This window comes from Pelobates fuscus, chromosome 7 (assembly GCF_036172605.1).
Source record: "Pelobates fuscus isolate aPelFus1 chromosome 7, aPelFus1.pri, whole genome shotgun sequence".
In the NCBI taxonomy this organism is placed as follows: domain Eukaryota; kingdom Metazoa; phylum Chordata; class Amphibia; order Anura; family Pelobatidae; genus Pelobates; species Pelobates fuscus.
The window spans coordinates 6,622,325-6,740,530 of NC_086323.1; the positions used below are offsets into that span (position 1 = coordinate 6,622,325).

Genomic DNA, 118,206 nt, shown 5'->3' on the forward strand with positions numbered 1-118,206 from the left:
AGTAACAAAACGATTGTTATGGGTAGCGAGTACGAATGAAGAGTTGTCGAGTGGAGCCGAGGCCTGACGAGGCAAGGCAGGAATCAAGCCCCCGTACCTCAAAACCCAATCGTGTAACAACGTGGCCTAGTAGAGGCAGTTGTTTGGAAACCCAATTAAATTAAACCTGATAGAAACAGGTGACAATCGTTTGACTAAAGGCCAATTGTGTAACAATTGTAGGAAATGTGAACGAAAAACACATTTATACCTGTTAGAAACAGGCGACAATAGCAAACCAGTAATTGTCTACTGATAGCAGATGACAATATGAAACAACAATATTAATTGTGAAACTAATGTAACATTTGATTGTTTTCCTTCAAATTACACACACGAAAAACATTTACCTTAAAGTCTTGCCTGCACAGTATAACTTACAGAGTCCCCCAACAAGCGTATTACATAAATTACCACCCTAGCCGAAGCTGGGAGTGATAGGACAGGCAGTCCAACAACAGTGAACGAATGGTTATCCACAAGGTGAAGCGGCTGAATAATAGATAACCTCAGTTATTATAATATTGCGAAACTTACGTAATCGCAATCGAGACAGGCAATTGTACCGTCAACATCAGTCTGAGTCAACCGCGATTTAAACACCAACGGAATTACCCCCAATGTAGGACCACAATAAATAAAAAGAACATTTGAGGACCTGTTTAAACCATGTTATTAAAGTATCACACCAGTGTTTGGTTGCAGCCTAAAACAGTGAAACTGACAGTTACAGGAAAATTGCAAAATCGCTAGGGAAAACGCTGAAATCCCAATCACACTGACTGTATAAAGGTTGCAATGTATTAGTTGCAAATGTGAAAGAAACCATGGAAGTGGTACCTGCAACGATCATATTCCGCATAAAGATACAGACATAATTGATAATAATTACCCAAAACAATCAGTCTGCCGAAACGCAACCTGATTGCCGGTCTCATACGAATCGTGTGGTTCGTGAGTTTCGAGCGTTAATGAGCTAGGACGTACGTGAGTTTGAGCGTTTGAAATATAGGTCATAACTTGCACAGGCGTGGTATGGCGGGAATCGCCCGAACGAGGCTATTCCCACCGATCACCTGAATGTAAGTTTGTTTGTCGGTTTGATACCCCATCGTGTAACAACGTGGCCTTGTCGAGGCAGTTGTTTGAAATGTGGACGAAACTTAATTGTACCTGATAGAAATAGGCGATAATAGCGAACTGGTGATTGTCTAATGATAACAACGACAGTATGCAATTTTCTTATAATAATCCAACAAACATAGCGTTCAACTGTTAGATTAACTTGACCCAATAAAACAGTACATGCATAGTGTCAGGCATTGAGTAGAAGTATAAGGGATGCACCAATTGTAGATACACCATTAATAAACCTGAAAACAGGACGGCAGGGAAGCTACATGTTATACAGAATAAAACAGCAAATACCATAAAACCACTAGGTGGAGATACCAGCCGAATAACCTAGGTCTTTGCACTGACACATGAAAAACATGATGGAAAGTAGGAGTGAAAATTTACGTAGCCAATATGTCGTGCATGATATAATAAAATTACTGGCATCCCTTCCTTTACCCTCTCAGTAGAAAAGCATAGCCTCTATAACAACATGAATCTTAACCCAAGTGGATTTATATATATATATCCCTAGCAAAATCAACGTTTGGACCGGGAATTTAATGAGACCGTGAAGGGGTGAGGGGGGGGGTGTAGGACCCCCCAGACGGGTGATCGAAAGTGACCACCTAGGTGCTGGCGTGAGGGGAGCGTGGGTGGTCCCCGGTAAGATTTATGTCACTACCAAGTAGCAACGAAATTCATAAAATACAACCTAACCTTTTAGCATAGATTAAGTTGATTGACAAGACTGTTGTCTCAACCAGATGCTGCAATAGGTTAACAGCTTGCTCACTATAAACCGCCATTAATGGTAGATAGAGAAACAAGTGAGATACAGCAGTTAACTGTATTATTTAAGTTAAATACGTAGCACAGTAAATGCATGAATTTACTTGATCGACACGCATGTAATTTAACCAAATAGGGAAATCGTTTAAGCTGGTTGGTGACGGAAAATTAATGAAACTTACAGCTCTTTGAGGGGTTAACACTTACAGCAGACTACTATCCAAGAGCCAACTTTACATTAACCCTGTAATAACCATACAGATAGCAAATGCCATCAATGATTTGTAAATCATGTTTGAAAACGATGCTCACATTATTTACCATCTGTGGATACATTACCTTGCGCTATCCTATTCACTATTAATACATTGTGTTTGCAGTGTAGTAACCCCAGTAGTAACATTAATAGATTTTAATACACTATGAATAAAGGTCCTTCAGTGTCTGAAGGTGTTATCTGTACAGAAGTGTAACAGGAGTAAAAGTGGTAGCGGCATTTGTTAGCCACCGGTGTAAACGAATTGAACCGAAAGGGTATGAGTTATGCGAGCTGTTAGCCCGTGCAGGAGAAATGTGAAATAAAATGTGTGGAACGGCGGGAAACAGCCCGAATGCGGCTATTCCCGCCGATTACCTGGTGTTCGCTAGTTAGCATCCTGTGCGAACGAAAGGAGCCGACTGGCGAGAAAGATATGAGCGGACCGGAAGAGCAGCAGGGAAGAGACCCGGAAGTTCGGCCGTCATGAGGCGAGGACCGCAAGCACTGTCGAGGACCCGGAAGTTGCTCTGACGAAAAGGAGGCGAGCAGGTCAGGTGAACAGCGTGCGTACGGCAGGTAGGAAGGGGGGGAGTAGCGTTTCTATTGGACGCTTAACTCCTCCCACAAATACAGGCCTTACGGCCTTAAACATAATAATTCTACGTATATATTTATGTAATAATTTTACAAATTTGGTCATTTTATTAATTACAATTTGCAGGACCTGCCTGACAACCCAGGCCGAAAGTTCAGGGAATTTATTTTGCTAGCACTATATTTGACCCTGTAACTTTCCAAGACACCATAAAACCTGTACATGGGGGGTACTATTTTACTTGGAAGACTTTGCTGAACACAAATATTAGTGTTTCGAAACAGTAAAATGTATTACAACAACGACATCGTCAGTGACAGTGAAATTTTTTGCATTTTTCACACACAAATGGCACTTACACTGACGATATAATTGTTGTGATACGTTTTACTGTTTTGAAACACTAATATTTGTGTTCCGAGAAGTCTCCCGAGTATAACAGTACCCCTCATGTACAGGTTTTATGGTGTTTTCAAAAGTTACAGAGTCAAATATAAGGCTTGCGTTTCAGTTTTTTCACATTAAAATTCGCCAGATTGGGTATGTTGCCTTTGAGACCCCATGGTAGCCCAAGAATGAAAATTATCCCCATGATGGCATAACATTTGCAATAGTAGACAACCCAAGGTACTGCAAATGGGGTATGTTCAGTCTTTTTTAGTAGCCACTTAGTCACAAACACTGGCCAAAATTGGTGTTCAAATTAGTTTTTTGCATTTTCAAAATATTAACACTAACTTTGGCCAGTGCCACCATATGGTCTCAAAGGCAACGTAACCAATCTGGCGAATTTCAATGTGAAAAAAATGAAAAATGTAAAAAAATGTAACGTGCTATATTTGATCCTGTAACTTCCTAAAACACCATAAAACCTGTACATAGGGGTTACTGTGTTACACGTGAGACATCGCTGAATACAAATATGTGTATTTTATTGCAGTAAAAGCAAACAGTATTTTGACATTGACAGTTAAAATGTCACATAGAACTAAGAAAATTAAAAAATAATTTATTTTCTCCCATTTTTTTCATATTAAATTATGTTCCATACCTAAATATTTGATATTAAATGAAAGCCCTGTTTCCCCTGAATAAAATTATATATAATACCGTATATACTCGAGTATGAGCATTTTTTGTGCTGAAAAACCCCAACTCGGCTTATACTCGCGTCAATTGCCATAATACAGACTGGGGGCTGTGGGGGCTGAAGAGCGTTTACTTACCTCTCCTGCAGCTCCTGTCAGCTCCCTCCTCCTCCACGGCGGTCCGTTCAGCACCTCTGTCAGCTCCCAGTGTAAGTCTCGCGAGAGCCGCACTATGACCCTGCGGCTCTCGCGAGACTTACAGTGTGAGCTGACAGAGGTGCTGAACGGACCTGGCACGGAGGAGGAGGGAGCTGACAGGAGCTGCAGGAGAGGTAAGTAAATGCTCTGCCAGCCCCCTCCACTGAACTGCCAATGCCACTGGACCACCAGGGAGTGAGAGCCCCCCTCCCTGCCATGTATCAAGCAGGGAGGGGGGACGGAAAAAAAAATAATAATAAAATAATAATAAAATAATATTTAAAATAATAATAATAAAATAAAAAAATAATATAACAAAAAAAAAATAATAATAATTAAAACCTCTCTTGATCAAGCAACCACTGACTGGAACAATTTAAACATGTTTAATATTAAATACCTGTGCAGTTTTCCTCATGTGCCACAATGCTTTACAATTTGAATTGCTTCTGTTTTACTATGTTTTAAAATGTGTTAAACTGTGGCAACACACACATGTATGCCAATCATATGCACAACAAAAATAAAGAATTATAAATAATAATTAAAAAAATAAATAATAAAAATGCCCACCCCCCCACCAAGGCTCTGCAACACATACACAAACACACACTGCATCACACACACTTACACTGCACTCATACACACACACTGCACTCATATACACACACGCTGCATTCATACACACACACTGCATTCATACACACACACACTGCATTCATACACACTGCACTCATACACACACACACGCTGCATTCATACACACACGCTGCATTCATACACACACACTGCATTCATACACACACACTGCATTCATACACACACAGACGCTGCATTCATACACACACGCTGCATTCATACACCCACGCTGCACTCATACACACACACTGCACTCATACACACACACACTGCATTCATACACACACACTGCATTCATTATATACACACACTGTAAATAAATATTCAATTAATATAATTTTTTTAGGATCTAATTTTATTTAGAAATTTACCAGTAGCTGCTGCATTTCCCACCCTAGTCTTATACTCGAGTCAATAAGTTTTCCCAGTTTTTTGGGGTAAAATTAGGGGCCTCGGCTTATATTCGGGTCGGCTTATACTCGAGTATATACGGTAAGTGTGGATGCATTTAATATGAAAGAGGTGAATTATGGTTGGACAGACATAGAGCGCAAATGCCAGGTTTTGTTTACGTTTTGTTTTGATCACAACGTGTAACATAGAAACATAGAATGTGACGGCAGATAAGAACCATTCGGCCCATCTAGTCTGCCCAGTTTTCTAAATACTTTCATTAGTCCCTGGCCTTATCTTATAGTTAGGATAGCCTTATGCCTATCCCACGCATGCTTAAACTCCTTTGCTGTGTTAACCTCTACCACTTCAGCTGGAGGCCTATTCCATGCATCCACTACCCTCTCAGTAAAGTAATACTTCCTGATATTATTTTTAAACCTTTGCCCCTCTAATTTAAGACTATGTCCTCTTGTTGTGGTAGTTTTCTTCTTTTAAATATAGTCTCCTCCTTTACTGTGTTGATTCCCTTTATGTATTTAAATGTTTCTATCATATCCCCCCTGTCTCGTCTTTCCTCCAAGCTATACATGTTAAGATCCTTTAACCTTTCCTGGTAAGTTTTATCCTGCAATCCATGAACCAGTTTAGTAGCCCTTCTTTGAACTCTCTCTAAGGTATCAATATCCTTCTGAAGATACGGTCTCCAGTACTGTGTACAATACTCCAAGTGAGGTCTCACCAGTGTTCTGTACAATGGCATGAGCACTTCCCTCTTTCTACTGCTAATACCTCTCCCTATACAACCAAGCATTCTGCTAGCATTTCCTGCTGCTCTATTACATTGTCTGCCTACCTTTAAGTCATCAGAAATAATCACCCCTAAATCCCTTTCCTCAGATGTTGAGGTTAGGACTCTATCAAATATTCTGTACTCTGCCCTTGGGTTTTTACGAACAAGATGCATTATCTTGCATTTATCCACATTAAATGTCAGTTGCCACAACTCTGACCATTTTTCTAGTTTACCTAAATCATTAGCCATTTGGCTTATCCCTCCTGGAACATCAACCCTGTTACATATCTTAGTATCATCCGCAAAAAGACACACCTTACCATCAAGACCTTCTGCAATATCACTAATAAAAATATTAAAGAGAATGGGTACATTTGGCTCAGTCCTTAAGGGGTTAAACGCAGCTCTTTCATCTGTATATTGCAGGGGCCTTCGAAGGGACGTGGATGTCCCGAGCGCGCAGCCCGTTTTTACTGCTGACCAGCCTGTTCTTGCTGCCGACCAGATGACTTACCACAGGATCGTTTGCTGCTGATCAATTTAATTTATCTTACCCCATAGGAGGACTTTACTACAATACGTACCTTTCACTCAGGAGGACTCCTTTTTGACTACTCCATCACCAAGCAAAACCCTCTATACTACTACAAGTCGATCTCTGCAAAGACATCTCCACCCATATAAAGCAGTATGGTTTACTGCACTACTCTTCAATAGCCTAAGCCTAAATTCCTGTAAGAGATCCCTCTCTACATAGCTCAAAACAGAATGCACCTGTCATGGTTGATTATATATTTCTTACCTGTTCCATTTTAAATGTTGTATATATTGTGTATTAATATTGGTTTTGTATTTTATTGTACCCTATTGTATCAATGCAATGTTTGTGGACCCAGGACATACTTGAAAACAAGAGAAATCTCAATGTATCCTTCCTGGTAAAATATTTTATAAATACCGGTAAATAAATATTGGACTACCATACATTTTTTCCTAATTTGTGCTCTTATTTTCTCGTTTTTTCATTTTTTTCTTTTAACTATTGTGGTGATAATACTATTTTTCCTTTTTTATATTTTTTTATATTTTTTCCGTTTTTTCATAAAGGCCTTGCATTTGGTGGATCCACTTAGGATATTTTATCCTTACCTGCATGGGACATTAGGACTGTAAATTAGTTGAACATAGCATTGTATATATCATGAATTTATACCCTGTGTATGATATATGAAATGGGATTGCCATTGGTTGTAAATATTATTTGTATATATTATGAGTTTGTTTCATATGCATGATATATGTATTTAGGATAAGGTAACCAATTTTTTCCAAGTAGCCTCTTTAAATTACACGGGGTCAGTATTTAATAAATTAATTGTTTTGCATACTTATTTATGAATTTCTTCTTTACCATAATTAATGCAGAGTGCGGTATTCATGTTTATATTGTAAAGCACTGTAATAATCCAATTACTTTCCCCCCAGCTACTAGACGACACATAGTTCTGGGAGTCAACTGAGTTTATTTTGGCCACACACAGCTTTTATGCACGAACCCCTAGCAGGGGGTTTATATGGCAACATTGCACGGGTTTATTCCCAAGAGTCTCTGTTTCTGAGAGATAATTGAGCTCAAAATAAGATAACTCAATTATCTCTCAATTACAGGAGCTAACATAAATATCACAAATCACCCCAAAAATACACCATAATAATGCAGGAACCCCACAAAAGTAATATCACTGAATCGCTTGAGTCTGAGTGCACACTTTGTCGAAATAGTGTTCAGATCCCTTCTATAGTTTGGAATCACCATTCAAATGAAGTTTTGACAGGTCGGCCACGAGGTGATGTCCCAAAATAGTTCCACAGAAAACAAGGCAACGACCAGTCATCTTTCGGGGGTTCCCATACGAATACTGATGAATGCGTCCCCTAGTTTTTAGGGAGCGAATGATCTACCTGTTTGGTAGTTCATGTCTCCCGAACGCTGTCCTCGTAACAGTTCGGGAAGTTGGACAGGCAGCGGTACCAGTTTCCCGAGTGTTTTCAGGTTTGCGTATCCGATATACAGTTTCATGCACTCAACAACCATGTACCGCTACCTGCGTTCGGGAGACAAAATGGTCACCATTCTTGGAGCACATGTTTTCGGTTATACAAACGGCGGCCACATGGGGAAAACACTTCAACTAATTTCTCATTTGTGGTTAACAGCCAGTGGTGGTCGGTGATTAAGGAGTGTGAACAAGGGGACCACACGGAGTTGGTTCAGTAAATGAACGGAGGGTGTATGGACAGCCGAACAAAAGGGAATAAAAGTTTATTTCACGCATCTATTCTGTATGTATGGTATAAGTGGGCATTATATATATATTCAAGCTTTGCTTACACTGACTGACGTGCAATAAGCTGGATGGATCCTCCGATGGACGTTCAATAATGCTGTGTGATATTTATTACCACCTCAGTGTTGCCATCACTCCATGCGCCGAACTGCTTATTAAAAAAATATATCAAACTTTACATGAATTTCCTACCAAGAACAGAAAGCTGTACACATGATCACCTACAGCTGTTAAATCCCAACGTGGGATTTACCGTCCAGACAACATCTCAATCTGGCCAACGTGGCGTTCGTTATAAAACATGGCGTTTATTATTACCTGATTGGAGAGATTGCTGCTACGTCGCTCACCCTGAGATATGTTGACAGTTAGTATCTATCACCTTTATCTATGTTGACCCACCCTACGGCCTTTGCACAGTGTGATATCTCTCTGCCAAGTTTACACGAAGTGACAGGCCATAAAACCTTTAACAATTCGATATAAAAAAATCAAACACTGTAAATATAACACAGACAGTTCCTGGTATCAGGATAGAGCTCATTACTGTGAGTGAGCTGTGTCCCGGGCATGCTGTAAATCAGGTAGAACTGAGTGATCACCTTGCTAGGAATGTCCCCGCCTTCACACAGCAGCCAATCACTGTCACTGACTGCAAGGCGGAAGGGATAGAATTTCCACCTGTGCAGCAGGTAGAATAAACAAGGAATCTGAAAAGAGAAAGGAGGGGGATCCTTATCACCTCTTCTCATCCCCTCCACAGGTTTCCTTAATTTCACTTCCTGTGTCCCCTGTGTGAAGAACCACTCCGACAGGTGAGACAGGTGAGTCAGACAGGTGATATTCTCTATGAGCCGTTTCCCCTTTCTGTGTCAGCCGTTACAGCAGAATGTTTGCATTTATCTTATTATCCTGGCAGCCGTCAGGGAGAACAAGGGGTTGAAATTGCCAACACTCCCTCCAACTGCCACCAATTCCTTCAACTGCCACCAATCCCTCCATCTGCCTGGCAGCAGAACACTGGAGGATGGGGAGAAGGTGGCAATGCGTCTCTATTTCTACCCACAGGAAAGATTGCAAGCTCTGTAGGACAGACTCCAGAGTCCGCACAGCTTGCAATTCTCATGGATCCCATTGTCTAGTCCCAAGAGCTTGCAATCTGTTCTATTAAAAAGCTTTCTTTACCATTAACAGTGGCTGCCTCATGCTGTCCCCAGCACAATTTATTAATAGTGTGTTTAAATAGCAGCAATAGAATAAATACAATAATCTCAGACTTTCTATAAAGGCTATCTGTTTTACATTCTCCAAAATTCCTCATTGTCCTCGCATAGTCTTTATAAATTAATGTGCGCAGACCGGTAGGTGCGTTTATTCACTAAACAGTGAGTTGTGAATCAGAATTTATTTGAAAATAGTCGTATTAAAATAAATCAAGTGTAAATGAAGGTAAATTCGGCTTCCTCTAAACCACAATTCATTGTTTAGAATAATCTGCTACAAGGATCACTTACATGCGAAACACCTACGTCAGAACAACAACCAGAGGTCAAAGTGCAGGAAGGAATGAGTGTTTAAAGACAATTAATAGGCCCATTTAGGCTCCTTATTTACGATACGCTCACAAAATGCACATTACTGTGAGCTTTATTCCTGTGAACCTCTGTGATACATTGTACTTACTGTGAGTTTTATTTCTATGGAGCTCTGTGATACATTGTACTTACTGTGAGTTTTATTTCTATGGAGCTCTGTAATACATTGTACTTACTGAGTTTTATTTCTATGCAGCTCTGTGATGCATTGTACTTGCTGTGAGTTGTATTTCTATGGAGCTCTGTGATACATTGTACTTGCTGTGAGTTGTATTTCTATGGAGCTCTGTGATACACTGTACATCACTGTAAGTTGTATTTCTATTTAGTTCTTTAATACACTTCATTACTGTGTGTTTTTTACTGCTGTGGAGCTCTGTGATATATTGTAATTACTGTTGAGATCTGTAATACACTGTACATTACTGTGAGTTTATTGCAGTGGAGATCTGTGATACTCTGGTCATTACTGTGAGCTTTATTTCTGTGGAGCTCTGTGATACACTCATACCATGCATGTTACTGGTTTTAATATTCAGCTTCATACAGTAAGTCGCTCTCTGTGCTCGGAGAGGCTAGTGTTTGTTTTGGGAAGTTGAATGTGTTTAGAATTCACACTAAGGAGGCACAGTGCCCTTAGTGAGTGCTTCTAAGGTGCTTGGCTGAGGGTGATAGGTATTATTGATTTGAAGGGTATTATTACAATGTCTGCAGAGTTACACATGATTAGATGCTAGTTTAGAAGATATATGTATTTATTGATGCCAACAATCTTGAAGACAGAGTATCGTACGAAACAGTAAGAAAACTGCAGAGTCCGCTTCCTCACTTTCTGACCGCCTACTGACTCTCTATCCGCTTACTGACTCTCTATCCGCCTACTGACTCTCTATCCGCCTACTGACTCTCTATCCGCTTACTGACTCTCTATCCGCTTACTGACTCTCTATCCGCTTACTGACTCTCTATCTACTTACTGACTCTCTATCCGCTTACTGACTCTCTATCCGCTTACTGACTCACTATCCGCTTACTGACTCACTATCCACTTACTGACTCTCTATCCGCTTACTGACTCTCTATCCGCTTACTGACTCTCTATCCACTTACTGACTCTCTATCCGCTTACTGACTCACTATCCGCTTACTGACTCTCTATCCGCTTACTGACTCTCTATCCGCTTACTGACTCACTATCCGCTTACTGACTCTCTATCCGCTTACTGACTCTCTATCCGCTTACTGACTCACTATCCGCTTACTGACTCACTATACGCTTACTGACTCACTATCCGCTTACTGACTCTCTATCCGCCTACTGACTCTCTATCCGCTTACTGACTCCCTATCCGCTTACTGACTCTCTATCCGCTTACTGACGCTCTAACCGCCTGCTGACTCTCTATCCGCTTATTGACTCTCTATCCGCTTACTGACTCTCTATCCGCTTACTGACTCTCTATCCGCTTACTGACTCACTATCCGCTTACTGACTCTCTATCCGCTTACTGACTCTCTATCCGCTTACTGACTCTCTATCCGCTTACTGACTCACTATCCGCTTACTGACTCTCTATCCGCTTACTGACTCTCTATCCGCTTACTGACTCACTATCCGCTTACTGACTCTCTATCCGCTTACTGACTCTCTATCCGCCTACTGACTCTCTATCTGCCTACTGACTCTCTATCCGCTTACTGACTCTCTATCCGCTTACTGACTCTCTATCCGCTTACTGGCTCTCTATCCGCTTACTGACTCACTATCTGCTTACTGACTCTCTATCCGCTTACTGACTCTCTATCCACTTACTGACTCACTATCCGCTTACTGACTCACTATCCGCTTACTGACTCTCTATCTGCTTACTGACTCACTATCCGCTTACTGACTCTCTATCCGCTTACTGACTCACTATCCGCTTACTGACTCTCTATCCGCTTACTGACTCTCTATCCGCTTACTGACTCACTATCCGCTTACTGACTCACTATCCGCTTACTGACTCTCTATCCGCTTACTGACTCACTATCTGCTTACTGACTCTCTATCCGTTTACTGACTCACTATCCGCTTACTGACTCTCTATCCGCTTACTGACTCTCTATCCGCTTACTGACTCTCTATCCGCTTACTGACTCTCTATCCGCTTACTGACTCACTATCCGCTTACTGACTCTCTATCCGCTTACTGACTCTCTATCCGCTTACTGACTCTCTATCCGCTTACTGACTCACTATCCGCTTACTGACTCTCTATCCGCTTACTGACTCTCTATCCGCTTACTGACTCACTATCCGCTTACTGACTCTCTATCCGCTTACTGACTCTCTATCCGCCTACTGACTCTCTATCTGCCTACTGACTCTCTATCCGCTTACTGACTCTCTATCCGCTTACTGACTCTCTATCCGCTTACTGGCTCTCTATCCGCTTACTGACTCACTATCTGCTTACTGACTCTCTATCCGCTTACTGACTCTCTATCCACTTACTGACTCACTATCCGCTTACTGACTCACTATCCGCTTACTGACTCTCTATCTGCTTACTGACTCACTATCCGCTTACTGACTCTCTATCCGCTTACTGACTCACTATCCGCTTACTGACTCTCTATCCGCTTACTGACTCTCTATCCGCTTACTGACTCACTATCCGCTTACTGACTCACTATCCGCTTACTGACTCTCTATCCGCTTACTGACTCACTATCTGCTTACTGACTCTCTATCCGTTTACTGACTCACTATCCGCTTACTGACTCTCTATCCGCTTACTGACTCACTATCCGCTTACTGACTCTCTATCCGCTTACTGACTCTCTATCCGCTTACTGACTCACTATCCGCTTACTGACTCTCTATCCGCTTACTGACTATCTATCCGCTTACTGACTCACTATCCGCTTACTGACTCACTATCCGCTTACTGACTCTCTATCCGCTTACTGACTCACTATCTGCTTACTGACTCACTATCCGCTTACTGACTCTCTATCCGCTTACTGACTCTCTATCCGCTTACTGACTCACTATCTGCTTACTGACTCTCTATCCGCTTACTGACTCACTATCCGCTTACTGACTCTCTATCCGCTTACTGACTCACTATCCACTTACTGACTCTCTATCCGCTTACTGACTCACTATCCGCTTACTGACTCTCTATCCGCTTACTGACTCTCTATCCGCTTACTGACTCTCTATCCGCTTACTGACTCACTATCCGCTTACTGACTCACTATCCGCTTACTGACTCTCTATCCGCTTACTGACTCACTATCTGCTTACTGACTCACTATCCGCTTACTGACTCTCTATCCGCTTACTGACTCTCTATCCGCTTACTGACTCACTATCTGCTTACTGACTCTCTATCCGCTTACTGACTCACTATCCGCTTACTGACTCTCTATCCGCTTACTGACTCACTATCCGCTTACTGACTCACTATCTGCTTACTGACTCACTACCCGCTTACTGACTCCCTATCCGCTTACTGACTCTCTATCCGCTTACTGACTCACTATCCGCTTACTGACTCCCTATCCGCTTACTGACTCACTATCCGCTTACTGACTCACTATCCGCTTACTGACTCTCTATCCGCTTACTGACTCTCTATCCGCTTACTGACTCTCTATCCGCTTACTGACTCTCTATCCGCTTACTGACTCACTATCCGCTTACTGACTCACTATCCGCTTACTGACTCTCTATCCGCTTACTGACTTTCTATCCGCTTACTGACTCTCTATCCGCTTACTGACTCACTATCCGCTTACTGACTCACTATCCGCTTACTGACTCTCTATCCGCTTACTGACTCTCTATCCGCTTACTGACTCACTATCCGCTTACTGACTCTCTATCCGCTTACTGACTCTCTATCCGCTTACTGACCCTCTATCCGCTTACTGACCCTCTATCCGCTTACTGACTCACTATCCGCTTACTGACTCACTATCCGCTTACTGACTCTCTATCCGCTTACTGACTCTCTATCCGCTTACTGACTCACTATCCGCTTACTGACTCTCTATCCGCTTACTGACTCTCTATCCGCTTACTGACTCACTATCCGCTTACTGACTCACTATCCGCTTACTGACTCTCTATCCGCTTACTGACTCACTATCTGCTTACTGACTCTCTATCCGTTTACTGACTCACTATCCGCTTACTGACTCTCTATCCGCTTACTGACTCACTATCCGCTTACTGACTCTCTATCCGCTTACTGACTCTCTATCCGCTTACTGACTCACTATCCGCTTACTGACTCTCTATCCGCTTACTGACTATCTATCCGCTTACTGACTCACTATCCGCTTACTGACTCACTATCCGCTTACTGACTCTCTATCCGCTTACTGACTCACTATCTGCTTACTGACTCACTATCCGCTTACTGACTCTCTATCCGCTTACTGACTCTCTATCCGCTTACTGACTCACTATCTGCTTACTGACTCTCTATCCGCTTACTGACTCACTATCCGCTTACTGACTCTCTATCCGCTTACTGACTCACTATCCACTTACTGACTCTCTATCCGCTTACTGACTCACTATCCGCTTACTGACTCTCTATCCGCTTACTGACTCTCTATCCGCTTACTGACTCTCTATCCGCTTACTGACTCACTATCCGCTTACTGACTCACTATCCGCTTACTGACTCTCTATCCGCTTACTGACTCACTATCTGCTTACTGACTCACTATCCGCTTACTGACTCTCTATCCGCTTACTGACTCTCTATCCGCTTACTGACTCACTATCTGCTTACTGACTCTCTATCCGCTTACTGACTCACTATCCGCTTACTGACTCTCTATCCGCTTACTGACTCACTATCCGCTTACTGACTCACTATCTGCTTACTGACTCACTACCCGCTTACTGACTCCCTATCCGCTTACTGACTCTCTATCCGCTTACTGACTCACTATCCGCTTACTGACTCCCTATCCGCTTACTGACTCACTATCCGCTTACTGACTCACTATCCGCTTACTGACTCTCTATCCGCTTACTGACTCTCTATCCGCTTACTGACTCTCTATCCGCTTACTGACTCTCTATCCGCTTACTGACTCACTATCCGCTTACTGACTCACTATCCGCTTACTGACTCTCTATCCGCTTACTGACTTTCTATCCGCTTACTGACTCTCTATCCGCTTACTGACTCACTATCCGCTTACTGACTCACTATCCGCTTACTGACTCTCTATCCGCTTACTGACTCTCTATCCGCTTACTGACTCACTATCCGCTTACTGACTCTCTATCCGCTTACTGACTCTCTATCCGCTTACTGACCCTCTATCCGCTTACTGACCCTCTATCCGCTTACTGACTCACTATCCGCTTACTGACTCACTATCCGCTTACTGACTCTCTATCCGCTTACTGACTCTCTATCCGCTTACTGACTCACTATCCGCTTACTGACTCTCTATCCGCTTACTGACTCCCTATCCGCTTACTGACTCACTATCCGCTTACTGACTCTCTATCCGCTTACTGACTCTCTATCCGCTTACTGACTCACTATCCGCTTACTGACTCTCTATCCGCTTACTGACTCTCTATCCGCTTACTGACTCTCTAGCCACTTACTGATTCTCTATCCGCTTACTGACTCACTATCTGCTTACTGACTCTCTATCCGCTTACTGACTCTCTATCCGCTTACTGACTCTCTAGCCACTTACTGACTCTCTATCCGCTTACTGACTCTCTATCCGCTTACTGACTCACTATCTGCTTACTGACTCTCTATCTGCTTACTGACTCCGCTTTGGACCTCTTGTTCATTCTGTAAATCTGTCACAGCTCCCCTTTGTTTTTCAAACAATACAGTGTCTTGGGAAAAAATCCATGTCATTATAGTAATAATAGAATTATTATATACTTTGTATAGCACCAATATATTCCACAGCGATGTACAATGGGGACATAAAGAAATAACGAATCAACGACTAGCAGGAGGTAGGGATAGACATTGTTCAAAGAGCTTACAATCTAGAATGTTTTCTAATCTGCTTCTGTAACTGTCAGCCTATCTATAAATTTACAAGTAAAGAAATGCACAGAGTTTGTTAGAACCAGATGTACATTCCAGCACTGAGTGGGTTAACACATGGGTTCTGTGTGTGACCAGGAAATGTACGATGGCATTCAGATCTGTTTGTTTAAGAACCAGCATTCAGTGTGTAGGTGGAATAAGTCTAATTAAAGAAACTAAAATAGATAAATGACATCATGGCATTGTGTACTAAGGAATATAGATATAGAATCAGGTATATAGATATAGTATCAAGTATATAGATATAGTATATGGCATATAGATATAGTATCAGGTATATAGATATAGTATATGGTATATAGATATAGTATCAAGTATATAGATATAGTATATGGTATATAGACATAGATTTAGTATCAGGTATATAGATATATTATCAGGTATATAGATATAGATATAGAATCAGGTATATAGATATAGTATCAGGTATATAGATATAGATATAGAATCAGGTATATAGATATAGTATCAAGTATATAGATATAGTATATGGTATATAGACATAGATTTAGTATCAGGTATATAGATATATTATCAGGTATATAGATATAGTATATGGCATATAGATATAGTATCAGGTATATAGATATAGAATCAGGTATATAGATATAGTATCAGGTATATAGATATAGAATCAGGTATATAGATATAGAATCAGGTATATAGATATAGTATATGGCATATAGATATAGTATCAGGTATATAGATATAGAATCAGGTATATAGATATAGTATCAGGTATATAGATATAGAATCAGGTATATAGATATAGTATCAGGTATATAGATATAGATATAGAATCAGGTATATAGATATAGTATATGGCATATAGATATAGTATCAGGTATATAGATATAGAATCAGGTATATAGATATAGTATCAAGTATATAGATATAGTATATGGCATATAGATATAGTATCAGGTATATAGATATAGTATATGGTATATAGACATAGATTTAGTATCAGGTATATAGATATATTATCAGGTATATAGATATAGAATCAGGTATATAGATATAGAATCAGGTATATAGATATAGTATATGGTATATAGATATAGATATCGATATAGTATCAGGTATATAGATATAGTATATGGTATATAGATATCGATATAGTATCAGGTATATAGATATAGTATCAGGTATATAGATATAGATATAGTATCAGGTATATAGATATAGTATCAGGTATATAGATATAGTACATGGTATATAGATATATATATATAGAATCAGGTATATAGATATAGTATCAGGTATATAGATATAGATATCGATCTAGTATCAGGTATATAGATATAGTATATGGTATATAGATATCGATATAGTATCAGGTATATAGATATAGTATCAGGTATATAGATATAGATATAGTATCAGGTATATAGATATAGTATCAGGTATATATATAGTATCAGGTATATAGATATAGTATCAGGTATATAGATACATATATAGTATCAGGTATATAGATATAGATACAGTATCAGGGATATAGATATAGAATCAGGTATATAGATATAGATACAGTATCAGGTATATAGATATAGTATATGGTTTATATATATAGATATAGTATATGGTATATAGATGTAGGTATAGTATATGGTTTATAGATATAGATATAGTATCAGGTATATAGATATAGCTATAGTATATGGTATATAGATATAGTATCAGGTATATAGATATAGTATTGGGTATATAGATATAGTATTGGGTATATAGATATAGATATAGTATATGGTATATAGATATAGTATCAGGTATACAGATATAGTATATGGTTTATAAATATAGATATAGTATCAGGTATATAGGTATAGATAGTATCAGGTATATAGATATAGATATAGTATCAGGTATATAGATATAGTATATGGTATAATGATATAGTATATGGTGTGCATGCATACATAGTATCAGGTATATAGATATAGTATCAGGTATATAGATATAGTATATGGTATATAGATATTGATATAGTATATGGTATAGTTATATAGTATATGGTGTGCATGCATACATAGTATCAGGTATATAGATATAGTATTGGGTATATAGATATAGATATAGTATATGGTATATAGATATAGTATCAGGTATACAGATATAGTATATGGTTTATAAATATGGATTATAGTATCAGGTATATAGGTATAGATAGTATCAGGTATATAGATATAGTATCAGGTATATAGATATAGTATATGGTATATAGATATTGATATAGTATATGGTATAGTGATATAGTATATGGTGTGCATGCATACATAGTATCAGGTATATAGATATAGTATATGGTATATAGATATCGATATAGTATATGGTATAGTGATATAGTATATGGTGTGCATGCATACATAGTATCAGGTATATAGATATAGTGGGAAAACAGCAAATAACAAACAACACGGACACCCGTGAAAAAGTGATAAAACACAAAAAACTTAAGAAAAAACTTTAACTTAACTGATAGGTACACGGCCTCCCGAGGTTATCTCCCAGCTGATAACCAGGTTACAGGACTATATAGTTGATGGGATATTTTGGGATATTGCTAGTGTACCTATAATAGAGGACAAAACATAGTGCAAATATTGCTAAAAAACTGTAATGAAAATTGCCAGTGATCAGAATGCACTCACATATTCCAGAATAATAAAGCGTATTATAGGTGCCTCCCCTGGATGGAAATGGGGGGTATGTTCCTTTAAAATTCCCTCCTCAAGTGATAGCCGATAGGGTATCCAGGTCAGCACGAAATCTCACAGACAGCAACCAAAGGAATACTTTAAAGGCGATTTATTCACTTGAAAAAGGTTAAATTAAATAAAATATAATAAAAACAGATAAGAAAGAGATGCTGGTCCTACGCGTTTCGTCCTTATACAGCAAGGACTTCCTCAGGGACCTCTTTCAGCAAATCATATTTAACAGGTACATCAAATCCAAAACAGCATCCTAAAAACGCTAACAATCAAAAGCTATTATATAGGGCTAAGCCCTCCAAGTCATTGGTGGAATAGTGGGTGTCTTCCAATTGCCTGGTTCCGATTCGTCGGGATCTTCTTCTCAGGTGAAGCTGTTTAGCCGCAATGAAAAAAGCCGGGTCCGTTCGGAGCTCCAGCCACTTCCGCATTCGTCATACGCCACGTCATACGCCATGCGTCACGTGTATAGTTGCCGATCACGTGATCTTTATGCGTTCCACGCTCGGGAAGCAAAATGGCTGTGCGTTCCACAGCAGTTATAACAGCTTAAAGAAGCGTCTAATGTTTAACTGTTTCCTATATGTATAGCTTTCCTATATGTATAAAGAATTAAGCAAAACCAGATATTATGGTAGATTAAAATTCATGGAAAAATGGGAGGCCGAGCTTAATATTAACTTAGATGATCAACAATGGGGGAAAATATTTAAATTAATTCACTGTTCAATAGCATGCTCTAAATATCAAGAGACAGGATATAAACGTATTACTTGTTGGTACCATACTCCGGTAAAACTGCATGCCTGGAATTCTGAAACCTCGCAATTGTGTTGGAGGTGCAGACTGCAGAGTAGCTGTCGGTACACTTTTCCACATTTGGTGGTATTGTCCACAAATACAAAAATTCTGGGAAAGAGTAGTATCATTAAGTCGCTCAGTTACTGAGTGACCTATCTCCTTGAACCCAGAGGAAATATTACTATTTCACACTCCTATATCAATTGATAAACTAAGAAAGACATGCGAACCATATCTTTTAACAGCGGCTAAAATATTGATACCACTGCATTGGAAAACAACTCATATTCCGACTATAACTGAATGGATAAATAGTGTGGAGAATGAAAAATATATAGAAGAATTATCGGCATACGCTTTTAATAGGAGCTATCAATTTGCTATAATATTATGGTTAGAATATAGATCTAAGATAAAGGAAGAGGAGAAACAATTATATAAAGACCCTAGAATTAACCGAGATTAACTGAGTATTCTTGAATAATTACGTAAATAATGAGGCAATAACTGAAATCTTCAACAATTTTCATGAAATTCTCATGTAGCCTAAACTTGATTTAGGAGATCTTAACCCTGATTCTTATTGGTTTGTTATTATTTGTTTGTTATTATTTGGCGTATATATTTTGCTTATAATAAAAAAAAGAAAATGGTAAAATATAATGTGAATAATGGAAGATTTGTGATCATATCAATATGAATGTATTTTGAATATATGGAACTCCGACAGGAAATGTTAGTAATAAAACTGTATGTAAATATTGTATTTACCTTAAGTATACCATAATGTACCATCTATAAAATGTAAAAATAAGTTTCGCATGGGTCTGCCGAGAGGGGAACCGTGTGGAACAATTTTACTGTGACATTCACTGATCATAGAAACGCTGAAACGTCACTGTTTGCTGTAAATGTTTTAGACTACGTGCGCTAATAAAGTCACTCCCGTCACTTGCTATTTCATGGAGATTTCTGGCTAAGATAAGAGAGAAAGAATTACAAAGCACTCAAAGTTTTATTTACTGAATGCAAAGAAATGCATTTAAAACCAAACATATAAAAGACGGACAAAGTGATGCATTGTCAATCAGGAAATATTGTCACAAAAACTGTCCCCGTCAAATACATGCAGCAACATTAACGATAAAGAACAGTCTTATGATCAGTAAAAAGATGAAAAGAACAATCCAATCATCTGAAGAGAACAGAAATTTCTTCTGTCGATTGAGTTCTTTGCAGTAAATTTTATTAATGGATTTTTCTAAACACCATCACAACTTTGCATATTGACAGTAGTAACATTATGAGCCACCTTAAATAGGGGGCACGTTGAACCCCTAAATTTCTTAAGCCCCATTAACATTCACCTAATTGTCGGGTTTGTCTGAGTGTGACTGATGGACAATCGTCTGTTACAATGAACTAATTGTCAGACTGCTTGTGGTATTTACAAACAGATGAACAGATGATAGCGTATCCAAACTTCTCTTTACCAGAGCAAACACGGAGTTAAAATTCCAGCCACACCTACTGTTTATCTTTATTAGTAACATATAACGTCACATTTACTTACACACAAAGTAGACAGGCAGGTACAGAGCTTAATTAACTCACTAGTCTGAAATGCCAAATAAGAATCAGAATTTCAATGCTAAACCTTATTAAAATATATACTTAAGGGGAAACTCTAAGCACCAAAACAACTTCATCTTAATGAAACAGCTGTATTACAGCTCATTGGGGGGCATTTATAACTGCAGCTATAAGGTTATGGTGTATGGAGGTCCCCTGTCTCCCCGGACACAGTGTATTATAACTGCAGCTATAAGGCTATGGTGTAAAGAGGTCCCCTGTCTCCCCGCAAGGTTATGGTGTAAGGAGGTCCCCTGTCTCCCCACACACAGTGTATTATAACTGCAGCTATAAGGTTATGGTGTAAGGAGGTCCCCTGTCTCCCCGCACACAGTGTATTATAACTGCAGCTATAAGGTTAGGGTGTAAGGCGGTGCCCTGTCTCCCTGCACACAGTGTATTATAACTGCAGCTATAAGGTTATGGTGTAAGGATGTCCCCTGTCTCCCCGCACACAGTGTATTATAACTGCAGCTATAAGGTTATGGTGTAAGGAGGTCCCCTGTCTCCCTGCACACAGTGTATTATAACTGCAGCTATAAGGTTATGGTGTAAGGAGGTCCTCTGTCTCCCCGCACACAGTGTATTATAACTGCAGCTATAAGGTTATGGTGTAAGGAGGTCCCCTGTCTCCCCGCACACAGTGTATTATAACTGCAGCTATAAGGTTATGGTGTAAGGAGGTCCCCTGTCTCCCACACACAGTGTATTATAACTGCAGCTATAAGGTTATGGTGTAAGGAGGTCCCCTGTCTCCCCGCACACAGTGTATTATAACTGCAGCTATAAGGTTATGGTGTAAGGAGCTCCCCTGTCTCCCGCACACAGTGTATTATAACTGCAGCTATAAGGTTATGGTGTAAGGATGTCCCCTGTCTCCCCGCACACAGTGTATTATAACTGCAGCTATAAGGTTATGGTGTAAGGAGGTCCCCTGTCTCCCCGCACACAGTGTATTCTAACTGCAGCTATAAGGTTATGGTGTAAGGAGGTCCCCTGTCTCCCCGCACACAGTGTATTATAACTGCAGCTATAAGGTTATGGTGTAAGGAGGTCTCCTGTCTCCCCGCACACAGTGTATTATAACTGCAGCTATAAGGTTATGGTGTAAGGAGGTCCTCTGTCTCCCCTGCACACAGTGTATTATAACTGCAGCTATAAGGTTATGGTGTAAGGAGGTCCTCTGTCTCCCCGCACACAGTGCATTATAACTGCAGCTATAAGGTTATGGTGTAAGGAGGTCCCCTGTCTCCCCGCACACAGTGTATTATAACTGCAGCTATAAGGTTATGGTGTAAGGATGTCCCCTGTCTCCCCGCACACAGTGTATTATAACTGCAGCTATAAGGTTATGGTGTAAGGAGGTCCCCTGTCTCCCCGCACACAGTGTATTATAACTGCAGCTATAAGGTTATGGTGTAAGGATGTCCCCTGTCTCCCCGCACACAGTGTATTATAACTGCAGCTATAAGGTTATGGTGTAAGGAGGTCTCCTGTCTCCCCGCACAGTGTATTATAACTGCAGCTATAAGGTTATGGTGTAAGGAGGTCCTCTGTCTCCCCTGCACACAGTGTATTATAACTGCAGCTATAAGGTTATGGTGTAAGGAGGTCCTCTGTCTCCCCGCACACAGTGCATTATAACTGCAGCTATAAGGTTATGGTGTAAGGAGGTCCCCTGTCTCCCCGCACACAGTGTATTATAACTGCAGCTATAAGGTTATGGTGTAAGGAGGTCCCCTGTCTCCCCGCACACAGTGTATTATAACTGCAGCTATAAGGTTATGGTGTAAGGAGGTCCCCTGTCTCCCCGCACACAGTGTATTATAACTGCAGCTATAAGGTTATGGTGTAAGGAGGTCCCCTGTCTCCCCGCACACAGTGTATTATAACTGCAGCTATAAGGTTTTGGTGTAAGGAGGTCCCCTGTCTCCCTGTACACAGTGTATTATAACTGCAGCTATAAGGTTATGGTGTAAGGAGGTGCCCTGTCTCCCCGCACACAGTGTATTATAACTGCAGCTATAAGGTTATGGTGTAAGGAGGTCCCCTGTCTCCCCGCACACAGTGTATTATAACTGCAGCTATAAGGTTATGGTGTAAGGAGGTCCCCTGTCTCCCTGTACACAGTGTATTATAACTGCAGCTATAAGGTTATGGTGTAAGGAGGTCCCCTGTCTCCCCGCACACAGTGTATTATAACTGCAGCTATAAGGTTATGGTGTAAGGAGGTGCCCTGTCTCCCCGCACACAGTGTATTATAACTGCAGCTATAAGGTTATGGTGTATGTCTCCCCACACATGGTGTAATATATCTAAACTATAGAAAGCTGACAATTTACATCAATGAATTCACCAAAACTTGAACAAAATGTATCAAAACATAAAAAAGCAATAAAAGTAAGTGAATTAAAAAGTAAGTTTAAACAATCAGCGTAACAAAATAAAACGTATCAACGATGAATCTAAAACAATTAACGAACAAAATAAAATGTTTCAAACGTGGACCAGCAGCAACAAAAGTAATAAAATCAAACAAATCGATAAAAAAATCAACAGCAATAAATGTAACTAAATAAAACGTATCAATACATTAATAAAAAACGATAAATATATTGGAGGGCAGCAGGGGGAATTGTTAATAAATGTTATCTGACATTTAAAATGTACTTTAAAACATGCCTAGCGTCCGGCCCACATCCCTTAACACAGCATCACATGCTATCCGTCCAGGAAGTTAAATGACACTCGGTGACACAGTCTGTGACTCGCTGAGCCGGGGACAATGAAGAGTTACACAGAGGGACTTGGTGACAGTGAGGCCAGTTGGTGATAAGAGTCAGGCTGAGTGACAGCATTTAGAGTCTGTGTAACCGCTCTGTCTCCCGGACCCTGAATGCTCTCTCTATATGCTGTTTCTGCTATTAACCACTGACTTTCTGAATTTTTCTCAGTCTCTTAATTCGTCTTTCATCGCCTGGGCTCTTCTTAGTCACCATCCCCAAGGGGAGGCAGGTATGTAAGGTGGGTGTCAGCACTTTACTTCTGAGAGTTACAAGGGTTACTGATAAGGTACTCTTATGGGATGGATTGATGGCTGTCTCAGAAAGAAAGGGATGTCACAATAGGAATTAAAAACACTGTTATCTTCTATCTACTGAAGAGAAACAGCAAAGCATATGGCCACTGACTCCTGTATCATCTATGAAATATCCCCCCAATCAGAGAAGAAATGAGAAATGTACTAAATTGGAGATGAGGGTATAATAACTTCAGGGTTTATTAACAGCAAATTGAAAATCCCATTGCAAACTCCAGGTCTTCGTAGTATATTTAGGGAGTATCTGCGCTGTGTCACAACGATTGTCGGTTTATACGCTAAATTAAACACTGTAGCAAATTGAAATCCCAAAGGCAAAATCGGAATACGCTAATATAAAGGCGTGACTTGTTCGAGCTGATATGTTTTTCCTATTTCAATCTCGATTAACTACAAATCAGAATTTAGTGAGTAAGCCTGGCTGTGCTTAGTAAATAGCACTTCCCACCTGGGGGTATAGCTCCGCAACGTATATAATGTACACACATAACAGACTGATTAGCTCAGGATATTTCCCATTTTTAGCAGTCCCCTCAGTGAGTCACTCACTGTCATAGCTGGGGTCACCATGCCGCTATTCTGCCAACACCGCTGATTGGCTGCGGTCCTCGGCGATCAATGTGCGTGTCTGCTCCTTGCTCAGCCGTAGCGAATTACATGTTTCATCCACTAAGCACTGCTCATTCTGAATTGTACTTTAACGTTTGGTTCTATCGTAGAGTGTCACTTCAACGCCAGAACATGGCTCGCTTTTAGTGAGCGAAGATAAACACAACAGGAGATAAGAACACGTAATACAGGAACTTCTAATGGACAACTAGGCTGACTGTAGAGGACATGATAGGATAATAATAATACATTAACTAAACTGTCGGAAATATAGAGAAAGGGACAGCGTTGAGAATGCTTATTAGTAATAAAATAATATTACTGGGAGGCAGCTAACCCCAAAAGTAGGGATCCCTCTTCCCCACTTATGGAGTCAGAAAACAAAGTAAAAACAACAGAAGGGGTGGCGACCAGAGATTAATTATCCCCTACGGTACAATGAAAAACAACTTAAAAAGGGAAAATATTGATATGTATACCTAAATGTCCAAATTATAAAGTCCAGAGGTTGGATAAGTCCAAAACTAGTATTTCAATGTAGATGCAAATGTACACTTGCCAGGGGTGGTATCTGGAGGTTTTAGCAGGATTCTTCTATAGGGATCTCATAGATGATCAGCAGTGGATCCGTATATGGAAAAAGACAGGAGATGATGGTGCAGTAGGTACTAGCAGGGAGAGTATACAGTCCTACTCACGTTTTATGGAGCTTGAACTAGCTCCAGTATAGATAGCGTGCAGTGGTACAATCCCCACTTTAAGGATACATGAATATAGCTTCTCAGTCGTGTGTGGACCATAAAATATAAAAAGAAATGACAAATAGCGCTCACAGTATAAAATTCCAGGAGTATAAATAGCAAATATTGTACTCACTTGTTCCAGAGCAGGCGAACTGCTCTATGGATAGGGCTATATCTTCAGTGATTCTTTGCTTCCTTCCAGGATGCTGAAAAGGCTTACAATCAATTCTAAAACAACTGACGAAACACATTCTGAAATAAATCCTTACTTATCAATACTTACAGGAATTAAACACATTTATTTTTAACCTTCAGGTCTTCCTTTATTGTTTCAGATTCAGAGTCCACTGTTACAAATTTTAAAAAATGACCATTAAACTTGTCTGTAATCTAGCGTCTCTCCATTCTCCCCTCTACAGCTCCATCCTTCTCTGAGATAGCTCTGTAGGTATAGGTCCAATAGGAATGAGGATTAACAACGCATGCACAGAGTACTGGAAATCTGTCAATCCAGGACCCCCGATTGCATTGCCCGATCATGGTGTCATCATGTGCCACAAGGAAAGACCTTTGTAACCCAAAATGTATTAACGAGGAAGAGCCTCCAGTGGCTGCATTTTCTCAGAAACAGCAATGTTTTCATTGCACAGAAAAGGGCAAAGTCTATGCACCAAACTCACTCCATTATGTTGAAGTGGTTTTGGTGTTTAGAATGTCCCTTTAAATGAATCAACAGCATTTTAAGAGACTGTTACCTAGTTACATTGTCACAATTCACTGTTTAGCAAATAAAAACAATGGGAGTATCCCCACCTATTGAGGAATTAGTCCCTCATTAGTGGTGCTCGGTAACACAGGTGTTTTATCAGATATTAACGTTATTTCTTTTGACTGTTTTGCTCTATAGGTATCACACCTGGACCTGCTTGTTGGACACACACCAGGCGGCACAAAGGAACATAGTGAAGAGTTTGCAGCGTTTGTGAATTTACTGGAATCACGGCCTACTGGCCTTGACCTGAGCTCTGCCTTCTAGACATAGGGAGTGCTATGTCACTGTGAAAGTGCTACTCTTCTCTTCTGGTGGTTTGTCTCCCGAGGTACACAAGCTGTTGCCTCCCCATCGTGGCGTGACATTCTAAGGCAGGAATGGGAACTGTAGTCCAATCTAGCACAGACTCTTCTTTGGCCTCAGGCTCACCATGAGTGGACCGTAAGCTTACACTCTGCTGGCATCTGGCTTTCTTCATTACTATAATTTGCCAATATGGAAGAGCCCTCAACAACAACAAGCAGGACTCCTCCCAATCAAGAACAAATGGAGGATGAGATTCTACAGGAGCACCTGGAGCTCTGGTGGTCCAAAGACCCAGTCAGGTCAATTGTGTGCTACACAACTTCAGTTCTCCTCATTCTTGCATGTGGCATTGGTGGCATTGTACTGCTTTCCACAACAACCAGTAGATCCGGAGAATGGAGGCTAGCCATAGGGTCCATGCTGTGTATACTAGCTCTGCTCATCCTGCTGAAGCAGCTTCTGAGCTCTGCTATCCAGGACATGCACTGCATACAGAGTCGAGAGCGCATAGACATGCTGAAAAGTGGTGGCTTTTCGGACATTTTGATATTTCTGATCAGTGGCCTCATTATCTTCATAAGTGGGGTTGTGCTTTACATAATGTCTTTTACGGGAGATATTGGAGGCTATGGTACAGTATTGATAACAATGCACAGTGTGGGGTTGGCTCTACTTATCATAGGGGCTGTCATACTTCTTGGCCTCTTAGTGTATGTACTTGTAATGCTGTATTGGTCATGCGTCTCCTCTAGAGGCCCTCAAATTCGGAATATAAATATTTTCTCAGTCTCTGGGCAACTCAGTGGTTCCTCTAACACCACATCAAGTATGGCCAACCTCATCTAAAGTGGAATGAACCCAAACAAACACCATCGATAAACTGAACTCCACTCAATCCAGTCAGATTATGAGTCAACAAAGACTCAACATCCAGGATAAAATCCAGAGTGGTGAAATATAAGGCTGATTTTTATTTCTCAATCATAAAATGGAAAAATTATGTTTATTATCATATGAGATATGACCTCAGAGATTTGACAGTAATAGGACCAAACAACCCTGCAATGATGAGGAGAAGGGTCCTGCTTCTCAAATAAATTAAACAGATATTCTGCTAAACATTCATGGAGTGATCGGCAGAATGTTTGTCATCTAATTGATCTGGGATCGACAAACTAGCCATGTATATCTGAGCCGAACCCAATGGTAATGAGTTATTCACAAACATTAGCTGCAGCTGTAAGATGTTAATGAATAGGGATAGTCCATCAGTGTGTCAGTGATCCTTAATTAACGGCAAAGATTGAAAGCAACACTTTGACCTTTCACGGCTGGTCATCAAGTTTAATAAAACCAGCACTAAGTGAAATATTACTCTCCGGTTAATAAGTAAGGGTCACTACTTATACCGGAATGCTGGTGTAACCGCTTCTACTCAGATAGTTACCTGGCACGTGACGCTGGGATCCTTATTGTATTTTATTTTATGTTTCTGGTTTTGAAGTTCTTCCTGATATTTAAAGCTCTGTGATTTTATTTTCAGGACGAGGAGCACTAGTAGTGAGTATTAGTGAGTAGATCCACAGCCAGTCCTTTGAGAGAGTAAGAGGTTCTCAGAGGCATATCTCACCCCCCCCCCCCCAGTCATTCACCTCCACCCCACACACACACATTGGTTCAAATGTACGCTAGGTTTCCATAGCAGAGATTTTTGTTCACCAGGAATAAATAAAAGTTAAAACTGCAAGTTCTTTGAATATTAGACTGCGAGCCAGCTTAATCCTGCACGTCACGGTGGGATTTATTGACTCTTAATGATAACCAGCGTTGCCAACGTTGGCGTGAGACCTGTTAGCACGTCTTATAGCTTCTAATGGCTTCTTATAGCTTCTAATTCGTTAATACCAATAAGAGATACAGGGAGCTTTCAATGTACAGAATGTCTGCAGGATTAATTATCTCTGCATTTTGAAAGCTGAAAGTAAGATATATTAAAGCACGGATAGTGTACATTCGGAGAAGACAATGCTGAGATGAGAATCTTGGATGCTCACGTTAAACGCTCAGCATTCTCTTCTCCGAATGCAGCGACATACTACGGTATTGGCAACTAAATAGGTGTGTGGGGTTGTTGAAGCCAAAGTTATAAATCTCAAAGAAAGTAGTTAACTTCTATAAATGGAAGGTAGCAGTATACACCCCCATGTTATGCTAAGGGGGAGGGGGGGTATTTTTATTTTTACTTATTTATTTTTAATGTCTGTCTATAAAATGGCACAGAGCACATCTGCTCTGAGAGTCCGCACTCACTGCTAGATGCCCAAAATACTTGGATAGTCTTACTGGGGGCACACATCATCGGTTAGGAGGCACGGCCTGGGCACTCACTGCTAGATGCCCAAAATACTTGGATAGTCTTACTGGGGGGAATACATCATCGGTTAGGAGGCACGGCCTGGGCACTCACTGCTAGATGCCCAAAATACTTGGATAGTCTTACTGGGGGCACACATCATCGGTTAGGAGGCACGGCCTGGACACTCACTGCTAGATGCCCAAAATACTTGGATAGTCTTACTGGGGGGCATACATCATCGGTTAGGAGGCACGGCCTGGGCACTCACTGCTAGATGCCCCAAATACTTGGATAGTCTTACTGGGGGCACACATCATCGGTTAGGAGGCACGGCCTGGGCACTCACTGCTAGATGCCCAAAATACTTGGATAGTCTTACTGGGGGCATACATGATCGGTTAGGAGGCACGGCCTGGGCACTCACTGCTAGATGCCCAAAATACTTGGATAGTCTTACTGGGGGGGGCATACATCATCGGTTAGGAGGCACAGCCCTGGACACTCACTGCTAGATGCCCAAAATACTTGGATAGTCTTACTGGGGGGCATACATCATCGGTTAGGAGGCACGGCCTGGGCACTCACTGCTAGATGCCCAAAATACTTGGATAGTCTTACTGGGGGGCATACATCATCGGTTAGGAGGCACGGCCAGGGCACTCACTGCTAGATGCCCTAAATACTTGGATAGTCTGACTGGGGGGGGCATACATCATCGGTTAGGAGGCACAGCCCTGGACACTCACTGCTAGATGCCCAAAATACTTGGATAGTCTTACTGGGGGGCATACATCATCGGTTAGGAGGCACGGCCTGGACACTCACTGCTAGATGCCCAAAATACTTGGATAGTCTTACTGGGGGCGCACATCATCGGTTAGGAGGCACGGCCTGGACACTCACTGCTAGATGCCCGAGATACTGGGATAGCCCTACTGGAGGCATACATCATCGGTTAAGAGGCACGGCCCTGAACACTCTCCCTGGCTTCTTAACACATCACTGTTCCTTCTGTATTGATATGGCTCTATAATGCCCCCACATTTTATACAGACTATACAGCCATTGTGTGGCAATTTTATTTTATTAGTCTTCATCTCCCTGCAATGGTTACTACATGTCACCATAACTATGCCGTCCTGGCAGTTTTATCCTATACCCCAAGCATCTCGTTTTCAGGACATTACAAAACCCCAGAATATAATGTTGGGGTTCGGACCGTAAGGGAAGAGATTATCTGATCCTGGTGGAGTTGAAACTGGAGACAGTTTATGAAGAATTTGCACTTTATTGTTCCCAATGATTGCTCAGATTGAGCAGTCTGATTATTATTTAGGTCTAGTTTTGTTTCTGCTCATTTGTGAAGTGAAAATCCTTTTAAAGTGTATTTTCACTCTGTAGTGGTTGTGGTGTCCTCACATAGCTGCATCGTCCCATGATTAAACGTCAAACTATTCATTATTTGAGTCTCCCAAGTGCACGACATCCTTTCTGGTCGTCTGTGATATCACTACAGCAGAGCTTCCCATTCTGCTCTGTTAATAACAATTTATTGCCCGGAAAGACATTGGCTGGAAAACCAGTTGACCACCAACCAATAAGTCCCTTCCAGAGGCAGACAGATCGATATGTCAAAGGGAATACACTCCAAAAATCTGTCGCTTATCTCGTTTATTAAATCAGCAGTCACGTTTCACGACATTACAAAGGGGTTTCTGTAATAAATAGTGAATTGAAATTAATAAACTGAAATAGCCCAGTGACTATTTCTGAGTTGTTTCCAAATCAGCTCCTTTTGCCTATTTTTCGTTTTGGAGTTCACGACTACTCACAGCTTAGTGAATAAAATGAACATTCTCTGAGTTCCAGCCAGTGTCAGTGACATGTCTGGCGTTCCGTTTATTATAGTACAGTGCTATTTATTAATAATAATAATAATAATATAGGTGAGCTGCGGTCCCAGGCATGCACTCAGAGCTCCAGCAGAGAGCTTTCTGCCACTGAACTCGTCTCCAGCTGATTAGGTTGGAGATGTTTTCAGAGCTGGGTACCTGGGGTGGGCACAGGGGGTTCAGGTACTAACTAGGTACATTTTACGAGATTCAGAGGCTGGTTTATTTACTAACGGGAGAGTACCAAGAATTCAGTGTGAATTTAAACGTTGAGGCCAACATAGTTCTAACAAACCGTTTTTAGTTGGGCTGATTTTATATTTGAATTCCCAGCAATTCTCACTTATTGAATAAAACCTGTTACTGTATTGCCCTGGGTATTGTGTGTTTTCCATGTTTATCTGCTTGTCTGCATTTGTCCACAGGGGGCAGCAGATACATCAAACAGCCCAGTGTCCCGTGTTATGTATAGAAAGCAGGCCGTCTGGTGAGAACGAGATTGGCACCAAATGACTGTCTGACCCAGCTGATAAATTGAGTGCCACTATATTTGGAATAACAGCACCCATTGATCAGCTTCAATCAGTTGTTAGTGATGAAAATGAATTGTAAAAAATAAATCTAGTCACAACTCTCACCATGCTCTGCCAGTCCAGAACAAGCATGATGAGAGTTGGCAGTTTCTGGTTAACGGTCTGAGCAATGATACGGAGCGAGGCAGCTCTATCAGACCGGACCCCAAACATTACCCCCTTTATGTTGCCTATTGGGGTCCAGGCGCTGTGCCCCCCAAAACAGTACTTACAGGGTGAGCAGAGGTACACAATAAAACCATGGGTACGTTCTGTCACTACACCCAAAGCTAGAGTACAGATAAAAAGTATAAAAAAAGTACAAAATCGCCTGTAAAAACTGACAAAAAGTAAAAAAACTGAAATAATTCATCACTAAACAGTGAATTGCAGCAAATTGAAAACGGAATTCAACATATAGGACAAAATAGCTGTTTTGGGACAATCACTTGGATATTTAAACTGAGTTTTTCAGTCAGATATAACTCGAGTTTAAAGTGTTAATTCCTTTAAAAAAGGATCGGACATGATGAAGGGTAGAAATGGTGACATTTGGGATAGAATAGAGGTTTCCTGGTCTTGGAGCCTTTATTTCAGTGTTTAATGAATACTGTGCACAATTATCTCCAAGCAGCTGAGATGCTGACATTTAAATACGTGAAGACGTGGTTCAAAATATATTTGATATTGTGAAGGATGATTTTTAATAAAAAACTAATATATATTAGATATCTCTGAATGACACTTCAATAAAACAGAATGTGTGATCATTTCCTCATTTTTTGACGTTCCTTTATTGCGTGTGTTGTTTTGTTTTTCCTTGGTACCAGTGGGATGGAGATTGTGTCTTCTCCTCCATATCGTCCCATGATGGCGTCCTTATACAGAGCGTTGGGGAAGGATACATGTCTGGAGGCAGGAATGGCGGGTGGTTACACAATATCGTTATAGTAATCTGAGTTAAAGAGCTAAGCAACGGTTGTCCAAATCCTATTATAGGCCCACAAAAAATGTCCTTTGGCACTAAGGCCCTCTTTGGTCACATTTAGAATTCTCCCCTCCTATCAAAATGTTTTTACCAGTCTGAGTCTCTGGTGCTCTGCATCCCATACATAATGTGAACCTAAAATATGCAATACAAACTCTTATCCCAAATATATCATGGTGCCGCTCTACAACAAAAAGTTAATAAATAAAAATGAATATCGCATTTGAAGACGCCAGACTTTGCTACTTCAAAAGGAAAGCTGTGCCGATACCATGAAATGACAACCAATCAAAATACTTTTTAATTTTTTTACTAAAATTTTGAACTTTTCCCATTAATCCATATGAAGCATTTTTATTATGGATACAGCAGGTGTTTCTGGTACTTATAATTTTGTCACATCAACGTGTAACTGTAACCTAACCTACACAGTGCATCTAAAGTGTGGGAGCCTGGAGTGTCCCTTTAATAATATAAACCCACCCAGTATAACTGTAACCTAATGTGTGTGTGAGCCTGGAGTGTCCCTTTAATAATATAAACCCACCCAGTATAACTAACTGTAACCTAACCTACACAGTGCATCTAACGTGTGTGGGAGCCTGGAGTGTCCCTTTAATAATATAAACCCACCCAGTATAACTAACTGTAACCTAACCTACACAGTGCACCTAATGTGTGGGAGCCTGGAGTGTCCCTTTAATAATATAAACCCACCAAGTTTAACTAACTGTAACATAACCTACACAGTGCATCTAACGTGTGTGGGAGCCTGGAGTGTCCCTTTAATAATATAAACCCACCCAGTATAACTAACTGTAACATAACCTACACAGTGCACCTAATGTGTGGGAGCCTGGAGTGTCCCTTTAATAATATAAACCCACCAAGTTTAACTAACTGTAACATAACCTACACAGTGCATCTAACGTGTGTGGGAGCCTGGAGTGTCCCTTTAATAATATAAACCCACCCAGTATAACTAACTGTAACCTAACCTACACAGTGCATCTAACGTGTGTGGGAGCCTGGAGTGTCCCTTTAATAATATAAACCCACCCAGTATAACTAACTGTAACCTAACCTACACAGTGCACCTAATGTGTGGGAGCCTGGAGTGTCCCTTTAATAATATAAACCCACCAAGTTTAACTAACTGTAACATAACCTACACAGTGCATCTAACGTGTGTGGGAGCCTGGAGTGTCCCTTTAATAATATAAACCCACCCAGTATAACTAACTGTAACATAACCTACACAGTGCACCTAATGTGTGGGAGCCTGGAGTGTCCCTTTAATAATATAAACCCACCAAGTTTAACTAACTGTAACATAACCTACACAGTGCATCTAACGTGTGTGGGAGCCTGGAGTGTCCCTTTAATAATATAAACCCACCCAGTATAACTAACTGTAACCTAACCTACACAATGCATCTAACGTGTGTGGGAGCCTGGAGTGTCCCTTTAATAATATAAACCCACCTAGTATAACTAACTGTAACCTAACCTACACAGTGCACCTAACGTGTGTGGGAGCCTGGAGTATCCCTTTAATAATGTAAACCCCCCCAGTATAAATAACTGTAACCTAACCTACACAGCGCATCTAACGTGTGTGGGAGCCTGGAGTATCCCTTTAATAATATAAACCCACCCAGTATAACTGTAACCTAACCTACACACTGCACCTACCGTGTGTGGGAGCCTGGAGTGTCCCTTTAATAATATAAACCCACCCGGTATAACTAACTGTAACCTAACCTACACAGTGCATCTAACGTGTGTGGGAGCCTGGAGTGTCCCTTTAATAATATAAACCCACCCGGTATAACTAAATGTAAAATAACCCACACAGTGCATCTAACGTGTGTGGGATCCTGGAGTGTCCCTTTAATAATATAAACCCACCCAGTATAACTAACTGTAACCTAACCTAACCTACACAGTGCATCAAACTTGTGTGGGAGCCTGGAGTGTTCCTTTAATAATATAAACCCACCCAGTATAACTAACTGTAACCTAACCTACACAGTGCATCTAACGTGTGTGGGAGCCTGGAGTGTCCTTTTAATAATATAAACCCACCCAGTAAAACTAACAGTAACCTAATATACACAGTGCATCGAACGTGTGTGGGAGCCTAGAGTGTCCCTTTAATAATATAAACCCACCCAGTATAACTGTAACCTAACCTACACAGTGCATCTAACGTGTGTGGGAACCTGGAGTGTCCCTTTAATAATATAAACCCACCCGGTATAACTAACTGTAACCTAACCTACACAGCGCATCTTACATGTGTGGGAGCCTGGAGTGTCCCTTTAATAATATAAACCCACCCAGTATAACTAACTGTAACCTAACCTACACAGTGCATCTAACGTGTGTGGGAGCCTGGAGTGTCCCTTTAATAATATAAACCCACCCAGTAAAACTAACAGTAACCTAATATACACAGTGCATCGAACGTGTGTGGGAGCCTAGAGTGTCCCTTTAATAATATAAACCCACCCAGTATAACTGTAACCTAACCTACACAGTGCATCTAACGTGTGTGGGAACCTGGAGTGTCCCTTTAATAATATAAACCCACCCAGTATAACGAACTGTAACCTAACTTACACAGTGCATCTAACGTGTATGGGAGCCTGGAGTGTCCCTTTAATAATATAAACCCACCCAGTATAACTAACTGTAACCTAACCTACACAGTGCACCTAACGTGTGTGGGAACCTGGAGTGTCCCTTTAATAATATAAACCCACCCAGTATAACTAACTGTAACCTAACCTACACAGTGCATCTAACGTGTGTGGGAGCCTGGAATGTCCCTTTAATAATATAAACCCACCCAGTATAACTGTAACCTAACCTACACACTGCACCTACCGTGTGTGGGAGCCTGGAGTGTCCCTTTAATAATATAAACCCACCCGGTATAACTAACTGTAACCTAACCTACACAGTGCACCTAACGTGTGTGGGAGCCTGGAGTGTCCCTTTAATAATATAAACCCACCCGGTATAACTAAATGTAAAATAACCCACACAGTGCATCTAACGTGTGTGGGATCCTGGAGTGTCCCTTTAATAATATAAACCCACCCGGTATAACTAACTGTAACCTAACCTACACAGCGCATCTAACATGTGTGGGAGCCTGGAGTGTCCCTTTAATAATATAAACCCACCCAGTATAACTAACTGTAACCTGGAGTGTCCCTTTAATAATATAAACCTACCCAGCATAACTAACTGTAACCTAACCTACACAGTGCACCTAACGTGTGTGGGAGCCTGGAGTGTCCCTTTAATAATATAAACCCACCCAGTATAACTACCTGTAACCTAACCTACACAGTGCACCTAACGTGTGTGGGAGCCTGGAGTGTCCCTTTAATAATATAAACCCACCCAGTATAACTAACTGTAACCTAACCTACACAGTGCACCTAACGTGTGTGGGAGCCTGGAGTGTCCCTTTAATAATATAAACCCACCCAGTATAACCAACTGTAACCTAACCTACACAGTGCATCTAACGTGTGTGGGAGCCTGGAGTGTCCCTTTAATAATATAAACCCACCCAGCATAACTAACTGTAACCTAACCTACACAGTGCATCTACCGTGTGTGGGAGCCTGGAGTGTCCCTTTAATAATATAAACCCACCCAGTATAACTAACTGTAACCTAACCTACACAGTGCATCTAACGGGTGTGGGAGCCTGGAGTGTCCCTTTAATAATATAAACCCACCCAGTATAACTGTAACCTAACCTACACAGTGCATCTAACGTGTGTGGGAGCCTGGAGTGTGCCTTTAATAATATAAACCCACCCAGTATAACTAACTGTAACCTAACCTACACAGTGCATCTAACGTGTGTGGGAGCCTGGAGTGTCCCTTTAATAATATAAACCCACCCAGTATAACTAACTGTAACCTAACCTACACAGTGCACCTAACGTGTGTGGGAGCCTGGAGTGTCCCTTTAATAATATAAACCCACCCAGTATAACTAACTGTAACCAAACCTACACAGTGCACCTAACGTGTGTGGGAGCCAGTAGTGTCCCTTTAATAATTTAAACCCACCTGATATAATGACACTTAGAACAGATTTATTGAGGAGGTTTTGAACGTATTAACTGCAAACTCGAGACACAGGTCAAACCCTTTAGTAATTTTATTAAAACATTAACAGCACAGGTTAAGCATGTGTTTAACCCCTTCAGGACGGAGTCAATAGTGCACGTTCTGATCAAAACAAAACGTAAACAAAAACTAGAATTTGCCTGTTCACCCGTAGTTCCCCTCTTTCAAATTATATGCACCCACACTTATTATATATAATTTTGTTCAGGAGAAACAGGGCTTTAATTTATCATTAACTATTCATATATGGAACATAATTTATGAATATTATGAATAAAATTTAAAAAAAATGTGAGAAAATAAGATTTTTTTTTAAATTTGCATTTCCGTCTGACATTTTAACTGTGAATGTCATAATACTGTTTTACTGCAATAAAATGCACATATTTGTAATCAGCGATGTCTCACGAGTACAACAGTGCCCCCCATTAACAGGTTTTATGTTGTTTTGGAAAGTTACAGGGTCAAATATAGAACGTTCCATTTTCAAATAGAAATTTGCCAGATTGGTAATGTTACCTTTGAGACGGTGTGGTAGCCCAGGAATGAGAATTACCCCCATAATGGCATACCATTTGAAAAAGTAGACAAGCCAAGGTATTGAAAGTGGGGTATGTTTAGTCTTTTTTAGTAGCCACTTAGTCACAAACACTGGCCAAAGTTAGCGTTCATATTTGTTTTTGTGTGAAAAAAGCAAAAAACGAATATTTGGCCAGCGTTTGTGACTAAGTGGCTACTAAGAAAGACTGGACATACCCCACTTGCAATACCTTGGCTTGTCTACTTTTGCAAATGGTATTCCATCATGGGGGTAATTCTCATTCCTGGGCTACCATACGCTCTCAAAGGCAACATAACCAATCTGGCAAATTTCAATGTGAAAAAAATGAAATGCAAGCCTTATATGTGACTCTCTAACTTTCCAAAACACCATAAAACCTGTACATGGGGGGTACTGTTATTCTCGGGAGTCTTCACTAAACACAAATATTAGTGTTTTAAAACAGTAAAACATATTACAACAATAATATAGACCATAAAAGTAAAAAATTTGTAAAAAATGCGAAAAACGTCACTTTTACTTAAAATATCATCGTGGTAATACAATTTACCAGTTTGAAACACGAATATTTGAGTTCAGCGAAGTCTCCCAAGTAAAACAGTACCCCCTATGTACAGGTTTTAGGGTGTCTTGGAGAGTTACAGGGTCAAATATAGTGCTTGCGATTAAATTCTCTGCACTTTCTCCCTGTGTTGTCAGGCATGTCAATCAAATTTGAATTAATCAAATCACATAATTACGTTAAAAGATTATTTAAATATACACGTAGAATTTTAATATATATGCATTTATAGGTATTTAAATTCTACGTGTATACTAATGTAATCTTTTATGTAATTATATGTATTTATCTCTATATATATATATATTTGCGGTTATTTGCATTTTATATATAGATAGATATATATAGAATGTCATTCTAAGTGTATTTTGTTACCGATATATATATATTAATAACAAAATACAGTTAGAATTAAATTACATATGCATATATAATTTATATTAAATTTTGTTTCAATATTTGATTTTTTTATTTTATTATTTTATTTATTATTTTAATTATACGTATATAATATATATATGTACATCTATTATATATATAATATATATACATATTATATATATATGTAACGTCATTCTAAGTGTATTTTAATATTAATATATATACTTATATTAATAATAAAATACACTTTGTATGATGTTACATATATATAATATGTATATATATATATATATATATATATATATATATATATATATATATATAATATATATATATATATATACACATTATATATATATATATATAAATAAATATATTTAATTTAATTTTACACACGTCTAATATATATTTTTTTACTTTCCCACCAGCAGGGAGACTGTCTGATATTTCAAACAGCCCCCTGCTGGCAGATCCACAGCCAGCTATAGGGGGCCATGTGATCGCTCTTTGAGAGCGATCACATGGCCCCCGGGGGCCTCATTTGCCGGAGGGGGGCTGCCTGGGCTCTCAGGCAGCCCCCTAGAAGAGGATCGCGGTGGAGGTGAGTACACCTCTCCTCCTGGGGGCTTAAGCCGTTACGACGTACCATGCAGCCGCAACGGCTTTAAAGCCCTTTTAATGCGGGACGGCATGGTACGTCGTAACGGCGTTAAGGGGTTAAACATTTATGTTTAGCTCCTCTGTTTACCTTTGTATATCATTAACTCTTTACAGGCCAGCAGTGATTTGTCATGTTTATGAATATTATTGAAAACAAAATGTTTTTGATAGATTATAAAAAGACAAACAAATCACACAGCCGCGCAAGATGCCACAGACAAAAAAGGCATTTTAACCCGGAAAATAACATACAATACCTTACAAACAACAGCTAAGACATAAAGTATCAATTTACAATATTAAATTCAATAATAGCAGAAAATAAGCATAACCACATCTACACAAAAAGACAAAGATGGGCTATAGCTTACAAACAGGACACATACAATTGGTCTTACATAGGATAAAAAAAATAATAATAAAAAAAAGAAGAGTCAAATTACCCATAAATAAAGTTATTTTGATATCTACTAAAGGATCAGAGAGATCATAAGAAGCTATCCTAATCTTGCTTTCATCCCAGCTTGGCAGAAATTGACATGCATATTACCCGAATTCCAGCCCGTTACCAGTCTGTAATATCTACAATAAACTTAGAATAAAACTCACAAATTCCCTCATTAGGGAAGTTATTACTCAAAAGTAAGCCCTTCTCCATCTCAAGTTGATATAATAGTTGTGCTTTAAGTTGGCCTTTATTTGGGATCTCCGTATTTTTCCAAAATCTAGCAATTAGAGTTTTAGTTGCCATTAAGCAATGGACCATCATCAATTCTAAATTACCTTGTATTTCTAAGCCAAAAAGATGGAGTAATGCAAAATCCGCTTTGAACTCAGGACGTATACCTCCAATTCTAAAAATAAGATCAAATATGATATTCCAAAGAGGTTTAATTCTGGGACAAGTCCACCAAATATGGAGTAAAGTCCCTTCAGGATGGAAGCACCGCCAACAATTTGGGGGGTTAGAGATGGATATTTTAGAAACCATATATTTTTATTTTAGGACCAAATACCATCTAAACAAAATTTTTGTGAAAGTCTCAAGGATATTCAGGTTATGTATATGTTTCCTTGTCAACAGAAGTGCTTTACACCAATTATTGTAAGGAATGGAGATACCCAAGTCTTCTTCCCATTTTGTTAAAGCATTAGGTATATCTGGGACCTCCGTGAGTTTTATCAAATCTTTCGCAAGAGAGAATACCTTCTTTACATCTAAGCCAGAAAACAGGTTGCCCTTATCAACAACTAAAGAAATAATATGGTCTTTAAGAAAACTCTTAAGACGTAGATAGTTAAATATTTCTTTAAATGGTAAATCTAACTCCGTCCTAAGAACTTCAAAACTTTTCATATGCTGACCGATAAAGAGATCTTTTATCTTATAGTTACACTTTTTATACCAATGCCGTAAATTTATCTCTAACATAAACTGTTCTAAAGAACGTATAGTAAGATTCTCACAAAGATTTTTCTTAATTTTCAAGATAGTTTTTAAATATGACCATTCTTTGAGTGTTTGAGATAAAGACAGAACAGAGTGGACTGAGATGTCATGCAGATCTTTATTCTGGCTTACTTCCCTCCACAAAAGGAGCTCCAGATTATCCAGACCAATTCTGGCTGATTCAATTTTGTACCAGGTTGATTTCTTGAGTCACTTATTTGTAAATGGGAAGCATGAACCAACATATTGGCCTGATAAATTTGCGTAATCAGGGGATATCCCAATCCACCCTGTTGGGTCTTCCGAGATAAGGTATATGTGTTAATTCTAGGACGTTTCCCTTTCCATATATATGATGTAATACTACTTTGGACCATATTCAGCCAGAAACGGGAGATCGAGAAGGGAAGCATTCTAAAAAAGGTAGGCCCATTTGGGAATTATATAGGCTTTGATAGTATTTATCCTTCCCCACCAAGAGATCTCATGAACTCTCCAATCTTTCAGTAAGGCATTGGTCTCTTTTAGTAATTTCAAAAAATGTATTTCCATAGTCCGCGTTATATCCGCGGGAATAATCAACCCCAAATAATTGATCTCTTTGTTCGTCCATTTGAAATCAAAAACGCTTTTTTAAAGCGCTAGGTTATCTTTTTTAATATTAAGAGCCATAGCTAGTGTTTTATTCAAATTTAAACTATAATTAGATATCCTGCTATAGTTGTCAAATTCTTGCATTAGATATGGGAGAGAGCTGAGGGGATCAGTAATAGAAATTAAAATATCGTCCGCGTATAAACACAGCTTCCAAACACAGCTTCCAAACATCCTCCTGAGCTCCCATACCCTTAATCCGTGAGTTAAGTCTGATATTGTTCGCCAGTGGTTCTATAGACAGGACATAAAGTAAGAGGGAGAGGGGACAGCCCTGCCTTGTCCCATTGGAAATACAGAACCACTCTGAACATAAGTCAAGGGCTACAATTCAGGCAGTAGGATTCGAATATAAAGCACCCACAGCAGTCAAAAACTTTCCTTCAAAGCCAAACTGAAAAAGGGTTCTCTTCATGAACTCCCACCCGACCCTGTCGAAAGCTTTCTCAGCATCCTGTCTGGCCCAATCCAATAGGTCAAGCACCCTGTGAGTATTATTGGAAGAATAGCGTCCCGTTATAAACCCTATCTGATCTTCATGAATCAGAGCTGGTAGAACCTTTTTCAGCCGTTCGGCCAATATTGCAGCATAAAGTTTGGCATCTACATTGACCAAAGAAATAGGGCGATAGTTGCTCACATCGGAGGGCATTTTTCCCTGTTTCAAAATTAGAGTGATATGTGCCCTTAGTAACTCAGTAGATGCCGAGCCTTTGGACGCCATTTCGTTAAAGGTATCAGTTAGATGCGGAATTAATTGTTTTCTAAAAATCTTAAAAAAAAGGTTCGTATAGCCATCCGGGCCCGGAGCTTTATTGTTTACAAGTTTATTAATTGCTGCTTCTACTTCACTCTGAGAAATAATTTTATTCAACATTGCATTCTGATCGTGGGACAATTCCGGTAACTTAGAGTTTTTCAGGTAGATCTCCATCTTAGCTATGTCAGGAGATGTATTCAAATTATATAAACTCCCATAAAAAGATCTGAATTTTTCAGCAATTTCGTCTGGCTTGTAAATACAATTATTTCCATCTACCAATTTAGAAATCTTTTGATCAGCCACTCTTTTTTTTAAACTTATTTGATAGTATAGAATCTACTCTATTGTTCTTATAATAGTATTTAATATTGAGCTTATTAATGTTGCTCTCTATCCTAATCTTAATATGAGCATTCATTTTTTCTTGACAGTGCTTAATAGATAGAGCTATCTGATCGGAATAAGATTGTTTGTTGGCTTTAGAAAGATTGTAGAATTCAATATAGAGGTCGGACAAAATATTATTTAAGTTATTTTTCTGTTGGCTTGCTAGTTTGATCCAATATACTCTGATGACTGCTTTGCAAGAAAACCAAAGACATTCTTTAGAGATCTCGTAAGATGAATTTTCTTTAATAAATAGATCAATTAAGTTATCTATATGATCGATATTAGCTTTATTTTTTAATAGGTAGTCCGCAAGTCTCCATGTCGGAGGAGATCTAGTATTGGTCATCACCAGCTCAGCAGTTATCATATCGTGATCAGACCAAGTATTTTCAACAATAGAGATTGAAGAAATCGCCTTGACTAAATCTAAATTACCTAAAATCAGATCTATCCTAGCAGCCGAACAATGGGGAATAGACCTATGCGTATAGTTCTTTTCATTAGGATGAAAAAGTCTCCAACAATCGTATAACTCCGCTTTCTTTATTGTCCTACTAAGTGATGCTGCCTGCCGTTTCAGGGATTTGTCTATCTGCTGATTCTTTGACAATTGTTTATCCAATAAGGTGTCACATATACAGTTAAAGTCCCCTGCGATCAAAAGTCGCCCTTTTTTAACCTGTTCCAGCAACCTCAAAATTTTACTCAGGGTTTTAATCGGATCTTTATTGGGTAAATACACAATAACTAGTGTGTAGTCCAACCCATTTAATTGTCCCACTAAAATGATAAATCTCCCTTCCGGGTCAGAATGGCTATAGTAGCATTCAAAGGAAACTTCTTTAGAAAAGATTATAGAAACCCCACATTTTTTTTTCTATTTTTATGTCTTTTATTGTCCTTTGTCTGCCATGTGGCTAATGGAGTTTTGCCTCTGTCCTTGAAGATAATTTGATTACTTCCCAATTATCTCCAGGATAGAGACTCTGTGGAACTTGTTTTGGGCAGAAAAGCCATGCTTCATTTGGTCACAAAGGACTTTCCCTTAACTTTTGAACCCCTGGTCTGATTCGTGCCATTTTTTAATATGTTGTTCCCCTGAATGGATTGATTGTGAATATGTAATTATGGAGATTGGATGTATGGTTTTAGAGTTATGAAAGTTGGGTAAAAAGTATGTTTTAACTGTATGTGTAATTGGGTTACCTCACAGGATAAGGGGAGGGAATCTGTGGGTTGTAACTGAGATGTTATTGGTTGTTTTATAACTCCCTGTGGGCGGTCCTGTATTGGCAAAGATTGTAATAAAAACCAGACTGGGTGTGCCAGCACCTCAGATCATCTTGTACCTTCATGAAGTTTTGGCTCATGTTTGGGGGATTGGAGAACTACACTCTGGGGATTGCTATAATCACTATGCTCCCCAGGGTATAATCGCTGAGCTCTGCTAAGAGCTTGTTCCTGTTCCTGCTCTCTGGAATTCGGAGAGGTCCACCTACTGGAAGCTGGACCCTGGTCTTGGGTCCAGAGTGGGTGGAGTCGGTGAGACCCCAACCAAGCTGCGGCGGTTCGTGGGGTCTGCAGTGGTTATGGTGTCAGGCAGAGTGCTTGGAGACCTCGGAAAGCACTAGGAGCATCTGTCAGCGGAGGGTACCCGGTCGGGGTGCCAGCGGTTCCGTTACACAGATTATTATCTTTTAACCAAGCATGGACAATGTCCACAGACTTAAAGGGGCACCAAGTATCCCTATAGCAAATGTATAACACAGATTGTGAGTTCCACCTAAACTTTAAGTTGTGTTTCTTTAAACAGGGGAAAACCGTGGAGAACAGGTTTCTTCTTTGTCTCGTTATAAAGGAGACATCTGCTAAAACTCTTATGGCTTTAAATTTTTCGTTTGTCCTCGTCTTCTTTGCAAACTGAAAAATCTGTGTCCTCAACTCAAATGAAGCGAACGCCGCTATCACATCTTGGGGATATGCTTGATCTTGCTTACTCTATGAGAGCCGATGGAATCGAGGTATTTTTATATCCTCCTGTGGCGTTGTAATCCAAAGACTCCCGAAGAACTCCAGTAAGAAATCATATAGTTGTGCAGCAGACACTTCCTCCGGTATATTTCTGAACCGTAAGTTCAGTCTCCTTGACCTATCCTCTAAGTCGCACAATTTGTCTTCCATTTCTTTCATTTTGATTATCACTTTTGTTTGAGAGTCCTTTATCTCTTTAAGCTGGAATTCTAAGGCCTCCTCCCTTTCTTCAATTATCTGGAGGCGTTCGTTTAATGTGGCTAAGTCTGCTTTAATATAAAAATATTTGCTGTTCAATTCCTTTTTTATGTCTGTTGAAATATCTTCCAGACACTTCTTAAGGAAGATAGGAGTAACTATATCTTTATCAGTCCCGGTAGGGGAAGAAGACATCCCTATATTTAAAACGCTCTATAGTTGATTTTTCTAAGCCATCTTGGTTATCTTGCGGGACAAAAAAGGCTGAAAGTCTCTTTTCTTGTTTCTGGCCTTTCTTATCTGCCTTAGCAGACGATTTACTGTCTTGTGTTTTTTTTTAAGACATTTCTCTTTAAGAAAAAATATAAAGATATCAGAGAATGGTTTAACAATCAGGAGAAGTTTGAGGTTTGGAAGGGTGTTAGCCTCAGAGGCCCTCAGACTCTATCCCCTCTTCCCTCTTTCTTTTTGCCTTTACTTTCTTTCTCCCTCTTTCTCCTTCCTTTCTTCTTTTCTTCTAATCCAGTTGTCCTATGTCCCTTATGTTACAGGGACCCAGTATCAATATACAAAAAGAGTCCAACGGCAGGTGGGTCTACTAAGCACTAATATGTTCTCTTTATATTATCAATATCAAAGTTTATCAGAGTTTATCCATAGCATTAGCATATATATATAGTACATCAGTCTCCTGAGTTGTTAGTATTTAAGTATTTGGCTCCTCACTGACTCACCCCCTTCAGTAAGAGGATTGATGGCTGGGTCAATGTTATTTCGGAGTATCTCTCTGGAACCCTTTAATGATCAGATCAAGGTCCTCCGCAGTATCCTAGCAGCAAAATGACCCACTGCACCTGCAACGCCGAAACTCTGCCCAAAGCAGACTAACTTTCACCGCCGGCGTTATCAGCGAGTGCAGCGCCAGAGTTTAACCCGCTCAGCGACAGACGATATCCCATCTCCGTCCTCCGCACCTTGCCTCGCCTCACCTCTCTTCCGTTCGCGACCCCTCCCCTCCCGGCGTGAGCGTCACTACGTCATCACGCCCCCCCTCTTTCTACTCATCCAAAAAATGTATAATTTAAACCCACCTGATATAATGACACTTAGAACAGATTTATTGAAGAGGTTTTGAACGTATTAACTGCAAACACGAGACACAGGTCAAACCCTTTCGTAATTTTATTAAAACATTAACAGCACAGGTTAAGCATGTGTTTAAACATTTATGTTTAGCTCCTCTGTTTACCTTTGTATATCATTAACTCTTTACAGGCCAGCAGTGATTTGTCCCCATTATGAATCAGGATGGGCTGCTCTGGATCCAAGCTCTTCTCATTCGGAGTGAGAGGACAACAAAAAGGGAATATAAGATAAGCACAGGATTAACCATATGGCGACCTTAGGTGTTCTCCTAGGGCACAGAGGTTAAAGAGGAATCCGGAACCATGAATTTGTTTGGCCCACCACTCATATGTGCTAAATAAAGGGGGGTTAAAACAGGTAAACTGCCTAGGGCCCTGAACCATCTTAGTCCTTCACTATGTAACAAGGACCAGTGTAACGGAGGAGGAGAGGATGTTGGGTTCAGTGGACAGCAGGGTGCTGTTGGAACATGGTTTATTGTGGGGGTTGTGTAAGGGAAGAGGTCAGTCATGGTGATGTGACCTTGCTTACTTGGTCTGTGCTCCCTACCAAACCATCGGAGTGTGATTACAACTGACATTGTGAGGAAATTCGGTTTCACCAACTGCCTGTTCTGTGCCATGGAGTGTATTTAATTCACTAGTTTGATCCTTTACCCAGCAGAACTCATTCACTGGTCATCACAACCTGTGGCAGCACTGTTTATCTCTATCCATGTCTGTAACTGAGGAGCCCGAGACCATTCTGTCCAATGCAGGATGAATTTGGGAACAGGCCCTTCACAGATCCAATTTACAATCCTCTGACTTCCTGAACCTATCGATTTATAAATAAGACATCACTGGTGCTCCAGCAAACAATCTTGCTGATAAAGAAAATTCTGGACAGCACTGGTAAAGAGCGGGTAAGTATTAGTCAGTCTGGTGGAATATCTTTTAGTTTTAGTTTTTTTTTTTAGTATTAGTTCAAGGAGGTCATGGAGCTTGAAGACTGGACACAGAAGAATGTGCTATTTCTTCTCCAATAGGTTCACATAGATTCGATCTTGGATCCTTAACATCTTGAGTTGTAGAAGCATGACTCCAGTTGTCGTGGAGAGTAAGAGTCCAAGGATTAAGCTGTTATAGCATCACTATAAGCAACCAGCTGGAAGCCTTGATAGATTGAGCTCCATAATGATCTTTTGTGGCCATCAGAGTCTATACATGCCTTCATCCTCCTCTTCCTCCTCCGGATGGTCCCTTGGCTGAATATAATTATCCTCTATAAACCCATCTTCATCTTCATGGGATGGATATGGCAGGCCAGGTACTTCACTCTGGGTTTCACTCACCCACTCGTTCTCGGGCAGTGGACGGTGACGGTAGCTGCGAAGGTATTTACGGAGAATACTGAATTTTGCAGCCAAAGCAATGATGCAGGACAGGAAGATTGCGACGAGCACAAATCCCACAAAGTAAGGCCAGCTCCGGCCATTGGACACAGGGGTTATAGGTGAAGGCGAGGCTGTTTTGAAATGAGAGATGACAAAATGAATACTCAAAATACATGTGTTAAATCACATAACATCTTAATTAAATCATTCTTTAAAATATCATTGCAGTTATAAGACATCTGTTGGGTCAGTCAATGTATTAATGGGTTTTAAGGCACATCTTAAACAATTGAAGACTAGGGGAGAGTCTGATGGCAGTAGGCAGGCTACTCAATGGGAAGGGAGGTGCCCGCGAGAAGTCCTGCAAGCGTGAGTTGGCTGAACGGGTTTGAGCAGCAGTCAGGAAAAGGTCACAGGCAGAACGGAGAGACTGAGTAGGGGCATAACTATGGATCTGTGAAGAGATATATGAGGGGCTAGAATTGGTCAATGCTTTATAGGTAAGGGTTAGCACTTTGAATTGACTCTTACAGGATACAGGAAGCCAATGTAAAGACTGACAGAGGGGTGAGGTGTGAGAGGACCGACTAGAGAGGAAAATCAGTCTTGCGACAGCATTCATTACAGACTGTAGTGGGGCAATACGGTTTTGGGAAGACCAATTAGGAGAGGGTTACAATAATCCATGCGGGAAATTACTAGAGCATGGACAAGCTCCTTAGTAGCATCTTGCTTAAGAAAGGGGCAGATGTGGTCTATGTTTTTAAGATGGAATCTACAGGATTTGGTAACATGCTGGATGTGAGGCTCAAAGGTGAAGCCAGAATCAAGTATGACACCGAGACAGCTCGCTTGCAAGTATGGCCTGATGTGGATACCAATAACTTGAAGGGAGAGTGCAAGAGGAGGATCAGTATTAGGAGGAGGAAAGACAAGGAGCTCAGTTTTAGAGAGATTGAGTTTCAGAAAGCAGGAGGACATCCAGTCAGAGATGGAAGAAAGGCAAGCAGTGACACATTGCAGGACTGCAGAGGAGAGGTCCAGGGAGGAGAGCTATATCTGGGTGTCATCAGCGTACAGATGGTAGTGGAATCCAAATGAGGTAATAAGTTTACCAAGAGAGGCAGTATTAAGAGAGAACAGAAGGGAACCAAGAACAGATCCTTGGGGGACTCCAACCAGGTAAGGACAAGGGGAAGATGTATCATTAGAAAATGAGACACTGAATGAGTGTTGGGAGAGATAAGAGGAAAACCACAAGAGGACAGAGTCACAGAGACCGAGTGATTGAAGAGTTTGAAGAAGGAGAGCATGAACAATGGTGTCAAAGGCAGCAAGTGGTGAGACGAGAGGAAAGGAGAAGCAAAGCCACGTCTTGTTTAGCAGCCGGGAAGAAAGTCTGAAGGGAAAAGCATGATCTACGTGTGGTTGAGAAAGAGAACGGCAGGGTGGGGAGAATTCTTTCCTTAGCTGTCCAAACTTGTCGGTAAAGTAACATGCAAAGCTATCGGCAGTAAGGTTAGTTTGAGGGGTGGCCACAGCAGGGAGAAGAAGAGAGTTAAAGGTGTCAAAGAGACACCTGGGATTGCGGGAGCATGACCTAATGAGAGAGGAAAAGTAGGACTGTTTGGCGAGGGCTGCGCTGTATGAACACAATATGAATCTATAATGGAGAAAGTCTGGCTGGGTGCGAGACATCCTCCAGGAGTGTTCAGCACAACGGGAGCATCTTTGCAGTTAGCTTGTTGATTTAGTATGCCATGGTTGGGGGTATGTCCTCCTTGAGGTGCATGTTTGGAGCGTGGCTGCAGCGTTCAAGGCAGAGGTGTCACACACAACATGCTCTGCACAACCCATATGGGCTGTGCAGAGCGAGGCTGAGCATGTTGTATGGGCTGTGCAGAGCATGTTGTATGGGCTGTGGAGAGCGAGGCAGAGCATGCTCTCCACAGCCCATAAAACATGCTCTGTCACACACTGCACAGCACATACAACATGCTCTGCAAGGCCCATACAACATGCTCTGTCACACACTGCACAGCCCATACTACATGCTCTTCCACACACTGCACAGCCCCAACAACAAGCTCAGCCTCGCTCTGCACAGCCTATACAACATGCTCTGCACAGCCCATACAACATGCTCAGTCAACATCAGTCAACATACAACATTCTCTGTCATACACTGCAGAGCCCATACAACATGCTCTGCCACACACTGCACAGCCCATACAACATGCTCAGCCTCGCTCTCCACAGTCCATACAACATGCTCTGTCATACACTGCAGAGCCCATACAACATGCTCTGCCACACACTGCACAGCCCATACAACATGCTCTGTCACACACAACATGCTCTGCACAACCCATACAACATGCTCTGCCAAACACTGCGCAGCCCATACAACATGCTCTGCCACACACTGCACAGCCCATACAACATGCTCTGCACAGCCCATACAACATGCTCTGCCACACACTGCACAGCCCATACAACATGATCTGCCACACACTGCGCAGCCCATACAACATGATCTGCCACACACTGCGCAGCCCATACAACATGATCTGCCACACACTGCAGAGCCCATACAACATGCTCTGCACAGCCCATACAACATGCTCTGCCACACACTGCACTGCCCATACAACATGCTCTGCACAGCCCATACAACATGCTCTGCCACACACTGCAGAGCCCATACAACATGCTCTGCACAGCCCATACAACATGCTCTGCCACACACTGCACTGCCCATACAACATGCTCTGCCACACACTGCGCGGCCCATACAACATGCTCTGCCACACACTGCACGGCTCATACAACATGCTCAGCCTCGCTCTGCACAGCCCATACAACATGCTCTGCACAGCCCATACAACATGCTCTGCATAGCCCATACAACAAGCTCAGCCTCGCTCTGCAAAGCCCATACAACATGCTCTGCACAGCCCATACAACATGCTCAGCCTCGCTCTGCACAGCCCATACCATGTAATGTCTTACATTTCCCATAACATTGCTTACTGAGATTAGATGAGGTATCATTGGTGATGCTTTCTATCACATCCCGCACAAAGCGTGCAGACAGACGGTGCTCCTGAGACTCTTCAATCCGCAGACGGCAGGAACAGAACAATCCGGACACTGCTGGGAGACAGACAGACAGGTTTACACTTTCTCCTCTGAAGTTATTGTCCCAAAAAATCTGAAAATTATCTTAAAAACCACAATTTGGAAATAGTTTATTAACTAAACGGTGAGACAGCAGCCGACATGCGGGTCCCAAATTACCCAATCCACGGAATTTCCCAAAATCCAGCGCCATTCCTGGTCTGTATGTGACCGGTCGGTTTCAGCAATTTATTAATAGAACGTTCACTAACTAGCTAACTGGGTACTGCAGAGAATTGACAAGGCTTTTCCTGTCTCGCCATTTTGCTGTTTCTATTTCTCACGGTTTCTGTTTGTTTCTCTTGCCCCACACATTAAACGTCTGGTAAATACATTTTTGTTTCTTATTTCTCATTAATAATCAAATAACAACACGTTAGGTCACCTTTAATTGAACTGAAAAAGCTCCAAACTGGAGCTTAACCAAATCTATGTAAAATGTGTTGTATGAGGGGTTAATAATTAGCAGATATTGAGTGGATTTGCTATCTAGCACGGGGCATACTAAGAATCCCACTACTCCCCATCCATGTGTGTTGGGCGAGGTGTTAATAATAAGCTGAGGTCTGGCAGACTCTGATCCGGTAGGGGGAACATACGCTGTTCCCAACGCGCCATCCGGTAGGGGGAACATACGCTGTTCCCAACGCGCCATCCGGTAGGGGGAACATACGTTGTTCCCAACGCGCCATCCGGTAGGGGGAACATACGCCGTTCCCAACGCGCCATCCGGTAGGGGGAACATACGCCGTTCCCCCTTGCGTGCTCAGTAGGGGCAACATACGCAGTGGCCCGCGGGCGATCCGGCAATGGGAACATACGCAGTGGCCCACGCGATCCGGCAATGGGAACATACTCAGTGGCCTGCGCGCCATCTGGCAGGGGGAACATACGCTGTGGCCCACATGCGATCCGGCAGGGAGAACATACGCAGTGGCCCACTTGTGTTAGGTTAGGTTATATCATCATATCCTCCCACGAGGCACTGATTAAGAGGATAATTAAAGCCCAATTTACAGGGTCAGAGCTTCATTATTTAAAGGCTGAGACACATGATGTATATTATTAAAACACTTATTTTTTGTTTGGAGAAACCCCTTAAAGTAACAAACATGTCGCCATGTCTGTACGAAATATAATAGGTCAATGTATGTACGTAGTGGGCATTGGATAGCATTCCCTTCATCCCCCATAAAAAAACATAACTTACCCCTTCAAATAACGACAGACAACTTCTTGGAGAAAACAGGCCACAGCATTTATTAACACAACCAAATACTGTATAACTCCTTTAACATATAACGAAATAATAAATATTATAAATTAACTAAAATTTGCATATAGTCATACAGTAACCAAAGAAACCGTCCTTGCCAATCGAACTTCCCCAAGGCTCTCACCTCCCCCCCTCGGCATAATAAAAACATCTTCCTTTTCAGGGCTGCCCACCTACTCGGTGTGGCCCAACCATAATGCTCCCCACTGGTCGACTTACAACCCAGTGGGGACACGTCCAACCTGGTACCTCCTCCAGGTTCACCATAAGAGACAGGGGGAGGATGAGACCTGGCCATTATCCCCCCTTTTCATCTAATCTACCAAACCATCCCTTATTTGGCAAGGACACACCCCCGCCTCGCTGTGACAACCCCCCGGGCCCAAAGCAGCAAAGGGAGTGTGGGCGGGAAACTTGTTGCTGGCCCGGCTCCTAAGTGGCACTGAGGTCAGTCTGATCTGTCACCACCCACTTCCTCACATCTCACACTCCCACATGTAGCACATAGCCAATCATGCACCATCCATCCCACACTCATACATGTAGAATATAGCCAATCATGCATCATCCATCCCACACTCATACATGTAGAATATAGCCAATCATGCATCATCCATCCCACACTCATACATGTAGAATATAGACAATCATGCACCATCCATCCCACACTCATACATGTAGAATATAGCCAATCATGCACCATCCATCCCACACTCATACATGTAGAATATAGCCAATCATGCATCATCCATCCCACACTCATACATGTAGCATATAGCCAATCATGCACCATCCATCTCACACTCCCACATGTAGCACATAGCCAATCATGCATCATCCATCTCGCACTCCCACATGTAGCATACAGCCAATCATGCATCATCCATCCCACACTCATACATGTAGAATATAGCCAATCATGCATCATCCATCTCGCACTCCCACATGTAGCATACAGCCAATCATGCATCATCCATCCCACACTCATACATGTAGAATATAGCCAATCATGCACCATCCATCCCACACTCATACATGTAGAATATAGCCAATCATGCATCATCCATCCCACACTCATACATGTAGAATATAGGCAATCATGCATCATCCATCCCACACTTATACATGTAGCATATAGCCAATCATGCACCATCCATCCCACACTCATACATGTAGCATATAGCCAATCATGCACCATCCATCCCACACTCATACATGTAGCATATAGCCAATCATGCACCATCCATCCCACACTCATACATGTAGCATATAGCCAATCATGCACCATCTCACACTCCCACATGTAGCATATAGCCAATCATGCATCATCCATCTCACACTCCCACATGTAGCATACAGCCAATCATGCAACATCCATCCCACACTCATACAGCCAATCATGCAACATCCATCCCACATTCATACATGTAGAATATAGCCAATCATGCATCATCCATCCCACACTCCCACACGTAGCACGTAGCCAATCATGCACCATCCATCCCACACTCCCACACGTAGCATATAGTCAATCATGCACCATCCATCCCACACTCATACATGTAGAATATAGCCAATCATGCATCATCCATCCCACACTCATACATGTAGCATATAGCCAATCATGCACCATCTCACACTCCCACATGTAGCATATAGCCAATCATGCACCATCCATCCCACACTCATACATGTAGCATATAGCCAATCATGCACCATCCATCCCACACTCATACATGTAGCATATAGCCAATCATGCACCATCTCACACTCCCACATGTAGCATATAGCCAATCATGCATCATCCATCTCACACTCCCACATGTAGCATACAGCCAATCATGCAACATCCATCCCACACTCATACAGCCAATCATGCAACATCCATCCCACACTCATACATGTAGAATATAGCCAATCATGCATCATCCATCCCACACTCCCACACGTAGCACGTAGCCAATCATGCACCATCCATCCCACACTCATACATGTAGCATATAGCCAATCATGCACCATCCATCCCACACTCATACATGTAGAATATAGCCAATCATGCATCATCCATCCCACACTCATACATGTAGCATATAGCCAATCATGCACCATCTCACACTCCCACATGTAGCATATAGCCAATCATGCATCATCCATCCCACACTCATACATGTAGAATATAGCCAATCATGCATCATCCATCCCACACTCATACATGTAGCATATAGCCAATCATGCATCATCCATCCCACACTCATACATGCGCCCCTGTCCGCTAAGCTGCGCACTCTCCCGGGGGCCGTCATGCCTGTTACCTATATGTGTCGTCAAAGCACTTGGATTTATTCAAACTGTGATTCAATTGACAATCCCTCGAAAGAACCATGCTTTTATGTAAAAAAAAAAAAACACTGAAAGCACTATAACCACTACAGCCCACTGTAGTGGTTATGGTGCCACGAGCTCCATGGCGCTGTCCCAGTGTCATTTGTCAAAACACTTGCCTGTGTCCTGGAGGGTGGCTGTGACTGTAATCCCTGCTTCTGGGACTGCTGAAGACTAAGCTAAGCACTCATTGGCTGAAATCACAGCCGTGAATCACACATAAAGTACAGAATTTACTAATTTATCTCAAAACATTTTTGGGAGTCACTCTGATCTGTTCCAGGAGGCATACTCGCAAAATTCATTAACCTGATTTTTACATGCTACAGCAACTAGTCATCAAATAAAAAAGGAATAGATCAATGAAATTAGCAAACGCAGCCAGACGAGACCCAAATGATCGTAATCCTTCACACCACAGGCAGCAATGTGAGGGTTAATGGTACAGCAGGTCGGCTGCCTTATAACATTAACCCCTTACACCACCATTCTATTCCGATGCTCTCTGATTGGCTGAGAACTTCAGATGTGATAATTATAGCCAATCATTTTCAAGCAACTGTCCCTTCCTCGGTTTTAGCACATCTTAATAATACACTAAAAGTGAGCTATGGGTTGGGATAAAATGATTACAGAATTATTTCGAGCTTATTTAATTTAACGCTTACACGGTGCCATCACGCGTACAACACGGCCGAACAAAATGTTGGCATACTGCCAAGAGGAAGTGCAACAGAGGTAAATTTTTAACCTACCTTCACTGCATTATTTAACCAGTAAATACTGCAATCGTGTTTATTGGGGTGAAGGAACCCCCATTAACCATACAATCTCTCTGATCAAATCTGGAGCTGACTGTCTGCAAATTTGGAACCAAATTATGCCATTCGATGATTTGCAGCATTCACATTCATGCAGACAGGATAAATCCGGCGTAAATTCATCTCTATTCAGATGTTGTCTCGGTAAATTCAGAGACTGATTATTGTTGAGAATGATTGCGAGAAGTTTGCCTATAAATGCCCCCGGGTTGTCTCTAACTAATCTCTGATATGTTGCATTTAGACTTTACAGAATAAGAACCAGTTTTGCTCTCACCATTTCTCTAACAGTATTCACATTCTCTCCTCAAGACATCTTTTAATCTCACTCTTACCTTCTCGTTTAGGTTCTTCTGAAGGGCACTCGCAGAGACCGTTATTTACTGAGAGCTGTTCGAGGTCCCATATCTTTGGCTGTGACGGATGAAATATCAGTGAGGTTTTCCTTATGTCAAGAAACCGCAAGGCTTTGAGGTTCCCCAACGAGATCTGACTCAGATTGTTGTGACTTAAGATCAATGTTTGGAGGCTGTCCAGGCCGCTCAGTATGTTGTAGTGCAGGGTGAAGATACCACAGTCACTGAGGTCCAGCGTTTGGAGTTTGGGCAGGTTCTGGAAGGAATTATTTGGAAGACTTTGCAGCGGGTTATGTGAGAGGTTGAGTAGACGGAGTTCTGGGAAGTTTTCCTCCAGTGGCTTGGTGAAGTGAATGAAATTATTAGACAGGTCCAGGTGCTGTGTATTTTGAGGGATGGAACTCGGGATGTCCTGAAGACCTAGATGACTGCAGTCTGCTCTACCCTGAATAAAACACACCAAACAAATCAGCTAGTTACCCAGTAATCCAAACCTATGTGACATTTAACCAACGCACTAAAGGGCATCCAGGGTTTACCAGACCACTGACCTGGAAATGTAACTCCAATTATCCAAGCTCAAAAACATCTGCAAGAGATTTAATTCCCAGATTCATCTATTTTGACATAATTTTTAACTGACATTCTAGAACTCCCCCACCAATCATATTAGTATTAGCTTGCTTATTTGGCAGAAAATAACTTTTCGCGTCAGACTCATCAGTAAAGGGTCACGCCAAACAGAAAACAATGTTTTAAAAATAGTTAGAGTAACCTTTCCTATCTTCATTCCTCCCCCCGAACAAAAAAAAAAGACCATAGCTAAAATATTACTCCGTTCCATCGGGGGCCAAATTCTCCCTGCCGTCTGAAACTCCTTGCCTAATGTTATGGGGATGGATGTCATGGAGGGTGGGCTGAGGGGTAGACGTTCCATCATTGGGTTGTTTGCAAATTAGCATCGTATTCACATTAGCCTGGAACTCTTGCTCTGGGCTGTTTCATGGCATTACGCTGCACATACAGACCCCAGGCAGTATGACTACTTCATATCAGTGACGTGGCCATGGTGCTTGGAGTAACCTTTTAACTTAAAGGGTCACTGCTTCATCTCGCTGAAGTGGTCATAGTATCTGGAGTACCCTGCCATTTTATAATGTTTCCGTGCTACACAAGGGTCTCCATCCTCTCTGTGCTCCTTGGATAAAGAGGAAGCAATGGGAGGCTATGATTCGCTGAGACTGTCAGCTGACTGCATGCATGTTCCATACTTCCCTCTACTTCCTGCTACACATTCTGTACTTCCCTTTACTTCCTGCTGTATGTTCTGTACTTCCCTTTAATTTCTTCTGCAAGTTTTGTACTTCTCTTTACTTCCTGCTGTATGTTCTGTACTTCCCTTTACTTCCTGCTACACGTTCTGTACCTCCCTTTACTTCCCACTAGACGTTCCATACTTCCCATTACTTTCTACTGCATGTTCTGTACTTCCCTATACTTCCTGCAGTATGTTCCGTACTTCCCTTTACTTCCTATTTCACGTTCCGTACTTCTCTTTACTTCCTGCTGGAGTACTATATATTATTGGTCAGCAGCAACATATTCTGCAGCTCAGTACAATAGTAAAAACAAAACAGGTTGAACGACTTGTGAGAAAACTTGTTAGGCGGACTGGAAAGCGAGGTGTGGAGGCCCTGTGGCTAGCATATTTCTGTAAGAGTTACTCTGTTTAAAGTGCTCTGTTTGTCTAGTTATGGTAAACATTTACTGCAGCTCCCAGCACTGCAGGGCCATTCTCTTATTCTTTAACACCAACTGTTCAGACATTTTCAGGGCTCCTACCTGAGGGTACACCTCGCAGGGCTTAGCCACGAGAGGGGAGATGAAAAGTGTGAGACACACGATGAGCCTCATGGCAATCACTATAAAATAAAGAAAAAGTGAAATATATTAATATCTGCAGAAATCGTATTCTCAAACATTCCTTAAAGGCACTGTGTCATTTTCTGCAAAGCAAGAGGTCATTTCTACGTATCATTATTTCAAATCTAAGGTCAGCCGGAGAATTTTTCCGTTCAGCTAGAACTTTGGCCTAAAAGTCTCAATTTCCTTGTTCATCCTCCTTGTTTGGTGGATACGTCCCATCAAGCATTATCATAGTTTACGATACCATATAAACTAATGCATTATTTCCCATGATCCTCTAAGGCAATGAAGTCATGTCAGGTCCCACGAGACACGTTTTAAATGGCGGTTATTGTCCTCGGATGTTTTGAGTGGCAGTATGAGGAAATGGGGCAAATAATAACCACATCAAATATCATAAAGGGAGTGAGTCACTGAACCAGAGGATCATGGGAAAACGGAGCTCATTAGAATAAAATGTCTGTGTGTGCCTTTCTAACAAGCAGAGCTTTCACATCTATTTATCTAAAACACAAATAAGAAAAATCGTGGCTTCATGAGCTGAATTTTTTTTTACAGATAAATTTGAGCAAATTCCATTTTCATACTGCGGCCTTGAAAATGCACCAATGAAACACGCAAAATAATAAAAAAATATATACAAATAAAAATAACCGCAATTTTAACACAAATTGAGATTGTGGAAATAGTCATTTTTTTGCGCAATATTCACTTTTTCTGCCAAAATGGCTGTTTTTCTAAAAAGTGCCAATTTTCCCACACATTAAATATCCGATGAGTATTTTATGCTGCTATGAGAGGAAGTGCCAGGTGCTTTTTCATGGGAGGTGCTTTTCTCGTGTTACTGTTATCACATCAAATACGAACACGACACCTGTCTCCCTGACTCACACAGGGAGCTATGTACTAAATGGTATTTATGAACCAAGTACTCAAAAATAAGGAACTAACAGGAACAGGTTTAATGTAATGTCTCCCCAGCTAATTGTGGTTGTATTGACCATATTACATGCTTAACTATACCTACTCAGAGGGCATTATACAGACTGCATTCACTGGGTACTGCACATCCATACAGATAGGAGCAAGGCACAGGGGGCACAGTGCCAATGGCAGTCACTGGGTACAGCACATCCATACAGATAGGGGCAGGGAACAGGGGGCACAGTGCCAATGGCAGTCACTGGGTACCGCACATCCATACAGATAGGGGCAGGGAACAGGGGGCACAGTGCCAATGGCAGTCACTGGGTACTGCACATCCATACAGCTAGGGGCAGGGAAAAGGGGGCACAGTGCCAATGGCAGTCACTGGGTACTGCACATCCATACAGCTAGGGGCAGGGAACAGGGGGCACAGTGCCAATGGCAGTCACTGGGTACTGCACATCCATACAGATAGGAGCAAGGCACAGGGGGCACAGTGCCAATGGCAGTCACTGGGTACTGCACATCCATACAGATAGGGGCAGGGAACAGGGGGCACAGTGCCAATGGCAGTCACTGGGTACTGCACATCCATACAGCTAGGGGCAGGGAACAGGGGGCACAGTGCCAATGGCAGTCACTGGGTACTGCACATCCATACAGCTAGGGGCAGGGAACAGGGGGCACAGTGCCAATGGCAGTCACTGGGTACTGCACATCCATACAGATAGGGGCAGGGAACAGGGGGCACAGTGCCAATGGCAGTCACTGGGTACTGCACATCCATACAGCTAGGGGCAGGGAACAGGGGGCACAGTGCCAATGGCAGTCACTGGGTACTGCACATCCATACAGCTAGGGGCAGGGAAAAGGGGGCACAGTGCCAATGGCAGTCACTGGGTACTGCACATCCATTCAGATAGGGGCAGGGAACAGGGGGCACAGTGCCAATGGCAGTCACTGGGTACTGCACATCCATACAGATAGGAGCAGGGCTCAGGGGGCACACAGCAGCTTGCCTCCAGAGGGTATAGTTAGTGGTGCAAGGCATACAAGGTACAGAGGGCACAGTGCCAATGGCAGTTACTTTGTAAAGCAGGTGAAGGGCAGAGTCTCTTCAAATGTTGGCAGATGGTCAATTATGATCACCCCAAACTCAGACAGGGGCAGTATGATCAATTCTGAACATCTTGACCAGCGTGTACTAGGCACATGCCATGCTCCATTCCATGCCAGCCTGACAAGAGCAAATGTTATGCAAACCTCTATATCAACAATTTACAGAGCTCATGCCATGCCCCCTCTGCCAGCTCATACAATGTCCCCATGCCAGCTTATACCATGCCCCCCCATGCCAGCTCATACAATGTCCCCATGCCAACTTATACCCTGTCCCACATGCCAGCACATGCCATGCCCCATGCCAGCTTATACCATGTCCCCCATGCCAGCACATGCTATGCCCCATGCCAGCTTATACCATGCCCCCTCTGCCAGCTCATACAATGTCCCCATGCCAGCTTATACCATGCCCCCCATGCCAGCTCATACAATGTCCCCATGCCAGCTTATACCATGCCCCCTCTGACAGCTCATACAATGTCCCCATGCCAGCTTATACCATGCCCCCCATGCCAGCTCATACAATGTCCCCATGTCAGCTTATACCATGCCCCCTCTGACAGCTCATACAATGTCCCCATGCCAGCTTATACCATGCCCCCACATGCCAGCTCATACAATGTCCCCATGCCAGCTCATACAATGTCCCCATGCCAGCTCATACAATGTCCCCATGCCAGCTTATACCATGCCCCCTCTGCCAGCTCATACAATGCCCCCATGCCAGCACATGCCATGCCAGCTCAGGGCACACTCACCTTCCCCTGCGCCCTTGCTGTGTACCAGATGGGGTCACATGCCTGGTAGGTTCAGCTCTCAGTGTCCTCCCATACACACAGCTCTCTCCCTGTCTGTGTCTCCTCCCCTCCCTCTGCCCCTCCAGGTGTAGGGAGGAGCCTGGCAGGGGGTACAAAGGGCAGAAAGCAGGTTAATCAGTAACCTGTCAGTGAGAGCATGGTGCCAGGACTGGATCAGGATAATACTAACACAAGGTGGAGGAAAAAACATTAAAATGATATCTTCATATTAAAATAATATTCCTACAAAACCTGAACAGGTAACTTTATAATCTGATCCCAGCAAACCTGTCGGACACTGTGCCACTGTAACAGCTTCAAATCATCGCTAGAGGGCGCTGACAGCACCAGGCAGATACACTGTAACTGAGTATAGAGATAGTTTACATATAGCATGCATTAAGCACTGATACAGGGACATACCCAGCACTGATATAGAATGCACTCAGCACTGATACAGGGACATACTCAGCACTGATACAGGGACATACTCAGCACTGATACAGGGACATACTCAGCACTGATATAGAATGCACTCAGCACTGATACAGGGACATACTCATCACTGATATAGAATGCACTCAGCACTGATACAGGGACATACTCAGCACTGATATAGAATGCACTCAGCACTGATACAGGGACATACTCATCACTGATATAGAATGCACTCAGCACTGATACAGGGACATACTCAGCACTGATACAGGGACATACTCAGCACTGATATAGAATGCACTCAGCACTGATACAGGGACATACTCATCACTGATATAGAATGCACTCAGCACTGATACAGGGACATACTCAGCACTGATACAGGGACATACTCAGCACTGATATAGAATGCACTCAGCACTGATACAGGAACATACTCAGCACTGATATAGAATGCACTCAGCACTGATACAGGGACATACTCAGCACTGATACAGGGACATACTCAGCACTGATATAGAATGCACTCAGCACTGATACAGGGACATACTCAGCACTGATATAGAATGTACTCAGCACTGATACAGGGACATACTCAGCACTGATATAGAATGTACTCAGCACTGATACAGGGACATACTCATCACTGATATAGAATGTACTCAGCACTGATACAGGAACATACTCATCACTGATATAGAATGTACTCAGCACTGATACAGGGACATACTCATCACTGATATAGAATGTACTCAGCACTGATACAGGAACATACTCATCACTGATATAGAATGTACTCAGCACTGATACAGGAACATACTCATCACTGATATAGAATGTACTCAGCACTGATACAGGGACATACTCATCACTGATATAGAATGCACTCAGCACTGATACAGGGACATACTCAGCACTGATACAGGGACAAACTCAGCACTGATATAGAATGCACTCAGCACTGATACAGGGACATACTCAGCACTGATATAGAATGCACTCAGCACTGATACAGGGACATACTCATCACTGATATAGAATGTACTCAGCACTGATACAGGAACATACTCATCACTGATATAGAATGTACTCAGCACTGATACAGGGACATACTCATCACTGATATAGAATGTACTCAGCACTGATACAGGAACATACTCATCACTGATATAGAATGTACTCAGCACTGATACAGGGACATACTCATCACTGATATAGAATGCACTCAGCACTGATACAGGGACATACTCAGCACTGATACAGGGACAAACTCAGCACTGATATAGAATGCACTCAGCACTGATACAGGGACATACTCAGCACTGATATAGAATGCACTCAGCACTGATACAGGAACATACTCAGCACTGATACAGGGACATACTCATCACTGATATAGAATGCACTCAGCACTGATACAGGGACATACTCATCACTGATATAGAATGTACTCAGCACTGATACAGGAACATACTCATCACTGATATAGAATGTACTCAGCACTGATACAGGGACATACTCATCACTGATATAGAATGCACTCAGCACTGATACAGGGACATACTCAGCACTGATACAGGGACATACTCAGCACTGATATAGAATGCACTCAGCACTGATACAGGGACATACTCAGCACTGATATAGAATGCACTCAGCACTGATACAGGAACATACTCAGCACTGATACAGGGACATACTCATCACTGATATAGAATGCACTCAGCACTGATACAGGGACATACTCAGCACTGATACAGGAACATACTCAGCACTGATACAGGAACATACTCAGCACTGATACAGGGACATACTCATCACTGATATAGAATGCACTCAGCACTGATACAGGGACATACTCAGCACTGATACAGGAACATACTCAGCACTGATATAGAATGCACTCAGCACTGATACAGGAACATACTCAGCACTGATACAGGAACATACTCAGCACTGATATAGAATGCACTCAGCACTGATACAGGGACATACTCAGCACTGATATATGCTTCCCACGGTGGCTGCCGTTCGTATAGGCAGCCGGCGACCAGGGGAACATTCGTGTCCCAAACAGAGATGCTTCCCTTGCCTGGTTTCACCCAGGGACCCCACGAACGGAGGCAGATACCATTCTGGGGGCCCCTGAGATTGTATGAGGACACTCTTGGGGACAATAGCAGTTCGGCGGGCTGGAAGTCACAGAGGCTCATGGGGCTTCACGTTTTCCCCCTATATTGGCAGCTGAATATGTTATATAATTAGGATGAAATATATATTATTATTTATTTATTATTTTTGTATTTGTAAATAATGTTTATTTTAGATATTTTTGGTACGGGACTTCCAACAATTTGAGAGCCGTGCTCCATTACTTCACCAGGGGATTCGTTTATTTGATCTCCTCTTTTCTAGACACAGTAGGGAGAACTTTGCACTTGGTTAATTTATAATCTGAGATATAATATCAATGTACCATATATAATCTCGATATATGGACCTTTAATATATACATCTGATGTAACTTGGGACAGAGCTAGGCACTATAATATATACACCTGTACAGTAATATATCTAAACATAAGATTAAAAACAAAAAGATTAACTACATTGTGCAACATTTCACTGCTGATCCCCTCTATAACTTTCTGGTTATATCTATATAAGGACCTGTGTCCCCTTTAGTCTGCTCAGTGATTAGGAATATAGGCTTCTATATACATAGAGAGATGCTTAGAGGCATTTTACCTCTCTTTCAATCTCCCCTTATGTACTTTTAGGGATTGATACAAAACCACCAAATAGATCTCGTCCCTCCCTCCTCTGTGCATTGATATAGCACGGAGATGTGTGTTATGATTGACAAAGGGTCGGTACATTAAGGGCTGCACCCAAGGGCAATAATAATAATAATAATAATAATAATAATAATAATATTCCAGGACATGAATATGACGTAGTGACCTGGTAAGCGGCTCCATTGAATGCCCTGGTTGAAGGCGCTTTAGTAGCCATCGAAACGCGCGTCGGTTTACTTTAATTTTTCTTTTAATATTTTTACTATATATTTCAAGGAACCTTTTGTGCCCATTGGATTTGTATCCTTTCTCTAACTGTCTAACTTAAGGGTCACCTCCTTTTCAGGTTTGATTGTACACGCCAATAGTCCTTTTTTGGAACACTATATTCTCTATAAATAATGGTGCAATCAATCACTATTATTGGGGTGTTTGTATAAATAATGGTGCAATCAATCACTATTATTGGGGTGTTTGTATAAATAATGGTGCAATCAATCACTATTATTGGGGTGTTTGTATAAATAATGGTGCAATCAATCACTATTATTGGGGGGATTTGTATAAATAATGGTGCAATCACTAATATTGGGGTGTTTGTATAAATAATGGTGCAATCAATCACTATTATTGGGGGGATTTGTATAAATTTTAGTGCAATCACTAACACTGGGGTGTTTGTATAAATAATAGTGCAATCAATCACTATTATTGGGGGGATTTGTATAAATAATGGTGCAATCACTAATATTGGGGTGTTTGTATAAATAATGGTGCAATCAATCACTATTATTGGGGGGATTTGTATAAATAATGGTGCAATCACTAATATTGGGGTGTTTGTATAAATAATGGTGCAATCAATCACTATTATTGGGGGGATTGTATAAATAATGGTGTAATCACTATTATTGGGGTGTTTGCATAAATAATGGTGCAATATATTTGTATCTCCATGTCTTTACGGTATGTACAAAGATGGATGCTGGATGCTTCAAACTGTTCTGAAATTTAATGGAATCATAGCCAAGGGGCGGGGTCACCAATAGAATGGGCCTGTTGGTTCCGCTGGTTACCAATAGAATGGGCCTGTTGGTTCCGCTGGTTACCAATAGAATGGGCCTGTTGGTTCCGCTGGTTACCAATAGAATGGGCCTGTTGGTTCCGCTGGTTACCAATAGAATGGGCCTGTTGGTTCCGCTGGTTACCAATAGAATGGACCTGTTGGTTCCGCTGGTTACCAATAGAATGGGGCTGTTGCTTCCGCTGGTTACCAATAGAATGGGGCTGTTGGTTCCACTGGTTACCAATAGAATGGGCCTGTTGGTTCCGCTGGTTACCAATAGAATGGACCTGTTGGTTCCGCTGGTTACCAATAGAATGGGGCTGTTGGTTCCGCTGGTTACCAATAGAATGGGCCTGTTGGTTCCGCTGGTTACCAATAGAATGGACCTGTTGGTCCCGCTGGTTACCAATAGAATGGGCCTGTTGGTTCCGCTGGTTACCAATAGAATGGACCTGTTGGTTCCGCTGGTTACCAATAGAATGGGGCTGTTGGTTCCGCTGGTTACCAATAGAATGGGCCTGTTGGTTCCGCTGGTCACCAATAGAATGGGCCTGTTGGTTCCGCTGGTCACCAATAGAATGGGCCTGTTGGTTCCGCTGGTTACCAATAGAATGGGCCTGTTGGTTCCGCTGGTCACCGATAGAATGGGCCTGTTGGTTCCGCTGGTTACCAATAGAATGGGCCTGTTGGTTCCGCTGGTTACCAATAGAATGGGCCTGTTGGTTCCACTGGTTACCAATAGAATGGGCCTGTTGGTTCCGCTGGTTACCAATAGAATGGGCCTGTTGGTTCCACTGGTTACCAATAGAATGGGCCTGTTGGTTCCGCTGGTCACCAATAGAATTGGCCTGTTGGTTCCGCTGGTCACCAATAGAATGGGGCTGTTGGTTCCGCTGGTTACCAATAGAATGGGCCTGTTGGTTCCGCTGGTTACCAATAGAATGGGCCTGTTGGTTCCGCTGGTTACCAATAGAATGGGCCTGTTGGTTCCGCTGGTTACCAATAGAATGGGCCTGTTGGTTCCGCTGGTTACCAATAGAATGGACCTGTTGGTTCCGCTGGTTACCAATAGAATGGGCCTGTTGGTTCCGCTGGTTACCAATAGAATGGGCCTGTTGGTTCCGCTGGTCACCAATAGAATGGGCCTGTTGGTTCCGCTGGTTACCAATAGAATGGGCCTGTTGGTTCCGCTGGTTACCAATAGAACGGGCCTGTTGGTTCCGCTGGTTACCAATAGAATGAGCCTGTTGGTTCCGCTGGTTACCAATAGAATGGGCCTGTTGGTTCCGCTGGTTACCAATAGAATGGACCTGTTGGTTCCGCTGGTTACCAATAGAATGGGCCTGTTGGTTCCGCTGGTCACCAATAGAATGGGCCTGTTGGTTCCGCTGGTTACCAATAGAATGGGCCTGTTGGTTCCGCTGGTTACCAATAGAATTGACCTGTTGGTTCCACTGGTTACCAATAGAATGGGCCTGTTGGTTCCGCTGGTTACCAATAGAATGGGGCTGTTGGTTCCGCTGGTCACCAATAGAATGGGCCTGTTGGTTCCACTGGTTACCAATAGAATGGACCTGTTGGTTCCGCTGGTTACCAATAGAATGGGGCTGTTGGTTCCGCTGGTTACCAATAGAATTGACCTGTTGGTTCCACTGGTTACCAATAGAATGGGCCTGTTGGTTCCGCTGGTTACCAATAGAATGGGGCTGTTGGTTCCGCTGGTTACCAATAGAATGGACCTGTTGGTTCCGCTGGTTACCAATAGAATGGGCCTGTTGGTTCCGCTGGTTACCAATAGAATGGGCCTGTTGGTTCCGCTGGTTACCAATAGAATGGGCCTGTTGGTTCCGCTGGTTACCAATAGAATGGGCCTGTTGGTTCCGCTGGTTACCAATAGAATGGACCTGTTGGTTCCACTGGTTACCAATAGAATGGGCCTGTTGGTTCCGCTGGTTACCAATAGAATGGGCCTGTTGGTTCCGCTGGTTACCAATAGAATGGGGCTGTTGGTTCCGCTGGTTACCAATAGAATGGACCTGTTGGTTCCGCTGGTTACCAATAGAATGGGCCTGTTGGTTCCGCTGGTTACCAATAGAATGGGCCTGTTGGTTCCGCTGGTTACCAATAGAATGGGCCTGTTGGTTCCGCTGGTTACCAATAGAATGGGCCTGTTGGTTCCGCTGGTTACCAATAGAATGGACCTGTTGGTTCCACTGGTTACCAATAGAATGGGCCTGTTGGTTCCGCTGGTTACCAATAGAATGGGCCTGTTGGTTCCGCTGGTTACCAATAGAATGGGCCTGTTGGTTCCGCTGGTTACCAATAGAATGGGCCTGTTGGTTCTGCTGATTTTAGATAATGTCTATCCCAGATTTATCCCAGATTTGTCTTACAGCTGAAATAGCAGTAGATATTGGATGGTGAAAACTGTACTTCCCTAAAACGATCTATAAATAGGAAATGTTTGGGCCTGTTAATCCATAATCTGCTATAAAATAAAATAATAATAATACTTTTTATTCTTATTACCCATTAGATTGTGTGGAGATTGTTGGATCTCGTTTAAGAAATTCTCTCCTATCCATTCCTATTCTTTTCGAATTGCAGTTAGCGCCATCTATAGGAATTGACACAAACTGCATCATTGTGCCAATTGGCTAACTCCCAATGTACCAAGTATAAAACAGATATTAGGGAGTTTGTTCCAGATTAAGAGAGGGTAACGGGAATTACGTATCCTGAACTCTGGACTTAATATAGTAAAATCCAGTTTTATAGTGATTGTAAGAGAGTGCAGCTGTCCCGGGCCAGCTCAGCATGGCAGGATGTTACTTGTGTTTCATTACTGTCTTCGGACAATAACAGGAAACCATCTCTAGACAAAGACTATTAAACACCAACATACAAGGACACTTAACTCTTTAGGGGCAGAACGCATGTTACTCCAAAATGGGAGGATTTCAATAAACCGATAGATTGCTGTGGAGCTCTGTGAGCTTTATTACGCAGGAGCTCTGTCGTGCACTGCTTATTACTGTGAGTTTTAATGTTGTGGAGCTCTGTCATGCACTGCTTATTACTGTGAGTTTTAGTGCTGTGGAGCTCTGTCATGCACTGCTTATTACTGTGAGTTTTAGTGCTGTGGAGCTCTGTCATGCACTGCTTATTACTGTGAGTTTTAGTGCTGTGGAGCTCTGTTGTGCACTGCTTATTACTGTGAGTTTTAGTGCTGTGGAGCTCTGTCATGCACTGCTTATTACTGTGAGTTTTAGTGCTGTGGAGCTCTGTCATTCACTGCTTATTACTGTGAGTTTTAGTGATGTGGAGCTCTGTCGTGTACTGCTTATTACTGTGAGTTTTAGTGTTGTGGAGCTCTGTCGTGCACTGCTTATTACTGTGAGTTTTAGTGCTGTGGAGCTCTGTCATGCACTGCTTATTACTGTGAGTTTTAGTGCTGTGGAGCTCTGTCATGCACTGCTTATTACTGTGAGTTTTAGTGATGTGGAGCTCTGTCGTGTACTGCTTATTACTGTGAGTTTTAGTGTTGTGGAGCTCTGTCATGCACTGCTTATTACTGTGAGTTTTAGTGCTGTGGAGCTCTGTCGTGTACTGCTTATTACTGTGAGTTTTAGTGTTGTGGAGCTCTGTCATGCACTGCTTATTACTGTGAGTTTTAGTGCTGTGGAGCTCTGTCATGCACTGCTTATTACTGTGAGTTTTAGTGCTGTGGAGCTCTGTCGTGTACTGCTTATTACTGTGAGTTTTAGTGTTGTGGAGCTCTGTCATGCACTGCTTATTACTGTGAGTTTTAGTGCTGTGGAGCTCTGTCGTGTACTGCTTATTACTGTGAGTTTTAGTGCTGTGGAGCTCTGTCATGCACTGCTTATTACTGTGAGTTTTAGTGCTGTGGAGCTCTGATGTGCACTGCTTATTATTGTCAGTTTTAGTGCTGTGGAGCTCTGTCATGCACTGCTTATTACTGTGAGTTTTAGTGCTGTGGAGCTCTGTCATGCACTGCTTATTACTGTGAGTTTTAGTGCTGTGGAGCTCTGTCATGCACTGCTTATTACTGTGAGTTTTAGTGCTGTGGAGCTCTGTCGTGCACTGCTTATTACTGTGAGTTTTAGTGCTGTGGAGCTCTGTCATGCACTGCTTATTACTGTGAGTTTTAGTGCTGTGGAGCTCTGTCATGCACTGCTTATTACTGTGAGTTTTAGTGCTGTGGAGCTCTGTCATGCACTGCTTATTACTGTGAGTTTTAGTGCTGTGGAGCTCTGTCATGCACTGCTTATTACTGTGAGTTTTAGTGCTGTGGAGCTCTGTCATGCACTGCTTATTACTGTGAGTTTTAGTGCTGTGGAGCTCTGTCGTGCACTGCTTATTACTGTGAGTTTTAGTGCTGTGGAGCTCTGTCATGCACTGCTTATTACTGTGAGTTTTAGTGATGTGGAGCTCTGTCGTGTACTGCTTATTACTGTGAGTTTTAGTGTTGTGGAGCTCTGTCGTGCACTGCTTATTACTGTGAGTTTTAGTGTTGTGGAGCTCTGTCATGCACTGCTTATTACTGTGAGTTTTAGTGCTGTGGAGCTCTGTCGTGTACTGCTTATTACTGTGAGTTTTAGTGCTGTGGAGCTCTGTCATGCACTGCTTATTACTGTGAGTTTTAGTGCTGTGGAGCTCTGTCATGCACTGCTTATTACTGTGAGTTTGAGGGATGTGGAGCTCTGTTGTGTACTGCTTATTACTGTGAGTTTGAGGGCTGTGGAGCTCTGTTGTGCACTGCTTATTACTGTGAGTTTGAAGGCTGTGGAGCTCTGTCATGCACTGCTTATTACTGTGAGTTTGAGGGCTGTGGAGCTCTGTTGTGCACTGCTTATTACTGTGAGTTTTAGTTCTGTGGAGCTCTGTTGTGCACTCCTTATTACTGTGAGTTTTAGTGCTGTGGAGCTCTGTTGTGCCCTGCTTATTACTGTGAGTTTGAGGGCTGTGGAGCTCTGTGATGCAATACTTGACTTGTTGATGGATGGTAGAACACATGGGATCCCAATGAAGGCAGTCACACAGGCAGTGCACTGCTTATTACTGTGAGTTTGAAGGCTGTGGAGCTCTGTCATGCACTGCTTATTACTGTGAGTTTGAGGGCTGTGGAGCTCTGTTGTGCACTGCTTATTACTATGAGTTTTAGTGCCGTGGAGCTCTGTTGTGTACTGCTTATTACTGTGAGTTTGAAGGCTGTGGAGCTCTGTCATGCACTGCTTATTACTGTGAGTTTGAGGGCTGTGGAGCTCTGTTGTGCACTGCTTATTACTGTGAGTTTTAGTGCTGTGGAGCTCTGTTGTGCACTCCTTATTACTGTGAGTTTTAGTGCTGTGGAGCTCTGTTGTGCCCTGCTTATTACTGTGAGTTTGAGGGCTGTGGAGCTCTGTGATGCAATACTTGACTTGTTGATGGATGGTAGAACACATGGGATCCCAATGAAGGCAGTCACACAGGCAGTAAACCGTAGATATACTTGATGGATATCAGCACGCCAGACAATCAATATACATAGATAACAGAGGAGAAAGGCACTGCGTCTACACGCGTTTCGTCCTCACAGGACTTTCTCAAGACGATGTGCAAATGGCGATAATTGCCTTATAAACCCTCAAAATCAGACAACCTAAAAAACCTGGTGTGGACTAAATAGATTAACAGATTAATAGCTTCAAGGGAATTAACCCTTACCGAAGCAAGAATTAAAGCTAAAGATTATTTTACATAAAAAATACAAAAATATATTCTATTACATAGAAAAAATGTGTGTGTTAGTAAATATAAATAACATTGTATATGATTCATTACAGAATTCAAAAAAATACTTAATGGATATATAATACATAAACGACATAATATTAAATAAACAGCAAAATATGAGCAAGATCTCGAAAGTCAAATAAGAAAAATGAATGTTGAATAAAAATAACCATAAAAATCTAAATCCCACAAATACACCAAATGAATAAATGCAGCATTTAGTACAATGTAACCATAAAGAGTGATATGCACCTATTGATGTTAACATTAATGACCCGATCAAGCCTAACAGGGCTGCCATCAGAAATTTTGGGGCCCCTGACAAAGCACAAGGTCTGGGCCCCCGCCTCCTCCCCCCCCCCCACCCCTCCCCCTCCCTCTCGGGCCCACCCACGCTCTACCTAGTCCGCTGACAATGATGCGGGACTGAATGTGGTGAGGCCCTGGGGAGATAGCGCAGCTAAGCGGACAAGGGCACATGTAGGAGTGTGGGGATAGATGCGTGGGATTGGCTGGGAAAGAGTGTGTGGGTGGGATTATGTTCTGTGTAAGTTAGTGTGGGGGAGGTCTTACCTCAGTGCCACTTGGGATTCGGGCCAGCAAACAGCTTCCTGTCCTCCTGCTCCTGTTTGCCTGGGCCTGCAGGTTACACAGCTTGATGGTTGAGGCTTCTGGCTTCCCTCAGGGCTGCTGCAGCGTGGATGGTGGCCGGCTCCTGTGGGGACAATTGGCAAGCATTAATAAAGGTATGGCTACCGGTGTGGGCCCCCCCCCGCGGCCTGCCTCCCCCTGGAGCAACCCCTGCGGTCTCCCCTGCTGCCTCCCATGCGGTCCCTGCCCCTGGGGGCCGCAACAGCACTGTCCCCTGATCCCACTCCTCGGGCCCGGTTGCTGAGGTGGAACCCGGGCCCGAGGCATCAACAGGACCCCCCAGACACGCGGCCTGACAACTGGGGCCTGGATTTGCGGCCTTTCTGCGGCCGCGCGCGTGGCACGGCCTTCTGCCACGAGGCCTGCCACTGCCGCGCGGCCTGCCGCATCCATTGCCGCCCGGCCTGGTACTCCCAGGCCGGGGATGCGGCCTCCTACCGCCGCGCGGCCTGTTGTGTCCACAGCCGCGCGGGCCCTCACTGCAAGGCCGGGGATGCGGCCTGCTAATGCCGCGCGTCCACCTGGGGCGTCTGCCGCGCGGCACACACATGGGCCCCCTACCACACCATCCGCCCCGGCCGCCAGCGCTGGATTGCGGGCCGGGGGCGGTGGGCGGCGGATTCAGCTCTCCGGGCGGCCGCCCGGCACCAGTCCAGGTCCCCCCGCGGCCGGCGGGGGGTTGGGGCAGTGAGTAGGCCCCCGCAGGCTGCGCGGGGTACCTTAGTACCGCCGTTTGGGATAGGGGGGGTCTCTTTGCCTATCGGGAGCCTCCTCTGCCAATGAGGAAGGCTCCCAGGGCTCTGTCTCCCCTTCTTCTCCCAGGGGACCCAGCTTTCCCTGTCTTGGGCCCCCTGGTCCCCCCTCCTCGTCCCCATTTTCTGCTTCCTTCCCCCCCTCTCCTCTAGTGGGCCTGTCCTCTCCCCTCTTTTTTCCCTCTCCTATGTTTTCTTTCCCCCTCCCCTGGGTCTCCATTCCCTTTCTGTCTACCCTTCTATGTCCCCCCCCTCTATCTAGCCTGGTCCCCCCCCCCCCTTTCCCCTGTTGGGCTGTCCGTTCCGCTGGGGGGCCCCTTGGCTGGTCCCCCCCCCCCTCCTCTTGCCTGGTTTCCTCTCCACACTACCCCCGGTGGCCCCCTTCCCCCCCCCCATCTGCTCTCATTCCCCCTCCTGTCCCCCCTGTTCTGCTTTAACCCCCCCCCTTCTCTGTCTCTCCCTGTCTGCCTCCCCTCTGTCCCCCCCCCTTCCTAGCCTGCCCCCCCCACCCTGTGTAGGTCACTTACCTCGGCCATCTCCTCTAGGGCGTGGGCTCTCATCTTCTCTGCTGCTTCTTCTCAGGATACTGCTGCAGTTCATGGACCGTCCAGCAGGTGGCGCCTGGATCACAGCTGAGGTCTTCTGTGGATGCTGGGACTGCTGTTTCTTCGCCTCAGCCTTCTGTGAGCGCAGTGCCGGGCTTGGATCGCCAGGCTGCGACCGGTGAGTACGCTTCCCCCCTCCTTTTCGCGCTTCGCGTGCATACGTTGTTCCTTCCTTTATTCGGTCTGGTCCTCTTGCACACTCAAAAAAAAAAAAAAAAAAAAAAGAATGCACTGTAAATTGCCAACTGGAATAAATTATCAACAAAAAAAAAAAAAAAAAAAAGAGAAAAGTAAAGTGCATACGACAAAAGTGCTATGACTTATACAAGAAGATTGATCGTTCACAAAAAAAAAAAAAAAAAAAGAAAACTGAAAAGAAATAAAAAACGAAACATATATAAAAGAACAGCAAAACAACAATTATAAAAAAAAAAAAAAAAAGAACGAAACGGAAGTAAACAACTGAAATAGAATACAAGTTGTGGCGAAACCAGCTTCGCCACTGTGAACTGGAGAGGCCTGGCTGCTAGCCTCCTGCCCTGCGACTACGGCCCATGGACATATTGCTCTATAAACACTATATTTGGGCATGTAATAATTTATATTGCTGCTACTGGCCCTTTAAAATCATCTATGAACAGATTGGGACTTTTGGGACTACTGTCCCTTTAAGACTGTGAAGCATATTCTAGTGTACTGCCTGTAATATTGTATATGTATTCATGTGTTAAGTTTAACCTGGGTGATATGTATGCAGCATTCACCTGATTGTTCGGTAGAATCACTCCATTCATTATATTGAGTGAAACTACCGAACAACCAGACCACCCAGGAATAAGTGTGCCTCCAATTACAGTTTGCAACAATGTTGCAAACGGGTAATTGGCAATCAGTGTAATGTATTCTTTGTCCTCTGAGTGGCCGCCATTCGGGAAACAAACACGTGGCGGCGGCCATCTTAAACTACCGAACAGCGGTGTTTTGCCGTCGAGTGTCTGGAACTAAAATCGGACACTTGACTAGGCAAACACCGCTGAGACCTCCATACTTCCAGAAATTCGTATGGAAACTACCGAATGACCCGCCGTTCGGTAGAAAGAACCCCACAAACAAGGGAATTCATTCAAACCCTCTCCAGGCTCTATAACACAGGCAATTCGTCTGTTTCATTCACTTGTTTGTGACCGACCGCAGGGCCAAAATGCATGGAACTGTTTTCGGATACTTTACCCATGCGGTCGGTCAATACTTTAAAGTCCCATAACTCCCGAACCGTTTATCCGAATGGGCTGATTCTTGCATATGTTGTCCCCCTGAATAAGGGCTATCAGGGGATACCTGTTTTGGAGGTGTAGCCTATGTATTTGGGGTACATCCAGGAATTTGGGAAAAAGGTGTACGGTATAATTGTGTTAAGTGTTAATCTAAGGGGAGGAAATGTGTGGGAGGTACATCCATGTGATTGGTTAAATTCATCCTCCCCCTGGGAGTGTCCTGTATGTACTTGTTTGTAATAAAAGCCAGACTGGGTGTCCCAGTCCAGAGTTCTTGCTTAACCCTCAAAGCGATGTGTCGTCTCGGTCTTTGGGGGAATGGGATTGTATGCTGACTGCCAAGAGTGTAAGCCGATGTCTGCTTTTCTTGTTCAGCTGTTCCAGTGTTCGTGTGGTTCCAGTCGGGAGAATGGTGTTTGCAGTAGCTGCCTGTGCATCTGGAAAGGGGATTATCGCCTAAACTGGGTTTTATCCTCTTGTAAGTGAAACGGTCCGTTACACAAGTACTTAGGTGCATGGCCGCCGCTTCCCCCTCCCCCTTGAATTTCAGTATGCATCGTATGTTTCAGTGCGCTTTCCTGCAGCGTCCCGAGTTCGTGTGTCTCTGGGTGTTGCTGGGCTTATATGGCCCGCTTGGCTTGCGCGCAATGCTAGGGAGCAGATGGTGGGGAGGGGCTTTTATTACAGGGACGTTCCCTCCTGCCACGGGGGTCCCTTGACTAAGAGGGACATCAGGGGCTCCAGGAGGGTCGTGGGGAGCATGCTCTGGTCGGTTACACCCCATGGCACATGTTCAAATGCACCCTGTGTTCTGGTTTGCATGGTCGGGGAGAGGGCTCCCCGGGCATGCGCTGCGTGGTTCTGCGGTCAGGACACTTTCCGGACGTGTATCGTCCGTGGGAGGAGCTGGGTTGGTGGAGGTACGTTTTGCACTTTAGTTGGCGGTGCAACCCTTCTTGGCCTGGGGGTTTTGCTTAGGTCTCACCTGGTGCCTCAGCACGGTGCGTTTTTCGTCCTCTCCGCGATCTGTCGGGATGGGGACGTGGGTGCTCTCGGTGCTGGACCCCCAGTCCATGGGAGAGCTCCTTCGGGTGGTGTGGGTCCAGTTTCCCAAGACCGCTCGATTAGCTTACTTCCCAATCGTTATAGGTGCCCGTTTCCTTCCGGGGGCTGGGTTTGAGTTGGTGGCTCGGCGCAGCGGTATGCGTGGGTGGGGCTGCGGGGCCTGGGGCCTTGCTGACGAAGGCGGCGGTGGAATTGGTCTTCCGGCTGCTGCCGGTACGCCCGTCGAGTTGTTGTTTCTGGGCTGTGTTCTGATAGTCAGAATTGGGTGGCTATGTGCCTCCACGTAAGTTGCTCCCGATGTCGCTTATGTGGGGCCGTCAGTGTCGCTTGTACGCACTCTGCTGTTGCAGTGGTTTTCTTGGGATAGTGTTTTGGAGTTTCTGAGTTCCGTGGCCAAGGCCTTATTCGTGGGTCGGGATGTGTGCTCTTGTCTCCTGGATAGTGGGATCAATTCCTGTGAGGAAAACGCCGGTGCCCCTGGCTGCGGTTTGGGGCATCAGGCAGGAGGCGTCGGGGGCTTGGAGGGGCGTTGTGGGTTTCGGCTGCGCTACCCGTGGGCTCTCCGGGGTACGCTGGGCTTTGCCTGTTGGGGTTGCCCTTGGGACTGTATGGGGTTCCTGCTGGGCCTCCTCTAATGCTGGCTTGTGCAATCTGGCCCCCTGTGTCCTTTTCTGCTGGCTTCCAACTGTTTCGCCGCCGCAGCAGGTTTTGGGCCATTTGGGCTCTCGGGGGTGTGCTGCCTCTTGCCAATACGCTGGCTCTGGCGGACGCTGGTGTTCTTGGAGGTCCCCCTTTCTGGTGGCATGGTAGGCATGTGGTACCCAGCTCACGAACAAGGGGGTGGGTTTTCCCTGGGGACCATCGTGGGGTGATGCTGGCTGTCTTTCACATGTTACAGTACCCTATACCCCGGAGGTACTCTGGTACTCTGGCTCGGTGCTGTTTGAGGCTAGGGGCGGCTGGTCAGGGTTTGTCCGGTGGTTACCGATATGATGGCCGATGCTCTGTCTTATTCATTATAGAGCGTACTCGGGTGGAGGTGTCACGGGGTCGATTTGTATGGCAGTGGAGGTGTGGTCACTTGGTCCAGCGGTCTGCTGAAGCTGGTCTGTAGGCAAGCTCTGGGGCGGCGTGGGGCCCGCTCCAGTAAAGTTGGAGGGTTCGGGACGGATGGGTACGTTTCTTTTTGGGTTCCGGGATTTGACTGCTCATATACATGTTTGGTTCCGTTGAGTAAGCGTTGGAATGGACTTCCTTCAGGTTTCGCAGCTCGATGGCTGTTGTCATTGGGAAGGGTAAGTTGGTTGAGGTTGGCTGTTTCATCGATAGAATCTGTGCAATTCTTGGATGTTGCAGGGTTGACTTTCTGCATCCTCCTGGGGTAGGTGGGATGCACGGGGTTATGGTTGGGCTCCTACCAAGCTGTGGAAGTCTCTACCTACCTCTATTGAAGTCTCATTCCATTTTTGGTCCGCTTGGAGTTCCAGTGGAGAGTGGAGACGTCCAGCCGCCCAAGCTTATCCGGGCAGGCACATGTTCTGGTGATTTATTCACTTTGATATTGTGAGTGCAATCTTGTTTCAGCGCATTATCTTTTCTTTTGCGGTATTACACTAGGAAATTTTTTTTTTTTTTTCTGTTCCTGTTTTAGATTATGTACAGCCGTATCTCATTCCCCTCTGTGTCTATGTATATGTTGTAAAAGGTCAGGAACTGGGCCACGACCTTGAGAGGCTGTTGTAACTACACCAGATAAGTGTGGGTATATCTAGATGCCATTGTCACTAATTTGGAGGTATCATATGTAGTTATACTGTTTGTATTTTGTCCTGGCAAGCTGTAATGGGTTTCCAGGATGGTCTGTATTATACCGTTCCGATCGGGGTCGGTGCAGGGTTCCGTCATTTGCCTGTTTTCGTTGGGAGTACTGTTCCGTCCCTGGGATTGTTCGGCCTCCTCCCCGGTTTGTTTCTCGGAGATGGGTTTTTTCACCCCCGCGTCCATCTAGTTGGGGTGTTCCTCTTGGGGGCTCGACTTCCTGGATAGGGATGGTGGGGAATTCAAAGGGCATTTATTTTGGTTGGGGGCGGCTACAGACACCGCCAGGCTGGGCGTGCCTGCGCCGATGGTTCAGAGGGCTCGAATGGCGGAGGTTCGGTGGTCTGGCTCCGGCTACGTGAAGGGGGTGTGGCTCCTCCTCATACGGGGTCAGCTGCCCCGCCTCATGGGGTACCAGGGGTTTTGTCATCCCTGGGTGGAATGACGTGGGTCGGTGGTGGTTTAGGACTTGGGTGCTCTTCGATCGGGACATGTTACGCATTCTGTTTCTTCCCTGAGGTTCCCAGGGGCTAGGCTGCGCCTATCGCCCTTTCCTGTTGGCAGTGCACTCCGCAATGTGAGTGCCCTGGTGCGCTGCCGTCGGTCATCAGAATGGATGGGTTTCTAGGTTTGTCATGGCCATAACAAAAATGACTAAACGTATAACGGACAAAATGAATAACTAAAACATGAACACTTCCAGTTCGCCTTTTGGGTTTGGCCAAAGGTGGCCTGGGTATCTTGAAGGGAGGGGTGCGCTTGCTGGAGGTCGGACTTGACCTCTGTTACTCTAGCGCTGCGTGAAGTGGTGGAACAGGCCATGGCTGGTTGTGGTGGGGTTCCCCGCTGATTTAGGCGTAAAACAGCGGGGTTGTGGCGGGGGTATGTCCTTGCCAATTGAGTTTGAGGTTACGTTTAAGTAGATGGAATGAGATGAACAAGTTTTTTAAGGTCTCAAACCTCCCCTGCTCTAAAGGTTTAACTTTAGGTTGCCTGAGGTCTCGTGCCCATCGAGCGTGGATAAGGTCGGCTGATGGCAGGCATTGGAAGGATTTTTATGACGAGGGGGGAGGTGAGAGGGAGTGGTGATTAGGAACCACTCCATGTTTTTATTGGCAAGGACGGTTGGGTCACTGTATAACACTATGGGTGGTGTTATATATGTATATATGTTAATTTATGCTTATTTATGTCTAATGTTTTGGTTACAGAAAAGAAGAGATTTAATAAATAAAGTTATGGATGTGTTATGCAGTAATTTAGTTGTGATAATAAATGCTGTGGCCTGTTTCATCCATACTAAGTGGTCTGTCGTTATTGGGGGGTTTAATGGGGTTAGATTTTGTTCTAGGCTGCATCGCGATTCCCCACTACGTACATACAAGGCCCTGGGGAGATAGCGCAGCTAAGCGGACAAGGGCACATGTAGGAGTGTGGGGATAGATGCATGGGATTGGTTGGGAAGAATCTGTGGGTGATTATGTTCTGTGTAAGACAGTGTGGGGGAGGTCTTACCTCAGTGCCACTTGGGATTCGGGCCAGCAAACAGCTTCCCTCCCGCCCACCCTATACTATATTTTGTCGCAGCTAGCCGGGGGTATGTCCTTGCCAATTGAGTTTGAGGTTACGTTTAAGTAGATGGAATGAGATGAACAAGTTTTTTAAGGTCTCAAACCTCCCCTGCTCTAAAGGTTTAACTTTAGGTTGCCTGAGGTCTCGTGCCCATCGAGCGTGGATAAGGTCGGCTGATGGCAGGCATTGGAAGGATTTTTATGACGAGGGGGGAGGTGAGAGGGAGTGGTGATTAGGAACCACTCCATGTTTTTATTGGCAAGGACGGTTGGGTCACTGTATAACACTATGGGTGGAGTTATATATGTATATATGTTAATTTATGCTTATTTATGTCTAATGTTTTGGTTACAGAAAAGAAGAGATTTAATAAATAAAGTTATGGATGTGTTATGCAGTAATTTAGTTGTGATAATAAATGCTGTGGCCTGTTTCATCCATACTAAGTGGTCTGTCGTTATTGGGGGGTTTAATGGGGTTAGATTTTGTTCTAGGCTGCATCGCGATTCCCCACTACGTACATACATGTATAGTGTAAGTGAATTAGAATGTGTGTAATGGATGTAGTGTTTGTGTGCATTAGATACTGTTTGTGCAGTGAATGCAGAGTGTGTTAGTGTAGCGGATGCAGTGTGTATAGTGAACGAGTAGTGGATGTAGTGTGTGTACAGTGATGTAGTGTGTGTTTGTGTAGTGGATGTAGTGTTTGTATGTACTAGATGAAATGTGTTTAGTGGTTGCAGTGTCTGTAGTTGATGTAGTGTGTGTATTAGATGCAGTGTCTGTATAGTGAATGCAGAGTGTTTCAATTTGTGGTGGATGTAGTGTGTGTACTGTGAATACAGGATGTTTGTGTAGTGGATGCTGTGTGTACAGTTAATGCAGAGTGTGTGTCAGTATAGTGAATCCAGAGTGTGTGCATAGTTTAGTGAATGCAGAGTGTGTGTTAGTGTGTAATGAATGCATAGTGTGTGTTAGTGTGTAATGAATGCAGAGTGTGTGTTAGTGTGTAGTGAATGCAGAGTTTGTCAGTGTAATGAATGTAGTGTGTGTGTTAGTGCAGTGAATGCAGAGTGTTTGTAAATGTGTAGTGAATGCAGAGTGTTTGTAAATGTGTAGTGAATGCAGAGTGTGTGTTAATGTGTAGTGAATGCAGAGGGTGTTTTAGTGTGTAGCGGATGCAGAGTGTGCGTTAGTGTAGTGAATGCAGAGTAATGTTTGAGTAGTGGATGTAGTGTGTGTACAGTGATGTAGTGTGTGTTTGTGTAGTGGATGTAGTGTTTGTATGTACTAGATGAAATGTGTTTAGTGGATGCAGTGTCTGTAGTGGATGAAGTGTGTGTATTAGACACTGTCTGTGTATAGTGAATGCAGAATGTTTAAATTTGTGGTGGATGTAGTGTGTGTACTGTAAATACAGGATGTTTGTGTAGTGGATGCTGTGTGTACAGTTGATGCAGAGTGTATGTTAGTGTAGTGAATGCAGAGTGTGTGTCAGTATAGTGAATCCAGAGTGTGTGCATAGTTTAGTGAATGCAGAGTGTGTGTTAGTGTGTAATAAATGCAGAGTGTGTGTTAGGGTGTAGTGAATGCAGAGTGTGTCAGTGTAATGAATGTAGTGTGTGTGTAAATTTGTAGTGAATGCAGAGTGTGTGTTAATGTGTAGTGAATGCAGAGAGTGTGTTAATGTGTAGTGAATGCAGAGAGTGTGTTAATGTGTAGTGAATGCAGAGAGTGTGTTAATGTGTAGTGAATGCAGAGAGTGTGTTAGTGTAGTGAATGCAGAAAGTGTGTTAGTGTAGTGAATGCAGAAAGTGTGTTAGTGTAGTGAATGCAGAGAGTGTGTTAATGTGTAGTGAATGCAGAGAGTGTGTTAGTGTGTAGCGGATGCAGAGTCTGTGTTAGTGTAGTGAATGCAGAGTGTTAATGTGTAGTGAATGCAGAGAGTGTGTTAGTGTGTAGCGGATGCAGAGTGTGTGTTAGTGTAGTGAATGCAGAGTGTGTTAGTGTGTAGCGGATGCAGAGTGTGTGTTAGTGTAGTGAATGCAGAGTGTGGTAATGTGTAGCGAATGCAGAGTGTGTGTCAGTATAGTGGATGCAGTGAGTGTGTTAGTGTGTAGTGTATGCAGAGTGCATGTTGTATTAGTGAATGCAGTGTGTGTATTGTATTAGTGTATGCAGTGTGTGTTGTGTCAGTGTATGCAGAGTGTGTTGTGTTAGTGTATGCAGTGTGTGTTGTGTTAGTGTATGCAGTGTGTGCTGTTAGTCTATGCAGTGTGTGTGTTGTGTCAGTGTATGCAGAGTGTGTGTGTTGTGTCAGTGTATGCAGAGTGTGTGTGTTGTGTCAGTGTATGCAGAGTGTGTGTGTTGTGTCAGTGTATGCAGTGTGTGTGTTGTGTTAGTGTATGTGGTGTGTGTGTTGTGTCAGTGTATGCGGTGTGTGTGTTGTGTTAGTGTATGTAGTGTGTGTGTGTGTTGTGTTAGTGTATGTGGTGTGTGTGTTGTGTCAGTGTATGCAGTGTGTGTGTTGTGTTAGTGTATGTAGTGTGTGTGTTGTGTTAGTGTATATAGTGTGTGTGTTGTGTCAGTGTATGTAGTGTGTGTGTTGTGTCAGTGTATGTAGTGTGTGTGTGTGTGTTGTGTCAGTGTATGTAGTGTGTGTGTGTGTTGTGTCAGTGTATGTAGTGTGTGTGTGTGTGTGTTGTGTCAGTGTATGTAGTGTGTGTGTGTGTGTTGTGTCAGTGTATGTAGTGTGTGTGTATGTGTTGTGTCAGTGTATGTAGTGTGCGTGTGTATGTTGTGTCAGTGTATGTAGTGTGTGTGTGTGTGTTGTGTCAGTGTATGTAGTGTGTGTGTGTGTGTTGTGTCAGTGTATGTAGTGTGTGTGTGTGTTGTGTCAGTGTATGTAGTGTGTGTGTGTGTTGTGTCAGTGTATGTAGTGTGTGTGTGTGTGTGTGTTGTGTTAGTGTATATAGTGTGTGTGTTGTGTCAGTGTATGTAGTGTGTGTGTGTGTTGTGTCAGTGTATGTAGTGTGTGTGTTGTGTCAGTGTATGTAGTGTGTGTGTGTTGTGTCAGTGTATGTAGTGTGTGTGTGTGTGTTGTGTCAGTGTATGTAGTGTGTGTGTGTGTGTGTGTGTAAATGTCTGTGACGAAACCAACCTCGCCACTGAGAACTGGAGAAGCCTGGTTGCCCGCCTGCTGCCTTTGGACTATGGCCCTGGGAGATTGGGCCCTTTACAAACAGTATTCGGCCCTAACAGAGTGCATGTCACTCATTCTGGCCCTTTAAATACAGTGGGGCCATTCGGTACTTGCCCTGTGTGAGCAGTGAAACCTCCCAGATAGCTATGCCATGGAGCCTATTCATATAATGAAAGACTATGGGAAAGACTTTGGCTCCATGGCAATTAAACTGTATTTGTGTGGTCTGCGTGCCATTCACCTAATAATGTGCACGCAGACCTGAGCTATCTGGGGATATGTTAAATGTCTGTGTTTAATGTATAAAAAGTGACTTTATGTATTTTAAAGAGTTTTATGTTGTTTTGCAACCATGTGGTTAATGGAGTCTGCCTCTAGTCCTGGATAATTAGATTTCCTCTCCAATTATCTCCAGGGCAGAAGGGAGGAAGCCAGGATGCATTGTGGGGATGTTTTACTTTTACTGTTTGAGCCAGAAGGAACAAAAGATACTTTTAGTAACTTTTTAACCCCTGGTCGGATTCATGCCATTTTTTAATATGTTGTTCCCCTGAATGGATTGATTGTGGATATGTATTTTTATGTGAATGTGATGTATGGTTTTAAAGTTATGAAAGTTGTGTAAAAGTATATTTTGAACTGTACACATAATGGGATTAAGTGTCACACTAAGGGGAGGGGATGTGTGGGAGGTAACATCTATGTTATTGGTTATTTTATGCCTCCCCCTGGGTGTGGCCTGTATGTGTACTCATGTAATAAAAACCAGGCTGGGTGCCCAGCACCTCAGACCACTGCTTGACCTTCAACACGGAGCCTTGTCTCGTTCTTGGGGGGATTCACTGTATGCTGTTGGAGATTTGACTGCTAGGAGTGTAAGCTGATGTCTGCTTTTCCTATTCATCTGCTAGCAGCTATTTGTGAGGTTCCAGCTGGAGTGCTACCTTATTCACCTATATCCAGTTCGTGAGTTCTGATGTTCTGCAGTAGCTGTGCCTTTCTGAGGAAAGGGGATTATCGCCTAAACTGGGTTTTATCCTCTTGTATGCTGAAACGGTCCGTTACAATTGGTGGCAAGCGGCGGGATCGTTCCTACAGCCAGAAGGACAGCTACAGAACACCATTTCTTTGGATTTACAATTTGAGGGCAACGTATGTCTGAGTACAGCGACCCTGACAGCACCAGGATGGAACCAGCAGTGGAGTACAATAAGGGTGACATGGATGACCGGGATGCAATAAGGAAAGGCATCTGGTACCAGGCCCTGGATAATGTACAATACCAGCGGGGTGAGAGTCTCCCCAGTGAAGAGCAGCGGTTGCAGAAGCAAGTGGCCCTGCGGATGCCCTTCCTGGGAGAGCAGCCCCTGGAGGAATGGGTGAAGGAACTAGAGCACCGGGTATGGCAGGAGCTATGGCTGGAGGATGCCTACCAGGCGCTCTGGTGGTATATGGCACAGTATATACCCTGGACAGCCGAACATGACAAGCCAGAGGGAGAGGAGTTTGATGGTCCTGGCTTGTTATGGGAGTCCTTTGCAGAGCCTGGCTTCGGGAGCCCTGCGCAAACCAGACTGCAGGACATTTTCTATGAGAGGGAGGCTAGGCATGAGTGGGATGACCCCCATGAGGTAGAGCAAGACCTGGCTTACCTAGCAGCCCTGGAGTGGGAACTGGAGCAAAACTACCAAGATCTCTTCCGCTTCATTGGGAAGGCTCAGCAGGACAGTAAGGTGACAGACCCAGATCCAGACCCCTTCCGCTGGGAAGATATTGTAGAGATTTACTGGGAAGAACCCCAGGTGGCCTGTAGAGATGGGACCGAGGTCTCTCCACCGGCCCTGCAGGGAATTGGGAGCCCAGTCTCCATTCCCCAGCGGCAGGCTGAGTTACAGGGGGCAGAGGTAGTTGGTCCCACCCCCCAGCAGCAGAGTGATATGCCGGGAAGGCAGTGTGAAGTGCAGGGAGAGGAGAGCAGCGTCCTCCCTCCCCAGTGGCAGGCTGAGTTACAGGGGGCAGAGGTAGTTGGTCCTACCCCCCAGCAGCAGAGTGATATGCCGGGAAGGCAGTGTGAAGTGCAGGGAGAGGAGAGCAGCGTCCTCCCTCCCCAGCGGCAGGCTGAGTTACAGGGGGCAGAGGTAGTTGGTCCTACCCCCCAGCAGCAGAGTGATATGCCGGGAAGGCAGTGTGAAATGCAGGGAGAGGAGAGCAGCGTCCTCCCTCCCCAGCGGCAGGCTGGGTTACAGGGGGCAGAGGTAGTTGGTCCTACCCCCCAGCAGCAGCATGATTTTTTGGGAATTGGGAGCCCAGTCTCCATTCCCCAGCGGCAGTGTGAAGTAGAGGGAGAGGAGAGCAGCGTCCTCCCTCCCCAGCGGCAGGCTGAGTTACAGGGGGCAGAGGTAGTTGGTCCTACCCCCCAGCAGCAGCGTGACTTTTTGGGAATTGGGAGCCCAGTCTCCTTTCCCCAACAGCAGGACACTGTATTAGGAGAAGAGACAGTCGGTCTCCCTCCGCAGATGATGGAAGTATGCATGGGAGAGGAGCTTATTACCACCTCTCCCCAGCGGCGGATTATTAATGGGCAGAGTGTTCTATCGGGAGAGGAGCTTGTTACCCCCTCTCCCCAGCGGCAGTTTAATGTACCAGGGGGAGACTGTAAGCCCCCCACCGGTGCAGATGGGACCGTGGTCTCTGCACTTACCACACAGGGGGTAGGGATGGTCGGTCCTACCCCCCCACGACAGAACTATGTATCCAAGGGGGAGACAACCGGTCTCCCCATTCAGCAGCAGAGCTATGCAACGAAGGGGGAGACAATCCGTCTCCAGCAACCAGGCTCCAACCAGACTACTCCGGTGGTAGTGCTGGCATCAGGACAGAGTACCGCTGGTCTCTGCCCACTCAGCAACCCACCAAGGCAGCCTACCAGTCCCCTGCACAGCCGGGGTGAGGCACCTGGACATGGACAACTTTCTCCTCTACCCAGGTGTAGTAACCATTTATTGTGGGTGGGCTGTACTGATGTTTCTGCTTTGTGGGTGGGTTGCTGGACTAACAAGGGCACTGACCGGCAGGAGGTCAGGTACCCTGTTAGTCTTTTTGGAAAGGGGGAGAGATGTGACGAAACCAACCTCGCCACTGAGAACTGGAGAAGCCTGGTTGCCCGCCTGCTGCCTTTGGACTATGGCCCTGGGAGATTGGGCCCTTTACAAACAGTATTCGGCCCTAACAGAGTGCATGTCACTCATTCTGGCCCTTTAAATACAGTGGGGCCATTCGGTACTTGCCCTGTGTGAGCAGTGATACCCCCCAGATAGCTATGCCATGGAGCCTATTCATATAATGAAAGACTATGGGAAAGACTTTGGCTCCATGGCAATTAAACTGTATTTGTGTGGTCTGCGTGCCATTCACCTAATAATGTGCACGCAGACCTGAGCTATCTGGGGATATGTTAAATGTCTGTGTTTAATGTATAAAAAGTGACTTTATGTATTTTAAAGAGTTTTATGTTGTTTTGCAACCATGTGGTTAATGGAGTCTGCTTCTAGTCCTGGATAATTAGATTTCCTCTCCAATTATCTCCAGGGCAGAAGGGAGGAAGCCAGGATGCATTGTGGGGATGTTTTACTTTTACTGTTTGAGCCAGAAGGAACAAAAGATACTTTTAGTAACTTTTTAACCCCTGGTCGGATTCATGCCATTTTTTAATATGTTGTTCCCCTGAATGGATTGATTGTGGATATGTATTTTTATGTGAATGTGATGTATGGTTTTAAAGTTATGAAAGTTGTGTAAAAGTATATTTTGAACTGTACACATAATGGGATTAAGTGTCACACTAAGGGGAGGGGATGTGTGGGAGGTAACATCTATGTTATTGGTTATTTTATGCCTCCCCCTGGGTGTGGCCTGTATGTGTACTCATGTAATAAAAACCAGGCTGGGTGCCCAGCACCTCAGACCACTGCTTGACCTTCAACACGGAGCCTTGTCTCGTTCTTGGGGGGATTCACTGTATGCTGTTGGAGATTTGACTGCTAGGAGTGTAAGCTGATGTCTGCTTTTCCTATTCATCTGCTAGCAGCTATTTGTGAGGTTCCAGCTGGAGTGCTACCTTATTCACCTATATCCAGTTCGTGAGTTCTGATGTTCTGCAGTAGCTGTGCCTTTCTGAGGAAAGGGGATTATCGCCTAAACTGGGTTTTATCCTCTTGTATGCTGAAACGGTCCGTTACAATGTCCAATGAGGAGGGGGAAGGGGGGGCATTTTAACATTATTTAAAAACATTTTTTTTTATTAATTAAATTGTTTCTCCCTGTGACGGAACCATCCGTCTGTCTAGTACTCTTGTGGATTCGGCTATTTTAGGCCATCCGTCTAAAGGACTGATTTGGGATGTTATAAAGTATGTTTTACCGTTCCAGCCTGTTTTCAAGCCGTTCGCATCGTTTCGCACGAACTCCCTGTCTAACATATGGGTGGCCGCCATTTTGGGACTGTTGCACGTGTTCGCGGCCATCTTGTGTACGAACAGCGGTGTTTGCCTGTGAACGCGTGGAACTAAAAACGGATACCCAAACAGGCGAACACCGCTGAGACCTCCATACACCCAGAAGTTCGTGTTGGAACAACCGAACGACGAGCCATTCGGTAGTTACTTATAATCAGCTATGGGGAATCCAGCAAACTCGGAGACAGTTGTGGATGATAAGGATTTCGTGTGATTTTAACCGGCGAACGGAGACCGACTGCAGGGCCGAAACTTGTGGAACTCTTTTCGGCTAGAAAATCCGTGCAGTCGGTCAAAACTTCAATCGTCCATAACTCCCGAACCCCTTAACCGAATGGGCTAAGATTTGGACAGAGTGTTCCCCTAACCAAGACCTTTCAAGCGGTGCTGGACTCAAGGGTGTACCCCCTGGTTTTGGGGTACATCCATAACTGGGGTGAATTATTGTACAGTTTAATTGTGTTATGTGATTATCTGAGGGGAGGAGAGGTGGGGGTGTTACCCTGTGTATAATTGGTTATTTTCATCCTCCCCCTGGGAGTGCCCTGTGTGTGCCTTTTCTTAATAAAAAGCAGGCTGGATGTTCCAGTCCTCAGATCTTGTTTTGACCCTCAACACGGAGCTTCAGTCTCGTTATTGGGGGGATTCTTATTTACGCTCAAGGACTATTATTGGGAACTTATGCCGTTTGGTGGATATCGTTACTCGAGAGATTACTACTTCCCCTGGTTATGGTTCGTGGATTATACAGAATACGAACAAGGACTTGATACGGTGAGAGGGGAAGGTAGACTAAACAGTGACTTACTTATTAAGACAAAAGGTGTCTTAACAATTGGTGGCAAGCGACGGGATGAATCCCACAACACAGAAGGAAAGAAATGCAGTATGAACAGTTAAGACGTGCTACTCTTAAGGACATAATAGAACGCCGAGGTCGATCAGCAAGCAATTTAAAGAAACGAGAAATTATTGCTTTGCTAAGGGAAATGGATGCAACACAGGGAACGGAGAACGCTAATGTGCCCAGCAGTTTGGATTTAACACCCGAGGAGATACAATTTAACCGGGCAGTGCAAATAAGGCTGGCACACTTTGGCCCCAACCCCTCAGCAGACATTGTGGAATGTGTGCAAGCTGCAGTAGCAGCACACCAAGCGCTCCAAGGAAGGGGAGCTGCAGCAGCAGAGGTACCCAATAACGATTCCGGAAGGAAAAAGGTACCATTTGCTGCATTCAAAAACTTTATTGAAAATGAAGGAGAGATCGATGGGTTTCTGGCCGATTTTGAGAGGCAGTGTGCCCTCCATCAGGTACCCACAGACCAATGGGTCACCATCCTCTCTGGGAAATTATCCGGCCGGGCTAGTGATGCATTTCGGGCCATCCCAGAGGAGGAGATCACCAGCTACCGGGCAGTGAAGGATGCGCTTCTAGCCAGGTATGCGGTGACCCCAGAAGTTTACAGACGGCGCTTCAGGGAAACCAACAAACAAAGTGGCGATTCGTATGTGGAATGGGCCTGCAGAGTTCACCGTACTGCAACCCACTGGATGGCAGGATGCCAAGCAGTATCGGGGGAAGAGGTACTACAGGTATTCTTACTGGAACACTGTTTCGAGAAATTGCCTACCGGGGTTCGGGAGTGGGTCAGAGATAGAAAACCCTCTACCCTACCCGAGGCGGCCCGGTTGGCAGACGAATATACTGATGCTCGCAAACTGGACAGTCCCGTGGTTAAAGTTCCGACCAGAGTGGAATACCGACCAGCAGCCCCTCCGATTTCAACAACCTACCAACCCCCAATGCATCGCAGCCCAGTAGTACCACCGTCCAATAATTATGTACAGCCATCCAAATTTAATGCCCGGGATTATTCCCAACCCATCCGGTGCTTTCTGTGCAAACAGTTGGGACACAAGCGCCCGGAGTGTCCGCTGAACCAAGCTAACCAAGCTCAGTCCTGGAGGAGAGCAGCCAACCCGAATCAGCGACCACCACAGCCTGCTGCTCACTGTGTAGAACAGGAGGAATTCTGGGGTATCTTGCACGAAGCCGACCCGGTGCAAGCCGCCCATCAGGACAATCGCCAGCAACACCGGCAGACTGTGAAACTAAATGGCCGAGTGGTAAATGGACTTAGAGACACAGGAGCCACCATGACACTGCTCCAAAAGAACTTGGTCTCAGAACACCAGCACAACGGAGACACAGTAGCCGTGAGGGTAGCAGGGGGAGCCGTATTCCGGTTACCTGTTGCCCGTGTTCACCTGGACTGGGGAGTGGGCGCTAGACACGTGGATGTTGGGGTTATGAAAGACTTGCCCGCTGATGTGCTTCTTGGTAATGATTTGGCCCCTTTGGTTTCGGCCTATGCTCCAATGGGTCCCTTGGACGTTAACCCAGTGACTACTCGCTCTCAGACCCGTGCCTCTGGAACAAGCCCACCTGCCGAGGAGGCCCAGGTAAGACCCTTTTCCCCGACTGACACCTTAGCTCAGACCCTCTTACGTTGGGATTCCCCAGAGGAGTTTGGGAGGGAAACCCGGGCAGATCCTACCTTACAAAAGTACAGGGACAGAGCAGACGCTGGAGAAGAAGGGATAGACGGAGAGCGGTATAAGTGGGTGGGGGACAGGCTATACAGAATCCCGAAACCTTCCCAGAAAAAGATAGCCCCTCCGCAGAACCACCAGCTGGTGGTACCCGCGAAATACCGGCAGGAGCTTCTGCGGATAGGGCACGATGTCCCTTTAGCAGGACATCTAGGGTCACGTCGCACAGCCTATAGGATCTCCCAGAATTTATTTTGGCCCAACTTCAACCAGGCTGTACGGATATATTGCAGTACTTGTGACACATGTCAACGGGTAGGAAAACGGGGGGACCACCCTAAGGCTAAACTATCAGCGATGCCTATTATAGGGGAGCCCTTTTCCCGCATAGCTGTTGACATTGTGGGTCCACTGGCCAGGGCTAGTCCATCAGGCAAGAAGTATATTCTTACTGTAGTGGACTATGCCACTCGCTATCCAGAGGCAGTAGCGCTGTCGAACATAGAGGCAGAGACAGTTGCTGATGCCCTGGTGAGGATTTTTACCAGGGTTGGGTTCCCTAAAGAGATCCTCTCCGACCAGGGAACCCAATTTACTGCGGTGCTCACCCAGCAGCTGTGGAAAGTATGTGGCATTAAACCCTTGCTTAGCTCGCCTTACCATCCACAGACTAACGGTCTCTGCGAGCGTTTTAACGGTACCCTCAAGCAGATGCTGAGGACCTTTACGGACACTTGCAGGGACTGGGAGAGATTCTTGCCGCACCTTCTGTTTTCATACCGGGAGGTGCCCCAGGAATCTACTGGGTTCTCCCCTTTTGAGTTACTGTATGGGAGACGGGTCCGCGGACCCCTAGATCTCATCCGGGGACACTGGGAATGGGAGACCGAGCAAGAAGGGACCCCCATAGTGCCATATGTTCTGGAACTTCGGGACCGCATGGAGAAACTGTCCCTGATGGTAAGGGAGAATCTCCAGGCGGCCCAGGGGAAACAGAAGAGGTGGTACGATCAGGGTGCCCGACAGCGAGCCTTCCAGGTGGGGCAAAAAGTATTAGTGCTCAAACCTGTGAAGGCCAACAAGATGCAAGCCTCTTGGCAAGGCCCGTACAGGATAGTGGCGCAGATCTGCGATACTACCTATTTGATAGCCAGCTGTTCCGACGAAAGGGTCCAGAGATCCTTTCATGTGAACATGCTGAAAGAGTATCAAGAACGACCTGAGAACATTGCAGCTGTATGTGCCCCAGCTGCAGATGACCCGGAGAATTTGTCTCTCCCTGATCTATTAGAAAGGGGCCCCCAGACTGACCTCACCTCCCTCGTACAGTTAGGAGACAGGTTAAACCCCACAGAAAAGATCCAAGCGAAACAGTTGTTATGGGAGAAGCAAGCAACTTTTTCCCAGGAGCCAGGTTACACCCACCTCGCTATACACAAGGTAGAGACCCCCGGACAGACCCCCTTACGACAGCCGCCCTACCGTATCCCTGAAGCAGTCCGAGATGGAATGCGGAAGGAGATACAGGAAATGACCCAGCTTGGGGTCATCGAACCCTCTGACAGCCCTTGGGCTTCGCATGTAGTCCTAGTACCGAAGAAAGATGGGACCACCCGGTTCTGTGTGGACTACAGGCGACTCAACGAGCGGACTACCACTGACGCCTACCCGATGCCCCGGGTAGACGAATTATTGGATCGTATTGCCAGGGGACGTTATCTGACCACCATAGACCTATGTAAGGGCTACTGGCAGATTCCCCTGGCCGAGGATGCTATCCCCAAGTCGGCCTTCGTCACCCCATTCGGCCTGTACCAATTTAGGGTCATGCCTTTTGGGATGAAGAATGCCCCGGCTACTTTCCAACGGATGGTGGATAGACTCCTGGATGGCTTCCAAGAATTTGCCTGTGCATACTTGGATGACATAGCGATCTATAGTGGGTCCTGGGAGGAACACCTGGTACACATAGGGGTAGTGCTGGATAAGATCCGGGCCGCTGGCCTGACATTGAAGCCAGAAAAGTGCCATGTAGGTATGGCAGAGGTACAGTACCTGGGTCACCGAGTGGGATGTGGGAACCAGAGACCAGAGCCCGCCAAAGTGGAAGCGGTGGCTAACTGGCCCACACCCACTACTAAGACCCAGGTATTGGCCTTCTTAGGGACAGCGGGGTACTACCGACGTTTCGTTCCTGACTACAGCTCTATTGCTAAGCCCCTGACAGATCTGACGAAAAAGAATTTGCCTAAGCAGGTCCTGTGGTCCCCGGCTTGTGAAGCTGCGTTCCAGGCACTGAAGCAAGCTCTCGTGAATGCCCCTATCTTGGCTGCCCCAGTCCCTAACAAACGCTTTCTCGTTCACACAGATGCTTCCATGTATGGACTGGGGGCTGTGTTAAGCCAAGTTGGGGAAGATGGAGGAGAGCATCCTGTCGCATACCTCAGCCGAAAATTACTACCCCGAGAAGTGAGTTATGCGGCAGTTGAAAAAGAATGTTTAGCCCTAGTCTGGGCATTGAAAAAGTTAAGTCCCTACTTGTATGGGCAAGAATTTTCCCTTGTAACAGACCATAACCCCCTCGTTTGGCTTAACCGGGTCTCAGGCGACAATGGGAGACTGCTGAGATGGAGCTTGGCATTACAACCGTACAATTTTACTATTAGCTACAGACCCGGTAAGCTGAACGGAAATGCGGATGGCTTATCACGACAGACCGACATATCCACCACCTCGTAAGTCCGGACATCCCCAAGTTGACCCGCCACAGGGTCAAGCCGGGTCTGCCGGAGTGTTCCACAAGGGGGGAGCCGTGTGACGGAACCATCCGTCTGTCTAGTACTCTTGTGGATTCGGCTATTTTAGGCCATCCGTCTAAAGGACTGATTTGGGATGTTATAAAGTATGTTTTACCGTTCCAGCCTGTTTTCCAGCCGTTCGCCTCGTTTCGCACGAACTCCCTGTCTAACATATGGGTGGCCGCCATTTTGGGACTGTTGCACGTGTTCGCGGCCATCTTGTGTACGAACAGCGGTGTTTGCCTGTGAACGCGTGGAACTAAAAACGGATACCCAAACAGGCGAACACCGCTGAGACCTCCATACACCCAGAAGTTCGTGTTGGAACAACCGAACGACGAGCCATTCGGTAGTTACTTATAATCAGCTATGGGGAATCCAGCGAACTCGGAGACAGTTGTGGATGATAAGGATTTCGTGTGATTTTAACCGGCGAACGGAGACCGACTGCAGGGCCGAAACTTGTGGAACTCTTTTCGGCTAGAAGATCCGTGCAGTCGGTCAAAACTTCAATCGTCCATAACTCCCGAACCCCTTAACCGAATGGGCTAAGATTTGGACAGAGTGTTCCCCTAACCAAGACCTTTCAAGCGGTGCTGGACTCAAGGGTGTACCCCCTGGTTTTGGGGTACATCCATAACTGGGGTGAATTATTGTACAGTTTAATTGTGTTATGTGATTATCTGAGGGGAGGAGAGGTGGGGGTGTTACCCTGTGTATAATTGGTTATTTTCATCCTCCCCCTGGGAGTGCCCTGTGTGTGCCTTTTCCTAATAAAAAGCAGGCTGGATGTTCCAGTCCTCAGATCTTGTTTTGACCCTCAACACGGAGCTTCAGTCTCGTTATTGGGGGGGATTCTTATTTACGCTCAAGGACTATTATTGGGAACTTATGCCGTTTGGTGGATATCGTTACTCGAGAGATTACTACTTCCCCTGGTTATGGTTCGTGGATTATACAGAATACGAACAAGGACTTGATACGGTGAGAGGGGAAGGTAGACTAAACAGTGACTTACTTATTAAGACAAAAGGTGTCTTAACACTCCCCCCTCCCTGCTTACCTGTGTCTAGGGAGGGGGGAGATTCCATGCCCGGTGGTCCGGTGGCATGGTGTGGCCCCCCGGCTTCCTGTTACCGCAGAGGGGGCCCAGGCAGCACACTGCTTCTCCTCTTCTCTCCTCCAATAACTCTCGCGAGACCCGCGGAGCGTTGCCATGGCAACCGGGTCTCGCGAGCGTTATTAGCAGGGAGGACATGAGAAGAGGCTGTGTGCTGCCTGGGCCCCCGGCTCCCTGTTACCGCAGAGGGGGCCCAGGCAGCACACAGCCTCTTCTCATCGATATTCGCTATCTATGTGTGCAGGGAGGGAAAGTGGGGCCCGGGCCCCCCAGGGCCGCCGGGCCCGTGACAACTGTCACGGTTGTCACCCCCTGATGGCGGCCCTGAAGCCTAAAATGCAGAGTAACCAGTCCACTTCCCCCTCAACACACAGCCTCGTCTCGTGATTGTAGGGAACAGCTATACCAGCTATAATCCTCAAGGCAACTAGGAAGCAACGATTGGCGGAGGCACCCAGTCGGGGTGCCAGGCGGTCTGTCACAATATGAAAATAGGAATGTAAACCAGATCCCCTGGCCCTAACTAACTAACTAAAGAAATCTGGAAAAAGCACGCCCAGAGGTAAAACCCAAGGGTTAGACATACCTACAATAAAACAAACAGTGAACATGGTTAATATCGAAAACAGACATAGGGGTAACGAAATAGTGTAGCCAAAGTAATTCAAAGGGTGGGAAGAGAATATAGATAATGAGGGTGGGAAAATATTCGCCTCCTGTCCTTATTAAAATTAGGATTATTAGTACACTAAAGCTAGTATAATTTTCAATTTTATAACATGACAGGAGGCTTCATATTTTGCAATTTCAATGCTAAGATAGCAAAGAAAAAGCGGGGTTCAATTAGGGATGAATGTAGAACATCCAAAATGTTGATTCACATGTCCAATCCGCTGCGCGTAGGATATCAGGGAGCGAAGCACCCGCTGATAGAGCAGAAGAGGCGGCTGCTCCACGCTCGGAATTGTCCCAAAAGTCAGGTCTATCCCTGCCAAAAATAAAAGCCAATGGACCCATTTGGCCAATGTAGTGACCGGAACTGGACCGTAAGCTCGAACATAAAATATCAACAGTTGACTGGAGGAGCCAACCAAACCACGTTAATGGAACAATAAGATTTCCCAGTGATAAATAGCGATGAGAGGAAATTCAGTATCGAGGATACAGGGGCCATAAGGGGATCGAGGTTCTGTCCCATACACCAATTGGACCAAGATAGCCAGGCTGAGAGGTAGCATCTTATCTTCCCTAGCGCCCAGGAGACCCAGAGGAGATCCTTAATGTCCTGCAATAAGTCTCTGATGTGCCATACACACCGGAAAGCACCCAAGCCACCAGGGGAGATAGCCATCTAGGATCATTGGGTGCGATTGTCATAATGGGTTCTTGACGACTGACGGGTCGTTCAGCAGGAGGAGAGGATCCCGAAAGATAACTCCAGTAGGTCTGGGAACTAGGGTTGTCTCTGCCATACTCATAGGTGTGAGTAGTGTCAGTGCCACTTCCTGACGGCGGACTTGGTGTAGGACTCTCGCTATCATTGCAAATGGTGGGAAGGCATAGGCTCCGTGGTGTGGCCAAGTCTAAAGGAAGGCTTCCACTGCGACGCTCTTCATGTCCGGAAGCCAGCTGTAGAACTCCGGTGTTTGTCCGTTGTTGCGGGATGCGAACAGTTCTAGTTGAAATGGTCCTCTCTGGTAATTCAGGTCAGCAAAGACTCAAGGATTCAATTGCCAGTCGCTTCCGTCCCGCCAGTGGCTAGAGAACCAGTCCGCTTGGATGCTCCAGACAAATGTTTCGCTAGCAGAGGGATATTTCGTGGTAGACAGTAGTTGAGAATCTCCTTTGTGAGATTCACCATTGCCTGTGAATGGGTGCCTCCGAGGCAGTTGATGTAACGAACCGCTGAGACATTGTCCATGCGGAGCAAGATGCAGCAATCGGATTTCCTTTCGTGAGGCTGCGTATTGCAAATGAACCTGCCAGGAGTTCCAGGCAATTGATATGCATAGCTAGTTCTTGGGAAGTCCATACGCCTTCCATGGCTGTTGTGCCATCTGTGGCCCCCTAGCCTTGAAGGCTGGCATCTGACTCCAAGATGAAATCTGGTTGAGTGCCAAATGTGGCTCGGCCGTTCCAAGCCTGCATGAAATCCAGCCACCATTGAAGTTCCATGCGGATTTTGTCCGTAATCGGTACAGGTTGATCGTATGTGGGGTTTCAGTGAAGGAACCGTGCCTTGAGGCGTTGCATGGCCCGATAATGTAAAGGGCCTGGTAAAATTGCCTGGATGGAGGAGGACAGCAGACCCACGATCCGTGCGAGCAATCGTAGAGGTATGGATGGCATGCAAAGCACTTTGTGAATTTCTTTTTGAATGGTGGAAACCTTCTGAAGAGGTAGACGCAGAGTGCAGGATGTGGAGTATTTTTTGAATCACAGGAACTGTACCATGTGAGTGGGGTTCAGCACCAATTTTGGTGATTGATCACGAAGCCCAAGGACTCCAATAACTGGACGGTGTAGGTGGTGTGAACTTGGAGCATGTCCCTGGACTCATCGAAGAGTAGGTTATCATCTAGATATATGATGCAACGTATCCCCTGAGCCCGGAGGTGCGCTACTACAGGCTTTAGCATTTTTGTAAAGCACCAGGGAGCCGAGCTGAGTCCGAATGGTAGGCATGTGAACTGCCACGTTGTCCCGTGCCAGAGGAAACGTAGGAACGGACGACTCATTTTGTGAATGGGAATAGAAAGTTATGCGTCCTTGAGGTCCAGGCGGATGAACCAGTTGCCGTCCCAGAGCAGGTCCCGAAGGAGGTAAATACCCTCCATTTTAAAGTGACGGAACACTACGTGGGTGCTCAGTTCCCGAAGGTTGATGACAGGGCGAAATTCCCCAGATTTCTTCTTGACCAAGAAGATGTTGCAGAGAAAACCGCCTGGGTCCTGTAACGAGTATATACCCCTACACGCAGGATCCAGCCAAACAGAAGACAGTACAGAGGAGAGATACGTCTACCGGACCTTAGAGTGGCCGGACTCGACGTAATAGAAGAAGACAGAGTCAGGAACGATCCGAGTTCAAGGGCACAAAGAGACAGCGTAAACGAAAACAAGCCGGGGTCTGGTACACAGGAATCAGCAAGCCGGCAAACAGTACAGACAAGGATAAAGCGAAAGCTCCTCAGGCCCATAACCCTTCCAATGTACCAAGTACTGAAGCCGACCCCTAAGAAAACGAGAGTCAATCACAGCAGACACTTCGAACTCCTCATGACCCTCCACAGAGACAGGAGGGGGAGGGGGAGTATGCCGGGTATAGCGGTTGCGTACGTAAGGCTTCAACAACGAGGTGTGAAATACATTAGGTATACGCAGATTCTTAGGCAGACGCAAGGCATAAGAAACGGGATTAACCTTATGTATAATGCGATAAGGGCCAATGAAGCGGGGAGCCAATTTCATAGAAGGCACCCGGAGGCGAATATTCCGTGTGGAAAGCAAAATCCTGTCCCCCACAACATAGGAAGGAGCCGCTCTGCGATGCTTGTCAGCCTGAGCCTTCTGGCGGGCAGCAGAGTCCACCAAAGAACGCTGAACCTGCTCCCAAGTATTACGCAAACCAGCCAAATGCTCATCCAGAACTGGCATGCCCTGTGAGGAGAATGCAGCCGGAAGAACAACGGGATGCTGGCCATAGACAACGTAAAAAGGGCTTTTGCCGGAAGAATCATGAGTGGCATTATTCCGAGCAAATTCAGCCCAAGGAAGCAGGTCAGACCAATTGTCCTGATGGTGAGACACAAAACAACGGAGGTACTGCTCCAGAGACTGGTTGGCATGTTCAGCAGCTCCATTAGACTGGGGATGGTAAGCGGAAGAAAATGAGAGAGAAATACCCATCTCCGAACAAAAGGCTTTCCAGAACCTGGAAATAAATTGGCTACCCCTATCGGATACAATAGATAAGGGAATACCATGTAATCGAAACACTTCTCTAGCGAAGATAAGAGCCAGTTCCTTGGAAGTGGGCAACTTGCGAAGAGACACAAAGTGAGCCATTTTGGAAAACCGATCTACTATCATTAGGATGACTGTGTTACCATTCGAAGGGGGTAATTCAACAATAAAATCCATTGATAGATTAGACCAAGGTCTCTCGGGAACGGGTAACGGATGCAACAGCCCACAAGGAACTCTACGAGAGGCTTTCATACATGCACAAGTAGTACAAGCACTTATATAGTCAGTAACATCCTTACGTAAGGTATCCCACCAGAAATACCGAGAAACGGCTGACACTGTTTTGGAAATACCAGGATGTCCAGCAGTCTTAGTATTGTGATACAGTGACAGAAAATCCCGTCTCTCGGGAACGTCAACGAACAATTTATCATTAGGCTTCTCGCTAGGTGCCATGCTTTGTTTCGCTTGTATGGCCTGCAAGAGGGACGAGGAAATAGACAATATAGTAGTTGCTATTATCCTGTCTGGGGGAATGACAGGAGTGACATCAATCTCCTGTTTGTCAATAGTCTCGAATTGTCTGGACAGAGCGTCCGCTTTAGTGTTCCGGTCACCTGGCCTATAGGTGATTATATAATTAAAATGAGACAAGAACAGTGACCACCTAGCCTGCCTTGAAGACAATCTTTTAGCTTCGCTAAGGTAGGATAGGTTCTTATGATCTGTAAATATGAGAATAGGATCCTTAGTTCCTTCTAACAAATGTCTCCATTCTTTGAGTGCTAAAATGATAGCAAGGAGTTCGCGATTACCCACATCATAATTCCTTTCTGCTTTGGGCATTTGTTTAGAAAAGAAGCCACAAGGATGCAATGGCTTGTCAGGAGACTCTCTTTGCAATAAAGTGCCACATATTGGAGCTCCCAAAGACCTACTTGAGTTTTGGGAAAAGGACCTAGCAAGTAATAGCTATATAAAAATAACCACCCTGAAACATCTTGAATCATGTCTCGTTGTCCTTGCTGAGAGAAAGGGGAAAAAGACGAAAGTATTATAGGAAGGAATGCACTGTATTATTTCTATTCCCAGGATATACCTACTTGAAAACCAAAGGAAACAATGCATTATTCCTGGTTAAATGTGTTCTGTATATGAATGTGTATATATTTGCTCATTCATTAATCCAATTCTGATAAAATGATACAGCAGCACATGAGGCGACATTTTTCTTTATCGGAGAGACCATTATCATCAAATGATCACATGTGATTGCCTCCAAAGTGGTTGATCTGGAAGGATGCTTGTTTGATGGGCTCCATACTTTTGCTTGTTTTACCAACAAAATATAGAGATTGCAGAGCTTGGAGATGGTGGATTTTACACATACAATAAACATTGGTCACAAGACAAAAAAGCAAAAACCTGGTAAACCCAGATTGAGGATGCATATCAGTGACTTGTTCAAACATGCACAGGGCACTTATGGGCCAAACATGGCCAGTGACCTCTAGGACTTCTCCAACTCCTTGGAGCATCTGACCCTGTATAGGGGGAGCTTGGGGCTGTCACCATTTATACAGCCGACATCTGCCCCAAAGAGTGGGTATTCTACACCGGTGACTGCCAAGATGCTGAGGGATATGCTGGGAGTCCTCCATCATCCAGGTGGACATGGTGAAGCTCCGCACTGACCTGACCGAGTATTAAAGGCTGTCTTCCATTCGTGGTCCTTTTTTATACGTATCAAATTGTATGCTCCTCTAAGATCTAATTTGGTGAATACCGTAGCATGTTTGAGCCTGTCAAACAATTCTGTTATTAATGGTATAGGGTAAGCATTTTTTATGGTGATTTTATTAAGACCTCTATAATCAATGCAAGGTCTTAAATCACCTTCTTTCTTAGATACAAAGAAGAACCCCGCTCCAGCCGGAGAAGAGGATCTCCTAATAAATCCCTTGTCTAATGATTCTTTAATGTACTCCTCCATGACACGGTTTTCTTGAACCGATAGGGGGTACACCCTGCCCTTGGGAGGTATAGTACCAGGCAACAAATCAATAGCACAATCGTAGGGTCTGTGAGGCGGTAATTTGTCAGCCTCTCTTTTATCAAAGACAGTCTTTAAAGTTAAATACTGAGAGGGTATAGCCGTAGATAAAGGAGGAACAGTAGGAACGTTAATAGAATTCACAGGCGTGACTTCAATAGTACATGACTCATGGCAGGCTTCACTCCATGATTTTATCTGCCCTGTTTCCCAGTCAAAAATGGGATTGTGGGCACGTAACCATGGATACCCTAACACCAACTGTGAAGAGGGAGAGGTGATGACCTGGAACCGAATGGTTTCATAGTGTAGAACCCCTGTGTACATGTGTAGCGGTGCAGTCTCGTGAGTAACAACAGGAGATATCAATGGTCTACCATCTATGGCCTCAACGGCCAAGGGTATCTCCTTCTCCCTGATGGGAATATTGTTTTTCTTTACAAAACCAGAGTCTATAAAATTCTCAGCTGCCCCAGAGTCAACCAGGGCGTATATATTTTCAACTATACAACTCTCTCCCATATGTAAAGAAACAGGGAGAAGCAGTCGGTTAGGAGGCAATGTAGGAGACTTAGAAATCACACCCAAGGCCAGTCCCCTATAAGGTCTTAGGTGCGAGAGTTTTCCGGGAGCAGAGGACACTCCTTTACCATATGTTCTCTCCTACCACAATATAGGCAGAGTCCCTCCCTTCTCCTATGTAATTTTTCATTATCAGAGAGTTTGGCAACCCCTAATTGCATGGGTTCCTCTTCAGATACTTTTACACTCTCCGGTGTATTAACTCTGGGGTGAATAGGTGTAACAAAACGTCTATTCCTGTTCTTGGTATAGAGCCTGTCACGAATCCTATTATCTATATCGATGAGGTAGTCAATAAGGTCCTCTAAGGCAACAGGAAGTTCCTTAGCTGCTACCTAATCCAATATAGAATCTGATAAGCCTTCCATGAAGGCAGTAGTTAACCCATTGTTGGTCCAATCGACCTGTGAGGCAAGGGTACGAAACTGTATAGCGTAATCAGCCACAGACCTAGAACCTTGTTTAACCCTCATTAATGCTCTAGCGGCATTCTTAGACCTTTTCATAGTGTCAAAAGTTCTGCGAAAAGCTGTTAGGAAACTGTGAAAGTTATGCACCATAGGTCCATTAGCCTCCCAAATAGGGTTTGCCCATTCAAGTGCTTTGTCGGTAAGTTGGTGCATAAAGAACCCAACTTTAGACCTCTCTGTGGGAAATGAACGTGGATACATCTCAAAATGAAACTCTATTTGGTTAATGAACCCTCTGCATGTCTTAGAATCCCCTCCATACCTAGGAGGAGGCGTTAAATGTGCTGTAGCATTAGGCACAGTCGATACTTCAGGAAGCAGGGGTGTAGGAGGGTTAGGTGCGGTTGCTGGAATGGTTCTAGCTAAGAGCGTCTGGAGAGCCTGAGCTATTTGATCCATACGGTGATCCTGCTCTACAAATCTAGCCTCATGGGTCGCCATCTGTTGAGCTAAATCTGCGGGGTCCATGGCCCTATCGTAATGTAACGAGTATATACCCCTACACGCAGGATCCAGCCAAACAGAAGACAGTACAGAGGAGAGATACGTCTACCGGACCTTAGAGTGGCCGGACTCGACGTAATAGGAGAAGACAGAGTCAGGAACGATCCGAGGTCAAGGGCACAAAGAGACAGCGTAAACGAAAACTAGCCGGGGTCTGGTACACAGGAATCAGCAAGCCGGCAAACAGTACAGACAAGGATAAAGCGAAAACGAAGTCAGAATACTAAGCCAAGGTCAAATACGGAGAAACACAACTGAACACAACAAGCACTAAAGGGAACTGTAGCAGAAACCACGATAGGGCAAGGAACTAAGGGAAAAGGGTAAGTATAAGTAGCCTTTAAACTAATGTGATTAGCTCCTGTCACTTCCACTCCCCCAACAGGTAAGTGTATGGGGTGATTGGCATGACAGGAGCCAATGGGAGCCTTTTTGCAATTTAGGCTCCCACTGTCTCTTTAAGAGCGCGCCCGAGACTCGCGGCGCGCTCTTAACTGCAGGCGGGACACGTGACCGCATCTCGCGGTCACTGCCCGTCCTCCTGTTAGGAGAGTCGGATGAGCCGCGTGCGGCTCGTGCAGCCGCAGGACCGCGCGTGGCTTGAAGAGAGGACCGCGGCCGGCCCCCGGATAAGGTAAGTACCGCTACAGGTCCGTAGCCGGCTGGATAACACCTTTCGAATGCAGGTTCCGTAGTTCCCAGTCTATTAGTTGCTCGTCTGCAGTGGCGAATCTTAGCGGACAAGGGGTTTGAATCTGAACAGCGATAGCTTTTATTGCTTCATCTAAGTGTTGCTTCTAAGTGTGTGTGGTTGGAGATATTCTGGAGAGTTTTACAGAAGCTTCAACTGTCTAAGATTTGTGCTAAGAGTTTTCTTTTTTACTGTTACAGGTAAGATTCATCTGTAGGAAAAGGTTACTGATTGCACAAGGTTTGATTTCCTGTTGGTAATTATAAGGCATTTGATTAGTTAGCTACTTGCTATTGATTGCTGTTTAAATTAGCTATTGTTTGCAAATAAGCAGAGGCCTACCCAGGTGTTAAACATTCCTAGTGGGAGGTGATTTTAGGAGTATATAAGGGTTGTTGTCATTAGCTTGGCTAATATAGCTTGGTTGCTTCATCTAAGTGTTGCTTCTAAGTGTGTGTGGTTGGAGATATTCTGGTGAGTGTTGCTTCTAAGTGTGTGTGGTTGGAGATATTCTGGTGAGTGTTGCTTCTAAGTGTGTGTGGTTGGAGATATTCTGGTGAGTGTTGCTTCTAAGTGTGTGTGGTTGGAGATATTCTGGAGATAAACTGGAGGTAATCTGAGGTATTCAGGAGGATAAATAAAAAGTTAAGATTTGTTTGATTTAAATTATTTACCTCATTGGAATGGCAGACTTAGTTCAGTGTAATAGTTGCTATGCATTTGTTTCGCGTTCCACTTTTTGGAGGTTTGGTTGTTGTCTAATCTGTAGACAGTTCTCTATCTTGCGGCAGGAGATTGTATTTCTGAAGTCTGAGATTTGTAAATTATCTGGTAAACAAACTCAGGCTGGAACTGCTGCAAAGCCACTGCCGCAGAGACATACTAGGAATGGCAGATGGATTACTGTTTGATCTGGTAGACTTAGAGTTGTGGATAAAAGGCATATTGCACAGTCTGTTGCTCTACATAATTCATTTTCTGCACTTTCAGAGTGTAATGGTGTCATGGAGAGAGGCACTGAGGGTAGTGGTGTTGTGCAGAGAGACACTGAGGCTAGTGGTGTTGTTGAGAGAGGCATTGAGGCTAGTGGTGTTGTGGAGAGAGACACTGAGGCTAGTGGTGTTGTGGAGAGAGGCACTGAGGCTAGTGTTATTGTGGAGAGAGGCATTGAGGCTAGTGTTATTGTGGAGAGAGGCATTGAGGCTAGTGGTGTTGTGCAGAGAGGCACTGAGGCTAGAGGTGTTGTGGAGAGAGGCACTGAGGCTAGAGGTGTTGTGGAGAGAGGCACTGAGGCTAGAAGTGTTGAGGCTAGAGGTGTTGTGGAGAGAGGCACTGAGGCTAGAGGTGTTGTGGAGAGAGGCACTGAAGCTAGTGTTGTTGAGAGAGGCATTGAGGCTAGTGGTGTTGTGGAGAGAGGCATTTAGGCTAGTGGTGTTGTGCAGAGAGGCACTGAGGCTAGAGGTGTTGTGCAGAGAGGCACTGAGGCTAGTGGTGTTGTGCAGAGAGGCACTGAGGCTAGTGGTGTTGTGGAGAGAGGCATTGAGGCTAGTGGTGTTGTGCAGAGAGGCACTGAGGCTAGAGGTGTTGTGGAGAGAGGCACTGAGGCTAGAGGTGTTGTGCAGAGAGGCACTGAGGCTAGTGGTGTTGTTGAGAGAGGCACTGAGGCTAGTGGTGTTGTGGAGAGAGGCATTGAGGCTAGTGGTGCTGTGCAGAGAGGCTTGAAGACTATGGTGAGGCCTAATAGAAAGCAGTTGTTGTTGGGGGATTCCATCATAAGAGGTGTGGAGATGGACAATGGTGGTCTTGTGATGTGTCTTCCCGGAGCTACTGCTCACAGAGACAGGAGACGTATCTGTAATATTGTTAAGCAAGCAAAGCAGAAAGGGGAATTGGATGTACTTGTCCATTTAGGGAAAAATGACTTGGCTTGCAATGAGGTTTCAGAGGTTAAGTAAGTTTTCAGTGTTTTTGCCAATGATATACGGCAGGTTGCTTCCACACTGTCATTCTCTGAAGTTCTGCCTGTGCATAACACTCAGAATGACAGGCGGATGCGTATTAGGGACTTTGTGGCTTGGTGAATGGTGTCGAGAGCAAGGATTTGGCTTTATTTCTCATGGTAGCTCTGTTTGGAATGGAAATAAACTGTACAAAAAAGATGGTTTGCATCTTTCTCAAAAGGGAACAGATGTTCTCAGTGAGCATTTCAGAGGTTTTGCTAGGATGTATTTAAACTAGGAGGGGGGGGGGGCAAAAGGGTGATAAAACATCAATCCAATTGTCCCCCAAAACAAGGACAGAAGGTGCCTGTAGCAAGTGTGTTAAAAAATGATAAGCTTAGAGTCATGTCTACAAATGCTCGCAGTCTAGGTAATAAGATCCATGTGGCAATAATGGCAACTGATAGTGTAGAGTTAGTCGCTGTTACTGAGACATGGTATAATAAGAAAAATGACTGGGACATAACAATACCAGGGTACTCTTTATATAGAAAAGACAGGGAAGGCAAGAAAGGGGGAGGGGTGGCCCTGTATGTGAAGGATAGCATAAAATCTAGCCTAATAAAGGTTAGTGAGGCGAACATAGAGTTCGTTTGGGTTCCGTTAGAATTTGGTAATCACACAGTAACTCGTGTAGATGTGATTTATAGGCCCCCAGGACAAATTGAAGAGTTAGATAATCTACTAGTTGAAGAAATAGCTAAAATGACAATGAAGGGGGAAGTTATCATCATGGGTGACTTTAATCTTCCTGATGTAAATTGGAAAACAAAAATAGCTACTTGTGCCAGGAGCACACATATTCTAAACTCCCTACTGGGATTGTCTCTAAAACAAGTCGTTGAGGAGCCAACTCGTAAAGAGGCCATACTAGATTTAGTGTTAACAAATGGAGATTTGGTATCAGATATTACTGTAGGTGAAAGTTTAGGATCCAGTGATCATCAGTCAGTGTGGTTTAATATAAGAACAGTGACTGAGTCACACCACACAAAAACAAAAGTTTTAGACTTTAGAAAAACAGACATTTCTAAAATTAGAATATGTGTAAAGGAGTCATTATCAGACTGGAGCAATTTAAATGGAGTCCAAGAGAAATTTGATTATTTAAAAGTTGCACTACTGAAGGCAACAGAAAATTGCATTAGACTTGTCAGTAAAAGCAAAAAATTCAAGAAACCACTGTGGTACTCCGCAGATGTGGCCAAAATAGTAAAAAACAAAAAGTTAGCATTTAGTAATTATAAAAAACCCCAGAGTGAGGAAGACAGAATGACCTATAAGATTAGGCAGAAAGAGGCTAAGCAAGTTATAAGAGCTTCCAAATCACACACAGAAGAGAAAATAGCACAGTCAGTAAAAAAGGGGGACAAAACTTTTTTTTAGATACATAAATGAGAAAAGAAAAGTAAAACAAGGATTAGTTAGATTAAAAACAAAAGAAGGGAGGTATGTAGAAGAGGATAAAGGTCTAGCTGACTGCCTCAATGAATATTTTTGTTCGGTATTTACAGATGAAAATAAAGGAAAGGGACCTCAGTTAAGAAAAAGGATAAATTAGTCATTTATTACACGTGAGTTTACAGAGGAAGAGGTTCTATTTCAACTGTCAAAAGTAAAGACAGATAAGTCAATGGGACCTGATGGAATACACCCAAAGCTATTAAAAGAGCTTAGTGGTGTACTAGCAAAACCATTAACAGATTTATTTAACCAATCATTGTTAACAGGAGTAGTCCCAGAAGATTGGAAGTTAGCGAATGTTGTGCCCATTCACAAGAAAGGTAGTAGGGAGGAGTCGGGCAACTATAGGCCAGTAAGCCTTACTTCAGTAGTGGGGAAAGTGATGGAAACCATGTTAAAGGATAGGATTGTTGAACATCTAAAAACACATGGATTTCAAGATCAGAGACAACATGGGTTTACTTCAGGGAGATCATGCCAAACAAATCTTATTGATTTTTTTTGATTGGGTAACAAAAATTATAGATCAGGGTGGTGCAGTAGACATTGCTTACCTAGATTTCAGTAAGGCTTTTGACACTGTTGCACATAGAAGGCTTATCAATAAACTGCAATCTTTGAGTTTGGATTCCAATATTGTTGAATGGGTAAGGCAGTGGCTGAGTGACAGGCAACAGAAGGTTGTAGTCAATGGAGTATATTCGAAGCAGGGGCTTGTCACCAGTGGGGTACCTCAGGGATCTGTACTTGGACCCATTCTCTTTTATATTTTTATTAGTGATATTGCAGAAGGTCTTGATGGTAAGGTGTGTCTTTTTGCGGATGATACTAAGATATGTTACAGGGTTGATGTTCCAGGAGGAATAAGCCAAATGGCAAATGATTTAGGTAAACTAGAAAAATGGTCAGAGTTGTGGCAACTGACATTTAATGTGGATAAGTGCAAGATAATGCATCTTGGACGTAAAAACCCAAGGGCAGAGTACAGGATATTTGAAAGAGTCCTAACCTCAACATCTGAGGAAAGGGATTTAGGGGTGATTATTTCTGATGACTTAAAGGTATGCAGACAATGTAATAGAGCAGCAGGAAATGCTAGCAGAACGCTTGGTTGTATAGGGAGAGGTATTAGCAGTAGAAAGAGGGAAGTGCTCATGCCATTGTACAGAACACTGGTGAGACCTCACTTGGAGTACTGTACACAGTACTGGAGACCATATCTTCAGAAGGATATTGATACCTTAGAGAGAGTTCAAAGAAGGGCTACTAAACTGGTTCATGGATTGCAGGATAAAACTTACCAGGAAAGGTTAAAGGATCTTAACATGTATAGCTTGGAGGAAAGACGAGACAGGGGGGATATGATAGAAACATTTAAATACATAAAGGGAATCAACACAGTAAAGGAGGAGACTATCCAGAGGTGATCAGAAATACCGGCTAGCCCCCCATCACATCGGGAGAGGCACCCTAAGAGCGCTTTTATCGTTTACATCCTGTGAGTGCAAAGATTGCTGCGCATGAAATATTGTGTTTTATAACAATATCACACTATGTTTTGTTTTATGTTTTCTCTGTAGATATATATAGCCATATCCCGAATCTTCTTTGTTTCTGGTCAACACTAGTTGTAGAGTCCCATGGGCCCTCATCCGATTTGGACGCTTCCGCCTGCCAGTCATCCAGAATCGAGAGCGCGTTTGTGAGCTCCTGCTCCTCATCCTAGGAGGGAATCTGCGCAGGTCCTTGGACCGGTTGCGCAGTGGCTCTTCCGCGCTTGAGAGGCACTTTGCCTTTTCCCTTCTTGGCAGTAGAGCTTTCACCCTTCCAGTGGCGTTTGGCCGGGAAGGAGCGTTCCCTTGAGGAGTCAGAGTCCTCTGAATACGCCCCATGATGGGTTCGTTTGGGGTCCATCTTAGCTAGGTCTGGGCCTGAGAGAAATGCCTTGGAAAGTGCCTTCTCCATTGATGCTGCCACCACCACAGCAATCATCTGCAATAATGTGGATATGTGCAAGATGATGCACCTTGGACATTAAAACCCAAGGGCAGAGTATAGGATATTTGATACCCTACTAACCTCAACATCTGAGGTAAGGAATTTAGGAGTAATTATTTCAGATGACTTAAAGGTAGGAAGACAATGTAATAGAGCAGCTGGAAATGCTAGCAGAATGCTTGGTTGTATAGGGAGAGGTATTAGCAGTAGAAAGAAGGAAGTGCTCATGCCATTGTACAGAACACTGGTGAGATCTCACTTGGAGTATTGTACGCAGTACTGGAGAAGGATATTGATACTCTAGAAAGAGTTCAGAGAAGTGGTTCATGGATTGCAGGATAAAACTTACCAGGAAAGGTTAAAGGATCTTAACATGCATAGCTTGGAGGAAAGACGAGACAGGGGGATATGATAGAAACATTTAAATACATAAAGGAAATCAACACAGTAAAAGAGGAGACTATATTTAAAAGAAGAAAAACTACTAAAACAAGAGGACATAGTCTTAAATTAGAGGAGCAAAGGTTTAAAATAATATCAGGAAGTATTACTTTACTGAGTGGGTAGTGGATGTATGGAATAGCTTTCCAGCTGAAGTTGTAGAGGTTAACACAGTGAGGGAGTTTAAGCATGCATGGGATAGGCATAAGGCTATCCTAGACTTAAGATAAGGCCAGGGACTAATTAAAAGTATTTTGAAATATTGGACAGACTAGATGGGCCGAATGGTTCTTATCTGCCATCACATTGTATCATGACCTGCAGGTCAACTGGGACTTGCAACTCTTTTATGGTTAAACCAAAGTACAATGGGGCTCACCCAATTGACAGTCTTCAGTGGGCACGACAATAACTGTGGTCTCAGAGACTGTGATGGTCAAGGAGCGGCACTAGGGTGTGTTCTGAATGCTGGTTGAAATAGTTGCCAGTCAGTAGGCCAATATGATGGAAAGGCTATAAGTCACTAGGGCTCACCCAGGAGAATCAGAGCCTGCATGCACAGGTCTGCTCAGCAGCACAAAAAGGGGGCTCATCCCAACCAGGATAAGGGTGATCCCAACTGGTATTAACCAGCCCCAAGCGAGGTACCAACCTGCTGCCTGGTCCCAGAATGAAGGTGGAAGGCAAGGTGAAGTTTGCAACACTAGAAGAGAGAGACAGCTCGGTCTGAAGGGATTCCAGACTACCTAAGATGCCTGCGTGGTTCTCGTGAGATTACAGAGCCAAAATGGGAGCAGTGGGACCTTCCACGAAAACCTGCAGGGAGCACTGTTTCAGGACTATAAGCAGGATTGTACATAGGACACAAGGCAACACATTTAAACTGGAAGAAAGAAAATTTAGTCTAATGCAAAGATAATGTTTTTTTTACTGTAAGAACAATAAGGATGTGGAATTTTTGCCTGAAGAAATGGTTTTATCAGAGTCCATACAGATGTTTAAACAGCAAATGGATGAATACTTGGAAAAACAGAATATTCAATTATAACATTTCTAATTAGTGGGGTAATAGCTGCTTGACACAAGGATAAATCTGACTGCCACTACAAAGTATACTCAAACTACTGGATAACCAATCCAGAAATATAAGTATCAACTGGAAGTCAAGATAGATGGAAATAATATTGCATAAAGTAGAAGATAATAAATGAAACGGTATAAATGTATAATCGTACTCCCGAACTGAAGGTCAGAAACAAGTTTCAAATCCCTACTGTCAAATGGCTGTACCTCCAATGCTTATGTCTCTATGGTTGTCTGTACTAACTCAGACTCCAGACTTTAATTTTATTTACTCGGTCAACGTCTGAAAATTAATAATAAAATATACATACACACCATGGACCTCAAGCCTGGTCTGAAACCCGCAGTATCTGTAAATCCCCAGAGAGGAGGGCAGCCCGAGTAAAAACTCCATAAAGAAATAAGACTGCCTAATTGGTCTGGGGATACAGAATTGCCCATAGGGGTGAGTGGGGTTATGTGGCGAAAGTAACCTCGCCACTGGTTTTTGGAGGGGCCTGTTTGCCAGCCTCCTGCCCTGCGACTATGGCCCTGGGATGGATTGCCCTTTAAGGAACTGAGTTGGGGCTTATGGACTTATTTAATGCTGTTTCTGGCCCTTTAACTGTTTTGTACAAAGGATTGGTACTTCGATATAGCACTTTGGATATAGCCGAAGTGCCGAAGTAGTCGAAGTGGCCGCCATTAGACAGTCAAACACGTGGCGGCGGCCATTTTAATCCAGTCAAACGCGTTTAGCAGTGTGTGCCGTCAAATCCCTGGAACGGAAATCGGCCACACATTTGAACGAACACCGCTGACCTGTACCTAACCCTGCCCATCGACACTGCGGCTGGAGACTAAGTCCCGTTCGAAGATTCGAACACACGTTCGAACGGGACTTTGTCATTTTGGGTGTAAAATAGACCTCCAGTAGACAATTGAACACCACGGAAACGCAACCCCGGTTTCACAGAAGTCGAAGTGCGTTCAACGATTCAAACGCCGCCTTCTGATGGGACTTTGTTACTTTTCAGGGCAGAAATAGACAGACCGCACAGCCTGAATCTGTGGAACTGTTTTGGTCATGCAAATAGGTGTGCGGTCAGTCCAAAGAGACTTTTTCCATAACTCTGGAACCACTTAACCGATATGTACGAATTTTTTAAATGTTTGTCCCCAAGTTATGTTGTTCATAAAAGTATATGTTTTATTCCTGTGTGATGAGAAATCATAAAGTTATAAAAATGCATAAAAAAGTATAAGTTTTAGCTTGGAGATAATTGAGTAGATACAGTAAGAAACTCAATTATCTCCCAAGCAGAGGGGAGGGAATATGTGGGATGTAACCATTATCTGGTTGGTTAATGTCTAATTGCCTGTGGGCGTCTCCCTTTCAGGGGAGCACTACATAAAAGCAGAGTACCTGCCATTAAACATCAGTTCTACTTCACCCTCGATCTATCTCAGTCCTGTCTCTTATTGGGGTAATTGCTATATCACTACAAGGGATTGCTATGCTCTGCATGCTCCCTTGGATAATCACTTCTAAGCTCTTGTAAGAGCTTGTTCCTGCTTCACTCTCTTGGAGGAGAGGTTCACCCACTGGAACCTGGAGCCTTGTCGTAGGTCCAGGGTGGGTAGGAGCAGGGCCGGACTGGGAATTAAAAGCAGCCCTGGAAAAAAATATTTACCAGCCCCATAATGCGTCGCGCCAGCATAGTGTGCAGATACAGAGTTAGAAAAGAGAACTTAAAATTAAAAATTATTACTCCAACATAAAAAAAAGCACTCATAGGCTTCAAAATAAACAAAAGTGCTGATTTATTTTAAGCAGACGTGCCTTTGCTTGTAATCAATGTTTCAGTCCAACTACCATGACATATTTTTTTTGTTGTTGTCAATCTTTCTTTTATTGAGGCAAGCATTAAAAGGGGTACAGAATAAAGAAGAAGGGACATACAGTATGTATACAGGATGGGAACATGCTAACACCTTGTCACAACTCCTTTGAGTGATAGCCTCTTTTTATATTAATTGAGCGTTCCAGTTAATAACGAGTATAGCGCAGTAAAAGTGAAAGTAGCTAGTCAAAAGCTGTGTATAATATCTTTAAACGTGAGTACCGTACCTATTCTAGCTAGGCATGACCATTATCACAAAAAACAAGTGGTTGGCACAAACATATTCAGATCGCTTAATACTTTAAATGGTAGATTAGGTAGTCATGCTGATTAGGCCACCTAGCTCCCTTCCCACCATGAATGCCTCCCGTTATGCCAATAGCTGGGCATGTCATATAAGATGTTGGCACGTAGTTATATAGGCTAGTATGCAGGATTGGAAATAGAAGAGGGCAGAACAATTATGTCAATTAACTAAGAGCATGCACTTAAACCGTATGTCCATGGTATGCGGTTGTGTAACCGCGAATGCCTTCTGAGTTGGTCTCAGGACACCTGTGTAGGCGCCGGGTCATCCTATTCCCGTAGTCGGTAGCTGTGATGTTAGTGCCTGGTCACTTTTGCAGCTGGTTGCCGCACCTTCCATGTTGGGCCATGTGGCTGTGTGCCTCTTGGTGTCCGCTTGTTCAGCTGGGCAGCGCGGGCGAGTTGAGGCCTAGTTCCAGGGCCGGGCCTTGTAGCCGGTCGGCAACTTCTTCCCACAGACTCGGGAGCTCAGTGAGGCCGAGTCTTCCCTTCTTCGGGCGTTACGGAGGGCCACGCTGTGGTATCGCCGCCTGCGGCATGCATTCCTTGTACCTTGTGGGCGTTGCGTTGGAGGGAGTCTCCGGTTGACCGCCGGCCTGGGTGGGCCACAAGTCCCAGTGGTAGATGCCTGGGTGCGTGGAGTGTGCACCTCAGTTCCCCTCACCTTCAGCTTATAGGTAGGTGGCGGCAGCAGTTGTGCCAGATGCCTATGTAGTGCCCTCCAGAAGCGCCGAAATATCTTGTCTAGCCGACATAATGCTGTGTCCACATGGTCTCCGCTCGGCTGCTTTGGCGTGAGCTCGGACGGCCTGGACATCTCCTCCATTTTGCTAGGCCTAGCACGTTTCGGGCCAGCATCCTGGTGGGCGGTGTGATGCAGGGTTGCCAGTTGCTTGGGGCTGGTGGGGACCGGGATAACCCCCGCCGGTCCATAGGGGGGGGAACGGGGACTCGCTTCGGTGCGTATAGCTAGTTTCAGCGGACGGGGAGCGGCCGTCTCCCCTACGCCGTCCATGCTGGTAGGCCACAGAAGCAGAATTGGTGAGGTCGGTGAGTATCCCCACGTGTGCGGTATCATCGCGGAGGTCTCTCGGTCCTCAGTCGATTGGGCCACAGAGTGAGCCGGTTCTGCGGGTTTATCGGTAACAATTACCAAGGAAAAGTTCTCGTTTTGCTGGAGCCGCAGCCAGACAAGTCTGCTTGGCTCTGCAGTCAGGCTCCGCCCCCCTACCATGACATATTAAGGAAAGCTTGGTAATGGGACTGAAATGGTGAATGTATGTAGGGCACAACTGCAAAAAATTTAAGTTCTCTTGTTTATTTTGAAGTCCTGTGGGTACGCTCTTCACTTTAAATATGTTAAATGTGTGTATGGGGGGCTGTGAATGTGTGTGTGTGTGTATGGGGGACTGTGTATGTGTGGGGGGGCAATGTGTGCATGGGGGCAGTGTGTAAATGTGTATGGTGTGTGTGTGGAGGCAGTGTGTGTGTGTATGGGGCAATGTGTGAATGTGTATGGTGTGTGTGTGTGTGGGGGGGCAGTGTGTGTATGGGGGGCAGTGTGTGAATGTGTATGGTGTGTGTGTGGGGGCAGTGTGTCTATGGGGATAGAGTTCACTCTCAACACTGCAACCAGCAGGAATTCATGGTGGTCGCAGTGGTGAGAGTGAACTCTAGCTGCAGGCTGAGCTCCCGGGTCCTCTCTTCCTCCCTCTCCTGCCGACTGCCCACACGGTGCCTGTGGAACGGGGAGGGAGATCAGCTGGCAGGGGAGAGCCTCGTGGAGGGGGTCTCTCCTCTCCTTCCCAGTCTCTCTCTTGCCCCTCTGCCTCTTTCTCCCCCTCCCCTTGTGTGTCTCTCTCCTTTCTCCCTCTGTTTCTTTCTTCCCCACCCCTTGTGTGTCTTTCTCCTTTCTACCTCTGTGTCTCTCTTCCCCTCTGTATCTTTCTCCCCCTTTCCCTGTGTCTCTCTCTCCCCCACATCTCTCTTCCCCTCTGTCTCTTTCTCCCCCCTTTCCCTATGTCTCTCTCTCCCCCACATCTCTCTTCCCCTCTGTCTTTCTCCCCCCTTTCCCTGTGGCTCTCTCTCCCCTACATCTCTCTTCCCCTCTGTCTCTCTCTCCCCCCCACATCTCTCTTCCCCTCTGTCTCTCTATCCCCCCTTCCTCTCTCCCCCTCTGTCTCTTTTTCCTCCCTTCACCATCTCTCTATTCCCCCTTTTTCTCCCTCTGTGTCTCACTCTCCCCCATCTGTCTCTTTCCCCCATCCTTTCCCTGTGCCCCTCTTTTTTATTTCCCCCCTCCCATTTACCTGCGATTGGCGCGGGCCGCATTCCACGCTGGAGCCGCCGGACCGGGTGGCAGCCTCGCCGGTCCGGCGGCACTCCGGTCACTAATGCTGGGGGCTGAAGGAGGAGGGAGGAGCATGTCTCTCTAACATGCTCTCTCGCGGTTCCCACAATTCCCAGCACAGGAACCGCGAGGGAGCATGGTAGAGAGACATGCTCCTTCCTCCTCCTTCAGCCCCCAGCATTAGTAACCGGAGTGCCGCCGGACCGGCGAGGCTGCCACCCGGTCCGGCGGCTCCAGCGTGGAAGGCGGCCGGCCCCCTCAGAGTGTGTGCCACCGGACCGGCCACATACATGCTCAGCGCAGCCCCCAGGTGCCGCGGCCTACCGGGAAATTTCCCGGTATCCCGGTGGGCCAGTCCGGCCCTGGGTAGGAGACGGCGAGACCCCAACCAAGCTGCGGCGGTTCGTGGGATCTATGGTGGTTGTGGTGTCTGGCGGAGCGCTTGGAGCGCCTCCCTCCTCCTTTAGCCCCCAGCATTAGTGACCGGAGTGCCGCCGTACCGGCGAGGCTGCCACCCGGTCCGGCGGCTCCAGCGTGGAAAGCGGCCGGCCCCCTCAGAGTGTGTGCCACCGGACCGGCCACCCGGTGGCACATACATGCTCAGCGCAGCCCCCAGGAGCCGCGGCCCACCGGGAAATTTCCCGGTATCCCGGTGGGCCAGTCCGGCCCTGGGTAGGAGACGGCGAGACCCCAACCAAGCTGCGGCGGTTCGTGGGGTCTATGGTGGTTGTGGTGTCTGGCGGAGCGCTTGGAGCCCTCTGTAAGCGCTAGGAGCATCCTTCAACGGAGGTACCCGGTCTGGGTGCCAGGTGATCCGTTACAGGTTACTCCTTTGGAGTAAATCTGGCTGCCAGTCTGGGGTCAAGAAGGAGTTTTTTTCCTAGCTTGTTGCACAATTGGAATCGCTGCAAACTGTTTTTTTTTTCCTTCTTTTGGATCAACAGCAAAAAACAAATGTGAGGAAGGCTGAACTTGCTGGCCGTACAGCTATGTAACTGTGTGTTTTATCGATGATTTGTGGTTATTATGCGCTACGGCTGTTGGTTGGGTATGGTTGGAAGGATTTATAATCCTCTTTATAGTGATGTCATATAAGGGGCATTGGAAACAGCCCAGAAATAGGTACAACTTAGTCACCACAATTTCATTCAATGGCTCTGTGAGTCATTTAATAATTAGTAGGAATTATTTACTTTGCGGAATGAAAGCACAGTAAGACTCGGTGAGCGGGTGGTCTCTCGCTGCGCTGTTAGGGTAGAGTGGGGGGTCTCTCGCTGCGCTGCTGGGGTAGAGTGGGTGGTCTCTCGCTGCGCTGCTGGGGTGGAGCGGGGGGTCTCTCGCTGCGTTGCTGGGGTAGAGTGGGTGGTCTCTCGCTGCGCTGCTGGGGTAGAGTGGGGGGTCTCTCGCTGCGCTGCTGAGGTGGATTGGGGGGCTCTCGCTGCGCTGCTGGGGTGGATTGGGGGTCTCTCGCTGCGCTGCTGCGGTGGATTGGGGGGCTCTCGCTGCGCTGCTGGGGTGGATTGGGGGTCCCTCGCTGCGCTGCTGGGGTGGAGTGGTGTGCTTATTGCTGCGCTGCTGGGGTAGAGTGGGGGGTCTCTCGCTGCACTGCTGGGGTAGAGTGGGGTGTCTCTCGCTGCGCTGCTGGGGTGGAGTGGGGGGTGCTCTGGCTGCGCTGCTGGGGTACAGTAAGGGGGTCTATCGCTGCGCTGCTGGGGTAGAGTGGGCTGTCTCTCGCTTCGCTGCTGGGGTCTCTCACTGCACTGCTGGGGTAGAGTGGGGGGTCTCTCGCTGCGCTGCTGGGGTAGAGTGGGGGTCACTCGCTGCGCTGCTGGGGTAGAGTGACCCGAGAGTTGGTAACGTGCCAGCACACCATGAATTACAGGAAGCCAACCAAGACTTAGGCTTTAAATTCATCACGTGAGAAGCCCCCTCCCCCCCCCCCCCCCCCTCCTTGGTTGCTAAAGGCACCAAGATAGTCCCGAGTAGGAGACATCCCCAGACTTCCTCTGTATTGTTCTAGTATCAGAGAAAGCGGACCCTGTGGATTTCAGAAAAACACAACTTCTTCACTGAAACTCCCAATAAACAGGAAACCAGGAGTTATTAACCCCTCCACTCCCAAGCGGCTTGCTTATAAAGTAATGTCCAGGTCTCATGCTGCTCTGACAAATTAGCTGTAAATGTTAAAATTCAGTATGTTTAACCTGAGCCGTTAATAATGATAAAACACAGCAATGGCATGTGCGTTGTAATGTAGAATATTGGAAAGAACTTGCAAACCACAGCAGGGCACAAATACTCACAGCAAACACCAAACTGCTGCCAGGCCATTAGCCTGCCATGAATGGATCCAGAAACCAATTCTGGAACAAATCCAGAAACCAATTCTGGAACAAATCCGGAAACCAATTCTGGAACAAATCCGGAAAAGAGATCTGGGACAATTCTCCTTTTTACTGATGTCGCACGGCATCCATCGCTACCTGCGCTCAGCGTTTGGGAAGGATAGCGTTCTTTAAAGGGACTCAATAGACTGTGTGATATTTTATTATTAAAATGAAGCAGGGGGCTCTCTCTGAAATGATTGCAATGCTTGCAGAGACCCTTTAACTGTTCTCATATACACAGACCAAAAGCTTTAATGAGGCGTCCATGAAATCATTGCGGTCAAAACAGAACAATCAAAAAGTTAATCAAAACTTGTGTAACAATGTAAAGGGGCAAAAGTGCTGCAGGCGGGCGGGCGCTCGAACGCAGAGAATGCAGGTATGTGTTACCCCATTATAATGACATTAAATTAATATATATATTAATTAGCACTGCACCAACATTATAATGACACGTGGTGTATTAATTAGCACTGCGCCAATAATTAGGGCTACACCAACGCTATAATGACACGTGGTATATTAATTAGCGCTGCACCAACATTATAATGACACGTGGTGTATTAATTAGCACTGCGCCAATAATTAGGGCTACACCAACGCTATAATGACACGTGGTATATTAATTAGCGCTGCACCAACGCTATAATGACACGTGGTATATTAATTAGCGCTGCGCCAACGCTATAATGACACGTGGTATATTAATTAGGGCTACACCAACGCTATAATGACACGTGGTATATTAATTAGGGCTGCAGCAACATTATAATGACACGTGGTGTATTAATTAGCGCTGCGCCAACGCTATAATGACACGTGGTATATTAATTAGCGCTGCACCAACGCTATGATGATAATACGTGGTATATTAATTAGCGCTGCACCAACATTATAATGACACGTGGTGTATTAATTAGCGCTGCGCCAACGCTATAATGACACGTGGTGTATTAATTAGCACTGCGCCAATAATTAGGGCTACACCAACGCTATAATGACACGTGGTATATTAATTAGCGCTGCACCAACGCTATAATGACACGTGGTATATTAATTAGCGCTGCGCCAACGCTATAATGACACGTGGTATATTAATTAGGGCTACACCAACGCTATAATGACACGTGGTATATTAATTAGGGCTGCACCAACGCTATAATGACACGTGGTATATTAATTAGGGCTACACCAACGCTATAATGACACGTGGTATATTAATTAGGGCTACACCAACGCTATAATGACACGTGGTATATTAATTAGCGCTGCGCCAACGCTATAATGACACGTGGTATATTAATTAGGGCTGCAGCAACGCTATAATGACACGTGGTATATTAATTAGGTCTGCGCCAACGCTATAATGACACGTGGTATATTAATTAGGGCTACACCAACGCTATAATGACACGTGGTATATTAATTAGGGCTACACCAACGCTATAATGACACGTGGTATATTAATTAGCGCTACACCAACGCTATAATGACACGTGGTATATTAATTAGGGCTACACCAACGCTATAATGACACGTGGTATATTAATTAGGTCTGCGCCAACGCTATAATGACACGTGGTATATTAATTAGGTCTGCGCCAACGCTATAATGACACGTGGTATATTAATTAGGGCTACACCAACGCTATAATGACACGTGGTATATTAATTAGGGCTGCAGCAACGCTATAATGACACGTGGTATATTAATTAGCGCTGCACCAACGCTATAATGACACGTGGTATATTAATTAGGGCTGCAGCAACGCTATAATGACACGTGGTATATTAATTAGGGCTACACCAACGCTATAATGACACGTGGTATATTAATTAGCGCTGCACCAACGCTATAATGACACGTGGTGTATTAATTAGGTCTGCGCCAACGCTATAATGACACGTGGTATATTAATTAGGGCTACACCAACGCTATAATGACACGTGGTATATTAATTAGCGCTGCACCAACGCTATAATGACACGTGGTATATTAATTAGGGCTGCACCAACGCTATAATGACACGTGGAATATTAATTAGGGCTACACCAACGCTATAATGACACGTGGTATATTAATTAGGGCTACACCAACGCTATAATGACACGTGGTGTATTAATTAGCGCTGCACCAACGCTATAATGACACGTGGTATATTAATTAGGGCTGCACCAACGCTATAATGACACGTGGTGTATTAATTAGCGCTGCACCAACGCTATAATGACACGTGGAATATTAATTAGGGCTACACCAACGCTATAATGACACGTGGTATATTAATTAGGGCTACACCAACGCTATAATGACACGTGGTATATTAATTAGGGCTGCACCAACGCTATAATGACACGTGGTATATTAATTAGGGCTACACCAACGCTATAATGACACGTGGTATATTAATTAGGGCTGCACCAACGCTATAATGACACGTGGAATATTAATTAGGGCTGCGCCAACGCTATAATGACATGTGGTATATTAATTAGGGCTACACCAACGCTATAATGACACGTGGTATATTAATTAGGGCTGCAGCAACGCTATAATGACACGTGGTGTATTAATTAGGGCTGCAGCAACGCTATAATGACACGTGGTATATTAATTAGGGCTACACCAACGCTATAATGGCACGTGGTATATTAATTAGGGCTGCAGCAACGCTATAATGACACGTGGTATATTAATTAGGGCTGCGCCAACGCTATAATGACACGTGGTATATTAATTAGGGCTGCGCCAACGCTATAATGACATGTGGTATATTAATTAGGGCTACACCAACGCTATAATGACACGTGGTATATTAATTAGCACTGCGCCAACGCTATAATGACACGTGGTATATTAATTAGGGCTACACCAACGCTATAATGACACGTGGAATATTAATTAGGGCTACACCAACGCTATAATGACACGTGGTATATTAATTAGGGCTACACCAACGCTATAATGACACGTGGTATATTAATTAGGGCTGCGCCAACGCTATAATGGCACGTGGTATATTAATTAGGGCTGCACCAACGCTATAATGACACGTGGTATATTAATTAGGGCTGCGCCAACGCTATAATGACACGTGGTATATTAATTAGGGCTACACCAACGCTATAATGGCACGTGGTATGTTAATTAGCACTGCACCAACGCTATAATGACACGTGGTATATTAATTAGGGCTGCACCAACGCTATAATGACACGTGGAATATTAATTAGGGCTGCGCCAACGCTATAATGACACGTGGTATATTAATTAGGGCTACACCAACGCTATAATGACACGTGGAATATTAATTAGGGCTGCGCCAACGCTATAATGACATGTGGTATATTAATTAGGGCTACACCAACGCTATAATGACACGTGGTATATTAATTAGCACTGCGCCAACGCTATAATGACACGTGGTATATTAATTAGGGCTACACCAACGCTATAATGACACGTGGAATATTAATTAGGGCTACACCAACGCTATAATGGCACGTGGTATGTTAATTAGCACTGCACCAACGCTATAATGACACGTGGTATATTAATTAGGGCTGCACCAACGCTATAATGACACGTGGAATATTAATTAGGGCTGCGCCAACGCTATAATGACACATGGTATATTAATTAGGGCTACACCAACGCTATAATGACACGTGGAATATTAATTAGGGCTGCGCCAACGCTATAATGACATGTGGTATATTAATTAGGGCTACACCAACGCTATAATGACACGTGGTATATTAATTAGGGCTGCAGCAACGCTATAATGACACGTGGTATATTAATTAGCGCTACACCAACGCTATAATGACACGTGGTATATTAATTAGGGCTACACCAACGCTATAATGACACGTGGTATATTAATTAGCGCTGCGCCAACGCTATAATGACACGTGGTATATTAATTAGGGCTGCAGCAACGCTATAATGACACGTGGTATATTAATTAGGGCTACACCAACGCTATAATGACACGTGGAATATTAATTAGGGCTGCGCCAACGCTATAATGACACGTGGTATATTAATTAGGGCTACACCAACGCTATAATGACACGTGGTATATTAATTAGGGCTACACCAACGCTATAATGACACGTGGAATATTAATTAGGGCTGCGCCAACGCTATAATGACACGTGGTATATTAATTAGGGCTACACCAACGCTATAATGACACGTGGTATATTAATTAGGGCTACACCAACGCTATAATGACACGTGGTATATTAATTAGGGCTACACCAACGCTATAATGACACGTGGTGTATTAATTAGGGCTGCAGCAACGCTATAATGACACGTGGTGTATTAATTAGGGCTGCAGCAACGCTATAATGACACGTGGTATATTAATTAGGGCTGCACCAACGCTATAATGGCACGTGGTATATTAATTAGGGCTGCACCAAC

General features: G+C 44.3%; 2 protein-coding genes across 5 annotated transcripts; one reads left to right on the plus strand and one right to left on the minus strand.

The window, feature by feature from the left end:
• The first annotated feature begins 8,965 nt into the window (after positions 1-8,965).
• TMEM125 (transmembrane protein 125) lies at positions 8,966-28,510 on the plus strand. 3 transcript variants are annotated; one of them, XM_063427651.1, is made up of 2 exons: positions 8,966-9,087; positions 26,469-28,510. In XM_063427651.1, exon 2 carries the CDS (start codon positions 26,829-26,831, stop codon positions 27,483-27,485), a length of 657 nt encoding a protein of 218 aa, XP_063283721.1. In that variant the 5' UTR covers positions 8,966-9,087; positions 26,469-26,828; the 3' UTR covers positions 27,486-28,510. The 3 variants fall into 3 exon arrangements, with proteins under 3 accessions (XP_063283721.1, XP_063283722.1, XP_063283723.1); XM_063427652.1 differs by having other exon boundaries at positions 8,966-9,078; XM_063427653.1 differs by lacking the exon at positions 8,966-9,087 and adding an exon at positions 24,075-24,124.
• Positions 28,511-46,368: 17,858 nt separating this feature from the next.
• C7H1orf210 (chromosome 7 C1orf210 homolog) lies at positions 46,369-59,634 on the minus strand. Of its 2 annotated transcripts, none has more exons than XM_063427145.1 (5): positions 59,529-59,634; positions 56,638-56,717; positions 54,775-55,240; positions 49,814-49,933; positions 46,369-46,911 (listed from the first exon to the last, which is right to left on the minus strand). In XM_063427145.1, exons 2-5 carry the CDS (start codon positions 56,707-56,709, stop codon positions 46,598-46,600), a joined length of 972 nt encoding a protein of 323 aa, XP_063283215.1. In that variant the 5' UTR covers positions 56,710-56,717; positions 59,529-59,634; the 3' UTR covers positions 46,369-46,597. The 2 variants fall into 2 exon arrangements, with proteins under 2 accessions (XP_063283215.1, XP_063283214.1); XM_063427144.1 differs by having other exon boundaries at positions 49,814-49,936.
• Between the last annotated feature and the right edge of the window lie 58,572 nt (positions 59,635-118,206).

Excerpts from the sequence above, each read along its gene's own strand:
- TMEM125 (XM_063427651.1), top strand. The coding sequence starts at position 26,829 with ATGGAAGAGCCCTCAACAACAACAAGCAGGACTCCTCCCAATCAAGAA.
- C7H1orf210 (XM_063427144.1), bottom strand. The coding sequence starts at position 56,709 with ATGAGGCTCATCGTGTGTCTCACACTTTTCATCTCCCCTCTCGTGGCT. Across the intron at positions 49,937-54,774 it reads AGAAGAACCTAAACGAGAAG|CAGTGTCCGGATTGTTCTGT; the intron begins GTAAGAGTGAGA and ends TCTGTCTCCCAG. Across the intron at positions 46,912-49,813 it reads TGATACCTCATCTAATCTCA|CCTCGCCTTCACCTATAACC; the intron begins GTAAGCAATGTT and ends ATTTCAAAACAG.